At 49.0% G+C, this 122,219-nt stretch overlaps 4 protein-coding genes and 1 long non-coding RNA gene across 9 annotated transcripts; 1 reads left to right on the forward strand and 4 right to left on the reverse strand.

Annotated features, from left to right (window-relative positions):
* Window positions 1-8,168: 8,168 nt before the first annotated feature.
* LOC122372416 lies at window positions 8,169-21,310 on the reverse strand. The gene is made up of 2 exons (XM_043349569.1): window positions 21,176-21,310; window positions 8,169-13,128 (listed from the first exon to the last, which is right to left on the reverse strand). The coding sequence occupies exon 2, from the start codon at window positions 13,118-13,120 to the stop codon at window positions 9,260-9,262; it is 3,861 nt and encodes a 1,286-aa protein (XP_043205504.1). The 5' UTR covers window positions 13,121-13,128; window positions 21,176-21,310; the 3' UTR covers window positions 8,169-9,259.
* Window positions 21,311-24,631: 3,321 nt separating this feature from the next.
* On the reverse strand, window positions 24,632-35,838 carry LOC122372415 (serine/arginine repetitive matrix protein 2-like). 3 transcript variants are annotated; one of them, XM_043349567.1, is made up of 8 exons: window positions 35,761-35,838; window positions 33,624-33,872; window positions 33,339-33,417; window positions 32,251-32,412; window positions 31,742-31,877; window positions 31,081-31,150; window positions 30,840-30,919; window positions 24,632-28,808 (listed from the first exon to the last, which is right to left on the reverse strand). In XM_043349567.1, the coding sequence occupies exons 2-8, from the start codon at window positions 33,857-33,859 to the stop codon at window positions 25,003-25,005; spliced, it is 4,569 nt and encodes a 1,522-aa protein (XP_043205502.1). In that variant the 5' UTR covers window positions 33,860-33,872; window positions 35,761-35,838; the 3' UTR covers window positions 24,632-25,002. The 3 variants fall into 3 exon arrangements, with proteins under 3 accessions (XP_043205502.1, XP_043205501.1, XP_043205503.1); XM_043349566.1 differs by having other exon boundaries at window positions 35,697-35,788; XM_043349568.1 differs by lacking the exon at window positions 35,761-35,838 and adding an exon at window positions 34,860-34,963.
* A 3,315-nt stretch (window positions 35,839-39,153) lies between these two features.
* LOC122372411 (mitochondrial ribonuclease P protein 1 homolog) lies at window positions 39,154-42,833 on the forward strand. 3 transcript variants are annotated; one of them, XM_043349561.1, is made up of 3 exons: window positions 39,154-39,304; window positions 39,969-40,904; window positions 42,226-42,833. In XM_043349561.1, exons 2-3 carry the CDS (start codon window positions 39,985-39,987, stop codon window positions 42,515-42,517), a joined length of 1,212 nt encoding a protein of 403 aa, XP_043205496.1. In that variant the 5' UTR covers window positions 39,154-39,304; window positions 39,969-39,984; the 3' UTR covers window positions 42,518-42,833. The 3 variants fall into 3 exon arrangements, with proteins under 3 accessions (XP_043205496.1, XP_043205495.1, XP_043205497.1); XM_043349560.1 differs by having other exon boundaries at window positions 39,178-39,248; XM_043349562.1 differs by having other exon boundaries at window positions 39,210-39,468.
* A 1,109-nt stretch (window positions 42,834-43,942) lies between these two features.
* Window positions 43,943-115,526, reverse strand: LOC122372412 (calcium/calmodulin-dependent protein kinase type 1-like). The gene is made up of 9 exons (XM_043349564.1): window positions 114,987-115,526; window positions 104,087-104,221; window positions 102,698-102,772; window positions 79,072-79,210; window positions 68,646-68,769; window positions 63,714-63,854; window positions 62,354-62,480; window positions 57,810-57,897; window positions 43,943-46,773 (listed from the first exon to the last, which is right to left on the reverse strand). The coding sequence occupies exons 1-9, from the start codon at window positions 115,133-115,135 to the stop codon at window positions 46,672-46,674; spliced, it is 1,080 nt and encodes a 359-aa protein (XP_043205499.1). The 5' UTR covers window positions 115,136-115,526; the 3' UTR covers window positions 43,943-46,671.
* On the reverse strand, window positions 91,255-94,925 carry LOC122372413. Its single transcript, XR_006254873.1, has 3 exons — window positions 94,882-94,925; window positions 92,732-92,846; window positions 91,255-92,268 (listed from the first exon to the last, which is right to left on the reverse strand). It is a non-coding gene; the product is annotated as an uncharacterized LOC122372413 (long non-coding RNA).
* Window positions 115,527-122,219: the final 6,693 nt, after the last annotated feature.

Below are 122,219 nucleotides of genomic sequence, written 5' to 3' on the forward strand. Positions count from 1 at the left end.
TCTTCTCTCCCTCTGTCTTTCCTGCTTTGTTTTCTCGCCTATTTAGGTAACTTCTTTGTTGTCTCTCCTTCATTTTTCTTCTCTAATTTTCTCATGTCCGTTTATCTTTCTATATCATTTCACATCTGATTCAGTTTTCATTCTCATTTCTCTTCTTTCCTTCCCCGCTTTTTTCATTCGCCTACTCATTCATGTCGCTCCAATCGGCCTTGTTTTTCCTGCGCATATTCGGACCGGCAAGCTGGTATTGATTTATGCCATAGGCGGGATTTACTGTGGTTGGGGCTCCAGGACATATGGACTGTTCGCTAGCCGAACACGCAGTTTGCGCCGAGCCGGCGCCGTAGGTGGTTGAACCCGAGCCGTTGCCATGGTAGCCCGATTAGACGGATAAAAATAATTGCCTGTCCATTACACCCAAAGTGGGCGAAACGATAGCGGAGGGGAGCGTTACGCACAGCGCGCTGGTTGCCCGCTGCCGGTACTGATGTTGAGGCTCGGAAAAATGAAATGTCTTTGTCTGTTGCTTGTCTTGTTATCCATACATAGTCTCTCGCCAGCCGAAATAGAGCGGACAGTACAGGCTCACGGAGATATTTCAAAGTCAGCAGTGCTCTAACAGCTGGCTTGGTCCTCTCTCCCCTCCGACTGGCAGTTTTCTTAAAGAAAGGATCCTTTTTTTTGGCGTGGGTCCTAGGAGTGAGAAAGTGAACGAATTATACATACATACACTGTGGTGAAAACTATTCCTACAAGCTGCGTTTCACCCCAAGCAGCGCTGTCCTTTGTCTGTAATACCGGCGCGGAATCCTGCCCTGGCGTGTTACCGAGCACCGAGCTCGCCATGGATTTATTGATCCGAGCCCACTTTATTTGGCCAGGTCTCAATTTGCCGATTGTGGCGTGTGTACCGCACATTGGACAAGTCAACAGCGCGCACCTGGTACGGTAAATGCGCGGCCAAATCACGTGGCTTTTTGCCCCAGCCACGAGGACAAATCAATGCTGCCATGTCCGACAGGCTTAATTGCACTCCAAATGACAGTGAGGCCATTATTGTTATATTATATAATTGAGATAAAAAGTATTTTATTTTTTGAAAATGATTAGAGGGATAGCTGTATCAAAGCAGCTTTAATTTATATGTGGTTTATTATTGTTATCATCTCCAGCGTACTGCTCACGGATGCATCTTATTCCTATTATTGAAGCTTTTCTAACGATACAAAAAAAAAGAACTGACGAGTCATCCAATTATATAAACTGCGCCATGCCAGTCGCTCCCCATCACCTGGATGTGACTCTGAAAGACATGGCGGCTTGTCAGGCGCCAGGTGCTAACGATCCCACCGGAACCCAGTCCTAGGCAAAAATCCATACCGCGACTAAACTGCGCCCCGAAGTGATCCGGAAGCCCGCTGAAGGGGGAGGGGAGGGGAGGGGTGGCAGCGCCGCCGTCACCCCGCGTGCCGACTGCGTGGCTTCGACAGCGTCGAGTCGTCGTGGCCGTCGTCGCCGTCGCGTGTCCGCGCCGCGGCGCATTGCTAATGCATGTCGCGGCGCCCCTCCGGTCGGGCGGCGACGCCCGACCCGACGCACTATGGTTGGAAACGGCCTCACGGATGGCCGTGGGCAATCTCGGAATATATGTATATTTGGGGTGTCATTCTGTTGGAAATTGATGAAATGTTTTGAATTGGGCAGAAAAAATTATTTAGTTGCGCATTTAGTCTCCATTATTGTACGTGGAATCGGGAGTTTCTGAGAGTGGCTTTTTTGGTGCGCCGTCAAAGGTTTAAACAACCGCGCTGGTGATAGCATGTGGAGTACCTCCATGACGTTGTAAAACTGGATTATTATATATCAAAATAATCCTTGTTATGTTGGCTATCGAGTGGAGTGACTCTTTTTCCCATGCGTGTTCAAAATCAGGAACGGCATTGCATTCTGTTTGCAGTGTCACCACAGCAATATTTGCAAAATTACGTTTATGTTTCATTGGACATACAAAAAGTTCTCCATCGACCTCCATTGAGCTTTTTGGCAGAATAAGTCTCTGTTCAATTCTGCGTAAGGGGAACGTAAAAGCAGACTGCGCACTTGTGCGCAAAATCGTCCGTGAAGCTTCATCTCCCGAGGCGTACCTACCCGTCGCTTCGTTAGCACCAGGTCGGCTCGTCAGTCTTGCAATCGCTTATCCTTATAAATGATGGTAAGAAGCAGGGTTGCGGAGTCGTGGTGGAGCCAAATCCGACTCCGACTACGACTCCGACTCCTGACTCGTTGCCATGACTCCGGCCGACTCTGTCTCCGACTCCGGACCCCTGCCAGTGTTTCGGAGTCGTGATGGAGCTGTTCCGATTCGGACCGACTCCGACTTCCACTGCGGGCTCCTGACCGACCCCGACTCCGACTCCGACTCCTGGCTCGTTGCCACGACTCTGGGCGACTCTGGCTCCGACTCCGACTCTGACTCCGACTCTGACTTCGACTCCGCACCCCTCGTAAGAAGTAACTGCTCGCCGCTGCACCTGGAGTATGGATATCGTGCAAACGTGTATGGATATCCTGGAGTATGGATATGGATATCCACCGACAGAGCAGACATACAGACATGCTGTAAACGCCATTACACTGCCAATACCATGGCAAATCAAATGGCTATCTATGGTTTTTGATCATCGTTCTACATTTCCCAAAATCTTGAACTGAATGTTGGCAATTTCTCGTGACTACTTCACGACCATGATGCATGCATTTCTGAAATTGATCTTTTTTCAACCAGCTACGTACTCGTATGATAAAATGAATGTCACCATCGTGTTCTACGCCCAAAAGTACCCATAAAACATGTGTCATGCATGGGCTGCGAATAGGTACCAGTTTTAATTTTCGGGGTTATGTGCTTACCTGATTGACCTGACTTTGACCCTGGCCAGTGGCCTATGTTTGACTGACCCCTACATTGATCTGACACTCTTTTAGCACTTATATGAAGGGTTGTGACAGTTGTGACAGATTGTTTAGGACCAACTGATGACTGAATTTATTTAGGACCAACTGATGACGATATAATCGAAACGCGAAACGCGAGGCACCGATTGCGAGGTTCTAAAGTCCATGCTACTGAAAACCCGATTTCAAGTGTTTGACCTGACCTTGACCCGACCTGTGACCTCGAAATTCAACTTTAAAGTATTCATGTGAATCGTCTCGTCGCGTTCTTCTTTCGTTTGCCGCGCCTCGTGCGCTTCGCTGCGCCTATTTGTTCGCGAGTTATCGGCTGGGGGCGTTGAACGCCCCCCCCCCCGGGCAAACGGCGGATGGGGAAATACCCCAGCAACTGCCGGGTTAATCTGACGCATGTTTTGTCATTTGATCGTCATTTTATTTCTTACTTTTTTGCCCAATCTAAAAAAATCATAAATACTCTTTCTCCAAATTTTTGACCGTTTATGACCAATAGTAAGACACTGTGCGTCACTACGTTGATATGTCTTGCCCTAAAGCATAACAACAATATCCATTCAGTAATAGCAGTATTCAAAACATGTTCAAAATGCCTCGCGATATCGATAACATAACGAAAGACATAGGCGACTTATAACATACTTGCAATGATGACGTCACACACGCGTGACGTGACGTGACCTCGTCATTTCTGAGTTACTGTATGATGCACGAAAGACACTGGTATACCTATGCAAAGTTTCATCGCAGTCGGTCTACGCATTAACAAGTTATGGGCAAAACATTTTTTCGCGTTGACCCCCGGCCATCCGTGAGGCCGTTTCCAACCATAGTGCGACGGGCCGCGGGGCGGCGGCGGCGGGGGCGGGGGCGGGGGCGGCTCAACTGTCGCCGCGCGCCTCACCCGCCGGCGGCGGTCGATAGGCCCGCCGAGCGGCCGTAAATTTACACGCCGAGCGGCGCGCCCGTCGACTGGGCGGCCCAAGTCGGCGGCGGCGGCGGCTGCGGCGCCTGCTCTCGGCCCGCCGCCCGGACGGCCCGATCAATACGGTGGACAGTGGAGCGGCGCGCTGCTGCCGCCAGCCACCCCTTCCGGCGCCGGCGGCCCCACCCCGCGGCCTCAAACCGGCCACTGCCGCCCCACCCCGCGGGCGGGAGCGGGCGGCCGCGCCGTACAGGAAATCCTGTGCAAGAAGGAGCTGGCTGAACGCGTGGTTTTGTCTGAAAGGCTGCAATTGTTGAACAAAAACTCATTAAACTCGGAAGAAAAAAATGTAACACGTTTTTATCTCAAACGTACACTTTGCAACAAAATGATCGGAGAATTATTGAAGTTATTTGAAATGATAAGCCATCGAAAGATATTCGACTTTAATGTCGTGGCTACTCAAGAATAGTCGTTTTCCTTCTAAGTAAAAGCGCAGATCCAGGAAACATCATGGGAGGCTACAAAGAAATGGGTAGGATTCGCCGTTAGGAAATGTGAGCTCAATGGTGAAAGGAGAGTCGATACACCCATTTCTTGAGAAACTAGTGAAACAGTTCTTGAGAAGAACTGGTGTGGAAGTAATTGCATGTCTGCACGAATATGTGAGCAACAGTGCTGGCTGTGACGTGAGATCCCTCTGCTGGTTCCGGGACAGTTGATCGATCGCGTCGGACATTGTCCCGACCTGTCGTCCCGGAGTCGCTGACTCCGCACTGCGCATCAGCGCATGAGTCAGCTCGCTGCTCAGCAGTCAGCAGCGGCCCAGCTCAATTCTCCGCCAGTTAACCCTATTAGTGGCAGGGGGGGGGGGGTTGTTTTTATCCACCCCTCAGGTTTTTCGGGAATATCTCCGAAACCGCTGAAGCTACGATGCTGAAATTTTCTGACTTTTCCTAAAACTAAATTGGGCACATTGCCTGAAAATTTCAAGTTCATAACTTTACCAGGGGCGGCTCCAGAGCACTGGGAATTGGGGGGTCCTATTCGTGAAGCGAGTCATTTGGGCGAAGATCACGATGCTGCACCAGTTTTACGAACAGTGAATGAAAGGTATCATGTGATAACATATACAAAGTTATTGTGCATCCTCTTTTGACACGTTTTTGTTATAATAGGCGGATCCAGGCGTCCAAAAAGGGGGGTTATTTTTTACCTCCCAACATAGGTGCCCTGACACCGCCTATGCATGACCAATACAATTTTAGTCGTTCTCTCCTAAGAAAATTGTAACATAACAAGACCATTGCCACCCTTTTTAGAAACAGTACCAACAAAAACCTTATTTACTATACTTTTTGTGTACCCCCAATCTCAATGATCTGTATCCGCCTATGATTTTTGAAAATGCATATTTTTAGGATCCATGTGAATTCCTGGTTCATTCTCTATCGATCGGCAAAAGTTGCGTTAAGATTGGTTCAGAAACCTGGCCGTGATAAACAGTCTAAAATGTATCTGCAATTTGCCCGTTTTTACCCCCCTCTACCCCCCTATTGACATTTTTTAATTTTATTTTTTTTTAGAAATGTAGATCTCGTTGAGGGAAATCGAATGCCGTTTGAATTTTGAAAATCGGCCCGTTAGATCTCGAGATATCAAGGGGGGGTCGTAAACAGCCCCCCCTGCCACTAATATGGGGTAGCCAGGAGCCTGCCACTAATAGGGTTAAACGCTCCCCCCCCCCCCCCTGTGTCATCACCCTCGCGGCCCCCGCCCCCGCCTCGCCTCTACCCCTCGGGCCGCAGTTCACCCTCCGCTGCTGAAACGAACAGCCACATTGATCAGAGACGCACAGACAGTTTGTGTGCGTGTGCGTGGCTCGACGCTGTCCAGGGCTGAAATGGGAATCGATACGCCAGGCCAGGCCCGCTGGAGAACAAAGGGTGACAGGCAGTGCCTGCGCGGCGGCCCCACACGAGACCGGTCTCCGTTGGGGATAACGATCGGACCAAGACAGCGTTCTGCGATTTATCTGCATACTGTTGTTCAATAGATAAGACAATATTCATGCCTTAGCAACTCGCCATACTATAGTCAGTCTCGGTAGGTATGTGATAAATAATTAAAACCCTTTGTATGAGTAAAAATATGGAAAGATGCGTAGCTTTGATATTCATTTGACCTCAGCAGGCTGAACATTTGACCCGAGGGCAAATTTGCCGACTTACGTCCGATACGGTTATAAACGCGCCCCAATGAGGCCTGGTATGAGTAAGCAGGGGTTTAACCCTCGCGGGCCCGGGGGGGGGGGCGTTTTTCGCCCCCCCCCTGGCGAATATTTGCGATAGCTCCCGAACGCTTAGGGATAGGAAGGCGAAACTTTCAGTACCTTTTCTCCCGTCAATTTGACATCTTCTGAAGTAAAAAATTTGGACCTAGCCCCCTTGATGACGTCACAAGGTCCATTTTTCTAGACCCCTGCACGGCAAACTTCGGCGTCACAGACGCAAACTTCAAATAGCTGCTAAAAATAGAGTTTTAGAGATAAAGACAAATTACGAGCACGGTTATGTAGCGTTTGACCTAGAGAAAAATAGAAAAATAGTTTTGGTGACCTGAGGTCAGAGGTCAGGTCAACGACCCCGAAATGTGGTTTTAGTTTTTCGCAAATAACTTCGACAAAAATGGTCCTAGAGCTACGGCAGTGGTACCATCGCATTCGCCTTGTCAAGCCGCGTCGAATGATATATATTTTGTTCGGAAAAGGTCAACTTTTATGTTGAACTCATGTGACCTCGAATGACCTCTGGTTGACCTTGACACATGAAAGGTCGTTAATAATGGATTTGTACCCGCTGATCACGAATCTGGCATCTATTTTCCTCTAAGCCTTCATTTAGAGCTTCCGGATTGCAAAATTGTCTTATTTATTATTACTAACTTGAATCAGTGAAATAGACTCTAGCAGGGATACTCTTCTGTGACCTTGACCTTTGAGCAGCCTTGCATCGTAAGATGAACCACAAATAGGGAACTGATAAGCCTCAAAACATTTCAAAACATCTTGGAAGTTAGCACGCAAGATATGCGAAAAAGTGCCAAGTTTGAGGTCAATTTTGAGCGTGACCTTGACCTTGACCTTTCACTTTGAGCACATCTTCAGAATCCTCAGATTCTCTTCTTTCGTTTGACAGCCAATTTTGCCGGTTTGATGCAGCCTGCCGTCCTCTAGAAGGCTTACTTTGAGATCACTACACATGTGGCAGTTTTTGCCTTTGACCTTGACCTCTGACCTTGAAAATTGACCTGAGGTCAAAAATTTTAGGTGCATTAGAATCGTCTCGTAAGGACCTTTCGTTTGGTATCGCTTTTGTTTCCGTAGCTCCCTTATTTACGGAGTTAGACAGGGGGGGCGAAAAACGCCCCCCCCGGGCTGCGGTGGTTGGGATTACCCCCCGGGCCCGGCCGGGTTAAGGTCCTCTGGGGGGGGGGGGGAGGGCCCGTCGTACCTCCGGAATGAATCATGGGATTGGAAAAATTCAAATGGCATTCCAAAGATATTATTGAGATGCACATCATACACTAGGTGTATACGGTCTCGATGACCTCGGTTTTTAACCCGTGGCGTCATATCTCCAAGCAGGGTCAAATCTGTCCCATTTACAATGACGAGCGGTCTGTCATAAAAATCCAGACTGCTTGAATGAGTCTCGATGTGTAAATATTACCTTAAGGTCTGACCTCTGGGTAATCATTTAAATGGATGATGACTTGTGACGCCACGAAAAGGGTCAGCCTTCCTCGACCAATCACAAGACACATGCGTGAATCGCATGGAGCGGCATGCTTTATTTTGAACATTCGAGCAGTTATGAGGTTATCCCAAACATTTGAAGCCACAGCAACATCTTGGGCCGTTTTCTTTGATCTATGTGTTACAGGCAGGAAGATCAAGAAGGTTAGATGGAATTGGTTTTAACGCCAAATTAGATCGATTATTTTTACATGGTAAAAAGGTAGGACTACATTCCGTCAGGGCCTGATTGTATGACAGACTTACCTAAGCAGCCAATATAGGTAAGTCGTATGTCTCGGGAAAACGCCTCCGTTATGCGAAATGGCAAAGCAGTCCGACCCATGGGTTTCTTGTCTTTTACTGCCAGTGAGCGTATGGTATGTCGTTAATCGCATACATATATAGACTACATCTACAATAATAGTTGCGTTTCCATGCACCCTGCGGTCTCAGCTAGAGATATAGAAACAAATGGAAAGGTTGCTATGCTGTATTTATATTCAGGCTGTATTAACACGAACATCCAAATCACGAGCACAGGCATGAGTATCTAACAGAACTCTGCTTGTAACTATGCTGCCAGCATTGCTCCCGGTAAGCTCACTCTCCAAAGTCAGCAGCAAATGAGATAAATTGTGCAGAATAAAGCGTCCGGGCGCAGCGCTCTACAAACAAACGGCACGTAAACCCGTGTTCGGAATGATTCGAACCCGTAACAGTTGCAAGAAGGTTCACGAAGCCACGCCAATACCGGCTCTGACAACATAGAGCCCACGTCAACACAAAGACGTACATGATAGCCTTCGTACCCGCTCGTTCCGATAAGAAATTCGTCCCTAGAGACTCAGCTAAACGTCGAGGGGCGCGGACAGCCAGTCCGACGTCCACCCCCGCCTACCGAGGTAGACCTGTTGTATAGAGCTGACCACAACACGACAAGACGACCTCGTCTGTTCGGTCACCTTATGCTAAACTGCGTGTATGCATGATAGCCTATACGAATATATATTTATACCCTAATGACTAGTCTACGAAAACGGGATGCACTAGCACACCACCCTGAGATGAAGCCTGAGATCGGTCCACACGTCCCTGAATAGATTCGGCGAGAGCTGTTCGCCTTATGGACAGCTTGGTTCGTTGACTGACCGCTGGTGACCTGATGTGACCTCGTTAAACCAGAGGCTCACATTGCTGCTTGTGGCCACCCGGTTGCTTGTCAATGTCTTTATTAGTATTTTACACTCGTCGTAAGATGTTCTACCCAAGAAGCTGGCAGAGCTTCATAAAACATCTCTCTTGCTTTCTTGCTCGATCATTCCTCCGAGGAAGAGCTTGATAGGTTTCAAAACCGCGACGGCCATGTCGTTATCGCATTTCTATTGTCACGGGCCTCTTCCAGTTACCTATAGGGGTGGTCGACTTCTTCGTCAATAACTGATTGCAAGATAATCCCATCCGCTCCATACAGCAATACCTGACTTGAGTCCGTCTACGGAACCAGCGGTCAGCTTAGCCACTCCAGCAGTCCACCCATCCACTTCAACCGCTTTTCCGCGTGCCACTCAGACCGGCATTAGCTGAACGCTGAGCTCGGCAGGAGCGGAGACCGGCCGCACGGTCGGCAGCGAGGCCAGCGCCGGAGCGATCACACCCTCCCCGCGTGGTGATGTGGAGGAGATGACGAACGACTGCATGTGGTAGGGCGTGCTATCAGCAGCCGGCAGTGGCAGGCCGTACAGGCAGCGCGCCGGCGGTACCGCGCGCTGGTGATGACGCCGCTCGTGACGCAGCAGCGTCTCTCGGCCGCGCGCCGTGAAGCCGCACCTGCGGCACCGCTGGCGCCGCTTCAGGTAGCCCTTGACGATGGCGGACGCGACGGAGGACTCGTGTCGGCTGCGGCTGTGCTGCTGCTGCCAGTGCTGCAGGAAGTGCAGTCGCCGCCGGAACCGGATGCCGCAAGGGCCGCAGCGGTGCAGTCGTTGTGAGGCCGCTGCCGCCTGTCGACGCTTGGATAATGTGTGTTCAGGCGTCTGTTCAGGCTTTACCGCGGTGGTTGGGGGTTTGATGTCAGCAGGGCCTGAGCTGGAACTCGGCACCGCCCAGGAAATCGCTGGAGCGGCTTTCTCGGTGGCACCAGCCGAGGAAGACGCAGCAGATGACGACACCGGTGCCGCTGGAGTCTCGCTCTCTTGCTCCGGTGACCGGGCAGCTGCAGCGGCGGCTGCGGCAGCAGCTGCCCGCTGCGCCAGCAGCCCGGGAGGCAGGTCAAACGGCAGCAGCGGGAAGGGCGAGTCAGACGGCGGCGCGGCCAGCTGTGGCAGCAGGCCGGGCAGGAACGGAGGGAAGCCTCCGGGGAACGGTCCGAACGGGTAGCGCAGCAGCTTCTCCCGCATCCAGAGCGAGCTGACCTTGGCGTCTTCAGCTCCGGACTGGGACTGGCCGCCGGTCTCTGACGGAGGCTGCTCGGGCAGCGGGTGTGCCTGCAGCATGTGCAGCCGCAGAGAGAGCAGGTCCGGCAGCGTCTGCGAGCACAGGCTGCAGGTGGGCCCGATGCTCGGCAGCTGGGCGGCCGCGGACGCAGCCGCCGCCGCAGCAGCAGCGGCAGCAGCAGCGGACGATGACGACGAAGAAGATGAAGACTTGGATTTCTTTTCCTTGGGCGCACCGTGCTCGCCAATCATGTGCTGCTCCAGGAGTTTGGGAGTCTTGAACTTGCCAGTGCACACAGTGCAGATCTCTAGGCCCTCTTCGTCCTTGCTGGTCTCCTCCAGGATACGAGGGTCAGGTTCCGAGGCCGTGTCGCGAATGCCGTGACAGTTCTGCTTGTGAACCTGCAAGAAGTAGCGACTGCAGAGCTCCTTATGACAAATGTCACACGTGGCACCGCCGCGGCTTTGGTGTGCCTCCAGATTGATCCCGTGCATCTTGGTCATGTGTGTCTTCATGAAGTACTTGTTGCACAGCTCCTTCTTGCAGATTTCGCAGTAGCTACGGCTTGTGCTAGCTGGCTTTGGGCGTTCTGGCTTCTTCTGATTCTCGACCTCACGTCGAATCCGTGCCAAGAAGGCCGTTTCGCTCAGCGTTGCACCCGCCTGGATCCCATGTGCTGTTTGCATATGTTGCTGAAGGAAGAACTTGGCGTAGAAATCCTTTTTGCAGATCGAGCAGAACGTTTCACCGCTACTGCCATTGCTCCCGGACTTTTCAGAACGCTCCTTACTACTGCCTGAAGGCTTTGAGGGGCCAGGGACTGGTGGCTTTGGAACGACGAGTTCTTCTTGACTCTGGAACATGCCGTGTTCCGTCATCAGATGTGCCTGTAAGACGGTCTTGTTTTCGAGTGTCTTAGCACAGACATGACACGATACTGCGTCGCTCTTTTTGTCATGTAGGCCCTTGATCATGCCTTGTAGCTTCTTCAGATCATCGCCGAAGTTATCCTTCTTCTTGCTCTTGGACTTCTTGGGAGGATGCGGTGGTGGTGGCGGCGGTCTGTCGGCTGGAGGCATAAGCCCGCCGGGGAACTGCTGTCCCAGTCCATGGAAGTAGTATTTGTGCATCTGTAGCAGGTAGCTGCTCTGGAAGGGCCGTCCGCACTGGTCACACTCCTTCGGAAACGAGTCGCGAAGTGGCGCCTCCAGGAGTTTCTCCAGCGGAGGGCAAGACACGGGAGGCGGAGCCCCAGCACTGCCTCCGCTACCCGATCCACCTCCACTGGCGGTGCTGCTCGGCGGTCGCTCCCGTTCCGGTGGCGGAGAACCGATCTGGTGCATCTTGTAGCGGTGCACCTTGAGGAAGTATTTGTTGCAGAACTCTTTGCAGCAGATGTTGCAGAAGGCGTCCGCGTTAGTGACGCCCATGAGACGCAGCTGTTCGCGGCTGAAGCGACGCGGAGTCTCTCCCTCCCGTCCGTTCGCCGCCGGTGCCGGCAGCTCGCTGAGCTGACGGGCGTCGTACGGGTCAGACGGCTCCGTGCGTGTCAGTTCGCCCTGCTCGGACTCCCGCGGAGCGCGATACACTGGAGGTCGCGGCGTCTCCTCCTGAGTCTCAGTCTCACCGTGCACCGTGGCGTGGTGTTGGCGCAGGAAGAATGGGTCGCAGAACTCCTTCTGGCACGGCTGGCAGAAGGTGTCGCTTGCTGGCCTCGCCGTGGCCTCGGCCTCGCTCGAAGGCCGTCCAGAGTCGCGAGACTCGGCGCTGGGGGACAACTGACGCCCAGACGCGGCTAGCTGCTGCGCCAGAAGCGCCGAGCCCACCGGTGGAGAGCGCGGTCCGTCCGCGTACACGCCGTGCTTGTTTGCCTTGTGCGTGCGCAAGAAGTACTTGTTGCAGAACTCTTTGCCGCACAGCTCACAGAACGCCTCCGGGTTGAAGATCTTGCCGTCGGTGGGTGCGGATGGCGGCTGACCCATCTGCTGGGAAAGGAATGGCAGCAAGAGCGGTGGGGGACCATACGGTAGGTAACCGGGAGAGCTGAACTTACGCTGCAGAGAGGAGAGGGTCTGGAGAGCGTCCTGGTTCGGCTGGCGTTCTCGTGAGTCTTCGTGGCCGGGATGACCACTGTCGTGGCGCTGGTCATGGCGGTAGTCACCCTGATGATTTCCATCTCGAGGCTGACTCAGGCGGTAGTCCTCTGCAGCACCTGACTGGCTGTCTCGCCTCTGACTGTTGCGGTAGTCATCAAGCGACTCGCTACCACGTCTCTGATTGCTGTGGTAGTCGTCATGTGAGACGCTTCCTCGTCTTTGATTGGCTCGATAATCTTCATATGACTCGCTCGCTCGTCTCTGATTGGATTGATAATCATTATGCGATTCGTTCATTCTACCGTAGTCTGCGTGAAACTGGTCGTGAGACCCAACAACTCTTCCCTGAGGAGTTTGACATTCGTCGCGCGAATCTGCGTCCCGTGAATACCCGTATTGTTCGTTCGTGTGGCCCGTCGGCGTTTGTCCTCGCAGGTCCGCGCCCTCTCTCTCCCTCCACTGGCTGGACAGATTGAGCGGCAGCTCCGAGCCACTCTCGCCTGTGGAGGCAGCGCGCTCACCATCGCGGACATGCTCCATCTCCAGGTGATGCGCAAGCTCCCCGCGCTGTGCGAAGACGCGCGAGCAGTGCGGGCAGGCGAGGTGCTCGGACTCTGCTCGCGGCGTCAGCGCCAGGGGCACCGGATCACCGCCCGGCTCATCCAGCGCGTGGATCCTCACCGGCTTCGACTGCTTGCGCCTCTTCTTGGCTCCGGCCAACATCAGGCCGGCGGCAAGTCGCTTCTCAGAGGCGTGAGTGTCGTCCGTGGAGCCCTCGGGACTCTCGGGGGCGCGCGGGCTGCTGGCGCCTTCATAGAGATAGCCGGGCTCACCGCACGTGCCGGCCCGCAGCCGCGCCGCCAGCTGTACTGCTGACGTCACAGTGAGTGACGTCATCGCCCCGTCTGTCGACAGAAGAACAGAGACGTCCGATCAGACGACGGCTCAAATCTAAGGATGGGTTTATAGCACGGAGAGAACAGGTAAGTGCTGAGACGGGATGGACTAATTTTGAACTCACCATGTACATGTATGAAGTGGTAAGACGGTGGGTTCGAGGATCGAGACCAAGTGATTGTTGTGTTTATGGCTGCTCGTTTGTCAGAGTAGCGGGACAATCCGGTAAATAAAAAGTAGAAAAAAAGCATTAATGGAGCATCCCCTCTCAGCCTAAGTATCGCATGCGCGGCACTTTCGCTTTTCGTTTTCATGCTGCCATAATCAGACCAATCTATTTATTTAATCTTACTATAATTATTATTTTTGATGACGTAGAACGTTCATTGTCTTCCTCTCTAGCGCGTCTATACGCGCCAATGCATTTTACTTACACGTCAAATATGAACTGCTTCCATCCTATCTCAATCAGACACCAGTATCAGGGAAAGGTAAGTACTTAATCGTACCTTAATAACAATAACTAGCCTAAGTAAGTTTTCTTATATGAAACATGTTAATCTTTGCAATGCGGTTGCCGAACAAACACGTGGGGCCATATTTGACTTAGGTCATTAGTAAAAGGACGGAAAGTCAGGAAGGATGATTGATACACAGGTCATAAGCAGGCTGGTCAAATATTACATTGCGCTAGAAAGACCACACTTTCCAATTCCATGCTCATAACCTTTCTTTGGGCATTCGTAACGCTTATTACATCACAGCTCTGTGGGGTGTGGCATTGGCAGATACCTATCTACGACTGGACATAAAAGGAGAACATTAAAAGCTTGTGACACGGAAAAAGGACACGCCCCTCCGGTCATTTTACTAATGCAGTTCTAGCATCGCCCGCAGTCTATCGCGGTTCTAGTGACTAAGAAACAATGCTCGGGCGCTGCTAAATGAATCACGCATAGGTAACTGGCGACTGTCGACTACTGGAGTTGTTTGTACCCGGACGCCCGCAGGACGCGTCTCATCAGCAGTCCGCGGCGAATCCGACCGTCACCCTCCCCTCCGCCAGCGAGTTAACCCTCGCCCATGTAGGGGGGGGGTTGGTGCAACCCCCCCCTGAGGTTTTTCGGAAATAGTGCAAAAACGGCGGCGCGCAGCGCCGCCAAATTTTGGGTACCTTATGGGGCAAACCTTGCGCATCTTTTGATAAAAAAAAATTGACCGGGTCATGTCAGGTCACGGAGTTATGACGTCACAAAGGGAACAGCCTCCGGCCGGATTTTCGCAAACTGAGTGCCAACGCCCGAGGTTTCCTGCCGGTGGTACGGACATCGGTTGATGGATCGTGATGAAACTTCCCATGCATGTTGGGGCAAGTATTGGCTATCATATGGTATAAGAAACTTGACCGGGTCAGGTCAGGTCACGGAGCTATGACGTCACAAGAGGAACAGCGTCCGGTACTATTTTTGAAAAGCGCCCGAACCACTATTTTGCTAATTCTTGTCACCTCAATGGGAATATGCAGCAATATTAGCTTCTATAGGGAGCAAATGGACCTCCCAAATCCAAAAATACAATCAGATTTCAAAAATTCAAATTTTGATTTTTCGAATTTCTGCCGCCGACTGTGACCTTGCCGACTTCCGGCGCTCCCAACGCGCCATTTTTAGAGCTAGGGAAACGAAATACATACCAAACGATAGAGAATTGATCAAGGAACACGATAGTGAAGGTTTCAAGTCGATATCTCCCACCGTTTTGCCGCAATCGCCGCGGAAAGTTGAAAAAAGTCTATTTTTCCGAAAATTTGACCTTTGACCGGTCAAAAGTAGGTCAAATGTTGACCTAGGACCAAAAAATATACCACCAATCGCGAGATCTCGGCGAGAGCAATCCGTTGGTCTTTTCCGCTAAGCTCTACGACGCTCCGTTTTCAAACGCCAAGGGGGGGGGTCGCACCAACCCCCCCCCCCCCCTGCATGGGCGAAGGTGGCAGATCGCCGTTTACGGGCGAGGGTTAAAAATACAGCTGCCGGTTCAAAGACCCATGAACTCACCCCGCTGCCGCCCGGCCGAGCGCGTGGGACGCTTCAAACGCCAGGAGCGCACGCACATCGCAGCCCCTATCCCCCGCGCCTCCCCCATCCCCAGTGAGTGCGTAAGCGGGCGAGGACGACAAACAACACATGGCGCACTGCCGCCGGCCCAGCTCCCGATAACACATCGTCACCCGAACTCCGCTCCCCTCTAGCTGCATCGTGAAAAAGGCGCGCCGATCGAGCGGGAGGACAGATGGAAGTCCGGGCCCGGTGGGCCTTTTGTGCTGTCGAACGGTGACATATTGGTCATATGATAGGTTATGTTAGAATGTCACTAATTGGGAATTCGGTTGCTCGGGGTTTTACCTACGTTTAGCGGGGCATTGGACATTGGTATAATTAATTTTAGTGGTCACCGACATATTATCCATGCGGTCGATGTAGATAGGCGGTCTACGCAAATTGTGTTCAAGGGGTTTCGGGCGATAACTTAACACTGAATGGATATTATCAATGAAATGTGAAACCAATCGATATAGGAATTCATTAAATGGAGGATATTTCACGAGGCGAATCAAATCAAATAAGCTAATACATTCACATTGAAATTGATAGGTATAATAGTCTGTCACACAGTAGCCATTATCACGAAGGAACAGTGAAGTTTAATTGAAGTTGAAAGCAAAGAAGCATAGCAATCAACGTTTCAGTGGAATTGTGAAAACCCTGTAACTCGTAGTTAACAACTACTAAAATTTCTCAGATATCAAAAGGAATAAACACGAAACGGTTCAAAAGGTACCCTATTGTCCCGTCATGAAAAAAAATTGTATCAACAATTTGCATAGTCGCACCATGTTCGTACCTATATTTACCTTAGATTTCTTTTTAGGGGTGCCGTGGCAACGAAACAAATCTTTCGATTTGCACCGATTTTCCATGTGCAGTGGTCCCATGGGCAAATTGATTTGATCTAGGTCCTATTAGTGACGGAAGCTCGTTATTTATACAATTATAATGTGATGCTTTTTAATGGTCTGTAACCTGACACTCTTCAGCGGATGCCCATTACTGTAAATTGAAAATAATAAGGTGCGATGCTTCTCCATCTCAACCCCACCAGTGGTGATGGGGTCAGGTCACCTTATGTATAGCAGGTCAAACCGATACTGTTACCAATGGAAGCTATTGGCAATGTCGAGCAATGACCTACACTTGGAAAAGCTCAATGAAAAAAAAAAACACTAAAAAAATACCTTATCCATGAAAGAGAGATTGATCCTGAGCTGGACGAGCTCTACCGGCTAATGTGTATTCCAAATACATTACTGAACAGGATTAGACTGCAAGACGATGACCCTGCTTCCATGGGCACTTGCTTTTTTAATTACCAGATTGTTTAATCCATCCACATAGCTGATCAGTGATCACAAGCTCCCACTGATCCTTTTGGTTTTTGTTTACCTGTTTGTTTGCATGATCGACAACGGGATGGACGCCCAATGACACGTGAAGTCGATGCTGCATTCAAGGAGGATGGGTCAAAACTTCCTTGCAAGACAAAACTCTGATCCTGCACAGGTCATCGTCTGTTTCAGCTAATTCACGAACAGTTTGATCTTATCGACAGCAGCGATTGCAAATAATGTTCCGAATCCAGAAACTGCTGTGGTTACCAGGACCGTATCCGTTCTTCCATCGTGAGTCACGCTGATTCAACACTACCGCTGCTGACAATGGATGGCGACGAACGCACGGCTGCCCTGTATTGTCACAATTCTGAACACTATTCCTGCCAAAGTCCTGGATTTATTGAACACGGGGACATGTCAGCAGTAATGCACTCGCGTCACGTTGATGGCGTCGTGAAGCAGTTAATAACGCTACAGCGCAATAAATGTATTGAGACATCACCAGGACATTTGTTAGAAGTCCGTCTGGTTTTATCGCCGGTGTGGAGGTGCAAGACTCAAGAGCGGCATGCAGGGACGGCCAAGGAGTTTCCAGGGGAACAGCCAATAGCTATAGGTGCTCTCAATGAGCATTAGATTCAATGCCATTCCATGGGTAAGTGGGCAAAAGCGCGCTCCGTCTTCGGCTTACAGTCGTTCAGAACCATACAAAGCGTGATCGAGGAGTTTTAGCCACTTGGATCTGGAAGTTTCTGGTTTTCCAAGTTGTCAAGAAGCATAAATGCTTAGTGAGTGGCAATATGACATGCCATTATACTGATCCCGTATGACCATTGAACCGTGGTCAGATTGCTGCTCAGAAAATTGCGTCGTTGACGGTGTCGGTGCCAGATGCAGCGGTCTGACGATCAACGTAGATGCCGTAGCTCCATACCTACTCCACGGCCAATAAAACAGAGAAATGGTAGCTAAGGATCCCGAAGAATATATGCATTGCAAACCTTGAACTTATGTCGGGAGAACAACAAAAATGTGTTATAAAACGGAAAACTTAATGAGAAAACTAGACAATACAAAACATTGTTAAAGGGACCCTTCGGCCTTCCACCTTCAAAAAAGTTAATGAATTTGAATACAAATAATGAATTGGTGTGCAATAGTTCAGCAAGAGCAAAAATGCATTGATACCAAAATTCAGCGAAAATTGTTCACCGGTTTTAATATATTATACTTTTATTTTTGTATATTTTTGGGGGACTTCACTGTTCTTATGACGTCCTTTGGAAGCAATACTTTGCTTTGCTAAGTGTGAAAGATGTTGTGCGCAAGGCAGTATATACTACCACATTCACAATTAATCAAGGTTTAAGCATAAGATTTAACCCGCGCCCAACCATGGGGTATGTGTAAACGCGTAAATGGGGTATGTAAAAACTAGATAGCCCCCCCCCTGCTGGGGGGGTATAGCCTCCCCCGCTTACTCCGAAACTACCAGGCCGATTATCAAAATTTAAACGGCGTCTGATAGCCCTGGGAAAAAAACTTATTTAAAATTAGGAGGAAAACCTAATTTCCTTGACCTTGAGGTCATCGATGACGTCACAGGTCATGTCAAAGTTAGAATTGTCAGCATTTTGGCTTGTTCACCGTTTAGGCTCTGGCCGCCGGCTAACAAGTCCGATCAGGCTCATTTTTTGTTTACGCACTACTTGATAATGCCTTAGATGCCCTGGGGGCTCCGAACTTGTCTTTGAATTTTTCAGGATAAGGCCAGATCATCTTAGGTCACGGAAATTGTATATCATGCATCGGTAGCGTGGCACATGTTTTATGGTCTATTTAAGCCATATATTTCGAAATCAGTGTCGTTTGTGTTATTTGAGGCCATTTTCAGCTGAATATAGCCGATGTCCAGGTCACTTGATCACCGGCCAAAAAAGGTCAAATTTTTAAGTTGAGATTTGTCAACAAAAAAAAAAAAATGTCAATCAGATGTCGTTTGAGCTCAGAAACACGATGGTGCTATTGATGTTGCTGTAGAACGTCAAAAACGTACCGAAAAAAAGATTTTAAAACACTGGTAATGGTGAAATTTTGACTTCAAAGCATATGCCTTAGCTATTTTTGAAGATATCGGCGGGCTAAAATTTTGCAGAGTATAGCTCAATGGTAGGTATGTGTTCGAATGTATTCCCTTTTATTTTTCGAAACAGGAAAAGGTAAGGACAAATTCCAAAATATTATTATTGTGTTTTTATGCTTATAAGTTTTCAAAGGTTTCAAAGTTTTGAAAATCGGAGGCAACAGTTTGATAGCCCTGTGTATTATGAGTCCTCTCATGCAAAGAAGTTGGATCTAGCTTTAAAAATGAGCACTTGAGGGCGATTGTCGTAGTTCAATGCTTAATGCATCAAAATCGGCCGAACATGACGTCATTCTGACGTCATTTCCGGCGGACCTATGGTAGCTACGAAGTTTTTATGCAGACACAAGACGTTAAATTAATGCAGCCGCGGGTACTACAAGTTTCGTGTTGATACGCCCAGCGCCTTAGAAGATATCGCAGAAAAACGAGAGGGGGGGGCTATAAATAGCCCCGCAGTGGAGCGCGGGTTACAAATTGCTAGATTTGCGCTGGCGTCACAAAGTCTAAGGGGGCATTCAAATGCATTAGCCCCTTAGAATCCGAAAACTGCAGCATTTGAAATTAAGTATTCCGAATTAAAGCATTTCTCGATGTTGTGAGTGCCCAAACCGATAATTGCAAGCCAGGGGACCCCAATTAGCCTAGCTCAACTCAACAATAATGTTAAGGTGGGATGGTCACTTAAATGAGCAAAAAAAGTTGTCTTTTGTTTCCAAACGATACCAACCAAGACTTTGGTCCTCGAAAGGGTCACCTTTAGGTGTGAGGCATCACGCGTTTTTGTGTTACTATTTACAAGTGGCCGGCAGCGAAGTCTTTAAGTTGTTATCGTTTTCGTAGAAATAACACCCCACACACAGAAAGGCATGGGGTGAACTTATCGGTTTGACCCACATGTAGGCAAAGGTAACTTAACCGGCTGAACAATGAAACCCTACCTTTACAACAAGCTCACGGAACCCCGGTGGTTTCTCATCGTATAATGTGTTCTGACCGCAGAAAGGAAGCCATACAAAATCGCCACCCAGGAAGAGAAATTCCTTAATAACTACGAGCACATAGAAAAATATATGGGAAATGAAAGAGCTTGGTGTAATGAGTCCAAAAATGGATCAGGATACAGGTCGGTGATGCTTCAATGACAGGAGCGAAGCATGAATAACTAATTTCCTAAATGTCAGTGAAGAAGCTGTTCAAAAATATAGCTGTTAAGGTAAAGGGTAGCGCAAAGTATAAAGTTTCGAAAACATGTTCAAGAAAGATGTGGATACATTTTACAATAAGAAAGACATTTTTATCACTTTTTGGAGCTGTAGGTATCTCGGCGAGATGAGTATTAAAATTTGTTTAATTCAAAAACTGCAAAAATGCGACTTTAGATATTTATACGAGCCTACCGTCTTATCCTTTTATGCATAGATGCAACTCTCAATCTGGCATCTAACTAATCGCCATTTGAATGTTAGAAGTCCTAGTGAATTTCAAGTAACTCATTGTTTGGAGTTAATATTCACCGTCAAGTTTGATTTTCATTTTAAAGTCCGTTTTTCTGACATTCGACCTGGGCCTCGTTTCATAAAGCGAGTCCGTAACTTACGCCGGTTTTTGGGCTTGTATTGCAAGCGCATGTGAAGCGATAAATTTATTTCCTCTTCTCCCTTCTGTTCTTGCTTGCAAGATAAATGAATTCAACGATTCAAACTATCGTCATCGCTGCACATGCACTTGCAATACAAGACCAAAAATCGCCGTAAGTTACGGACTCGCTTAATGAAACGAGGCCCTGATGTCGAATTTGACCATTTTTAAAACCCCACAGCCGATAATCGCCTTGTCAGAAATGACACTGAACTCAACAAATCAGCCGAACGGAGTATAACAATGCAGCACTTCACCTATGCTATTGGTATTTTGGTGAAGAGTTGCGCTCGAATTTGTCAGTGATTTACGTCCATTTTTTTTTAAACTACGAGGATAATGTCATTAAACTAAAATGGCGTAAATGTGATCCCCGCACAAGCACTAAAAGCTTGAGAAATATGAGGAAATACCTAGCTCATCGAAGCAATTAAATGCCCTTTTGTGCGTATTGCGTACAGCTTACTACAAAATGATATCCAATCCCCCCAGCCAATCGGTTGCCTGGAATGGTAGGCTGTTGCACTTTTCACAGTTTGAGTGATACAGCCTATTCTTCTGGCCTTATGCTCACCGACACGCTGATCTTATTCGGTTGTGTGGGACAAGGCTAGTATTCAAGTAAACCTTGTGAGGGATGGAAAATCATTATTCATTCAACTGTACCCATGGCTAGTAAAATATATGTATGGAACACCGGACATAAGACAGAACACCACCATACCTAAATAAAGCAAAGACAGGGAGCGAGCGACGAACTAACTAAATGGCACACGCACACTCTCTCCCCCCTCTACCTTCTACCTCTCCGCCCCCTCACCTTGTCAGTGCGGGCTCCGCGCCTGGCTGGGCCGGTGGCGCCGTGCCGAGCGGCCACCCCTGGCGGCCCGTGCTCGCCGCTCTCCGCCGACTGGCCGGGCGAGCCGTCCCGACCCCACGGGCCGACCGCCCCCACCCCGGCCGCCAAACACGACTATTGATTGGTCCAGCCGCCGACGCTGCAAACACGGATAAAAATTCAATTTCACTGAGCCGGTGCCGGCGCCAGCGCGCATGCGCCGCCGACGCCCCGCCCACAGCCGGAAATGTCGATCGCGACGGAGGACGCCGGCCACTCAAGAGGACGACAACCCTATCGTCGATCTGGGAAGATGGTGAGATGGGCGCGACCGTCGGGCGGCGAGGACAGAGCACGTAGGTCGACGAACGACAATCGCTCTTCCTTTTAGCTAGAAATCAGCAAAAATAGTCGCTAAACTGATTGCTGCTGCGTTGATCGAGTACTCATTCTAGAGACAGAGAGGGAAACGACCTCTGGATGGCGTCTAGCCGCTAACTGTCGCAAAAACTATACTGTGGCTATAGATTACCAGGAAGATAATACGCGCTGTTACAGGAGCTGTGCCAGCGATACAAAGCACCCCGTTTTCTGGAAGATGAGATGAGATGACCTCCGTTCCGTCGGGGAGCGGGGAGTAGGAATGTTGTGCGGAGAGCAATGACTGGGTGTTCGTGGAACCGGTGGTCTGCCGGAGCCGCCGCTCGTGATCGAATTACCAGATCTTAGTATTGCTGTGACGCCAATACAATGCTGATAACTCTCGCGCTCATTCGATTTATTCTTGAATCCACCACTCTCTTCGGTCTCAATAAGTTTGGAGAATTGACGGTGTGTTCTATGTAAATCACAAAAACAAGGTAACTTAACCATATCGTCACTGGTTGCAGTTATATATTTCGTTAGGTGTAACGACACATAAGGGCTCGAATACCTCAACTCGTCGAAGTGACATAAAAAATGACATTTCAAACGTCATTTTAAAATAAAATGACATTGAGATTAAATGAGCTTGAAATGAAATGAAGTAAAATGAAAAGATAAAGTAATAAACAGATGCTACTCATCTCGACATTTTATTGTAACCCCAAACCCTAATACGTGACTTACATATCCTAGCATGCATGTGGTAATTGAGAATGGGGTAACACAGTCAGTTTGAGGCTTTTTATTCTTTTCTCGCCAACCGTCTACGCATAGGTAGCTACGTCGCAATTTAACTCATTCAAACATTGATCTTAATTAACGTTTAGTGAATAAATTCAAGCTTATGATTTAAACGAATCTGTTGAATGCAGTAATTGATGAAAACTTAGGCGACGTCTTTTAAAAAGATGAAGTTTGTGTTCGAACGGCGCTCTGGCTGCATTGGTCATCGGCGTTTATAAAATCATGCAGGAAAGCTAGCAACTGGTCTGTTTGGCGACAAACGCAGGAGCCAAGCGCAATGTGACCCTCACAAGTGCACCATGTAAAGTAAGAACTCTAGTTGGCTTGTATGTACGGCCCATCATGTGATCCAGCTGGCCCCAAAAAGTGTGTATTTAGAGCACAGTTGACTTCTTTCGGGTCTTTGCGCAACTGGTTCAGCCATTTATGACATAATCATATGCTGGAAGGGTCCCTCCATGTGTGCACACTGCACATATGTACGACCAATGTCAAATCTAAGCTATTTTCGGTCTCTAACTCCGTACCAACTTCGAGCGCAATAGACCCAAGCCTGCAACGCATCCGCTATTATTGCCGCTAGATGGCAGTAGTAGTCTGCGCCTGAAGCTATACTGTGCCGCATTGCCCGCTCGTTTTCGGGACAACCGTCCTGTCGTTCGGCTGGGCGGTGGCTGGCGATAGGCTTACTACGAAAAATGGGCCCCATAGACGCGGGAGCCGGGGGGGGGGGGCAGTGGGGGCAGCTTGCCCCCCAAACTCTGGGGCCGTGGGGGCGGTGCCCCCACAGCTTTGAGACGGAATACCACACTTTTTTTTTGCAAATGTTTTCTTTTTTGTTGAAAAAGCCGAGGGGTGAAAAATAAGTGGCCTAAAACCGGTGAGAAAACTAGATTTGGGGGTACCCTAGGTTGATCTCTACTCTATTATGGTGCGCCCCCCCCCCCCCCCCAGTCGGAAAGTAGTTCCCGCGCCCCTGGTTAAAATGCTGAATAACAGAACAAAGCTAGGCAAACTAACTAAGGCATCTAAGCACACCTGTCGGCGTCGAATGATATGCTTATAGTTTGGGTGAGATAAACTTAGAGTGGGTCAGTCATTCAGGCCACCAAGTTGGTCGATGAAAATCATATCGCATACTATTCGATTCGGCTGGTCTCGCAAGTCCACTGGTGGTTCTCTCGACTCGCTAGCTCCATTTGATGGAGTGACGAAAAACTGATGTCCTTAGTGACGTAGTATGTACCTAACATCTCTCGAGCCCTCATTCTTTTGGACTTTTTTCATAGCGGCTGACTAATGGGGAGGAGGAGGGTGGAGGAAGGAGGAGTCGACGAGAGTATCGCAGCCTTCTAAGCCTGCTGCTAGTTCTTTCGTCACCTGCGCCTTCTCTTTTTCCGCCAGCGAGGAAGGTGTTGCGCGAACCGGCGCGTCGCGGTGGTGAGCGTTGACGATTCAATCACCTCGCGGCCGGCGGTACACCCGACCGGTGCCAATGAGTTACGGAACCAGTGAAGTTTTTACTGGTACTGCAACCATGCCATAGATAAGTATGTTCAATAAGCCCTGTGTACATACATACAACAGTCAGTAGCCGGAAGGACGATGTACTTTATCTGCGCAAGTCAATGGAGCAACTGACGGAGCACTTCTATTCGGGTTGTTATTCGTCGTCGTCGTATCTTACTCGCAGTATCCGTCTGTATGTGAATATGTGTGTGTTTGATGTATGCATCCTTTTAGCCGTTCTCCACACAAATGTGTTTGGTACCGATCCTCAGCGAATTGTATGCTTCATAATGGCGTAATACGCATCCAAACCTCGTGTAATGTTCCGATCCTTCACCGCTGAATGTAATATGACCCGGCACCTCATTTGTAACAGAAGTCGCGTGTATTTAATGAATTGGAATGCTACGGGTAGCCGTTGATCGCTTAGATGTAGGTACTCCCCTGCCGTCGATGCTTCCAGGAACAAGGAAGCCACAAAGATCTATCTCTACCTACAACCGTCGACACCGGTGATGCGTTTAACGTAATGGCGAAACAGATTCCATGAACTTAACAATGAGCTTTTGCACGCACTAAACCTACTAACTTGGCTAAAGATTTGCAACACGTTTTAAAGAATAGCTGCATCTCCTCAGTTCGCTGCAAGAAATGACGTTCCTGCCTATGTAGTCAGTGTAAAATCGTGAAAAGGTTGAGCAACCCCAACATGCTAGACATGTTTATCACATTCTCATCTCGTTATATAATAACACACACTTTAAAATTTCGGTGGACGCACTGTATTCGTACAATACATTGAGGAATCGTACACCAGTGACATGAAAAATGAGCATCAAAGACGATGGCCACAGCTTCACCTCTGAGTTTCACGCTACTAGCTGACAAGCATACAAACTCATCGCACCTATCGTACGAAATCGTTCACAGCTTCTTTCCTAACTCCCCGTACAGCTCTCGCCATTCCGGCGATACTGACGTGCCTCTGACACACTTCGAACACCACATTTACGTTCACACATACCTTCAGGAAAACGTCACTACTTTGACGTTCACGCTAACACCACAAGATGGACGTGACGTAGACTCCCTCGCTCGTTAGTCTCTCACTGTCCTTGCTCTCCATCGCCTTAACCATCCCCGCCCATGATATCTCCCCAGAGGGCATCGTCATCGTCATCGTCACTGGGCTCGTTAGCCGGCGGGAGCTTCGACACCTCACCCTGCGGATGTGGCTGAGGTTGTTCCACCGGTAGTGGGACTGCCGCCACAGACTGTTCCGCGGCAGCAGGCGCCGCCGGCTCGCTCGTCACAACCTTCTTGCCGAACAGCCGCTCGTACTCCTCGATGCTACCGATCACCTGCGGGAGCTCCTTGACCTTCGGCTCCGGCGGCGGCAGCGGCGGGTCCACAGAGCGCTTCATCGTCTTCAGCTTCTGCTTGACCCTGCTGTAGACCTTGCTGGTGTTGACCACCTTCTGCACCTTGTCGCTCTGCAGCCAGCGCACGGCCCACGTATGACCGGCCATGCCGCTCTCCTCCGATTGGCCCTCCTCTTCTTCCGCCAGGCGTTGCTCCAGTTCCTGCAGGCGACTCTCTTCTTGGCGCGTCAGCCGCTCCGTCTCCGCCTCTTCGGCGAGGTAGCGGCTCTGGGCCTCGGCCGCCAGCTCTCGCCAGTAGCCCAGTCCCTGCTGCGCCGCCGACGATGATGGTTTGGGAGCGGAAGAGGAAGGAGATGATGATGAGGGAGAAGATGTAGACTCGGTGACCGGTTTATCTTTCTCAGCTGGTGCAGGATCAGCGGGAGCGTCCGTGGCCGGCTCTACAGAAACCGCACCTGCAGGCTGTTCTTCGGTGGATTGAGTGGGAGGCTCATCGCTGCGCTGTGGAGCTTGCTCTTCCTGGGGTTCAACAACTTGTTCTGGTACAGGCTGATTCTCATGCTGATTATCAGCGGCAGCACCGCTCCTATCATGGGCTTCCTCTGACTGCCCGTCATCAGCCTCCTTGGCAGTGTCAGCTTCAGCAGCTATCTGTGTCTGTTTCTTACCTTTTCTTCCTTTTGCTTTGATTCTCTTCCCTCTACCTTGTTCCTCTTTTTCGACGATCTTGGCGTCTTCATCTGGCTTAGCAGAGGTCTCGATTCTTGGCTGAGAATCAGTCTCTGGGTCGGTTGTCTTTTGAACCTGTGGCTCTTCAGCTTCTACGACAGTTGCCCCCTGAGACTTGTCAACAGGTTCTGCTTCAGACTGGTTCGGCGCCGTCGGTTCCTCCTCACTCTTCGTTTCCTTCTGTGATTCTGGTTCGTCAACAGCGACAACCGCTGGTTGAGTATGATCAACAGTTTGAACTTCCGTCTTGGTCTGAGCCTCCGTTTTCCCTTCATCTGTTGTGGCATCTTCGGGTTTTCCCTGAGCTTCCGCTTTCGACTCGCCTTCTACTTCTGAAAGCGATTCCTTCCGTTCCACATCTTCTGTCGCCTCACCAGATTCCTTCTCAGCATCCTCTTCGGCATCACGAGTCTCCGCCTCCACTGCACCCCTCCGTCTACTCCCAGATCGCCGAGTTCGCGGCGGGGCCTTCGTCACCTGCGGCTCCTCGGCTGCGGCGGCTCGGGTTGTCCGCCTGGACCGGGTCGCCGGCGCCTCCACCGCCGCCGGACGGGCCCCGCGCGGACTGGAGCGTGTTGAACGAGTCGTCACGGCGGGAACCTCAGCGGGTTTCTCAGGAGGATCCGGAGTCTGCGCAGCGGCGTCCGCGTCTGGTTTCTCGTCACCTGGTGACGCTTTCTTGCTAGCTTGTGCCGGACTTGCACTCAGGTTTCGGCGTCGACTCGAGGACCTGGCTGGCGTGGATGGTTCACTCTGTTCGCTCGCCTGGCGTCCTCTGAGGCGGCCCGAACGCCGTGATGGGGCGGCTGACTCCGCGGAGTCGCTGCCAGCCACTGATGCTGTTCTGGTTCTTGTCGATCTGGTCGGAGTGGACACCGGGACTTGCTGTGAAGATTCATCAGTTTCTTTGCTCTCGGGCTCAGGTGTCTTTTCCTGTGCCCTTTCAATCTCAGTCGTTTTATCAGCCAGAGGTGCTTCCAGTGTTTCATCTGCTGTCTCTACAGGTACATCATTTCCTACTTTTCGTCGTTTCCAAGATGAGCTATGATCTGAGGTGTTGCTCTCTCGCGGCTGAGGGCTGCTTTCATCCACTTCGTTGCGCTTCTTGCCCCTCTTTTGTTTCTTCTTACCCTTCGCTGACTTTGTGACAGGAGTGACATCAGGGCTAGGCTGTTCACCACTAGTTCCCGGAGCGCGCTCATCTTTCTTCGGATCTTCTGTCGTGGCGCTGGCGTCTTTCTCGTCTTCTTTGGTTCCGCTGGCGTCCTTCGCTTCTTTTCCGATCTCAGGATCCGAAGCTCGGCGTTCCAGCGCTTTGAAGCCTCCCAACTCATCCTGTTGAAAGCCAATGACAGGCATGTCCCCATCCGATGAGACTGGCGTCGTTGGCGGGGATTCCATGTCGATATCTGCAGCTTTTCGCAATCTGCTCAAAGCCGGGGAGACAGGCGTCTTTGATGGACTAGCAGCGGATGTTGACGGAGTTGCTTCATCAACAGAAGATGAAGTTTGGCCAGGATCAGTCGAAGCTAGTGCGGACTCTGCTGGTGTCTTCGATGGCGTGGCATTGCCGTTATCTGCCCCAGCTTTCGCAGCTGCGTCTCTCTCAGCATCAATATCACCAGAAGCGGTCACATCAGTCATTTCGGTGTCTTTCACAGTCTCCGCGTCTGTAGACTTTGTCGACGGAGCCATCTCTGTGTCCTTCTCAGAGTCCTTTCCAGAAGTCACTTCACTAACCTCACTCGTCTTCTCCGCCACGTTGTCTCCTTCGTCCTTCGCCGCGGCATCAGTCCTCTTCTCTTCGTCCTTCTTTTCTCCATCAGCTGCTCCTTTGTCGTCCGCCACGAAATCCAGCTGGACAGCGCCTCCCTCGTACTCCTGCCACCGGCGCTCCTCGGCCTCTCGCTCCGGGTCGCTAGCATCTTCATACTCGCTGCTAACCTCACCCTCCTCCAGCTCCTCTGCCGGTGGACGAGGCTTCTTCTTCTTCTTCTTGGCCTCCGGGGGAATGGCCGGCGGGGCACGACGCTTCCTCCCACGGCTTCGCGAGTGAGACCGAGAATACGACCTGTACCGCGACCGCGAGCGACTGCGAGACGAGAAACTGCTGGAGCTGCTGTGAGAAACGCTTCTGCGGCGGCGGCGGCGGCGGCGACCGGCGCGCGAGCCGGAGAGTGAGCGGCTCGAGATGCTCGACAGTGAGGAGCGACGGCTTCGTCTGCGTCCCCTGCTGCGACTGCGACTCCGACTGACACTTCTGCTGCGACTTCGACTCACACTGCGACTGGCGCGCCGCGAGGAGCGCCGCTTGCTGACAGACCGCGAACGGCTGCGGGAGGAGCCAGAGCGACTTCGGCTCCTCTTCCTGCTACGACTCCGCGACTTCGAGCGCGACTTGGAGCGCGATGCTGACCGCGATGCTGAACGCGACGGGGACCTCTTGCGACTGCGGTACGTGCGAATGATGGGAGGAGGAGGCGGCGGCGGCGGCGGTGGCGCCGGCGACTCTGATTTATCAGCGGCTGTTTGGGCATCGTCCGTCGCCTCCTTCTCTGGCTCATCAACGTCAGCTTTCGTCTGGTCCTCTTTAGAATCAGTAGCCACGCCAGAGATGGGAGCCCACTTCGAGGGCTCAGCTGCCGGCGGTGGCGGGGGCGGTGGGGGAGGTGGCGGCGGCGGAGGCGGCGGCGGCGGGGCGGCCTCGCTCTGTTTGTCGTCTCCTTCCCCAGGCTCGTCATCGCGCTCAAGGAGAGCCTTGATGGCGCGAGCACGCATCTCCAGCTCGAGCAGCTCCATCAGCGTGAGGTCGCTCTCCTCGCCACCTGTTGGACAGACGCGGAAATAGAAGTTCAGAAACCCGCCGATAAACGGAGAATTAGATGGGCCACGTGAGAGAAACGAAGATAACATCGGGTGATCATCATTTCACGAAGTGTTCCCCGCTCGCTGAGGCATATACAGGGTGATCCAAAAAAATTGGAACCCCTAACTTAAAATGTCTGTAAGTCAGAAAATTTTCACTTTATTGACAAATTGCAAACACCATTAAAAAGAGCGTTCAATTCTCTATAAAACCAAGTTGATTGAACATAATTATTACTATAAATATTGCCCTAGACATATGCCTATAAAATTTGTGTCACGAAACTCAGTGAAACGGTTTTGAACATTATGCGCAAATCAGTGATTGACGGTTTGCTGTTCTGACCATGTCGCTTGTTGGAGGTTCATGAATAAAAATAGCTCATTCACGTGCTATTGTAAGGAAATGAAAGGCTCACGGCCTGCTGGGACCAGTTCTCCCAGAGACTGCTGGTCCGCGCTGTCGGAGCTGTCCCGAAGCAACTGCAAGTCTGCGTGACGGCCCACGGAGCTCGCGTTGAGCACATGCTGGTATGAACAGCGGAAGCTAGGACGCGTGTATCTGTTCTACTGTGTGCTTCTGTGTAAACTTTTATGTGATAAAATTGAATTTGGATGTGGTGTTATTCGAAAAAGACAACAGCTAGAGTGCTAACGGATTTCAGCGCATTGTTAACATTTGGTGATTTCGTTTCACTCAGTTTTCTGACGCTCATTCCAAAAGCTAATTGTGTGCCAATGCTTTACAACGTACATGCACCAATTTGACGTGATTTTATAGAAGATTTAATGTTCTTTCTAATGGTGTTCACAATTTGTCAATTAAGTGGATACTCTCGGACTTATAGACATTTTAAGTTAGGGGTTCCAATTTTTTTGGATCACCCTGTACATTGGACTTATGACATTTCAATTTAAATTTCGTTTCACCATGGCAATGGTAGTTACGGAGCGAGCGAAGCGAGCGGAGTCTTACGTAGAATAACGGAAATTTCTGAGTATGAGCGGCCGGCCGGCCGGCCGTGCGGACGCTTTTGCGAGGCTTATATCTCAGCAACCACTTGACCGATTTACACGCGGTAATTTTTGTAGGGTAGCTTCATTCCTTCTACCAAGTATTGGACTATTCCCGATGCATGTGGGTGACCCCTTATGCATGTGCCACGTGCAAAACGAAGAGGTGTCAGTTTTGTAATTGTTGCAATATCTCGGTAACTACTTGGCCGATTGCGCTAAAAGTTGGCATGTAGGTAGGCACCCACTAGGCACTGTATATCCATGTGCCAGAGTTGGGGTGCTGCTGCACGTGCGCACGTGCAGGGGTCGTTTCCAGATCTCGAGAACGGCTGGACCGATGGCGCTCAAATTTGGTACACGGTTAGGGACCAGTTAGTAGGGTGCCGTGCACAAGTCAGTTGGGACCCATTTTGCACGTGCGCACGTGCAGGGTGCCGCTTCCAGATCTCGAGAACGGCTGGGCCGATTGTGCTCAAATTTGGCACATCGCTAGAGACCGGTTAGTAGGGTGCCGTGCACAAGTCAGTTGGAGGTACCCCCTCGAAATTTCGCACGTGCAAGGCTCTCCCTCTCGCTCGCTCCGTTACTCGCCCCAAAAGGCGTTATACTGGTAATTAAGCTATTAGATGATAACTGTTGCAGAAATTCTACAAATAAATTGCTACGCAAAAGGTACAGCCCACCGCTAAAGTAATGTAGGGTTTTACCAATCTCAACGGTTGGTTTTGACTGGCGATTGTTTAATGCGGAGCGATCGAAAAGAAGATGTCAATAGCTAAAGTTGCAGCTGCAAGGGTGACGATACATATAAGCTACATTCAAAGTTTCATTGTAGTCTGGCTAATCGTTCCTAAGCTTCAGAAGCAGAACATACCCATGAATGAAACCACACATTACTTCTGCTGTGGACTGTACCACTCAGTCGGTCCGACTTAGACTGAAGTAGGTCAAATGCAGTGTACGATAAGACTCACCAGCTGCAGCGGGGGCGTTCCCGGCGGGTGCCGCGCCTGCCACCGCGCCCGGCTCCTTCGGCTGGGTGGGCCTCACCTCCCTGAGAAAAGAAAGACAACTGAGCTCAGCCACAGCCCACAGGCACAGCGAGAAGACATTGACAGCAAAAGGAGAGAAGACATTGCTTGGTCCCTCCCCTCCCCTCCATTCTTAGCACCGCCTATTGCTCTGTAGATGTGTATTATCTTGACCAAAACTTACTGTTTCTGGGCCGCAATGCCCGCCGCCGGTTCCACGGAAGTGGAGTCAGGCTGGTTCTTGCCGCTCGTCCCTACAAAAGGCAAAGACCAAGTTAATAAACACAAAACAGTGATATGGAAAGACAAAACAACTGTAGATTACACAACAAAAACGCACAGGATACTATTTACTTGCAATATGGATTCACTACCCTTCATCAAAAAACAAAATGAGATGTGTCGCATAGAATGCGATACGGCGCTGTGAGAAGCTGAACTTACCAAGGTGTTGCTCTAAAAAGGCAGCGTATAGGGAACAAAGAAAGGACATCAGAACTAAAGCGATAATTTTACGATGCATTAACGACCACTGACCTAAGCCCCACTGAGCCCTGGTCCCTCCACCAGCAGCAGCGGCCTGTTATCTCCCGCGCTATATCCTATTTGTCAATGACCTTTCCCGCATATCACATTGTCAACTACATCCCCACGCATTCCTAAAACCACTGACCTCCCATGCCTCACCAGTGCCACTGGCCTCCTCCAAGTACCCTAGCGGCCTCCACCCTCTCCCTATATGCCCCAGTGCCTCCTAACCTCTCCACATTATATCCCAGTGAGCACTCACCTCTCCTATATCCCCCAGTGCCCTCTAACTCCCCACGTATCCATCCGTTACCCACCTCTCTCAGAGTCGTCGCTCTCCGAATCGTCGTCGGGCGGGCACGGCTGGCCGGCCAGCACGGCGCGCACCTGATCGGAGGAGAGCTTCACCAGCTCCACCAGACACAGGCTCTTCAGCTCCGTCAGAGGCAGCTCCTGACGAACGGACACGGCAGTTAGACACGGGTAATAGACTTGGGTCAAGGACGGCTGGATGGATGATGGTACTGTTGGCGAGATTTGGAAGAAGCGGAATTTCGGTGCGCTGAGGAGTAACAGCGTCTGGCGTCATATTCAGCGTCGACGTAAGTGGTGAAAAATTGCCAAATATTCATTGTATGTTTATCACGGTGACGTTTTATCATAGACCATCCGAATGAAGTACGTACCAAAGTAACAACAAAGTATAAATTATCATATAATATCTGCCGCAAAATCAGTTATCTCAACCCTCCAGCGTCAAAAGCACGCCACACCTGGCCTCTGTCCCGTCAGCGACGAGCCAGCCAGCAGCGAGTCTATCCCTCACCTTCAGCACGGGCGGCAGCATGGCCTTGAGCTTCTCGCCGCTGATGATGTGGAACATCTGCTCCAGCATGGCGGCCTTGTCGGAGATGTAGTGGTCCATGGGGTAGACCTTCTTCTCCAGGTCCAGCTCATCATCGCTGTTCAGCAGCTCGGCGGTCTGAGACTGTGGGCATCAGGGGTGCAGGGTGTCAAGGGTGCAGGGTGTCAGGGGTGTCAGGGGGTGCAGGGTGTCATAGCAAATAATGTTCTTTGTGCAGGGTATCAGGGGTGCAGGATGTCAGGGCCCAGGGGTGCAGGATGTCAGGGGTGCAGGATGTCAGGGGTGCAGGGTGGCAGGGTGGCAGGGGTGCAGGGTATCAGGGGTGCATGATGTCAGGGGTGCAGGGTGTCAGGGGTGTAGGGTGTCAGGGGTGCAGAGTGTCAGGGGTGCAGGGTGTCAGGGGTGCAGGGTGTCAGGGGTACAGGGTGTCAGGGGTACAGGGTGTCAGGGGTACAGGGTGTCAGGGGTACAGGTTGTCAGGGGTACAGGGTGTCAGGGGTACAGGGTGTCAGGGGTGCAGGGTGTCAAGGGTGCAGGGTGTCAAGGGTGCAGGGTGTCAAGGGTGCAGGGTGTCAGGGGTGCAGGGTGTCAGGGGTGCAGGGTGTCGGGTGCAGGGTGTCAGGGGTGTCAGGGGTGCAGGGTGTCAGACGAAACTCTCCCGCCATTAGCCGCTGAAATTGTCTCCCTGATGAAAAACAACACAGAACCAGAAGAGTGTGGTTTTATGCTCGTTAGCTCTATGTGTCACCACAGTATATATTCTGGGTGGACCAGGGTTAACGGTGCCGTTGTCAGACTCGCAGGGCTGGCAAAGGGTTCCATGGTTTCCTTTTTCATATTTTTTTTCAGAGTTTTGAATGAACAGACATCCGACGTCCGATGCCAGAACGTATGCCAAACAGGTAGTATATACATTATACAAGTTGCGAAGTATTTTACGGTAATGATCAGTCGGGAAGTGCTAGGCATACATTGGGTTGACTGCGACACCGGTTCGTCAGCCTCATGCGGTCTGTACTATTGCGACGATAGTAATGTTGACAACTTACTTTGCTCTTTTTGGCCCTCTTGTTTCTTTTTTCCTTCTTGTCTTTGCTCTTTTTGCTCTTGGCTGGTGATGACTTCGCCCTAGAAACACAAGAAAAACGGTACCTTATCAAAATACCTTATCAACAAGTGACCAAGACTAGCAAATAACGTTCTTTGTAATATATGTGATGTCTTATTGTTTTTATTCAGACAGCAAGCAGAAATGCAAAAAAAGTGTCATTCTAAATGAACTCGTTAATTTTATATTACAAGTAAGTTTTTGTAAGTCAATAACGTTTGCTTACCAATCGTCGTATGCATTTCGGAGTACCCGCTTTCTATGCATTTTTGCCTTTCTGTATTTGCGTTTCAGGGAACTGGAGCGCTTGTCGCGCCTAAAGGCATGCAGTGCCTTCCGAAGAGCATTGGTAGCATCCTGGCACTCTTCTGTCCACCACTTGTCCTTTTTCTTGAGGTTCTCCTGGTCAGAGGAATCTGATGAGGAACTGGTGATGGTGCTGCTAGAAGAATCACTATCCATTTCTCTTAGCAGTCTGTCAAAAGAAAACCATCCTATGTCAGAGGATGGCCTTGCTCAAAGCATCATTGAACATGTAGATTTCAATGATGCTTTGAATAAACATGTGTCATCATTTGAATAGACAAGGCCATTTGGATTCAGCACTATTAACCATACCTATTACCTATCCACCGGACCAAGTGCTAACTGAAACTCATGCTGCTTCAAGAGGCTAGGAAACAACAATGCCACATATTTTGGATGAGAATTGAATGGCTGAGCCTTGAGGAAAGGAATTTAGCTCTAGATCAGGGCCCAGTTTCATGGCACACTGCTAGCAGCTACAAGCACTACTGCATTATCAGTTGCATGGAAACCCAATTATAAAATTACGAAATTTGTCTGTGGGATACACAGTGTGTGTTCAGATGGGCAGTTTTTCACGTGGAATTTCCACACTGAGAAATTCCTCACAAAAATGGCCATTCGGGAAGCATGAAATGTGAGGAATCGCACCACATCCAACAAAACAGCGAGAGATGCAAAAGCGTCTCACACCCCTTTTTCAAGTCATGCAGTGAGTTTCTGCCTATTGCGGTATCGATGGGAATGAGAGCGAGGACGACCTGGCGACACAAGCGGCTGCCCTGGCCCTGCCCTCCAATGCCTGCTCGCTGACCAAGGCGGTTCATTGTGTGGGCTCGCATCAATGGGGTGACAACTGGTCCGAGTCCAGTCCGAGAATTCAAGCCACTCCTCGTGAGCACGCCGCCGCTCCCTAACCCCGGAGAGGACCGAGAGGACACCGTTTCGGTGCACCAGATGAGGGGCGGGCCACCGGGGCCGCTCGCTCCAGTACGTGCACCGAATCGGCTGTCTCCACTCCGCAACGTGCCAGCAGTGCCCAGACAAGCGGTGCCCCGCGGCGCTCTGCGCCGTGTGCTGAGAAGAGGCTGATGAGCCAGAGCACTTGCTGCTCTGCTGCCCGTTCCTCGCTGGCTCCCGCCAGCTTCAAACATACCGTGACTGCTCCACCGATTTTTGTGGCCCTGAAACTTTCGGCTCCGGCCTTGTTTCACAGCAGGACCCTACAGTGTGCTAAGCGTATCGAGCTATTCGGTTTCCCTGGAATAAAAAACTTATTTGGACTCTCAACCCAAACATGGGACAGCATCCAAGACTCACCTGGTCAGGGCTCAGGACGCTCTCCCATGTTTGAGTGTCCGAAAAGTTTTTTTTTATTTATAACAAGGCCCCGGAACACTGTCTGGTTGATATCGCCTTGATAGGTAGATGTGCACATGTGCTTTATACGTGGCTAAATTTTGACACAAATAGGCACCCAATTTTCGGCATAAATCATGCAAAAAAAATGGTGATCGTTCGGGAGAGGTGGCCGTGGAGCGAATTTCGCAATCACAGCAGTGTGGGTTCCTTATTTAGGTACCTACCATAAAAATTAACAATACATGTTTTAAAAAACTATGGCCTACAGAATCTAATAACTTACAATCTACAAGAAATTAAAATAATCTTATTAAAAGAGCAACAATATCGGTTACGTTCTCAAAATACGTGCCCCCTATTTACCTACCTACCCCGAACCTCCACCAAAAATTTCAGCACAAAATCACGTCAGTGCCAAATTTCGGTGCAAGAAGGTCTCACAGGTGTCCGCCGTCTGGCGTAGTGCATGGGTGTTTTCAGTCTGGCTCCCTCCTCAACCCTCCAAAATTTTGATTTGATTTTGCATGACTCCAAGTCAGTTCCAACTTCCAACAAACAAGCCTAGGTCAATGCCCGACATAACGTGCAATAGCAACAGCAAGCAGCGCTTCAGATTGAGATCATGATTTACCAGGATTCTGTAGCAGAAAACTGAAAAAGTTCTAACAGATTTTAAAACTTTTCACAGTACTCACCAAAATCTAATTGAAAAATTATCCAACTGCACGTCGCTCGCGGCACGCGCAACGCCACTGAACTCTATAATGTGGAATGCGCATCGGCCGCCAGATGGTGTCCAACGGTGCCGCCATGTTGCGCAGACCAGAAAGCGGCCGCCGCCTGTGTTGGGGAATAGGGAATTCGGGACCTCGATTTACGTTTACGGTCGCTGCATCCGTTACGTTCAAGCTATGTGGACACGGAACCCAGCATCTTACGCAGAATTGAATGGAGAACAAGATGAAATCCTTAAAAATCCTCAGATATAAGGAACTAATACGTTAAACCCTTATAAGTCAATGGGGAAATATGAAAATTGCTATTTTGGCGCCGAAAATGATCGGAAACTATCTCAAGCATATAGAATCATGATTTCATGCACTCCTCGCAAGGTTCTATGCTTCATATTTACATTGTTGCTCTTGCGTGACGTCATTTGTGACGTCACAAGGGTCACAATTTTTCTTCAATAACTCCCGATCAAATTGAGCTAGCGAGTCGGGAAAGCCACCAATGGACTCAGGAAGACCTGCCGAATCGAATGATATGCGACATGACCTCTTTCGACCAACTTCGTGACCTGGGGGTGCTGACCTGACCTTGACATGAGGTCAACACCCTAAGTTGACCTGACCCGAACAAAAAGTATATCATTCGATGCGCCTGAGCTAGCTGAACACGATGATGCCAAAATCGCGGCTCTACGGCCATTTTTGGCGAAGTTATTTACAAAAAACCGAACCCTTGCCTTAGATCACTTGACCTGACCTCAGAGGTCACCGGTTGACCTGAGACCTTTACAGTGGGTTCCTACCAGTCACTCTGCATTATACTTTACCGCATACGACCACTTTACCGCTTAATTCTAGTCACTGGCGGTCGCAGCCGCTCGCAAAAGGGGGGGGGGGCCAAAGTCACACTCGCGGGACATAACATTGATCAGTCACCGGGGGGGGGGGGGTGATCGGCTACTTTTTTACGTCCACAAGGCGCCGCGCAGTTGGCATTACTTATGCTTCATCCACCTCATTCTTGCGTGAAATCTTTAAGCTCAATTTAAGGCAAAAGCACCAGTTCCATTTCCCGTCCCACGGTGTTTCCACCGGTCGGGCCACTGCACCATGGCGACGGATCGGTGTAGCATATACTGGAAGGTCGGGCACGCGGATTCATGACCTTACCACAATAAAACAATTCGGAAAAGTACGGATACCTCTTGCTTTGAACAAGCATGTGAAACCCAGAGATCATTTTCAGACTATGACATTTACCCATATAGCTGTTTGGCGGCGGAAGAGAATAGGTACACCGACCTCTGGAGACCCCCGGCCCCACAGGTTCCTACTTCCTGGTTTTCAAAATTGGCATCTGAGGGCCGCGCACGACTCGCGCGGGGCCTCGCAACGGCTCTATTGGGGCTCACTCAACCTGCCTTATAGTCCTACTGCTAAAAAGAATGGCCCTGAGCAGAGCCCTAAGGACTTCATCAGTCTCTGCCAGCCCCAGGACCCACACCGGCTCATGGGGTCCCGACGTCGAAATATGAGGGAATCTGCGTTGGACCATCAGGACGTAAAGTAATCTCGATCAGGACCAACGTACGGCTGTGCAGGAGTCTGCGTGAGCCCTGTGATCTTCAGAAGCCCACCCATGTATGTTTTCACTTAGAGGCCAGTTTAGGGCCCTCGGAGACCAGTACAGGGCCTGCAAACTGCAAAGGCCAGTAGTTTGAGACCATCAGAGACCGAGTTGGGCTCTCGGAGGCTTATGTGGGTCCTACTCATTACAGGCCAACATGGGGCCCTCAGAGGTCAGCGTGGGGCCCTAAAAGACCGGAACGAGCCGTCGTTGGAACCCAGAGGCAGAGGCCAGCAGAGGGCCCTCAAAGGCCAAGATGAGCCCTCCTCAGAGGCCAATGCAGGCCCTTAGAGGCCAGCATCGGGTCTTCAGCAGCCAATGCGGGGCCCTCATTGGCACCTAAATGTTCGTCTTGGGACACCAGAGACAGTAATAAGGCCACTAGAGACCGGTGTGAGACCCTCAGACGCCGGTTGGGGCCCCTGAGGCCGGTAAGGGGTCCTCATAGGTCAGATGTGGGGCCTCAGAGGTCGATGTGGGCTCTTAGCGGTCAACGTGGGCGCTTGACCGGGCACTGAAGTTCCCTCAGAGGTCAGTGTTGGACGCTCAAAGACCGGTGTGGGCGTGTTTTTTTAGCCTCGTGACGATCGAATCAGGGCCAGGGTCCCATACACCTATGGGGGCCCATCGGTTGCTTGAGGGGGGGGGGCAAATGATATGATGGCCCCCTTTATGTGCCTTGGGGGGCATGGCCCTGATGCCCCCCGCGACCGCCACTGTGTACACATTACATACAGGCCTCTGAAATTACATACTAGCTAATGCAAACTCTATGCAGGCCCCGGAGATCCCACACTAATCCTTAAGAAACCAAGCCGGCATACGGCGTCACCACCGGACTTCTGAGGTGCACAGCACCAACCCATGAGGTCTTACTTTAGTTAGTGTCTTAGAGTCACGCTCCTTTGGCAGGGCCACCCGCCACTGCCGAAGAGGTCTCATGCCAGCCATTGCTGGGCCTACGAGAGCCTCAAGTAAACCCACGCTGATATTCCATGTAAGATGCGGCCATACTCGTGAACCGGTGCCAGCGACGCTGACCACCAAATTGACAGAATACGAAACTGAGCCCACTCATGAGTGAAATTTACGTCCTTTGATGGCACAAGAAAGAAAATGAAACATACAAAAAGCTTTTCTAGGACTTGTTTTCGATCTGAAAGGTGGGGCCAAAAGATAGTATGGCCCCACCTTTCAGCACCAAAGGGGGGGCCATGGCCCCCGTGGCCCCCCCCCCTGGGACCGCCAGTGATTCTAGTTAAATTAGCGGCGCATTAGCGAGGTGGGTTCAATCAACCCCCTCGGCCGGGGCAAATGTAGGTCCGGCGAGTGAATTTGAGGAATTCTGAAGATACGATCGTGTTCCCCACTCAATTCTGCGTAAGATGCCGGGTTCCGTATCTACGTAACTTGAACGTAACGGATGCGGCGGCCGCAAACGTAACTCGAGGTCCCGAATTCCCTATTCCTCAACACAGGCGGCGGCCGGTTCTTGGTCTGCGCAATATGGCCGCCACCGTTAGACACCACGGCCAATAGGATTGAAGCGGCATTGCTCCCCTGTGCGCAACGCGCAACTTTTGCGCCATAAAATGTATTATACGCGTTAGTTTCGCTGCAACGTATAATATGTTCTAATTGTAAGCGCAGGAGAAATGTCGACATTTGATTCGCTGCCTTCCTTCAGTTCTGCGCTGCCATTGGTCGGTATGCTTGAAGATCGCTATTGATGGAATGTTTGTTCAGCTTGACACGTGCATTGCGAGCAGGGCTGGGCAGTTGATGCCCAGTTGATGCCTGACGACAGTTGACGGCGTAGTTGGCAGTAAGAGGGGTTGTTACTCGAATTATCGGATTTTGTTTGGCCAGGGGCTGTTAAGAGTAAGTGGTATTGACATTAATGGTGGGCAATTTGGTTTGCTTTTGTCGAAATTAAATGAACTCAACTGAACTGAAATCAGAATGGCTTCTTGATTATCTCAATCTGGAATTTTCCCTTCTTTTCAGCTTGTGAATCATAATTGTGCACACTAACTCTAAATTATGTAGGTGGTGTTATGATATCTTTTGCAATGTACAGGGTGTACATTGTAAATATAAGTGTTATTAGGACAATGCACATGGCATAAGCATGAAACAGCATCTGATCACAATTTACGAGTGACCAACCATGCCTCAAATATATCCTTGTTTGGCAGTTTGCAACCATGGCTGGTCAAATAATAGGTAAAAGCCTAGCCTTTACTTCCTAGCCCACATTTATCTATCCTATCTTAATCTAAAGCCAACTAGAGGGTTTTTTAACTTCAAAGTGCAATGTTAGTCTCTGAATAATCCTGCTTTCTCCATTGACAATGGACAAGTCTTTGACAGTTTTAACCAAATACTTGCTTTACCTAATCCTTTTCTCATGTTAGTTTTGCTTGCCATCCTGCTCTGTTACATTAATCAGCATGGGAGCTTTCAGTTGACCATGCTTTACTTGGCATCAGCCATCAATCAGGTTCTGCTGCTTATCTCACCAACACTACCCTCATCTTTTCAGCCAATCTCTGACCGCCATGCTGGGTCGTCTGCTGCTGGCGCGCAGAGGCCGCTCGGGCCTGGTGGCGGCGCTGTGCCCCCGCCGGCCGCTCTGCACGCAGCCGGCCGATCCGGAGCGGGTGTCGGAGGCGCTCGGACTGCCCGAGTCGGACGAACGGCGCCGCCAGCTGCACCTCATCATGCTCGAGTACAGCGAGATGCAGGTGTCCGGCTCGCGCGTGCCCGACTCGATGTCCAACTACGACTGGGGTGAGCTGCTGCGGCTGGGAAGCTACTCGGCGCGACGCAAGTACCTCGGCTACCTGTTCAAACGCGAGAAGAGTCGCGAGGCGGACGCCGAACGGCGGAAGCGGAAGGTTGAAGAGCGCCGTGAGAAGCTAGCACGTGAGCTGGAGTCGCGGCCGAGTCACATCCGGTACGGCCTCGGTCACAACACTATCTTCCACAGGGTGACCGACACCACCATAAAGTCGTGGGAGGAGCAGCGACTGTACACGGCCATGTGCTTCGGCCAGCCGCTCGTCATGGACCTCTCTTTCGAGCCGCACATGACACGGCGCGAGAACAAAAACACCGCGCAGCAGCTGACAATGCTGTTCGCCAACAACCGCAGCGCGCTGGACCCGTTCGACCTCCACCTCTGCAACGTGAATCCGCAGGGTGAGATCATGGAGTTCCTGCGCCGGGTTATACCCAGTGTGGAGGAGCCCGGCTTCCCGCTGCACCTGAACCAGGAGAACTACCTGGACCTGTACCCCAAGGAGCGGCTGGTGTACCTGACGCCCCACTGCCGCAACGAGCTGCGAGAGTTTGACCACGACGCCGTCTACGTGGTCGGCGGCGTGGTGGACCTGGTGAAGGGCAGGCCGCTCTCGCTGGCTAAGGCCAAGAAGGAGGGCATCAAGATGGCCAAGCTGCCGCTGCAGAGGTACCTCAAGTGAGTAACTAGGGCATTTTTGGGTCGATAAATATCTCAGTGAATGTATCATCTGAGGCGTCTTATTTATGCTCTGGACCTAAAGTCATTCCCGCGATTAATTTAACAAAGTATCTGCCATCTGGCGGCTCGGTCCAATATTGTTCCATCTGATTGTAGGTGTGAGGGGGCCTGTGCGACAAGCTTCCCTTAGCATGAAATCCTGCTCTTTCTGTTCGTCCTTCTGAACGTTCGAACTAAATTCGTTAATTTTTAATCGGATATTTGTGTTTAACCATGTCAATCTCCTTAAGATATGAATTGCAGCATATTTTCCACATGTACCCGACCTTTTCATCGGCGATTTCGTAAACGGCTATCTCTGCTCGTTAAATGCCTACTGGTCTTTAATAATCGTAAGGCGCATTTTTGTTTTATCTTTTCCGTGTGACAGCATGGCATGGCATGGCCTGGCAACAGTAACTTGAAAGGAGTCCATTACATAAGTGATTTCCTGGATGACAGCGCAATCCTGGGTCTGGGGAGTAAGTTAATAGTGTCATGAAGTCTTTATTGCAGGATTAGTGGTTCTGATAAGGTCTCCTTATGTCATTACAGCAAGTCAGCCGGACCGGGGCCGTAGTCTGGAATATTTTTCATATTTATTTCGCATTATCCGCCTTGGGATATACATAATCACGACAGGAGCTTTCATGCAATTTCAGTCAAGGCGCCTACTGGCGTCGGATATTCGGATGTTATTTCTTTTGTTGCCGTTGCTTGCTGTAAGTGCTCGAGGCCTGTTTGGGCGTCAATCGGTGTTTCCCAGCCTGCCTTTCCGACGGCGTTCAACTGTCGAAACTCGATCCGGAAAGTTGGCCTGACTTCTCAAGTTTTCTTTGTTGCATCTTTGTGTTGTTTTGATTCGGGAACGCCAGAAATCGCTGTGGGCTGTCTCGCCGGAACCTCAGTGAACTTTAAGATTGTCTGTCGTGCGCAACCGAAATTCGGTGTAATGTGTTTACTACAATTGAAATGACACCGCATCGAATTCAAGACACTGTCGATAATCCATTAATCTCATAAAGTACCCTTTTAGATATTACATGACGTGTTTGAATAAGTGCTGCGTTTCTTTACTAAAAGTGTAAGCTGGTGTGAACCCTGTCATAGTGTCATAAGTCCGTTCCAGGGTGCTGGAAGCGTTTCATGTGTGCGGTTGTGCGTGGTACGATGCATGCATGTCACTGTCATCCTGATTCGTTCTGCGCTCTTCTTTCTCCCTCATTCCCTCTCCCTCCCGCCCTCGCCGCCCCCTCTAACCCCCTCTCTCCTCCGGCAGTGTGGGTCCGTCGTTCAGTACCTCTCTGACGCTGGTGGCCATGGGGCAAATCCTGCTCGACCTGCAGGCGGGCGCCGGCTGGGAGCACGCGCTGCGCCACGTGCCGCGCCGCGGGCTGCTGACGCCCGAACAGCAGCAGGCGCAGGCGGAGCGCCAGCAGAGTCGCCTGCAGAGCTTACAGGAGGCGGCCGAGAGACGCCGGCAGCGCTGGGAACGCGCCGCGCAGCAGACGGCCGGCGAGCGCCGCGCACCGCCTGGCGGAGGAGGCTGGCGGGGCGCCCGTCCCAGGTGATGAGCGGGAGGGGGAGGGGAGGGATGCGCGTCTGAATATGAGTGAGGAGCTGTGTGGTGTGTTTGCCTGTGCGAGCGTGGTTGAATGAGTGTCATTGAAGTCAGGTCTCGATTTGATATTGTTACTTTTTGGACGGATTTTTGAAGATGAAGCTGCTCGTATCTAGTCGAAGTGATGAATGTATGATCGTGATACGGGGCTGGACGAGACTTCTGTAGGGGCTTTCTCCAGCTGATGTTATGTCCTCAGATAGGAGACTACTTTGAGTTATTCCATCTCGGAAGAGTTGAATACAAGTATCTTAATTTCGAAGAAATTATCCGTGTCATCGATATAAGATATTGCGCTCACTTGTGCTTAACTTAGTGCAGTGCGCATTGTATCATACCGGGTGTCCCAAAAGTAAGGTCATCATTTGTTTTGGCCACACTGCCAAAAATACGCGATGGATAGATATAAATAGGACATCATATGAAAGAGCATTTTATAAAATTTTATTCTGACATACATATGAGTCAATACATGGGCTCGTAGCCCCACATTTGCTGCTTTTCTACATGGCTACCATTTCGGGCCGCGTGCATGAATAGACTACGTTTGACTTCCTCCACTATTCTGGAGCGATTCTCTGGTGAGATGCCGCCTATGTTTGCTCGAAGGGATCATCCTTTAGTTCTTCCCGGCTCGTTGGGCTGTCCTAAAAGACAATCTTTCTGTTGTGTATCCAGAGAATAAAAATATGAAGGTGTAACGTCAGGTGACCGCGGAGGCCATTCAATGGCGTTGCCCTGACTGAAAATTACGGGATCTCACATCCACTCTCGGAGACAATGCATGATCTTCAGGACGGTGCAAGCATAGTCTCCATCCTGCTGAAACCACTGCTGGCTGATGGTGTCGGCACAGCTGCGTTGCGACGAGCGGAAGAACCACTGGGAGGACTCTCGGCCACCTCTCTTGATTTATTGTCACCCGATTCCCGCTGTCGTCCTCAGGACCTCGAAGCACAGGTGGCTAAGTATACATGCCCTGTGCGTACATTATACTTTTTTTCCGACGTTTTACTGGTTGAGGCGAAACTATGCATGAGTTCAGAGATAGGGCGAGCTGATAGGGTCTGCTTAGGGCCGAAAACTGGGCGGTATTTACCCTTTGTTTTAATGACGGACCCTCTCTAAGAGTTGAATTTCGACCTTCTCAGTTTTATGCCTACTGCTCGGTGTAGTTATGATCAAAAATGGTTTAAGCATGCAAGAAAATAATTTTATGGATGTACCTTGCACGTGTTAAAATTGGAAGTGATTCGGACTCTTACTTCTCGAGATATTTAAGTTTTAAATCATGACCTTACTTTTGGGACACCCGGTATCTCTAGTTTTGCCTGTCCCGTCAATCTAAGCCACACCAGCAGTCAACAGAGCGCCGTAAAAGGAAGTTTGGTTTATTCACATCGAGGCCGCGTGTCCAGAGTATGTATTTACACGTTCGCGTGATCCGAGCCGGTCTCGGCTCGCTCTCTATAGATACACAGTCGATGCATAGCACCGATGGGGCAGAGCAGAAGCGAAATCGCACAGACGAGGCGAACTCACGGAAAATCGGCGTTAAACCGTCACAGCTTCGGCCAAAAGTGAACGGAAACTGATAGAAAGTGCGTGGAAAACGTTGGTGATTGCATTATCAAATAAATAGGTGCACAAATTATAAAAGTAATTCGACGTGAATTGACTTCTGCTTTTAGCAGAGCTGTGATATCAGATAATAAATAAGACAGACAGGTTCATCGCGAGAAATATCAGTTTCCGTGATCACTGGCGGCCTCTCCGCGACTCTGCCCCGTGCCGGCGGACCGGCGGGCGGCCGTACTCTAGTCAGAGCAGCGCGGAATGTTAGAACAACGAGTGGACATTCGACCTGGAGTATAGTAAAATATCGACACACTCGCACGCACCACGTACACCGAGCGACCGCGCGAGCCAGCTGCATCTGTCAAAGCCTGAACGAGCGACCCCCTCCGCACGGACCCGCGGCAAAACACATCACGAGTCGCGCTGCAGGCTCGTGCCTCTGAAGGGTCTCTGCCCTGTGAACTCGGGTTGTCCCCGTTTTGTCCATCGCTGAAGTTTTAGAATAGGTGGTCAACCAGCGCCCTGTGCGCTGGCCCGATTGTCACAGTGGCTGAGGACTGGCAGCTCACGTTGGATAGGCGCACAGAATGGAAACGGAGGCAAGTCTGATGGTAGAGAGTTCGAGCTGAATTCACCACGTCGTTAGGCCGGGTAGGCAGACATTTTGTGGTGAACAGAACGAGGATTATCTCGAAATGAACAGAACAAGATGTGTTCTTTCACCGTGCATCAGCATAGATAATTGAACACAGACGCCCTGAACACGATAGGCGTGCAGGCCCGACAATTCACATTGCCTCCGCGCGAATAGAATCTCTGGGATTATCTACAGCCGCCACCCAGGCTGCGAATCGGCGGCACGGCAGCAGTCGCTCAGGGAAAAAAGGAGCGATCGTGCTGCCATCTACCAGCGCCAACAACAAATTGCGCTTCCAGGCGCCGCAACAGACAGCGCTGCTATCGTTCTGCCATAACTGCGCCGCAAACTTTCTCGCGAACTGCGCGCACGAGGCGAAACTGGAATAAGAATCACAGGACGACAGCGATGCGACATCACAAGTGGTCACAGGACCGCGCCGGGCGGTACCTCAGGGCGGAGGAGGTCAGGGTCGGTTAGCCACGCGGCGACGCCTTCACAGAGGGAGGGACTTGAATATCCGACGGCTCCTCTGCGTTCACACGCCGACGAAGGCCGTTTAGGACTCGCGGCTACCGTGTCTCGGGGTTGGGAGGATTTCGGTGACCCAGACGTAGGGACTGGGTAGAGGGACGTGCACCCATCCTGATTACTCTCTATCGGGATCAACAACTTCAAACATGTCTAGCATTTAACCTGCTTTGAATAGTAAGCAAAAAGCGATCGTCGATCAAGAGAAAACAAAAGCATGATGCGAAAGGGAGCCAATTGATCGCCAGACATTTAGAGATTGCGAATGCTCTAATGAAACCGTTAACTGCGGGCGCTGTTCAGTTCGACAACTTAACAGCAAAGTCGTTCTTCGCAAATCAAGTTTATACCGATGCATCGACTGTGGCGTGCATCGTCAATTTAAATGAGCGTTTCCAGAAGTTGTCTAGGGTCACAGTAGGGGCCACGAACACTTAACTATAGGGTCATTTTGATGAAAGCACGTCACTAATACATACGTCAGCCGACTGAAAATACTACGACATTTCCATGATCACCAGAACTACGACAGTCTTCGAGAAAAGACTGGCACAGCTTCCCTCCAATATCGATCTCATTAAAATATATAGCAAAAATAGAATTGGTCGCCGGAAAGAGTCGCATGAACCGGGCAATATTACAGCGGAAGGGTGGCTAAAGTCAGGTCAGACTGAGCGTTAAATCCCACCGACTGTCCAAGTGCCACTACACTGCCCAAAGACAGGGTCTGTGACGACGCATATCGGACATTGGAACGGGCTACCACAGCTAACATCAATGCTGTAAGATGTCAAATTCTGAAAAGGGGCGCACTCTTACGGATCGATTGAGGATGTATGAATCAATAAATAAGTTAGCAATGTGTGAGCATTGCACACGCAACGGAGACGTTTTTCAAGGTGGAAACAAACATGTGCTTATGTCCTTAAATAAATTCAAAACTATTTTCCATAAACGCCTGTTTCACTCGGGATTTTTTCAAAAAGGGTCCGTCAAGACATGCCTCACCACCTCAGGTCGGGATCGGGCAGTGGGTCAGGACACCATGATTTAGCCGGGGACGGAGCACAGGCCGACCCGCAGCCGCGGCCCGCGCGGAGCAGAGGAGCCCCCCAGAATGCATAACCAGTGTCGCCGACACGTGTCTCTGCCGTGCACTTTGTACATCGGTCGGGGCCGGCGGCGCCCCGCCGATCGGTCCGTCTATCCGTGTCACTCCCGACGCGCCTCGCCCGGTGTCTCCGACCGTCGGCGCCGCCCGCTCGGAGCTGCCCGGTCGCCCGGCGTCGGTCGGGCCGCGCTCCGTCGCCGTCGACGCTCGATCGATGGGCGGCGACCGGCGCGCGCCTCGGCCGCCATCACTGGTCACTGGCCGCCTTACGCTCACGCGACGGCGAGCGACTACTGTTGAGAGCCAGCAGACGCATCTGACGGATGACCGCCGTCGCGTGGTACGCTTGCTGTGGACACAGACACACGGCGTTAGGGACAGTCTATGAGGGTTGGAAACGAGCACACGTCGTCGATGGCGGTCTATGATTGCCTCGTGACATTCTATAAGGGTCGAAAACGACCAAAAGGCGTCAGAAGCGGACGGAGTCCCAGTTCCCAAGGGACTTGTGGCGGCGGGAACTGATAAAGACGAGTCTTTGGCGGCCCACATGGGTGCCCATTCCAATACCCATGCCACTGAGGATAGGTACATGTGTTCAAATAGGAGTACACAGGAAAATGCATAACTAGATACCTATGTACACGCCAAAAAGGAAAGGCAAACACCGTGATATCAGATATAGGTACACAAAAGTACATCACAAACCAAAGGGGCAGTGAGTATTGGATAGAAAGGCGCTATTAGAATGACAGTGAGATGTAAGAATAGAAGTTATGCAACAGCTAACGTCAAAGAGGACAATTTCGCATCAAATGACGACCAAATATCGTCACGGCAAGACCATTTCATCAGAGGAAGGAAGCTGTGGGCATACGCCGAGGGGCTGGGAAGGGACCCACACAGAACAGCGATAAATGGGAACACGGGCATGGGAAGTCACAGCCAGAGCGCAATCAACGACCAAAGGTCACTCAAAGGTCAGCGGATCTAACGTCGTTTGACAGTGCCCGTGAAACTGGAAAATGACCGTTAATAGTCCAGAGGGGAACATCACGACAAAACGAACAGTTGAACGGACACAATTATGAATTCTGCGGAACGGCTTATTCTGTTAACTGCATTCTATGACTTTACAGAAGTTCTGATTTCTAGAAGCACATATAACAATCATTCCTTCTCGAGCATTCAACTACGCTTATTATATCCGTGACCGAAGCGTCTACATGAGCTGCTCTTGGCATTCCCATCATCGTTCCTACATAAGCAAGATGTGCACTGTATAGTGTACACGCTGCCCTGAGTGCAGCTCAGCAAGAACACCGCAGCAGTGAGCTCAGCCAGGGCACGCATTTTTTACAGCGTGTGCTAAACCGTCGCGTCATCATCGTCAAATGGCCGTATCATCATCCCCAGCGGGACGGACATGCCTTGCTGTGTTCAGTGCGCGTGCGTGCAGCGGGAGCTGAAACGCTGCGTGGCGCAATTAATCGATCTTACTATGGAGGTCACAGGACACTAGCCTGAGAGCAAAGGTCAATGCTGATATTTTTGGGGACTGATTAGGAAGCAGGTGAGATGAATTAAAACCGCGGAGCCGTCGGCTCATTGGAGCACTATGCCATGTATGTCGGTCTAAAAGAGCCGAGTCTCCTGATCAGCGGCGTGAGAATATTTGAAATAATCCTGGATAGCTGATAAGATGTACTAGGGAGAATAAATATCGACAACAATCACTGATCAGCCATCAGGGGAGGAAATGAATAACTATTTGGAAGGTAAATCGAGCATAAGGGGTATGGGACGTTGAGGCGGCACCAATGTATCTACATTTTTAGAACATATATAGTAATCATGTAAGACCGATAAGGCATTGTATGATAAGAGAGTTTAAGGTTTGGAACGTCTAAATGTGTAGCCGATACTTTTATCATAAAGCACATAACAGCATATGTTCCAGCGGCGGTGTCAGTTTCGTCTTGAGCACACTTCCGTGGAGTTTCCAAAGCGATGTAAATCTGTGGTTTTTATTTTTACGCGCCAATAGGTAAGCACCTGTGCTGCAAGGATACGGAATTATGGATGCATAATTGCATACCCAAATCAATACAGCCACGGTAGAAACGGAAAATTATCCCTGTAACGACACAAATCTCGCCCGCTTTTTGCGTCCCGCGTGCCACATCGACCGTCGCTGGCGCCGGCCGCCGGGTATCATTTGCCGCACGCATATCGCCAGCGGCACTGTCTGTCTGGGTCAGTAACCGGCCGAGAGCGCTCAGCGCCGGCCGAGAGCGGCAGTCAATGTCGCTCAATCTGCGAATATCTGCGCCGCCGGCTGCGACGGCAGCGGCTGCGACCGATCGAGCCCAGAGCTCCGGGTGGGGACCCGGCCGACCCGGGATCTCATAGCCCGAGGGCAGACGGGGAACAGCTGTAGTCATATATAGGACAGGCGGAGGAGCCTGCTGGGTAACCCCCGGGACAGGACAGACGCCCGTGTCACGAGACAACTGAGTAAGGCTGACGAATGTGTCGTAAATATTGTGATCGATGGTCATGGCTCAGCTCTTGGAAGACCGTCTGGCTCAGGGAGACGCACGGCACCGGTCGGGCGGCTGTGGGTATTGAGCTGCCGCCGACTGCGGCCGACGCACTATGGTTGGAAACGGCCTCACGGATGGCCGGGGGTCAACGCGAAAAAATGTTTTGCCCATAACTTGTTAATGCGTAGACCGACTGCGATGAAACTTTGCATAGGTATACCAGTGTCTTTCGTGCATCATACAGTAGCTCAGAAATGACGAGGTCACGTCACGTCACGCGTGTGTGACGTCATCATTGCAAGTATGTCATAAGTCGCCTATGTCTTTCGTTATGTTATCGATATCGTGAGGCATTTTGAACATGTTTTGAATACTGCTATTACTGAATGGATATTGTTGTTATGCTTTAGGGCGAGAAATATCAACGTAGTGACGCACAGTGTCTTACTATTGGTCATAAAGGGTCACAAATTTGGAGAAAGAGTATTTATGATTTTTTTTTTTTAGATTAGGCAAAAAAGTAAGAAATAAAATGACGATCAAATGACAAAACATGCGTCAGATTAACCCGGCAGTTGCTGGGGTATTTCCCCATCCGCCGTTTGCCGGGGGGGGGGCGTTCAACGCCCCCAGCCGATAACTCGCGAACAAATAGGCGCAGCGAAACGCACGAGGCGCGGCAAACGAAAGAAGAACGCGACGAGACGATTCACATGAATACTTTAAAGCTGAATTTCGAGGTCACAGGTCGGGTCAAGGTCAGGTCAAACACTTGAAATCGGGCTTTCAGTAGCATGGACTTTAGAACCTCGCAATCGGTGCCTCGCGTTTCGCGTTTCGATTATATCGTCATCAGTTGGTCCTAAATAAATTCAGTCATCAGTTGGTCCTAAACAATCTGTCACAACTGTCACAACTGTCACAACCCTTCATATAAGTGCTAAAAGAGTGTCAGATCAATGTAGGGGTCAGTCAAGCATAGGCCACTGGCCAGGGTCAAAGTCAGGTCAATCAGGTAAGCACATAACCCCGAAAATTAAAACTGGTACCTATCCGCAGCCCATGCATGACACATGTTTTATGGGTACTTTTGGGCGTAGAACACGATGGTGACATTCATTTTATCATACGAGTACGTGGCTGGTTGAAAAAAGATCAATTTCAGAAATGCATGCGTCATGGTCGTGAAGTAGTCACGAGAAATTGCCAACATTCAGTTCAAGATTTTGGAAACTGTAGAACGATGATCAAAAACCATAGATAGCCATTTGATTTGCCATGGTATTGGCAGTGTAATGGAGTTTACAGCATGTCTGTATGTCTGTTCTGTCAGTGGATATCCATATCCATACTCCAGGATATCCATACACGTTTGCACGATATTCATACTCCAGGTGCAGGGGCGAGCAGTTACTTCTTACGAGGGGTGCGGAGTCGAAGTCAGAGTCGGAGTCGGAGTCGGAGTCGGAGTCAGAGTCGCCCAGAGTCGTGGCAACGAGCCAGGAGTCGGAGTCGGAGTCGGGGTCGGTCAGGAGCCCGCAGTGGAAGTCGGAGTCGGTCCGAATCGGAACAGCTCCATCGCGACTCCGAAACACTGGCAGGGGTCCGGAGTCGGAGACAGAGTCGGCCGGAGTCATGGCAACGAGTCAGGAGTCGGAGTCGTAGTCGGAGTCGGATTTGGCGCCACCACGACTCCGCAACCCTGCTTCTTACCATCATTTATAAGGATAAGCGATTGCAAGACTGACGAGCCGACCTGGTGCTAACGAAGCGACGGGTAGGTACGCCTCGGGAGATGACGCTTCACGGACGATTTTGCGCACAAGTGCGCAGTCTGCTTTTACGTTCCCCTTACGCAGAATTGAACAGCGATTTATTCTGCCAAAAAGCTCAATGGAGGTCGATGGAGAACTTTTTGTATGTCCAATGAAACATAAACGCAATTTTGCAAATATTGCTGTGGTGACACTGCAAACAGAATGCAATGCCGTTCCTGATTTTGAACACGCATGGGAAAAAGAGTCACTCCACTCGATAGCCAACATAACAAGGATTATTTTGATATATAATAATCCAGTTTTACAACGTCATGGAGGTACTCCACATGCTATCACCAGCGCGGTTGTTTAAACCTTTGACGGCGCACCAAAAAAGTCACTGTCAGAAACTCCCGATTCCACGTACAATAATGGAGACTAAATGCGCAACTAAATAATTTTTTCTGCCCAATTCAAAACATTTCATCAATTTCCAACAGAATGACACCCCAAATATACATATATTCCGAAATTGCCCACGGCCATCCGTGAGGCCGTTTCCAACCATAGTGCGACGTGCCGACTGAAGCCTGGCGCCGGTCCGGCGCGTCCCCGTCCCCCTCCCATGCTGACCCCCACGGCTCTGCGAGCTGATACGCCGCGCTGGTCATCGGTCAACTGACCTTCACGGGAAGCTTTTTATAGCTTTCCGGTTCAAGATAGGAAATGTGGTGGAAAAGATAAATTACGTAATTGAAAGCAAGGCGAACAATTGAAACGGAAGCTTTGAGAGTCGTTGCTAGGGCTTAGGAAAAGAAAAGTTGATAATAATTTGCAATGATTCCACTTCAGCTGCTTATCAGATATCTATTCTTCATATAACACATGGCTAAGGTGCATTCACGATAATCCATCCCGCGCGGCGCCGATACAGCGCCCCAGGCCGGCCCGTGTGTACTGCGGTACAGTATAGGTTCAGGCGTTTGTCGCTAGCGCCATCTACTATACTATTTGTTGAATGAAACTCTGTATGTACTATGTAGGTATGTGTTTCTGTGTGTTTGCACCGTGCAGAGGGGTGCTTTGACGTCGTGCCCAGGTCAAACGGTGCGGTCGATTGGGCTGAAATTTTCGCAGCGTGTTGATGACGTCACGGGCACGTGCAGTGGCGTGTTTCGGGTCTCGGGGGGGGGGGGGGGGGTGGATGGTTCGCACGTGACACGCGCTGGAAAAAGGCGCTTTTTCTCCAAATTTTCCTCGGCTCTCAAGCTTGCTTCAAGGCATCGGCAGCCGGGTACCAATCGCCTTTGACAATAAAATGCATGACGATCGGCAGCGGGTGCCTCTCATTTGCAGATTGGCAGCTTATTTATTTTGCTATACAGAGGCGAATAAAGGTGTTGATTTTCGGTAAATAAAGACAGTTTTCAAGGCGCTTACACAAATGCACCGCGTTTGCCGCAGTGCGCCATATTTGTCAAAAGACGTCATTTTTGCCGCAAATCGCACAACTTTGTCAAATATGGTCCGATAAAGGTGCAATTCGGTGGAGGCAAAACGACAGGAATAAATGCACCACTTTTGTCGCAATGCGCCACATTCGTCACAAGGCGCTATTTCCATCAAATACGATTAGGAATAATGGAATTACACGAATAGGAGCAGGGTTAGGAACTCTTTTTAACTTAATCAGTTAATCTGATAGTCTGTGACCTCACATGACCCAGTGGTAGTGGTAGGTGTAGGTGTAGGTGTAGGTGTAGTGGTAGTGGTAGTAGTATTGGTAGGGGTAGGGGTAGGGGTAGGGGTAGGGGTAGGAGTAGTGGTAGGGGTAGTGGTAGGGGTAGTGGTAGGGGTATTAGTAGTGGTAGGGGTAGTAGTAGGGGTAGTAGTAGTAGTAGGGGTAGTAATAGGGGTAGTGGTAGGGGTAGGGGTAGGGGTAGTGGTAGGAGTAGTGGTAGGGGTAGTGGTAGGGGTAGTGGTAGGGGTATTAGTAGTGGTAGGGGTAGTAGTAGGGGTAGTAGTAGTGGTAGGGGTAGTAGTAGGGGTAGTGGTAGTAGTAGGGGTAGTGGTAGTGGTAGTGGTAGGGGTAGGGGTAGGGGTTGTGGTAGGTGTAGTGTTAGGAGTAGTGGTAGGGGAAGTGGTAGGAGTAGTGGTATGGGTAGAAGTAGTAGAAGTATGGCCCAGGCCGATCCAATGTGACGTGGTAACCTATACGGCCTGGCCTGACCGAAGGTGACCTGGCCTGACCCAGTGTGACCAGGGATGACCATCTTGACCTGACTTGACCCCGCATGACCCAAATTTCATCCAACTAATCCCTGAGAACAGATATTATGTTTAAAATTTTCCTCTGCACGTTTCCGTCCATATATCTGCTTCCAGACGACAGACCGATTTAAATCAAATACCATTCGAAAGCAAATTGGCTGCTGCCGCATTTTCTGGCTACGCCGCAAAGCAAGTGGCGCAGCCGCTTGTCTAATATCTATGAACGGGTTTTTGCATATGCCATGCGGTGCAGTATACCCTCCCGCCGATCGAACAAAGTGCGGCACGGCGAAATGACTCCTCTTACGCAGATGGTTACGAGAACTGAGAAGTACTGTTCATCGAAATCAGGGCATACAGCAGCGCAGGCCATGCAAATAAGGTAGCCTACGTGCCATACGCAAAGAGTAAAAACCATAGCATCGAACTATCTCAGCTGTTCGTGATGACAAGATTCTCTCCGTGACTATAGGATTCAGCCTAGCTTGCTGGTCGGTCTAATTTAATTCAAATATTTCTGACCTCCGTCAAACAATGAAGCCTGAGCTACAGAAAGCATAATCAATCCTTTTCATTTGGCCAGCAGCGAGACCAAAGACGTCGTTTGTATGCGGCTTCACAAATCAGCGACGGTGAAACAATCAGGACCTTCTCATTAAGCGTCAGCGAATGGGTCTCATTTACCAAACGTCCCATTCGGTCCCCGAGCAGTGATTAATTGATGTGGGGTATGCGGAAGTGGATCGCTAGACTTTAAAAAGCTTTGGCACACTGAACTGATTAAATGACTCTGGCTTCCACAAAAATCCTAAGAGACCTTGACTCATCTAAACCTGACAGAATTAGGGTCATGGGCTGACCTTATATAGAGTTTTAGAAATTGGAGCAACTAACGATTACCCCATCCTCAAATGCCTCTCTTATCTTGGGCTAATAAAATGAATAGCATTGACTTACTCTTTGAAGTAAAAGTCAGTGATGGGTTACCTGTAATTTCTTAGGTTTTTTTCAAGTTCACCCTTTCCAACTTAAAAACATTGTAAGTGATTTCTGGTAAGATGCGATTTTCTGAGCGGGCCACATCCGTCGTCTTTGACTCCAACCAAAATAGAATGCATGGAAGCACAGCGTCGGTGGTCACGTAGAAAATTATATGGTCTTCATAGCTCAGTCAACTGGATAACGATCCTTCATTCGGTGTACCAAAACCAGAACTCATTCCAACAGTCTAATCAAATCAAATCTCTACGAGCCTGCAGCAGACAAACCGCTCACCCTGCAGACTGCTTGTTCTTTCCATGACCCAGACCAAATCCTGTCAACCCCCAGTGCGGCGTTTTCAGCCGCCTGAACGAATTGTGCAGCGTCCTGGAGTCCAAAACGAGCCCCGCGCACTCCCAGAGCAATCACGCTCAGCACAATCAGCGAGAGAGCAATGCCGTCACGATGAGCCAGTTCAGACGAGGCCGAGTGGGCGCAAACGGCGGCGACCCGGCCACCGACTGCGACTCGCAGACGTGCTATTGTTAGGCGCAGTTCAGACCGGCACTTAGGTGCATCTCCGGAGACCTTGGCCGTCGTCTGCGGCCAGGGGATGTTCGCGGTCAGGGTATTCACGAAAGACGAGCCTGCAACAGGCATCCGCCGAGTGTCGTTAGAGCTGTGGTCGCTAGCAGGACATAGAAAAGACAGAGGATGGGAGGAGCCTGTGAGGTAAGGGGAGGCATCAATAATGATATAAGACGTGTGGGGAGGAGTCTGAGGTGTGGTGAAGACGACCTACGATGTGGAAGGAGAGGCCTGGGAGGCGAGCGGGGGGAGTGGTCTATAACGCGCGGGGAGGGGTCTGGGAGAAGCAGTGGGCGGTCTGTTGTGTGGTAAACACCTCTGATATTGAGCGCACTCCGCCGCTGGTGCCACCAAATGGACATCGCACGCGTGCCGCCGACACCGCTCGGCACTTAGCTGGGGCCAGAGCGCTGTGCCGGGGCTGTGCCAGGCCTGACGCCCGACCACACTACAAAGAGAGGGGAAGAATACAACTAGCGGACGTGGAACCTCAGAAGCGCCGTGGGACAGGAAGAACTTGGAGAGCTGGGAAAAGTGCTCCCTGGATAGTGTTGAGAGGACTAAATAGGTTATAGGACTCGAGCATGACTAGAACAGGACAGACGAGGACTGCAGAATTGGGAGGACTTAAGGTGAAATGTCGAGGCGGGGCGTCGCAGATGACTGGCGAGTGACGAGAAGGGTCAGGGAAGACGACAGGGAGACCTGAGAAGCGCAAGTGAGCTTTGAGGGGGACTGAAAAGTGGTAAGTGCAAGAGAGAGCTAATAAGGGCTGGGAAGGTGACAGTAAGGGTTAGTCAGCTCAAGGTAGTGCTGAGGCGGCATCCCAGAGGGACTGGCCAGCGCGATGTAGTGCCGTGGGGATCGCCAAAGAGGGGGGGGGGAGCAAGTGAGGAACAGGGGGAGGACGGACAGGGCGGGCGCACCAATTACTGTGAGTGTCACAGCCGGCGGCGGCCACAGGAACGTGACCTCACCACCCGTCGCCGCCACTGTGTTTAATGTCGTTTCCATGGAATTGCCTGTCTCTACCAGTGACAGGCCTGTCTGTGCTGTGGATAAGTCAGCAGCCGACGACCGCAGGCGGATCCACCCATAATTAATTAAACAAAGACAGTACTTGCATCTGCTTGTCATTGATCTATGTGTCTGTGCGCTTTTATGTTTTTATGCGCGTAGCTTATCGCATTTTTCTTTGATGAGATCTTTGGTAGTAGGTACGGCTCAGACATTAACATGTAGTCAGGATCATGCCGAACGCATTACTATTTTTTGGTACTTGATAGCACCGAATGTGCTTCAATGCACCTTTGTATGTTTTCAGCTGAAAATAATGCGCTTTTAGTTAAGCTGATTACACTTGATTTACGCGAGACAGTCACACCGATTGCAGCCAACACCAACACATATAGATACTACCCATTCAGCTACTAGGCCACCCCCTGCCAGTGATCACACTACTGTCACTATGCTAGACAAAAATGGCGCTCTAGAACAAACGGTTCACGGTTGGCGGGCAGACACAGATATTGGCGAGCACTTCTGTTTGCCAGAGCAGCTAAACACAGGCAGTGACAGATTGCTAGTCACACAAAGGTCCCAGGGCGATAAACATAAAGGAGTTTACGACACATACATACACACATGGATACACAATGGGCAGAGAATGGGACATGACAATTTACGGATTCACATGGTGTTGATGGTCACTCACTCGAGCTCTCACATTCTCACTCTCTCACTCCCACACACTCTAGATAGACAGACGAGTTCCCAGCTCCCTCTCAGGCAGGCTAGACTGACACTCAAGACCGTGTCTCTAACAATGAACGGTGCGGGGAGGAGCATCCAAGCGTCTAAACTACACATATATCTCATCCCAGGCGGTGGATCTAGACACCAAACTATATGCGACGACCAGCGAGAGAGGGCACATCTGGCTCCGCCAATTGTCAGCGCTGCACGCAATGCATCCTCATCGGCAGCTCTTTAGTGCAACATCTGCACTGCCGTGCGGCCCGGTCGTGCAGTCGGGGACGAGTCCTCCAGCCGACCTGCGGTGGGCCCGGCGGCGTCGGCGGCCGGCTGGTGCTCCTGGAGGGGTGCCGGCACCCGCGGGCCCCCGGTGCCACTCCGGGCAGACTCCACGTCCATACTGCTGCTGCTCAGACGCATCCGCTGCATCTTGTGTACCATCACTATGGCGTGCATCAGTTGCTGCGCAGGACCAGCCCGCGGAGAGGTCATGGTCCGCAGGGACGGGAGGCATACGAGGGACGGAGATTGTGGTTATAGTTCGTGTCCGGTTAGCGATAGTAAGTTAGATAGTAAGTGTGGTGAGCTGGGATGGTGGTGGGGTTTAGTTTTACCCAACTGCAGTCACACCACACCTATTTACACTCTGAGAGTGATTGAAACCACACCCTGTGAGAGAGTATGGCAGAACACTTTAAACACCACTCAAGGTACCATTGGGTGTCGCAGTATGTGCTGAGAGCCTCGATCACGTTCGATTCTCACACGAACTGAATGTGAGGTAACGACTGGTGATGGCCCACAGGCCTGTGCGTACAGGCGTGCTGTCACGCTATAGGATAGTTAGCGATCCGGTCCCGGGTAAGAGTGTTTTTCCATACAGAGTGACACACACATGGGCACGCCACCACCAATCACACATTCGTGGGCGTCACACGCAATGCCCACAAACACACTGATCATTGGCACACACGAACGGTGGTCGAAGTGTTGAAACGTATGGAGAAAGGCATTGAGATTGAGAATGCATCAGTGAAGTTTCGGTATGATAGAAATAGATAATAGAAAAAGCCTGAATTCGAGCAGAATGGTGCAGATCGTTACAGCATGAAGGGAGCGGAAGGAAGTTAAATGAAATGTCGCAAATAAATCTCTTAACAGTAGATCGGCATAGTAGACGAGAAGAGAGTAGCAAAGTATGTATACATACACAAAGCTTGAAACCGGATTGGAATGAAAATATTTACAAGCGAACTGTCATTCACACTGACAACACCTCACGATAATTTCTCGGAAGCTGCATTCTGCATCCATAGAAAAGCTAACTCCTATTCATGGGCAAGGTTTAACATGAAGAAAAAGTCCCCAAAGTGCAACCAGCTTGCAGCTGCCGATTCAAACAACTGCATAAACCGATCAAAAGAGAAGTTCGTGAAAAACGTGCGAATTGCACATTTTTTCCGACAAAGAGGAGGCATCTGACTTACCCGCCACCGCGACTTGGCAAAGTTCTTTTTGAGCTGCTCCGACACGGAGCTGTGGATGTCCTTGTCACGCGCTGTGTTGCCGCTGATCCTGAGGGAAAAAGAGAAGCCGGTTAATAAGACGGGTTGAGCACCGTCCAAGTGCGCACGACCCAGTGCTTCTTCAGATAGGGGAGAGTGGGGCAAAGCGGCCACCCTAACGCTTCTCACGATGTCAACGCTTGATTTTTAAACTTGGAAAGATTCTTTCTATACCAATGTGATCCCTATTAAGTTGCCTTTTATTTCAACTGCGTTTTATTTCCAAAGGCGTTCACATATAAAAGATATTGACAAAACTTTAAACCTATGCATATTGGCCACTTTGCCCCATACCCTGGGGCAAAGCGGCCACCGGCGTCTTCTCAAGTCCCGATAAAAGAAACAAAATAGTTGCCTCGTGTACGACTAGGGTATTTGATGGTAACAAGGTTAAGCGAGGATGGATTTTTACTTTATCATCTTCCACCTGTAGGTAAACAAAGAAAGGATTTTCATGAAAATAAACATTTAATTGCGTTATTTGGTTACTCATGCAACTGAAAAGTGGCCAAGATGAATGAATGACGACACATTTGAATATAAATAATGTTTTTTATCCAGATGGAAGCAACTCATGGCCAATTGAGGGGTGGCCACTTTGCCCTGGCCACTTTGCCCCGCGCATACCGTCCGAGACAAAAATATTCCAGCTTAGCTATTAGTGGGGTAAAAAACATTAAAATTGGTAGAATACATGTACGATAACCATGCAATGCATGGACAAGAACGCTTATAAAAGTTCCAAACGGTTATGAAATAACATAACATTTAAAAATTGTAAACATAGTTGGTAACCTGGCAAGAAATGTTTTTCAGTGTTTCTTAGAACAATGGTGATGGGCCTGAAACCCCGGTCTGGCTCATTCGAACGACCGTGAAGAGAAGTATAATTGGAAACCATAAATTGGAACTGACGCCAGCTATGAAGGGCTAAAACGATGGGTGGCCGCTTTGCCCCGGGTGGCCGCTTTGCCCCACTCTCCCCTACATTATATACAATATGCTTCGGATCATGTGACCATTCATTTTTCTCTGACATGATCAATGACAAAAAACCTTGATGAAGGGTTTTCCCCAATAGGAGAAAAACATATTTTATTCTATAGCGAGAGCCATATTTGCCGCTTTCTAAATCTCATTGCACGTTTAGTTTACGTTTCCTCCCATAACGTAAATCGATGACCATCGAAGCGGGCAGGAAAATCCAACGCTTTTTACACAAGACACGAAGCGCTGCCGATCAGTTGCAGAATTCGTTCCAAATTTGTATCAATTGGCATGCAGCCGCCATCAACATTGATCACCGTTCCGACTGACAGACGAGGGCAGCCTCATTACAAAGTCCAGCGGCCTGCGCGCATTGACATTCATGGTATGTAAACTGCTCCAGTATTTGTATTGATGGCTTCCGAGGAGCATGGTTCCGAGGGCCTTCAGCTCATTTCACAGAGGGTTTTCGTTTTACATAGCATGAATGTCAATGTCGGACGCATCGGACGCGCCTGGATGGCGCCGGCCGACGACCGCGATGCGGCAAACGAGAGGGCTGCCGTCGCAGGTAACGAGGTGTCTTGCCGAGAACTACTCCCATCACGGTGGTAATGACCGCGACAGCGCCACCCGGAGCTCGTCGCCAGGAGAGGAGCGGCAGTATGACGTCCCGGCAAGTCTCAGAATTTCGGCAGATTATGCCAGCGGCGGTAGCCGAGCAAATGAGACTCAGAGTGGCGGTGCAGTGATGATGAAAATCATAAGTCCGTCAGCTGGAAGCGCAGAAAGGTTCACCAGTATGAACGATCCTTTTTCATTAGAAAGACACCGGTGTTCATATTTTGAATATAAAACCACTGAATCATACATCAAAGCATCCTACAAATGGCGCGCGTCACCGTCATTTATACATTGCCCTGGTAAATGCGCACGAACAACAAGCACAAACTAAAGTTACAAAGGGAAGTCACTGGAAGAACTTATCAAAATTAATCTAATTAAACTCTGCACTACCTGCTTACGTCCCACACGACGCCAACCTTTCCCTGCCCAAACACCCTTTTCATGGTACCTCGCCCAGTGCTGCAGCCACATGACCTAAACAAATCAGAGGTAAACACCGCCCCCAGTACCGGCCGGCGAGGACAGACACACAGACAAACACCGGGTCAACACGGCCCACACACGGCCGTGCGTCACTAACGGGGCCATACCCGCCGCCTGCCAGCCGCCATGCATGAATAAGGAGCTACGCAGTCGACGCTCTCCCTCCCTCCCTCCCCCGGACCAGACAGCCGGGCTTCTGGTATCGATACGGCCAGCTTTCGACACACTGATCACTACTGGACAGCGGCCGCAGCATACGTGATGTGTATCGAACGCTGCATTGGTCTGACGGAATACGAACGGCGGACGGCGCGGTGACGAGTCGCCGACGCTCAGCGCTCTCGGTCGATATGGGGAGACATCCGTGAGCGACAGCGTGGCCATATTCCACCGGCAAGCAGCTCTCGAGGTGTAAGCACGGCTCAGAGCCAGGAGCTGACTTCCGTTCGTAGAACCGTGACTGGATGTGGTATTGATTGCCAGCCAGCAGACTGAGCGCAGATGGCTGATATTAAAGATACTGAAGCTTAGCTAGTGCAACGACACGCAATAATCACATCAAGACAATCATATCTAAGAAGAATACGGCCTAAGAAATTAAGTTAATTAACATTTCAGAAACGTCCGAATGATATCACTAAACCCGTTTCAGGCCCTCGATTTAATGATGTTGCTTTTTGTTTTCATGCGTATCGTATTCGTACCAAAAAGAACGAACATGCCAATGAGATCACACACAGTAAGTCAACTTTTAGGGTGCAGGTTCACCGTTCAAATTCATAAAAAAAAACTTTACCATCACTTGTCCGCCGTTCTAAATTATCTCCTATAATCACCAAAGACAACATAAAAATACAAGCTCCTCCAAGCACCGCGCATGATCATCCGACACACAACCATGAGCAGCGAGCGTGTCTACATTACCCCGACACTCCGTTGCTCTGAATGTCGCTGAACTGGGCCATGCACGTCATTGTCCATCATTACTAGTCATTGTCTGCGGTAGTCAGACACTGTGGACCATTGTGTCGGCCCGACAGGGGCGCGACTACCGATCCATCATGGTCGCTCCCACTCAGCACCGCACACGCACACAGCAGAACACGGGCGAGCCGCCGCCCCCTGCGCCGCCGCCTACTCTGTGCCGGAGCCCATGGCTAATGAACCCCAGAGCTGCCACATCAGCGGCTCTGGCGCCTTCCGGCCCGACGAGGCAGAGGGTAGTGGGTCCGGAGAAAAGGGAACGAGGGTGTTGGACAGTGGTGGAGATTGGGAGAAGTATAGAGAAATGGGTAAAGTGAAGTGAGAAAAGGATACACTGTGGGTGTATTTATTGGTAAAGTAATCTTGGGTGAACTGCGTGAAGTTGATAAACAATCGGGTACCACGGGGAAAAACAAAGACAAGACGGAGAAAACCACACGGCAAGCAAATATTTCTAAACAGTTCAGGGGAAGAGACATTTTGTAAACGTATCTCGGGCAAAGCAGCATCAATTTTAAAGGGGCGTAAAAAGGACGGGATACAATTGGGAAAACTGCGGTACAGTGACCGAAAATATGAGAACGGGACATGGGCAACGGGACCACACATGGGATGTGAACGCGAAGGAAAACAGATGCCACGAATCGCCATGACAAGGCACGACACGGTGAGAGCGCCCATGTCCTGATCACAGGCCGTATTTCATATTTAAATGCGCCGCCTCCTCCAAACAACAAACGAACCATCACAACTCAGCAAATAACGACAACAAGGGGCATCATAAAAACCCCCTCCGGCACTTCTCCTTCTTCATTCATGACTCAACATAAACTTTTAATTCCCACACCGACTTCCACAGTCACACCATTCCCACTCGCTTCCTTTTGCAATCTCTCGAGGAAATAAAAGGCGAACGTGCACCGGGCACCATTCTGGCGCAGCGCCGGCGTTTGTGGCGCTCCATCGACCCGATCCCCAGCCCAATGTCATTACCAATGGCATCACTGACCTTTGCACTACAGCGCTGGCACAGATTGGTGCTTTCTAGCCTATAGTACCGGCCGACGACATTGTCTGAATGTCCCCTGGCTCAGCGGCAGACACTGACGTCATAGGCGATAACCGAATAGTTGAACGGATGGTCCCAGGCCTGAGGCCATCATGGTCATAATTCGTGAATATGGGTTACGATTTTGATTTGTTCTTAGATACTCGGAAGACCTTTGGGGTGAAATGTGATTGTATGGTTGTCTATGCGAGGCTAAAATAACCAATGTGTAACGAAAACATCACAGGATTTGTGCAGACATTCACTAAAAATATGGGTTCCCATTGGGTCAGCCGACATGATAACGTCACCACATAATGACGTCATCAGAACGTACCAGGGGTGCTGCAGCGCCTCCTTGCAGGTGTACCGCTTCTCGGCATCCACACACATCAGCTGCCGGATAAAGTCCTTGGCCGAGTCGCTGATGTCGTCCCAGTAGGGCGAATCAAACTCAAACTCGCCTGGGGAGAGTGTCAAGTGTCAGTCAAAATAAACAAACGATGGAGTCCGACTTCAGAGGAGTGGTTAAACATTGGGGTCAAGTTCGGTGCTGGTGTCGACAGAACAATTTAAATTGTAGATGACGTATGAAGCGAAAGGCAGTTTCTGACACATCCAACGCCAAACACATTTCAGTCGACAAATACAGCATATCTCAAACTTGAAACAGAAGGGCAAAAATGAATACTGCATAAAACACTTTGAGAACATACTGCTTAAGAGAGTAAAAAACGACATAATGAACTTGCGGGTCGGTAAAAAAGACAGGGCGAGCCACCTTCCCATGCGTGAAAAAAAAAAACAGGGAGTCCGTCTTTCAACAATATTTTTAACAATGCTTTGTGGCTTCCTTTACTATCGACAAAGTAAAAATAAGGCCCTGGGAAATCATTTCCCTTTTACTTTGAGTCCCCGCGGGATGGCTCTCTCGGCCGTGCGCACAATGTTTACAGCAGTGGTCGCGCAGCGCTCACCGCCCCCCGCTACCGCCGTGGGCCGGCCGAGCCGAGGAGCGGCCGATCGACCTTCCCCGGCTCCCCGTCCCACACAGACATCGATACACCGCACCGGTGGCCTAAGTGAATTGGGAGCGCTTATTTATGCGCTGGCCGGTGCCGGAACAAGGATTTATTAGCGGCATATTAGACGTAAATTTCGAATGAAACATTGCAGCGGCGAGCAACAGTTAGTTGATCGTGTGCAACATGGCCACCAGAGCGTGATAATTGCACCTGGCGTTCCGGCGTTCAGGTAGGTTTTTCGGTTACGTTAATTATTAATTAGGCCAGCCTGGCCGTTGCAGAAAAAGTAACAGGATCTAGTTGATAAATGACTAGAAAGTATATGAAATATATCCAGGGCAGCATCCAAGTATTCTCGGAATCGAGTAGCACATCAATAGCTCTGGTAACGATTTTTGGGTAAAACAGTATGCCGGCTGACATTCGGTGGATTCCTGCTAGAAATTGAAGGACTTTTCATTAACCTACCACCTCAAAATACATGATGTCATATTCCGCCACATGAGTTATTATTAACCCATCAACTGAAGGAGGAGGAGGGGTTGTGACGAAAACGTGGCTGGCAGTCAATGGCGCTCGGTTAATGAGGCCCAGTCCACCGTGAGTCCAGCATACCACTGCAGTGTGTAACCCACCCGTTTGGAGACCGGGTCCAGCGCGTCGGCCGCTCACCTTTCAGGATCTGAGCGAACAGATTCGCGTCGTTCTCGTCGTAGAAGGGCGGGTAGCCGCACAGCAGGATGTAGGCGATGACGCCTATGCTCCACACGTCCACCGCCTTGCCGTACGGCTTCTGGGCCAGCACCTCGGGCGCTGCAAAGTCAATGGCGACAGATTAATGACGGTATCAACATCAATTTCTCCTGTATTTATCCAGTTTATCCTGCATTCAATGCACCAATATTTATCCCTTGCATAATAAACTCACCGCCCACAATAAAAAATGTTGGATGAAGTAAAAACAGTGGAAAAATTGTCATCAATATACATAGCCCTGAAGTGCAGCATCAAGAGTTGAGATCGTAATCAACATAAGCAAAACCGTGCAGCAAATTAAAGCCACTTGTATCGGGGGCATTTATATATGTAGGCGACGGTAGTAATCTGCAAGTCACAATCGGACAAATGGGCATTGTGCACACAAAGGAAGGTTAATAATGTTGCGTCATGTATAATGGTGATGAACACACTGATAAAATGATGGCAGACAGCAAACATCACTGAAAGACATGTTTATCGCTGATCAAAACCGTGTTTAGTTGGCCGTGGTTGCCACAAGTCAACTAACTCTAACTAGCCACCTGGGCAAAAGTTACCAAATCGAATTGCTAATACGACCAGCAGCCACCAATGTCAACATGAAAGTCCCTACCCATCCCACATTTCAACTGTCAGAAGAAAAACCCATTCACAAGGGATTTTTATCTGACAGTTCCATTCAGTTCCGCAATCCGCACCGTCTCTTTCTTTGCATTTTTCGCCCGGTATAACTCCAGCCGTGGCTCTATCAGCTGAAGATTCACCACTGCCTTAGCACGCGGCCTTATTGAGATCCTTTGAGTAAACATGGGTGTCTTCCGAACCCCTCTGGCCGTTTTACACCAGCCTGTAGGGACGGCCGGCGGAGCGCGGCAATTAAATGACCGACGACAGCGCCCCGAAACGAGCGCACTGCATAAACACGGGCACAGCCGTGACGGTGACGCATGCCGAGAGACAGAACAGAGCAGACGATCTGGGTCAAACGGACTGAGAAAGTGTCGACCAGGAGACACCCGACTAACGACAAGGCGCCACGACGCACGACGCAACTACGCGACAAGAATGCTAGCAGAAAGAACAAAGGGGCCTTCGCCACAGGAGCGTCCACTGGCGAAGCACCTCGAGGATATCTCGAGGAGCGTCCCCCGGACCGGTGCAGAGACGAGGGACCGGCCGCGTCGCGCCGCCGATCCAAATTTAGACAAAGCGTCCTAGCGAGAGGAGAGGCGCCTGGATCGATCGGCCGCCGTCGGCTCACCTGCACAGAGGGACGACCGCCGTCGGCTCACCTGCACAGAGGGACGACCGATGCGGCACGCCGCCCGCCGGGCCCGACGAGCGCCGACGGCGGCCGGCAGCGGCGAGGGAATGCATGGACGGGACCCAGGGGGCGGCATCACTGGGTCCATGTCAGCAGCGAGGGAACGCATGGACGGGACCCAGATGGTGGCCATCGCCGGGTCCGTGTCAGCGGAGGACGCTGGGGATATGGAGAGAGGGAGAGAGAGAGAGAGAGAGAGAGGGAGAGAGAGAAGGAAAGAGAGAAAGAAAGAGAGAGGGAAAGGGAAGGAGAGAGGATAGACGAGAAAGAAGAGAGAGAGAGAGAGAGAGAGAGAGAGAGAGAGAGAGAGAGAGAGAGAGAGAGAGAGAGAGGGAGGAAGGGAGAAGAGGCGAGAGGGAAGAGGGAGGAGAGAGTGACACAGAGACAGAGAGTAGAGTTTGTCGAGGATCGAGCCGCTTGTGTTCGCTCTTTGTTTGATCTCGACTTGACCTTGTTTGTCTTGGACCGCTCAGAGGTGAAATGCCAATGATGAGAGCTAACTCAAGTGATAGTATTGGGTTGGATTCACACGTAAAACTTAGAACATGATGATTGCGTGAGAGTCTGTATAACGTACACTACCAAATATAACGTTAAATGAAATACCACAACCTTATCAAAATGAAGAAAGTAACAAAACTATTGCCCAAAAATATGGCTTTGAAACACCACCAATACCACATACGGACGTCGGAATAGGTAGAAATAGTCCGACAATAACACCGGCACGCCATTTCATAATGTGATGTCTTCATCGAGCGCGACGCAGCGGTCCAATTTCGAGCAGGTATGGGTCACCACGGGTCATCAGGGGTCATCACGGGTCATCACCGGGTCATTATCGGTCACCATCGGCGCTCGGGAGCCGCCCTCGGCTGTCTCTGGGTCATCACTGAATGTCACGGGTCATCGGCGCTGAGCTCAGACGTCCCAAAGGCAGTGTGACGGCCACTTTGTTCCTTCCATCGCCGCTGTGGAGCTGTGCTGTTGGCTGTTGGCTGCTGGTGCTGGTGCTGGAGCTGGTGCTGGTGCTGGTGCTGGTGCTGATGCTGGAGCTAGAGCTAGAGCTGGAGCTAGTGGACTCTGGCTTATTGATCACTATTGGTAATGTTTGAACGACGGTACGTGAGGAAATGCCGATACCAGCACCGGACCGAAGCTAGGTGTGGCTGACGATACACTCAGATTTCGCAGCAATGGCAATACGCTCGAGTTTCGTTGCAGGTGCAGTGCTATTGATTTTGATACCCTTCCAAGCTCCTTTTGAAAGTAGTTTGGACGTTATGGCATTGGTTTCTATAGCAAGTTTGAATACGATATTATGATTCAGTGCCACGGCTGACCAATAAAATGACACAAAACACGATGGCTTTTGACGGGTCTATCAGACGTCCCCTTCGGAAGTTTGTTTCCATATCGCCGCATGCTGCACAGAGTATGACGTCATTCTGTTTTCACCTGGGCCATACTCCTGTCAAAGGTCATGCCACTTGACCCCCGAATACGAGAATGGAGCTCGACTCCCAACACACCACCTGTTATGAATCACAAGTCACAACCTCCGCCCCACAGCTGGAACGGCACACGGCGCAAGACAAAGGCGGCGCAATCTACGAGCAACAACACCACACAACTCGGCATCATGTTACAGATAGTACGCTCCGGTAAAAGTACTCTTCTCCGGGTAGTGAGAAGCGATGATAATGACCTTCATTGGTGGCGACGCAAAAACAAAGAATCACAGTAAAAGTGATGAGGATTGAGGGCCGCGACGCGAGCGTTGTGATTACCGTGCACCACACGAGTTGCCAATGCGTCGCGATGGATAAGTCGTGTAGAATGGCGAGTGGTGGATGGCCGAACGTCGTTTTCCATGTAACGAGAGTCAGTGTCTGACAGGACGAGACGGATCGAGCTCGCGGCGATTGGATGCGCCTAGAAGATTGCGAAACCTGATACCGAAAAAGCCTGGTGATAGATACTGATATGGGATAGTGATAGAAAAGGTGGAGATAAAAGATTCCTTATTCCAATCCCTTCTCCGGCCTCTCTGGCAGAGACCTATCTTATACTATACTTCATTATGTCCGCCCTGGTAGTTGAGCCATTCCAGATAACTCCACACTCCACAGGTAAGCAGTTAGAAGTGAGTAATAAGTAGCCATTTCACACTTCTGAAGGATCACTTGATCTGTAAGAATATCTTGTGAATGCTTGCCAAGTTCCGACCCATCGCGTAGTCCCAAATCGATCCATCTCTTTCATACCGCACTGTGGGTCACGTGACCGTTCGCGGTGGCATTGAGGTCAGGTCGGGGGTCACTGGGTGACTTTAACAGGCTGCGCACGCCCGCCGAGCCGGCACGGTTGTCCTGTGCGGTGATCAATCACATCACGGCTCTCAGGAGGGGCGGCGAGCCAAACAGACCGAGCTGGGAAGCGCACACCTGCAGGCTCTGGGGATGGTTGGTGGACGGTCCGGTGAGCGAGCCCTGTGCCGACGGAGCAGACAAATGACGAGCCGGCAGGCCGGCACAAGTGGCTCGATAAAGAAGTCAAACATGCAATGTCTTGCGTCTTACTGTGACATTGTTGCACTGCCTTTATGTATTTCCTGTTCTGTGACAACCCACTCCGTTCTGTCAGACCTAGAAGTAACGAGTTAATTGAAATCCATTGAAGATGCCATGAATAATAAATATTGCAACCGCAACATGCAATGTCATGCATGAACTACCACTGAAGGAGCGAAACTGTGTTCAGAATATGCCGAGTCTAAATCGGATTTACACTGATCCTGCATCGACAATGCATAATCGACCGGCCCGATCGATGTTCAATTACTTTTGCACAGATCCTGCAGCATGGAAATATCACTCACTCTGGCTGCCCGGCATGAAGTCTAGAAGCCTCCCGATCACTAAAACGTTCTCCGAACCAGCAGTAGGGCGGGGTTCGAGCTCAACAGGTCAGACTCGACATAGGTGCACTGTCTCTGTGTCGCCACAATGGCCTCCGGGCGTCATGTGCCGGCTGAACGACCTACCTCGGCTCATGAACAGTTTGGGGTCGAAAGGTCACCCGTGCCGGTGTCGCGCTCCCAATGGATTCCTCGGAGTGCAAAGGCCATGCGGTCCACGAATTGGCACAAGGAACGCCTTCAAGTCAAGCGGAGATAGCGTTGTGCTAAGGTCAAATGGCTCCATGTCTCCAGTGTCTCCAGGCGATTATCTATGAATTCTACGCGGACATGCCGATACTGTCTCGTTGTTGTTGTTGTTATGGGTTAGGGCGGATACTGTCTCCGATATTGTGACCACTTCGTATACAGTTGATGCATAGGTATAAAACTTGCAGAAGTAGTTGCATGGATCTACTTGCATATGAATAACTTAGTTGACTAAAATTCAGCACACAAACTCTCAGCATTGCCCAATATCTTAATCAAATAGTAAAAGCTGTCAGTTCTTGACAGCCAGTTTCAATTTGTTCTGCAAGTTCACGCAGCTCGCGTCACTCACCTACGTATCCGGGCGTGCCACAGGCGGTGGCCATGATGCCAGAGTCCTCCATCTTGCTCAGACCAAAGTCGCTGATCATGATCTTGCTGTCCTCGTCCGGGCTGAAGTACAACAGGTTCTCCGGCTGAGGAAGGAAGAAAAACACATTCAAACAGAGAACAGCCACGAGCTTTTCTTTTGGCTTCTGAAAAACCTGATAAGACACAACTAGGTGATGAAGAAAAGCGAAAAGCACGGAATGACTAGAAGTCGAAGGAATGACTTCAAATACCTCTGACAGGAGATAGCGACCATGACTGGGACTGAAAGATGACTGGGTCTTATGACCTCATATCTTGATGACATTATTTGTTGACAGCGCAGACACTAACGACATAAAATCGACCAGGTGGCGTGACACAATACGACACTGTTGACACACCGTTCCTTTCGCTAACGGTACTGGAGGCGCCGACCAGTGCCGCATTGGCAATGAAAGATGACGACGCCAAAAATGGCGCCAGTCTGGAACTGGAAACTGGCACGGAGTTCAGGCTCAAAGAGTCCGACTCAGGGTTAAGCTTCATGTTTGATAACGTTGACAGGACACGTGTGAAGTCAGTCGGCTCAGCCAGGCTCAGCGAAATGTGACTTTTTGTTGTTGGGATAGCTTGCTAGGCTTCATGTGAGATTCGACAGACATATAAGGTATATGTCGGCCAGACCTTCAAAAGTTTGTGGCAATGGCTGGCTGAAGCTATATTTTTACTTGTGAAGTACTCAGATGGTAGCTGTTACTCGGTACCGACCAATACCGACTGGACCTCTGATAGTCATTGTATTGTATTGTATTGTATTGTATTTACGATCATGGGCGATCCACACATGGCGTGGCGATTACTGCCCAGTCATGTACCCATCTCTGCCCTCGATTCAACCCAACGATTCAATCTTGTGGCTTTCTAGCGTGAGAACGCTTCAAACGACGCCATACCATATACATATATCTAAAAACGCTCATAGTTAGCGCATAGTAAATAACAAGGATTTGGTATAAAATTAATCCCAACAAAAACAAAAGAATATTGCAGGTTAGGGCAACAGAGAATAGGAATACCAGTCATTTCCATCCGATGATTCACATTCGCAGGCATTACTTATCCCTCCAGAGGCGTTTATCCATCCCAAGGTCGTAGGACAGCATCAAATTCGAGACGAAGCCCAGCCAACCGTGAAAATACCGCAGAGAGCGCTCGAGAAACTGTTTCCAAATGTGACCACGACGTCAGCAGCACGCGTCAGCTCACTGTCAGCAATATGTCAGCAGAATGCCAACAGAGCGTCTAGAAAGGCGAGGAAAAATTCCGCCTCTCGCTCCTCATTGATATTGCGAATGTAACGCCCAAAGTGAATATGAGATTTATCGAAGACAGTCGCGCGTGCGGCAAAATAATAAAACGGAATGAAAAACGAACTAAATCAAGTGAGACGTGTAAAAAGTCCTGATTCAAAATTAAATCAATGTAAATATGCGATATGATTCAACTAGCGATAATAAATAAGAAAGGTTGCTAGCTCAAACAAAAGAGGTTAGAAAAAGCTGCATGCTACATCGGGAAGCATCGCCGAGCAAAAATGTATAATTATTTAACATCCTCCAACATCGCTTCCAGTTGAGGACAATAGCAGAGAAGCTTTTAGGACCCAAAACATCGGATGGAATCCGGTTTCACCAGTCTGCCTGCTCCACTCGACACAAAGGGCCGAGGAATTACGAACGACAAGCTACGGGTGTCAAAGTTATGAGCCGGAAACCACGAACGGCCACGAGTTGACTTCTGGCGTGACCAAACCAGTCCAAAAATCGGCACTCTAGACAGAAGATCGTTGCTAGAAGCGTCTATAGCAAACAAGTGGTTACAACGAGTTGGAAAGTAACGTCACCTTACGCTAAGAAGAAAAAAAACAAGAAAGCAAGGGACAACACAACCAAAATTCACAATAGACTCTTCGACAACTGAAAATTTGGGCTTATCAAGCATTTGTCAGGTGGGAGACTGGTAAGGGACAGGCCAATTGGCGCTGAACTGAACACTTCAACATGATCATAAACGTGTCGAGGGCCTCTGAGAGGCATCGTATCAACTGTTGTAGCAAATTCAATAGCACGGTTTATGGGGGCGATAGTGGGGACAAAGATAGGTAAAGATAGCTTTGCCGTAATAAGATCAAATATCCACTTTAAAGGTATGTTCGTAAGCTGCAAAACAGACTGTTAAAGCCACCCACATCCACCTCACACACCCACACTGGAGTACCGGCTTCTTTCCTGTTGATCTGCCCGAGCTCTTCACGATCTCGATTAGCGCAAGCCGTGCTCGTTTCCAGACGCCCACGAGCGCCACCACAAATCCCAAAGGCAGACAGGTTCTCAGAAGCTCCTCTGTCGGCAATAGCTCAGCTGGGCTCAACGTGCTCCCGGCTGGCCTAGGCGGCAGGCAGATCACGGCTGCTGCGATAGCGGCCTCCCAAGCAGCACTATCATTTACCGCACCTCGTCAGAAGACTGCAGCAAATCCCACCGACGTGCCAGCGTTTGATAAATGATCGTGCTTGAGCTGCATTATTACTCTTCAGAGTTTATGCTTCGATAACATGCATATTGCACAATTGTACCAACATGTATGCAAATGCAAGCACCTATATGGAAGCGGTTCTCACTTTCAAATAGCTCAAGGAGAAATAAGACAAAACATATAATCAGGCGTCCGCGCAACTGTTATTCGGGGATTTAAGGTGATTAATAAAAGAAAGTTATTGCCTTGCTTACTGTATGTAGATGTAATTGGAAAATGTGTATTTTCCGAAACATTTGTAAGACCGTGACATCTGTGAGCGCCATAAACTTTCCATCCGTGACAGCACTGGAGGCGGTTAACGCCTCGGGCTGGCAGTGACTCGCCGTCACGGTACTCCGTCACGGCCTCCCGCCGCGCGTCACGGACTGTCACATAATGTCACGGCCGTCACGGAACGGTCACACGTTCCGTGACGGCCACGACACAATGGCTGTGGGCCCTGCCTGATGGTGTTTTGTGTGGAAAACAACTGCACACGACTGTACCACATTGTCAGTATCTCCGTAAAAGGCCGGCAATGTTCGAAGCAACACAAGATGGCAAACGATATAAGTTTTCTGAAAACATTAACCACTCTTATTCCAGGGATAGGTATAAATAGAGGTGCTGATTCTCATAATACTTAGGTACTTTCCCCTTTTAGATTGGTCTCATTGTTAGTTGTTGCTTACTTTTTGTGCTATTCATTGGGAAACATTAAACGTTCAATTATTGACGTGCTTTTTTCTAGTGAATAGCTTTCTGGATGTTGTGGTAAATAATTGCACCGGTCAAAGGCTCTGTAAAAAAAAAAACTACCGTCTTCCTTGCCATAATGTGGCATCATCAAAGCCGAACAGCTTTTCAACTCGCTAACCCAGAATGCCTCCAACAGTCTTAAGAGTTGATAATTTTACCAGTCATCAAATTCAATCATCCCACAAGCAATCATCAATGGAGTCCGCGGATCCCTTACTTATAACACTCCAGTAACAGGAATTATCTCCATTTTCAAACAAGACATCCAGTCGTTCCCACCCCTAAATTCAACTCATTCCCGCTCCTGCCACAGTAAATGTCAAACCGATCCCATGTCACCCATAGCAGCCGCATGCAGCCGTCCCCAAAGCTCCCACTGAGCGGACCCAATCGTTCCCTGGCCGCCATGTCACATTTCTGATGATTCCCGAACGGCACCGGCCGCACTCGTCGTTCAAACTCGATGACGGGCCATAATTCAGGCACGGGTGATAGCCGATGCAAATTTGCTCGTATTCAGGAGAGCGAGGGCGACGAGTGGCTATGGCGGACGACAATGTGGCGCCACCGACCGGGCCAGACACGCCCCGTCTCCTCCCGTGACCTCGTGACCTTCACGACCCGGCCTGACCCCGCCCCTCCCCGACAATGACAGATGAGGACGAACAACCGTTCCGCCAATCAAAAAGAAAACGGAAACGTTAAGATGATGAGATGATTGACAATTCAAAATTTTAATAACTTGTGAGAAAAAAAATGACAATCGACGCAATACCAATGAAATCGCAATTGACGAGTAGCATGAGTTCTTGGGATTTATGCAATACAAATGTTTCGTATGTCTGTTTCGACTACTAAAACAACTACAAACACGAATCATGCAAAGACTCGTGAGCAACGACAAATCGTATCGTGTCTGAGCTCCAAAAAAAAAACTTTCTTTTTTATTAATTCGCTTTCTAGACACATGGCCACTTGCACACTTAAACTGGACTGTATGAAGCCAGCATACAGCCTGGAAATGAAGGCACCTGGTTACACAGTGCGGCCTGAATTCACCACAGTCTAGACAGAAAGCCACCTGTTCGCTCCAAACAAGCCCACCCACCAGTCATTCTCTCCACTTTCACGGGCCGAACCGCACGTTCCTACCAGTAATCTCCCACCGAGCCATTACCCACGGACCTTCCAAGGGCCAACGGATCCCCGTCGCAGCCCCAAATTACCTCACTGGCCCGGGGCGAGCGACAACTCAGTGACGCAATTCGTCAGACATGTGACGGTGGCGGCGCTTTCGCCACGCTCCGAAGAGCGGCGAACCTAGCGCAGTGCGCTGTGACTGTCACCAGTTCGAAATATATTAGAAACTGATCTGTTGAGTCAAATTTAGCTTGACAATCCAGCATAAGAAGCTCGTAAAAAACGTCGTCCTAGTTAATCACGAAGCTCCTATCGTTCATCGATTTCAATAAAAACAAATTTCCAGAGAAAACAACTTTACAATCGCTCGTGATCAAAGTCAGGTCAGAACGAGAGTGATCGGTACAAGCTCCTTAAAGCCGATACAATAGCTTCAAAAATACGCCTAAAGTGATTGTGAACCAATAGCCGGATAACAAAAAGTTACACTCTGTTAAGTTGTGGATCGATCAATTTAGAAAATTGCGAGAGAGATCATAAACTTTCGCAATGGTTTATTGAAGCAGCTTCCAAGTTGCAGCTCTTGCTATGCCTTTAATTTACCTTTCATATTTCTCCCCAGCTCAGCAAACTCAGCATTTCGTAGAAGCTTGCAATCACATCCGCAGCAAGCACAAGACTCAAAAGGATCGAACTTGTAATAAAACTGAAATGACACAGCGCACCTCGCCATCTTCATTACTCATTAGTCGCTCCACCATCTTGATTAGACGCTCTCCCGTCTTCTGACTTGCTCCAGTGCACCTCCCTGCTTCATCGAGCGTCACTGGGTCACCTCGGCAGTCCAAAGGTCGCCCTGGCACGCTTCGGTCGGCTCGAGCGCAGCCAAATGATACCGGTATCCGGCCGAGACCCGCGCTGCCTTCTGATGGCCAACAACTTCCGTCTCAGGGCAGCCAGCGCTGACGAAGCCCTGACGAGGCGGCTGCGAGGCTCCAGCGCGACGCAGCGACGATGGAAGAGCCGTCTTCTCCGGATCAACGCTGGCGACGGAGCCAGGCGGCCGATGGACGGATTTTTAACAGTATACCTCATCACAAACAGCCCAGACTGGGATGTGGTGTTAGCTGGGGTGCCAAGCGTCCTATCAGACCAGAATGGCTTCTATCGGGAAGATTTCCGAGTCGGCGCGGGGCGACGAGTCACTTCCGTTTCCTGCTGATCTTAACGGTCATTGTGTAGTTGGTCGTGTATCAATTCATAACGGATGGCCCGTGACCGGTGAATTCAACGATTACTTCTATGGGGGCAGAAATATGAAATAATGAAACCAATGCATCACAGCTAAAGGAGCATGGAAATAGACCAGACAAGGTACGCTGGCATGCCAATGAAAGATCTCATTTGGAGTACATTTCACTGCAGAAATAGCACAGACAAATTGATCCAAACTGACCTACCAGCGACTCGTACTCAAGAATAGCTCAACAGTCGGATTAACAGCTTTTTCCACGTACAGATATCGACTCGAACCTTGGAATAATCCATAAGCGCGCCAGTGAAAGCGTAAAGACCCACTGCTACGCTAAAGCAGAATGAGCGACATGCTACTCAATCTATTTCTGACAACGGTCCGGCCCTGCCCTGAAACATCATCTCGGGATTCCAGAGACCACCACACGCAATGCTGTGGACGAGGACGGATGGACGATCTGCGACCGAAGGTTCCAGAGAACGGCCGAGCTGGACAGGGGCGCATCCAGCCAATGATGATATGGTAGCTATTATTTGATATAATAACGTTATTCTGCTAACAAAAATGTTGGTGCCCTAAAAAAAGACTTGGGGATTAAAACAAAATGGGGCTGATATAAGCCAGCTGGGATATCGCGAGACGGTTCAATTGTATTTTCACCAATATATGTGTCTTCTAAAGGCACATTTTGGAGGAAAATGGTGACTAAATGTTAGTTGATGAATTATAAGCTATTGCTTTCTCTAGCCCCGCCCCTGGCGCCTCCCAAAATAGCGCAGTGTCCAGCCTGCGGTGCGTCACCAGCGCCAATGAGGGACGAATCTATATGGATGTCTGGCCGGCGTGGTCTCATCAGGCCCGAGTGCGGGATCCCGATCGACCGGCGTGCTGGTCTTTTTAGTTAGCGCAGCAGGAGGGCAGAAATAACGGCTTTCGGCTGACGACATCTGATCAGCGTCGGCGCTACCCAGAAGTCCAGGGTTGCCGAAATGCGCGCACTTTTCAATGTTCATGTTACAGATAACCGTGTGTTTTATTAAAGCGATCATAAAATGTTGGAGACTTCCATGAAAATAACAGTGCTAGGGTAACTAGGGTGATCAGCACATTAGCTTCACTGAACTGAAATACAATGATTGAGCGCGATGCTTCAGGGAAAAGGCATTCTACACAGACTACAGACCGCATTTTATGCAATCCGTAGTCGATTCAGCCTTCCCTGGAAATGAAATTCCTTCCTAAGCTGTTTCCGGTTACATGGTAAAACAGCGTCATAAGAACACGTGCAGCAAACGATACAAACAAATACAGCTTGCATTTTTGGTCCAATTTTTCCTCCACCCGCGCCCATATTTACCCACTGTGCACTTCACCAACCCAGCATCGCCTGACTGGCGTTTCTGATACCACAGCAAACCATTCACCGGCGTTTCTACCACCGGAACCTCGAAACCCGCTCCTTTCACAGGCTATCTCCCCGTCACGGACAGACGCAGAGCGCTGACCAAAGCCAGGGCGCTGACCGAGCTGACACGGCCCGGCCCGGCCCTCCGTCCGCCCGCGCACAATGCAGAGCCCTGAGGCACCCCGCCACGACAATGACGCGCACAATGGAGCGAGAGACCCGAACGACAGCTATTCTTGGCCGGCATCGCGACGGCCCACCGGGCGCGCCGTACAAATCGATGTCGCGCGCGGCCGCCACCGATCGGGACGAGCCGACATCGCGTCCGGCCGACAAACAAGTCTGGGACAAACAGGTATAGGAGAAACGGGTATAGGAGAAACGGGTATAGGAGAAACAGGTATAGGAGAAACAGGTCAGCGGTCCGGGACAAACAGATCCGGGACAAACAGGTGTAGGAGAAACAGGTCACCGTGTCCGGGACAGACATGTCGTATCGTATCGTATCGTATATTGAGGGCTTGTCCACATGTGGCTATTATGGCCCAGTCATTTTACATGATACAGGTGCGTCGACAAGGAAGCATAACACATCGACATAATAAAAATACAGGGTAAAAAGGTGAGTGAGATGGCTTAAAATACAGTTACGTACACAGTTACGTATGTCAGTGGTTCGGAACAAAACAGGCATGGGACAAACAGGTCTGCGACGAACAGGTCCTGGACAAACAGGTATAGGAGAAACAGGTCAGCGGTCCAACTGACAAACAGGTCCGGGACAAACAGGTCAGTGGTCTGGCGGACAAATAGGTCAGCAGCAAACAGGCGCAAGACAAATATGTATGGGACAAACAGGTCAGGAACAAACGGATCTGGGACAAACAGCTTAGTGGTAAACCAGCGCAGTGGTGGTGCCGGACAATCAAGCCAGTGATCCGGGACCGAGACAAACATACCAATGTGCCAACCTGGGAAAAACAGGGATGATCCTCCACGGGGCATCGAGGTCTGTTGTTCAGCTAAGATAAATACTCCGTAACGGTTCAGCCTGGCTTTGCTCGGCAAACTGGGGTGGCCTAGCCTGGGATTAACCGGCGGAAAACCCAGCCTGAGACGGATGCAAGGCAGCATTTGCATAACGTTTTCAGTTCATCTACAGCTCATCTCAATTTTCAGTTGTATCTGAAACTGCAATGCTACAGATCACATACTAAATGATGGACGAATCAAAAGACACGTACTTCTGAGCAGCAAGAAGTAAATAGAAGAGTGGATACGGATACGGGTTGGGGTTACGATATGCTCGAAACAAACGTGTAGCTCATTACCATAAATAAAACCTCAAACATCAAATCTGATCATGCATAAATTGCATTCATGAAGCCAAGATCGTTTCGGCGTAAGACAAAGCACAGGACAAAGACACATCGACAAATATCGAAACCGATCGAAAAAAAATATTGAGGGAATGTTAAAAAATAAATATCGAAAAAATATTCAGATGTGCGGACCCTGAAGGCTTACATGAGACACATGAAAGTCAAGTCAAGGCTGACTTTGGACAACTCTGTGTGACATATCGCTATCCAGCTTTGTATCAGTAAGGTCTGAAGCTAATTGTTCATTAATGGATACAGCAAATACCAAACCAGCTGGACAACGGTACTCGGCAATTCCAGCGGACTGATGGACGAAGTTTGTACATGAACTCGTTAGTAACTACAACAACATAACAATAACTTCGCGGTAATTGCGGATGTAAGCCGTTTGTCGATGACAAATGTGTCAATGCCAAGACAACAAAGACCTTAAAAAATAATGGTGTTCGCATTCGCTGGTTGATGTTTTTGTTGCAGATTTCTACCGCGTTAGGGAAGACGAAGCCACACAAAGTACCTACTGTTTGCTGGCAAAACAGAAGTAAACACTGGAAAGGAAATTACTACTTTCACGGAAATTTGCGCACAGTTATTTCGTGGGATATTTTGGACATGTGGTACTGGGCACTGGCTCGATTCAATTCATATGAAACATGGTACCGGCTCATCTACAAGACCACATTTGTTCAATCAGTTTATGGTGTTTGGACAGCATGGAACTCATTTGGGATGTTTGCCAGCTTGTGCAGACATTTGATCTCAGATCAAATCAGATCATATTACCTCCAAATAAAAACATTGCATTTTGTGACGAAATTGTATGGAAGCCTTTAACGCAATGTTCGTCTCACAGCCAACAAATCAGTGCTGTTATCTAACACCGATATCGCTCTCAAGAGCCTACACCGACGTGCCCTTTCAGTGCCGTAAAGCCGGGGATAGCCCCGCTCCAGGGAGCATGCGGGCAACTATCAACGGAAACGACCGATGTAGGCCGGAAAACCCGGTGGAGGGCTTCGGTAGCTTGCGGGCGACCATCGGCAAAGTCCCATGTTGGGAGATAGCCAGTTTTCCCTTGAATAGAGACAACGCAGCACTGTGGGTCAGCCCGCACCACAATATCGCAAGTGGAAGCCTGGTATTGACTTCAATTGACTGGCAGTTAACTGGAGAGGACTGACATTGGGATATTTTTGGCAGATGCTGACACATGATGGCGACTATGATACCAACATCGAAAACTTCATTTGCTGGAAATGTTGCACTTCTTTACACGATTTAGCAACTAGAAATTATATATGTGAAAGTAAGCATGAACAAACCACATGCCTTTCCACATTCTTATACAGTAGGGGCCAACATGTAAAACACTTATTTGTACGCTTCCTGTCCATCCAAATCACGGAAAATTATGGGTATTGCTGATTGCTGTTGCACACCACTACAACAGGTCGCTCAAATATATCGTGACAGAAATTCCGAGCAAAACACTCAACACGGATCCTTCCATAGTGAGCGATATGAACATAAATTGGTGACAATGCTGTCATTTACAACTCGTAAATTCAGTGTCAGACCTATCTAAAAAGGAAAATTCAGCACTGTAAGCCTAGCTTCATGCAATTCCACGCTTAGGCATGCCATCAACAATGTCAAACTGCTCCTAATAAAGAATGTTTGATGACTATCCCATATGAATATTCATAAACAAAAAAATAGTTCAGGCCACACCTTGATCCCACGAAACACGCAATAGTTTTGAAACCAATCCTCCATTATTCTAGCGAGGACCAGTATTTGCAAAAGCCTCATTTTATCCACAAACTCTCACAGTGACACCCTCAACTCACGCTGACCCCGCGTGACCCACTGATGACCTTTGACTGACCTTGAGATCACGATGCACGACGCCCTGCTCGTGCATAAAGTCCACGGCGGCCAGCACCTGCCGGATCAGGTTGGAGGCGTCCTTCTCCGTGTAGGAGCCCTTCTCCACGATCCGGTCAAACAGCTCACCGCCGGTCACGCTGTGAAGGTCACAGAGGTCAGGTCAGGCCACGGCGGGTCAGAGGTCAAGTTTAGATCACCGGGAGGGCAATGAGGTGGATATGACGGTAAATGATTGATGCCGAGGTGGAACACGCTTGAAACTGATTGGATTGTATGGGTTCTACGTAAACGTTCGGTCAGGTTTATTGGGGCAATATGCAGCATTAGCATGTCCCCTCACACACCCTTTTTGCCTTCCCCGGGTCAACCATCGGCAGTTTTGTTTGCTGACATCACTAATGAAAGCGGCGGTCACACCGGGCATGTCTGGCAATGTCTGTGGCGATTTATGAGCACTGGCGGCGGCACCAGTGATCGGCTGCGATAGCCGGCCCCTGACAAATGGCTGCCGCGGCCGGGGGGAGGAGCGTTCACTGTCGGCGCCTGGCCGCGTGACCGCCCCTAATGGTCCGTTCAGAGGCACACTAATCGCTCCGTTTTGCATGTTGGTCCCGGCTGTCCGGGCGCGTGTGAATACGCCGTCAGTTCGTCCGGTGAGTGCTTATCATTGACTTGTCGAGGTGACCGGGGCGCAGTTGTGCAAAATAATGCTTGGTGTGGTGTGTTCTTTACAGGTAATATATAATACTGAACGAGGCCGGTGTAAATAAATTTTCAAGACCGAGGTCCTTACTGGATTTTTGAACGAGGCCGAAGGCCGAGTTCAAAAATCAGTAAGGACTGAGGTCTTGAAAATTTATCACCGGCCGAGTTTGGTATGTATTTTACTGTATGCCAACGATAAATTTATTTTCTGGACCGAAGCTCTTAGCCGACTTAGGAACGAGACCATCCCAAAATGTTGGCTTAAGTGCATTCTGGTAATGCATTTTTGACCGTGGTCAATTTGCTTACACCAGTTATTACCACACCCCTCTGGCTAATGTATTTGAATAGGCCAGGCATAGGGGAGAGTGGGGTGGGTTGTATCAGTTTTTACTCCGAGACCCATAACCTCGTAACTATCCGTGATAAACTCATTATTTCCATACTATCCCCTTCCTTGATTCTTCTGCTTTTTTGTGCAAAGTAACTTTTCCGCTACCTCTACCAGTTTTTCTTCTACGGTCTGCCGAATAGAACAATGTTTTTGATACAACTTGCCCCATGGCTTGGGTGAGTTGTATCACATGGTGGGGTAATTTGTATCACTATTTCACGTTTCAGGGAGTGCGCTTGCTACTGGTTTTGAACATAACAGCAACATTAAATGGGGCTAATACAATGTATAGGTATGCTCAAAGGCTTCACTTTATTAGACCAAACTTAGGTCAATGCAATCCGAACGAAACATCAACAGACTAGACGCAAAAGTGGCCCGTTAAGAGCAAAAAAGCCAACACATTGTGCCGAAATGGAACGAGCATTGACTAGCTACCTACAAACGCGAGCCAGGGCTTAGCTTTCGCGATCAAAAGTAACATACCCATTCATAGATACATACATACATGTTACAACATACCCCACTCGTCTCTGATACAACATGTACCTAGCCGCCATCTTGGAAAAACATCCTCGTGCTCAAAAACAGCGGACAGCTGGAGAAATCCGTTTTCACTCACGCAGCCTTAGAACCTACCCTCACCACCGTTACGGAGATCTTTCAAATTCGTGCACATCTAAATGCCCAAAACACACATTTTCTTGCAACTTATTTTTTTTAGAATGACATTAAAAAAACATAAAATCGGCTCTCACCTCGAGACGCGTCCACTCAGCCACAAGACAGAACAGGGAAAGATGGCGCCCGGAAAACCTCGTCGGCTGGTCGTGTCGCGAGCGCCATCCATTGGATAAGTTTGGCACAATTCGCCCTGATACAACTTGGACATGATACAACTCTCCCCGCTCTCCCCTACAGTAACATGCTGACTACAGTGTAATTGAGATTGCGAGGCATCAGTCATTATTTGCATTACGTAAGATAGCATCAGTAAAGGAAACTAGAGCACATAATTCTTCAGCATCGTTATTTATTAGGGCAGTTATAAAACAAGTCTTGAGATCATATTGGGTTATTAGCAGATATGTCATGCTGTATCGTCTGTGAGAGCCCATAATCAAGACATATCCGTGCCAGCAGTCTCCCATTGGCGCCGTTATCGTCTATCTACGTTCAGACATCTGCTCCCTTCAAATCCACGCCAGAGGAAACAGCACAATGCGGGCCCATAAAGTCTGCCTCAGGCCAGGCCTGCAACGACCCGCCCGATGGTCGTCCCATCATTTTTGACATTTCACCTCGGGTCGATCGACGCCAAGTCATGTTCCACATGTCCATCCAGGAGACTCCTTTTGGTCGCTTAGGAAAGAGACGAGCACACATAACTTAGTCGCCGGAGCAAGCTTAATAGTACGGGGTCGCATCGAAGAGCGGCAATCCACCCTCGTCACTCGTCGGGGCACAAGCCCAGAGCAAGACTTACTCAACTCATGGACAAGTTTGAGAAGAAATGCTGACCACACCACCTCACATCTCGACAAATAGAGCAATACCCCGATTCTAGACTTTAAAGTTCAATCTCTATCATTCATTTTGGAGAGAAGTAGCCTCACCATTTCCCCCAGACCCGATCAGCTCGGCTAGTATGACATTTTGCGCCGCGGGGCAGCACACTCAGCGACTCGGGAAGGATGGCCTCAGATACATCATCGTCTGCGACTGAGACGGCTCAGGCCGTCACAGTATACCCAGCTCGTGTGGGAGGAACCTTCGCTCGAAGGACGTCGCAAACGGTGATCGATTCGGAGATGTGCTCCGGGTCAGAGGCGACTGATGAGGTCTGTGACCCGGCTCAAGGTAGAATTTTTAGACAGCAAAGTAATACCGAGTCATTCTGGAGTTAATTCATTTTGCGCGTAGATGGTATTAACAAAATGAATGACTCAAAAGATGTGAAGAGATGTCAGCTTGTCCCCTGAAACTTAACTCGGTCCATTCAATGGCATGTAACCCATTTATAACTACCTACCGGTTTCATGTAATATTGGCTTTGTGATGGAAAGCTTGAGCGAATTTCATAAATAAATAAATAAATAACTTAATTAATTAATGAATAAATAAATAAATAAATAAATAAATAAATAAATAAATAAATAAATAAATAAATAAATAATAAAAATGATAGCGGTTTGCTAACCACTAATACGAACTTCCGTCAGTTTTCCCACGAGTCTTGATAACAACAAAGTGACTTAGCGCACCCAATCTCTCCCAAAATACCTATGCTGGGTATTAAGACCTCCAGCTTAGTCAGGAATCCAGTCTACCGCCAAAAACAGTGATTTCCGGCCAACTCTGCTCTAAAGCATGTGAAATGAACTCATGAAGCCATTAGGTCTTCTGGTGAAGTGTCTCAGCAGCATTAATCATCACATATATTATGTCATGGTGGGGAGGATTTCAGAGCCCCACAAAACCAGACGGAGATGTTGAATTGCTTCAGCGTCACCAAGGGTTCTTGGTTAAATTCAAGGCATAATCCGTACGAGTTAAGTCGCACTGTTGTTTCATAGCAAGATATTTGTTCTTTGTTAGGCGCCAGTGCATTAAATCACTGTTTTGAGAAGGCAGAAAGGTGCAAAGCTTTCAGTGAATCACAAAAACACGACGCAGTACATTTAAGCAAACATCTGAACACCACTTCAGTCGTCATTCGCACCGTGGCTGTAACTACACATACATCCTCCTGCCCGCCTTTGTTTTGCGAAGCTGACCCTTTGTCCCAGCAAGTCACACCATGAATGGCTCCCCTAGAGCACAGTCCACATCAGCGGCTTGCATATGCATGATCGCGCCGGGACAAAAGCCCACGAAGCAGCCATGATTGGCGTCCAACTTCGCTCGGTATCATGACGATGACTAGTACAGGGCTTCTGAGTCGGCAAACGGTGGGCGGTCTGTTTCGGAGCCTCCGGCACATTGGCCGCGCCGGGTATCTTCTCAGCGATCAGGGTGCGAAGAGCGTTCGCTTTGTCAGGCACAGCGGGACAAAGACGAGAGACTGCTGCTGGAGGTAGCGATAGCCTCGTGCGCCGCGAGATAATCAGCGATGGGCTTCATCTGGGATTCAAGATGCAGTAGCAGAACGTGTTACATAAGACCTTACCGAGGAGCAGCATGGCTTCAGGATATCAGAAAACGAGTTACAAACTGATGCACATACATAGAAATGTCGTCAGTGCGTGAGCCATCAAGAATATTGCAGACAATGTGCTGGTGACGGATGTAGAGCTGTGCTCGAATTGACGCTGCTGCTATAGCGTTAGCTCAACATTTCATCAGTCATGACAAGCTCTTTGATGAACGTTCAGCAAACATTCAGTTACCAGTGATGATCGCCGCTGTCTAAAATTCCGCACTTTACGAGCCTCCGGGGCACGCGAGCGACCGCCACCATGTCGCACTGCACCAGCGGTTGCATCACTCAGTATTCAGTGAATTTCTCATCAGCAAACGGGCAGAAAGTCCGTCGCGTCTCAATTCCAGGGATAGCCTCCCTGCCACAACCGGTACAGAAATCGATGTTCTTCCCTACTGACATCAATTGGAAGTTCCAGATGACTTTCCGAGTCTCAGACATCAAAAGGGCCGGGGTGGTGATTTAATTCAGCTGCCAGGGCTGGTCGGTTCGATTGTACAAAGTCGTCAACAGGTGCAGGGTCTCGCACATCCAACGGCGCTGACCTCTCAATGGGTCACGGTCGGAAGCGATTCACGATGGATGGGTCAACGTGGACGGTAGATGGTGGAGGGTGAAAGGTGGTAGGTGGAAGGTGGACAGTGGAAGGTGGACAGTGGACAGTGGACGGTGGACGGTGGATGGTGGACGGAAAGTTAACAACATAGGCGGTGGACGGAGGGCCGTGGATTCGCTATCCTTCTTACCGGATGAGACGGCATAACCCTTCATTTCCGATAACTGAGTGGAGCGTTAAATTCTACTCAATACTTATTGCCATCAGCCGGATGTTCAATGAGAAAGCATTCATCGTTACCATGATCTGTGACCCGAGTCAAACAGACCATCAAAATAGGTCGGGGTCGACCGCGCGGGCTGAATATTCGCTGTGTCATTCGCAGTCATGTTGGGTTTGCCATCAGCTCATGACAGGCAAATGCAATAAATGCAAGAATAGCGTGATTGACGGGGCGTGTGGCACCGTTGTGATAAAACCAACCGCGCTTTGATGGAGCGTGCTCCTGTTGTGCATGCACTCACAAAGGGTCATCGGGTGTACCGTGGAACTGTTCACCGTTCCAATCACAGACCCAATGACCTCGATGGCAACTGAGCCGTGTTTGAGGCCCGCAAGGTCAGTCCGATGTAGCTACACACCACTCGGAGCTATCACTCGTCCAACTCTGGCTGACCCATACAGCACAGACAATCGATGGTCGATGGATACGACCCCATTCCATACCCGCTGACCGGCGGCGGCGGTTGCCGCTACTGTTGTCCGCCTGATTGAAAGGGACGTCCGGGCGGTATTTCGTGGGCGGACTGCCTGCCACCGTTCCGGCGGACGGCTGCATTGCGTCCGAACTGATTGGTCTCTGAGTCGCGCCTGCTGTCTGTGGCACAGCGGACGGTACTGCATTACCAAATGGGTCGGGCGGCGGTATACTGGTATTCTCCTCCCGATTTTTTGCTCCTCTGCTGGGCACACATGCAGGAAAAGACGCTCCATCCGATGAGATGGTCCATGGCGGGAGCGTCCGGAAGAACTAGCTGGTGCCTCTTGACGAAGAAAGGGCACCGCGTCGGTATCAGTCGGTACACAAGCGGCTTGTCAGGGGTGTCCATTAGCCAAGGGCGTGGCGCATCCGGGACGGGCAGAGACCGATCAGCCAGATATATAGAGGAAGCGAATCAGGAGAAGGAACCAAACAAAAAGTTAATATACGTGATGGTGTATAATGGTATATGGAAGGAAAGACAGCAAGAGCAGCAAAAACGCAAGGCGTCTAAAAAAGAGCATTTGTTCAAAGCAACATAGAAACATCTTCGGTGGTTAAAAAGTGGACAAGTGGTGGATAACCTCGTACAGCAGAAGAAAATAGCTATGAACAATAACAATATCAGATTTGGGGATTATAACGCATTGCATATCCGCAAACAAGATATTACCTACGTCATACCTACGTGGCACAATTCATATTTGTTTTATACCGTCAAAGTTAGCCTGATATTGCTATTCATATCTCAGACAATAAATATCAACGACAGTTTATTGCACCATCTTCAAACAGCTACAGCATGGAGACAAGTTATCGGACAGACAACTTCAACCACTTGACTGTACGGTGCTGTGCCGCCACAGGTGTTCTGCAGACGGACCCCGCGGGGACGAGCTGCCGCGATGACTCGTCATGGTAGCAGACTGCGGGGTCTGAGTCGTCGGCACTGACACCGATACCACCACCGCGGGGTGGAGCCGATCTACCACAGACGGATCGACGGCAGCCCATCGAGACCGACAGCCTGATATGCGGCCCACGGGAGTCGATAACGACTGCAGGTAGACACAGATGGCTGCTGTGGAGGGCGGCACCTGACCGAGCGTCTCCGTTCCTTCGGTAACGGGGAAGGCAGCGGCAAAAACGGATACAAAACAGCATCCCCTCTGTGATCTGTCTTCTGTGCGTCAGAGAAAAACGGTCTCTACTCGGACTCGTGTCTCAGGCGACGAGACATCGGTAGTCGTACCCTTACCTAACAACTGCGCAAAACATACAGACGAGTCGCCAGTCGCGCTGTAAGCGCCACAAAAGACGCCGAAAGATGCGACCACCCGTGAACACGTTAAGAGAAGGGACTACTGAAAAATCAGAACACTAATGCCACTGAGAATGCTGCAGCGTGGCAATACTATTTCTTTATTTTGCAAAGAGCAAACATGTCTGCGCGGACAATGACATTATTTTCCTAAGAACACTCTCAGGAGACCGGGCCAACCAACATCCGAAATAATGAACAAAAGTACCTTTTACGCTAACAGGATAGTAAAATAAGTCCATTAGATATCCTATCCATTTTGGATAATCTCACTTCCATTACGACCAAAGACACTCAGATTTCTCCCTGTGGGGGCTGCGTCAAACAAAGTCTTCTCCCCTTTTAACATACGAGCACCTGAATGCATACACGATCACGTACCTACCGCGGCCATGCGTTGTGTCCGCTGTCGTTCAGTGGCCATAAAAACACGCCATCGAGACGCCGCCGTCCGGTACAAGACGGATGACGGCCATCAATAGCTCCGCCGACAGAGAGAGAACACGAGCCCGGGTTCAATCGGACGCGGAGTACGGCAGTGGTCGCCGCCATAGACGAGCAAAAAAGAACGACCGCGTTCCGGTCGCTCCGGAAAAGAGCGAGGACATTCGCCAACAAACTACATTTTCCAGAAGGTCGTATTTCATGGCAAGATATCCATTTATCCTAGCGTTATATCATTTGTTACCGAGAAACGGATGAGCGTTTCGCGTCGAGTGCTTTGCTTCGTGGATGAAATTAAATAGCCCATTTAAGCTGCTAAAATTGCCTTTAAATGACCATCTCCTCTTCTCCAGAGAATCATTATATCAATGTAAAAAATATGACCCAGGCTTAATTTGTAAGAGCATGGTTTAATGCTATCAAACTAAGGAAAAGGGTTAAGCAAAGTGATAAAAAGGGGTCTCTACACGATTTGACACTATCGCGAAAGAGGAAGACTTCAATTCAAAGCCTGTTAGCATCGTAGAGAATGCAAAACATTGGTTCGGGAGTAGCATGCCAGTGTTTGTATAAATTTTCAAAAGCCACTACAAGCCCCAGAGCAAAATCGAGCATCAAACTACACCCAAAATCCTCATCAGTCAGGACGGCAGACATTCGGTTCTTGGACAAGACAAGGTTCACACAATGGAGAACTTGGTTGCACAACTCCTAAGTCGGACAAGCCCTCACAGGATATACAGTTGGCAGCAGCGACTGAACCTAAATCCCTTTCCTCAGAAATAATGCTGGGACGTTTCAGATTAAAGAGCTCAGACGGGCTCCAGCTCTTGATGCTTACGTGGGGCCCAGTGAAGTTGAAATGAAATGAAGTGAAATCAGCACGGTCACATTAAAAGCAAAATGAATTTATGGAAAGCAATATCATATTGACAGCATGTATCAAGCTGACTGCAAAAATGCAGTAGCTGGATCATTTGAGATAAGTATCAGTCACAGACAGCCATGTGATTTTGTCGTCCTCTTTAAATAAATGTTGTTGAATCGGCATTCGTCCATAACAAATGAAACCCCCTTCCAAACCATCTGAACAAATCTGCCCGATTCATCAGTCTCCAGCTACCGTCTCCATAAAACAGCCAGTGCTGAGATCTCCTTCGATCCGTGTATCGGGGACCAGACCAGCAGCCGGCCCGGATCAGACCCCGGATCAGAGAACGACCGGTCACCAATCTTCCCTGATCCCTGTTCGAGACGACGTTACCAATCTACCCGCCTTCGGCAGACGGCGGAGCCGGCTCATCGGGCTCGTGCCACGCCCATCTGTGGCGGTCACGTGACAGACGGTCGATCGTGCCGCATGACCACGTGACGAGTGGCTCAGACTTGGACTGAAGGTTGAGTAGGGTCGCATTGGGTCGAACAGGTCGGATGCCAGTTTAGGCAGCATAAAATCGCCGGTTGCGATCACTTTTAGGTTTGAATTGATGATCACCAACGAGTTTTCCCAATCACTTGAAAAAATAGCAGATGAAGAAGAATATCAGTTAGGCTGTCTGATACTTTGTTTTTTTTTTAACATAAACGTCTTTTCCGCATGGCTGGTGAAACTTGTGGGCGACTTCGAGGCCTAAAAATGATTGCAGTAGGCAATTTTTATGTCGGTCAAGCTAGCGTCAGGTCAAGTAGGTATTTGCGAGTTGGGTCGAATAGGGTCGGATCAGGTCGAGTCAGACCGCGACAACTCAGTTGCATCGGGTCGAATCTGGACATGTTTCAATACCCCTTCCCCCGCTCCTCTCTGCATTAGCAGCGGGGGGAGGAGCAGTGACACCTGTTGGGTCCCAGATGACGTCAGAACGCCCGGTGATGACGTCACCCGGTGTCGCCCGCCCAGAGCACTGTCCCTGCAGAGTGAACCGGACCGACGGGTAGCGCCCCTCCCGTCATGTCACGGCAAATTGAAACGCCCGATTGGCCGATACGTGATTGCAGAACCGGCGTGATATCATCGGGATAGTAGTTCAGAGCGCAACAGAACATGCAAAAACAAGAAATGAATAGTGAGATAAGATTACCTCTGTGGTGTTGATGTTGTGTTTGAAAAAATCACAAAACTGACATAAAATTGAGCAAACATATATCATTGTCGTGCTGTTGCAACAGCCATCTTTTCTCACATCGACGAATCGACATTAAATTCGACGCACTTCTTCCCACTACAACATCATCACCATGTTAGATAAGGTATAACCTAGCAACTTATCGCCCTTCCAGCGTCCACACGACTGATGTTCACCTTCAGAATGAGTTTCACCGTGTAGTTTCCAGAGTCAACAAGTTCACACAGCCGCTGTCTACTCAGTGCGAGTTGCACCTCCACTCGCCCTCCCTTATGCACTGCCCAAGGCCCTAAATACAGCACCGCCAATCTCGGAGAGGGCGCGCCCAACCCATTAGCGCTCACGTCACGACAGACCCGTCCAAAGACTGCGCCCTCACCCGTCCAAAGACTGCGCCCTCACCCGGCCGCCCCGTCACGAAGCCTGCACCCACCGCCACCTGCACTTCAAAGCTTGTGGGATGACGTGGCCAGGTAGATAGAAAGACAGCATTCTCAGCGCTGCCTCAGGCTTTCTGGTGAGCGGGATACAGTAAATATAGGATGTTTAAGATGGATTGAATGAAGCGTTAGAACCGGATATTGGGGACAGTGTCTCACCATCAAAGGTTCTGGTTTAAAAATTAACAGCATAAGGCGGATTTAAGGAAGGGATGGAAGCAAATATACCACAGTGGTTCACGTCTCCTTCAAACTACATTTTTGTCTCGGACTGGAGATTTTTGCTTCCTCTGCGTCACGAGGAACTAATCAATGCTCATCTCTCTTCCTTCATTTACCCTTCGTCCCGTCTGTATATGTCTTCCTTTTTTGTCTCAACCTCGGTTCTCTCCCTGACCCAGTCATCTTTCCGATTTCTGTCATCGTCTCCGTATATATCATCCGGTTCTCTCGTCCCGTCTCCATCTCCGTTCCGTCACCGTCCCCGTCCCCCATCTCTCAACCCGTCTTCACCCTCATTTCCGTCTGCATCTTTGGACATTTTCCGTGCCCATCCCGTCCGCTGTGCGTCGAGCCGTGATATTGCGCCGCTTTTGCCGCGTCCGCGCCAGGCCGCCACTGTTCTGCCGAGTGGAACAGCCTTGAGGAAGGAGCCGAGGCATGACACCACCAGCGAGCCGTGGCCGCGACGGGACGGGCCATCGCCGACAGACAACCGCCGACGCTTATACGACCGAAAAAAGAGCGCCACACTGTCTCTCCATTATCAGATGGCAAGGACAGGGGATAGGGACCGGATCAATTGCCCAATTTTACACAGGACTAGGCCTGGTATGGAGAAATGAAGGTCAAATAGTGGCTGAATGCCTTTAAAAGGTGTTCGTTAGGCGGAAAGAAGTAGGTCGGGGAAGGGGGAACGAGTTGTGTGTTCCCCTGTTTAATGTTCTGGTAAGGTCACAAGCGAGAAGTTTTATGTGGTTTGCAGAATTTAGGTCAGTGGGCACTGGTGACATATTCACTGATTGTTTCATAAATAATTTTAAGATGAATGTTTAAACGGGAGGATTTATGAGGCAGAACCGACTAAATGGGTCACCATGGACCGGGGATGGGTCCCATATATGAATATCATCAGCGGACTCTGGTAAGTCCCAACCAAATAAATGATACTCTTTTGCATCTTCAAACTTAATAGAGCAAACTATAAACCAAATGATTTAAATTGAATGCCTCGGAAACTTCTATCTTCGGAAAGCCACAAACATTGGTGATGGATAGGATGTGATGGATGCCGCAAGCTACTAAAAACAACTATTGCCGGTTCGTACAGAATCGTAATCATAGGGTCAATATCATTCTCGATAGGCCCTCGTCGATGTCACACCACCATCACCCGGTGATGGAGACGGAGCCGCCACCATCAGTGAGGCGGACCGTCACCATCAGTGAGACAGAGCCCATCCATCTACGGCGAACCTCCATCACCAGGTGAAAGTGACGCAATCACGCCGTCACGTCACGGACGTCACGAGCATCACGATACGTCAAACGCTGTGTGACCGCCACCCATTGCCCCCGTGATAGTGATTTTTGTCGTGACGGAATACGCTGCGCTAAAAGGTACCGTAAAACAAAATGGCTCGTATCGTCATTATGTGTGTTCGGAGGAAAACGTCGTACTCAGAACGCAGCAAGAAATGAATGCGTTCACTGAAAACAAATCTACTCTTCTCTCGTGAGTAAACTCACGGAAGAGCGGTTATATGGACACCACCTATTTGACGGCCCCAGCGACCGGTTAATCAACTCACCACTTGCCGGTCAACTTTCCGATGAAACGTGCGTTTACTCATGCATATTTACCCACGCTCGATGAGTTAACTCATTGTGAAAACTTATGTATAGCTGGTTACTCATTTCCGTTACTCTCATTCTGTGAGTTAATTTACTCATGGATGGGCGGTTTTATGGACACCACCTATTTGACTGCGCCAGCGACCGGTCAATCTACTCACCTTACTCATTGTGAAAACTCATGTATCGCTGGTTACTCATTTCCGTTACTTTCATTCTGTGAGTTAATTTACTCATGGATGGGCGGTTTTATGGACACCACCTATTTGACTGCGCCAGCGACCGGTCAATCTACTCACCTCTTACCAGTCAACCTACTCATCAGTCATAGGTAAGGTTGACCGGCAGGAGATGAGTAGATATTCCGCTGTTAATATTACGGATAACGCGACTTATCAGATTTTCATTCCCATCTTGCGTGTTATTTCGTGTGCAAAATAGCATGCAAGACGAGGAAGAACATCCAACAAGACCATAGTTACACTATCCGCAATACTAACACCGAGCGATGACACCGAACACAGAAACGTGGTCGTTTTATAGGAACAATCAACAAGATATCGAATGATTTGTAAAACGACAAGTGCGTGGATACCTATTGTCATGCCATGGGCGACATAAAATTGACAAAATAATAACCCTGCGCTCATTTTGTACTGTTTAGAACGAATGACAAGTCAAGAGAACAGCAAAGTTAAATCTGTATTTCATGCACATACGAACAAGCAAGCTGGACAACCTATTGTGGACGGTAACGCTCAATGATTATAGCTGTTTGCAAGACCAGACCAGCTATAGGAACCCATCATAAGGAGGACACGGACCTATTATACCAAGCAGCTTTCTATTTCACAGTCTTATGTGCGATTATGTTATTTCTTATTCTATAGAAAGGTCGTGCAACCAGCATGTGAAAGACGCAGTTTCAATAGTCATACGCAAACACAGTTTCAATGGTTTGGTTAACTGATACATTTCCGACTCCAAAGCTCTGCCTGTGCTTTACATCAAAGTGCCTTGTATTGTATCTCATTCATTAGCGTCCAACGTTTCACGTCTCTACGGTTAAGACTTAAGGGACACCCTGCAGCAAAATATAAACGAACTGCAACAAGCTAATTCAACTGCAACTAGTTATAATGACAAAAACTTGAGGAACAGAAAACAGAAACAAACAGAGAAAAGTATGAGGCATCAACAGAACTCTGCTGGTCAGTCTCTGTCCCGGCAGCTGGTCACTTAAGTCGACCGCCGAGGTTAGCTCTTTGAACTCGACAACCGTCTCATTCTCCACGTAGAGCATGCCAGCTCGAACTTGCGGCCATGGGTACTGGGGATGGCTGAAACACAGCTCCGTGCTCGCCAGCGCGGTGCAGCAGGTGGTCGACTGCATCGTCTGCAACGAGAACAAATATTTCCGATATTATTAATGGTTATATCCCGAGCAAGTTGCCTCGGGTCGAGTAACGCATATTTTACTCTCGAGTGATGTAACAGTTTTATTCCGAGCCGTCAGGTGAAAAAAAAAACAGGAACTTTGAGAGCAGAAAAGAAAATATACACACCCGGGGCTGGGAACAATTCAATTATGTCACCGAGTTTTTGCCGAAGTTCCGAGGGTCATTAGACCCGAGGTATTTCGATAAAATATGAGGTTATATAATTAAATTTCCAGCCCTAGGGCAAGTTCATTTCCAAACATGCAACGCTCAAAAATGTTCACAAAGTCCATAAATGCTGCTAAATAAATTAGATTTAGCAGAGGGCCGGACAACATCCTTGACGACGGGCAGGGCAACATATTATTCAGCGGAGCGAAGCCGTAGTCATTCAAATGAACATTCACTCTCAATACTCACCGATAACGAGCCAGCTCTCCTCAATGTCCATCGCCGGCGGCCCGCTCGCGCTGGTGCCCTCGTCGGGGTCGGCGGTGGCGGCCGTGACCTCCGCATCGACAGAGGTGCTGGGACTCTGAATAACAAACAAATGGATGTTATTAATGTACGCCACAACAATACACAGTTACGGTCAGCCATTCTATTTTGAACAGAGTTTCCTGAGAGCAAACTAATGCACCGGTGCTGGGAGAAAATGTCATCTGATTTTGCAACTTTTAATGTTTAATTTTGCTGCAATACGTTCTACTGGTTTGTTTAAAAAGCGGGCATTAAAATTTAAAACATGTTTGTCTACGTAACAGGGCATTTTTCATAGCACGGCCTGGCAGGGTGGGGGGTCGATGCGACCCCCCCTCGCGATTGGCTCCTATGGCACCTAGAAACACCAAATTTGGTAGGTAGGTGGGCCCTCTGGATTTCTCGCCCCTGTGTAAATTTGGTTGCTCTAGGTCAATATTTAGGGTTTTGGGGGGTATAAATGCAAAAATTTCGCTGAAAACAGGTCAAAAGTTTTCGCTTATCACTTTTGATCTTATTAAGATAGAGCAAAAATAAAAACACCAGTGAACTCAGCACGTCAAGGGGCGTCGAATGGTATACTTTTTGCTTGCTTAAGTGTACTTAATTTTTTTTCTTAATTATTATGTAAATTTGATTAATTAATTAAGCTCCAGTTAACCAAATTGCATCATATCGCATATAATTCGATTCGGCTGATCACCAGGAACACAATCACACCATTTTTTAAGCTCTAGCGTCATTGTGTGCCAAGTTATTGACAAAAACGTCATTTGACCTCAGTTGACCTCATTTGACCTTACCCATGGATATGTACACCAAACAAAGAAGCTCCAAGTGACTTACTGTTAAGTACTGTGGTTTGAAAGCACAAAAGTGATAGAACGAAGCGGATATCTCCAGTATTTTCCGAATTTAGTATTTTCCCATATGGCTTAACATTACGACGTAATGACTCTAACTGACCTCAGGTCAGTGACATAAAAAACCCGAACAATATGTTATACAACTCGGTGAACTTAGCACATCCTGAAAGTTTGAAGGAAATCAGTCCAAAACTGTGAGTTGGACGGTGCAAAAAGAAAATTGAAATTTGACCATGACCTTGTACCGGTTTTTCTGACCTAGTGACCTAGTGACTGACCTAGTGAGTAGTAAAGTAATCTTGACCTGACCCAAGGTCACCCGGACCTGAAATTTTCAGGTCATATGTAACAAGGCTGTCCCATAGGCTGTGCCGAATTTGGCGGCGCCGCCGTTTTTACGCTATCTTCGAAAAACCTTAGGGGGGTCGCATCGACCCCCCCCCCCCGCCAGGGCGAGGGTTAACGTCCATGGGAAACTGCAATGTGGCATGGACACTTGCCAGCCTGCGAGTCATTTGCACAAGGAATATTTGTGGTGAAATTTCATCTGAGAACAGCTCATAAGCAATTTCAAAATCATTTTTCACCAGACACCAAGCACAGCATTCCAACCTACCCACCTTCGACCTAAATCAATTTTTTTATAATAGCTAGGCACCTGTGAACTTGCATATTTTGCCATTTGTTTGCTATTTACATTTTGGTATTCCTCTGATAGGCATGTCACAGATAGCTTTTGGATGGTATACTGGCTTTTTTTGTCTTTAGCAGTGATAAACCATCAATTTAGGTCAAAATTTTATCTTTTTACCCTGAATTTTAAGGCTCTGAAGTCTGAAAACCTGATGCATTTTCTAATTTAGCGCACATAGATTATAGATGTTACGCTGGACATGCACTGAAGCTTTTGGCATGCAATTTTGCCACTACACGCATGACCCTAGCTATGTGCATATTAATAATGTAAGCTATTCTGCCTGTGACCCTGGATCTGGATGTACAGTGGTCTATAAATTCATTATATGCTGCTTGAAAGGCAGTCTGATACCTAAACTGCAGTATGACGTGGACGTGGGGCCACACATGTGAACTTCCTGGCCCCTTTTCTGTATATTAATGTCCCAGGCCTGCATGTAGGTTAGCAAAGAGAGCTGTCGTTTAATTCTCCGGTATTTTCCACGCACAATACACTTAATAAAGCAAAATATCTGGTATTTTACTCACCTTAACTTGCAGCACGCGACTCCCCCTGCACACACGGATCCGGCCGGAACAAAAATGGCGGCGAGGCGGCCTTTGATCCATCGGTAAAGAAACACGTCAAAAACGAGTTTGCTAACCGGTCGGCTGTGAGTACGCTTTTTACGCACGATTTGTGATTTTATTTACTCATAACTCATTTCCAGAACTCGCTTTCTACAGATTTAGTGAATGCATGATTCGTGAGTACGATAATTACGCGCAATACATGAGTCAAGAAACTCGCATTTCCTGACACACAAGCATTATTTCATGCGTTCGGGGCCGCCTTACTCATGGATGGCAGGTCATTGATTTCTTTGTATGAGTTTTTGTAATGAGTAAACCAGAACTCAGGGCTTGGAATGCTTCATACACGAGTAAACCAGCGGTTGAAACTCATTAGCGGCTGGTAAAATGACCTTTACTCTCCATATACGAGTAGATTTGTTTTCAGTGTTGTAACAAGAAATCGATAATTTTCATAGCATGGTGTTACTCGTAACAACTCTGATAACGTGAGTCAACATTGCACACGGAGTGCGTACTTAACATGAATAAGAGCGAATCTGTGTAGAACTACAGACGTCGTCCTCAAGCCTGCACGCGAACAATGTTGTTAGTTTCAAGAAACGGGCGACTTATATAACGCAGCATTGCTCAGTTTCCAGTAAGTGCGCAAACTCAAATGTCTCTACAATTACATACTTGCCACAGCCTCAGTTCAACATCCACAGCGGCATTCCTGACACCAAAAATGACAGCAAAATACAGAAGCATTGCATTATGTATATGACGTCATTTGACGCGTTGTGACGTAAGCATGAGTATTGAAGCAGCATTTCGGGGCATATTGTGGACCGCTTAACCAAGTTGTCGGCACTGTTAATGGACCATTAACCATGAGCAATGGGCACGCGATCCGACACAGCAACCATTACCGAACGGTTAGTGTAGCGCACGGTATTTGGATGCGGTTCTGAGCCGTGTCATGTGTTCTGCGTGCTTTCGTCAGTGTTTTGGGAACATGTATCAAACGTCAGAAGTGATTTACGATAATGACCTATGTGGCGCACAAGCCAGCTTTGTTTGCATTCAGAAAACTACAGACAGCGAATAAGTATCAAAGGCGGACACATCTTCCCAGGCACAAAGTCCCAGACCATGAATGTGAAATGATACAGCTTTTTGATAAAAAGCAGGTCCCCTTCCCGAGCTGAGAGCACTCACTGGCAAGGTGTATCCCAGATAAAAAAGGTAAAAATCTGACTTCACGATTACGAATATCATGCGAACAGTCTTCTAATATGTTTGAAAGGCCGATTCACTATGACATTATGTCAACAAGCATACCCGTACATACATGCAACATCCATCCCTTGAAGTCGGCCAAGTCACGTTGATCCCGTCCAGAAATCATGCCGCACGGGGCCAAAAAGTTGACACCAGAGCAGCGCCGTAACTCAGGCGTGTCGATAGCTGTCAGATACGCGGCTAGTTACGCCGCCGCGTTATCTCGCGGAGTGTTGCGCGGCGGGTTCTATCTGGGCAGCCGGTGCGAGCCATTACCCGTGCATGGTGAAAACAGCCGGTGTCGCCGGCCCGTGTCATTAGCGTCGGCTCGGATTGTCGGCCACCCAGCGGGGGCTGGTAGCGGCGCCGGTCATTAGTGAGTGCCGGCGCACCGGGGTAGCGGCAGGTACGGTTATCAGGACCAGGTGGAAACATGGCTATCAGGTACAGCAGCAGAGACTGCTATCAGGAACAGCAGGCAGGGCTGGCGGGTACAGGCTGCAGCCGCAGGCGCCGCTATCAGGAACAACAGGCGCCGCTATTGCAGGAACAATAGGCACGGCGCAATCAGGTGCAGGTGGAGACATGGCTATCAGGCACTGACGATATAGGTATAGGTGCTGCACAGGAGACCACGGATACTGGGATAGATGCTGCAGGAATGGCTCTGGTGGAAACACAGGTCTAGCCACAGGCACTGTTCAAACACAGGCCTTGGCATCAAGACAACAAAGATCGACCACACACGCAGGGATGCATGGTCAAGCACAGCTGCAAAGAAGTGCTCAGGACTCCACTGACTAAAAAACCGCTGCAATACCGTCTTAAAACTCAATACATCCCAACTTCTTTTACCTATACTGACGCATTATAGTTTCATTATGTTTGTAACTGTTCACCGGCATCTCTCGCGTGATAGCTTTTCTGGGATCTGATGCGCACTTATCTCATGGTAGATTCTGACAACCGCCCCGGTAAACCTGACAGTTTGACAGCTTATCGGACGGTTCAGTATTGTAACAAGCCCCTAACAGCGAAACAGCGTGTAATAGCCATCCAGAGGTGTCCTTCAGAGAAATATGCTGTCTGAGCAGCATATCTAATAGGTTTACTGCTTTATTGTGCGTCTTAAGGAATCTCTAGCGATTAGAATCGATACCAAAATACTGAAACCAGCTGCAAGCTCAATTGAGACTGATTACCTAATGGTTTGTCGTAAGCTCAATCCATACCATTCGCCTTAAATTCAAACAATTCACCCCGCAGCACGGTGCAGGCTACGCCAACGAGCAGAAAAGCAGATGGACAAACGACTTCGGGTTAACTCTGCTGAGTCCACTTATTAGGAAAGCAGTTTCAAAAGCTACATGAAAGCCGCGGTGGCCTGCAGCGTATGTAATTAGCCTTAATGGCGAGTCTCTTGGAGCTGGCAGCAGCGAAGCGGCAGAGTGCAGTCCATTTGAATTACAGTATTTGACTCCATGGGTTCTACGGAATTCGGAGTCGGGTCGATGCTGACCTGAATTGAATTGCTAATGGAAAAATGCTTGTTGAGTAAATATAAGATGCATGGAAAAGGAATATAACGTATTTGAAAAGGAGATAAATAGAAATGCGACCAATGTGAAAAATTTCAAGAATACTGTGGTTTTCTTATCTAACTATTGTAGCGACTTCTACTTCATCGCGTTCGGATGAAGACCTTTCGGCCTGATGTAAAGCTAACTCCACCCCGATGCGCAACTTTTCAGCCTACTCTGCCCCTTGTCCTTCACCTGTGCCAATCACCGAGCTCCCAGTGAAGGTTGACGTAAGCTCCCTCCATGCGGCGCAGATCATGTTCCAGCGAGCCACGTATTCACCACGCCTCCCCTGAGACCAGTCAGCTGATTCCCCCCCCCCCCCCTCCATCCCCAATCGGCCCACATGTCTGCGTCATTGGAGTCGGGGAGAAAATCACGGGAGAAAGCGGCCAGCGGCCGGCCGCGGCGGTCGGCCGGCGGCGGGACGACCGCTGGAGGTCGATTCACTCTCCATTTCCATAGGCCACAGCTGGGAGGCATGCGCCAGTCTGTTATGAAGCGTGACGCAACGGACTGATGGGAGGTTTGAAGCGCCGCAGACCAGCGGTGACTAATTTCAGGGATTCTCACAAAATGGAGCCGATGGATAAATAGGCCAAGGAAAAGTTCAGTTCGGCCTGGCCAGAGCTAATGTTACAGCTTGACTTATTATTCAAATCGTAATGATTATTAATTGTTATGATGCATCAAGGGATGCTGCATCGAACCGCAACGCAAATATGCATTCCGCAGCTTCGATGCCCAAATCAACAGTACCTATTGGGGCTAAAGATTTCACGGCAATACAGACCACCTAAATCATGTTTTGCATGCAATAAATTTAACTTTGGATGAAATACTACGGCATGTTGACACATTTATGTCTCGGCCCGTTCCAATTTCCTGGCCCGGTCGCTCGCTGTTCGGCTTGGTACCCGATCAGCCGGCCGGGCGGGCGGCCGACGCGGAGACAGGGTCCGCGTGCTCGTTGGCCCTCACCGGTCGGGCATGGCCACGACCTTGGTCCACTTCGGCGGTCCCGGCGCGGCACTGAGACAACAATGGCGCAGGTAAACACCGGCGACCCGGCAACGGCGCGGAAAACGGACCCCATGTGGTGGTCGCCATGGGTGAGGCGTAACGCTTCCCGGGGCCGAGGGGAGGGGGGACGTGCAGGTGGTAATGGACAGAAAATGGCGGCGCGAGTACCAGCAAGGATGTCAGGTGACCGGTGACCCCAAGGTCACGTGACGCCGCGTGATATCCAGATACGGTCAGCCGATGCAGCAGTAGCAACTGACAGAGACCGTAATGAATGGCATCATTAAACGGTGATTATTGTGGTGACGGAGACGGCGGCACCGGCAGTAGCGACACCGGCAGCATGGGATTAATCCGGAACACACGATCAGATCAGCTGTCCGTGCAGAAACATGCCTCCAATCAGCGTAATAACCATCAATACGAGTTGTACGGGCTGCGAGCGGGAACGATACGGGCTGGCCACGATACTAACGACTAGCGTCACCGTTCGTAAGGTGGCTCTTTCACCTTGCTAGCTTGCAGCTAAGCTCTACTAGTACTCCCTCTCCAAGTCTCCGACTGCTTCTATCTCCCCCGGAAGCCCGGATCGTCGCGTCGTTTGGGCCGTGTCGCTGTCGATTGCGACGCTCGATCCGTCGCCCGTTCAACGGCGCGTCGCGGAGCGAAATACCGGCGCGGCACGTGACTAGACGTCACAACGCGACGTCCTCGTCGGCGGCGACGACGCTCCGCCGCCGACTTATGCGGTGCCGCTCCGATATTGAAAACGTGCCGCCGTCGTCGCCGACGGGGTTCGTCGGAGAGACTCGTCGGCGTCAGACGCCGCACAAAAACAACGTCCGCTGATCAGTCGCCTGGCAGGGCGCCGGCCGAAATGAGCCGACGTTCCGCCATATTCTCAATCATTCGGAAGGTGAAAACACCGGCTGCAAGAGCTGATCGTATGCGCTGGGCTACGGCGCCAACCACTCGCAGTACCTATCTGCGAACAGCAAAAACAGCCTACGACCAGCCCACGCAATCGGTGACGTCACCGGTGCTTTGCGTGACGTCATCGGTACTGCGACTCTCCCGCGCGGCATTGACGGGGCTCCAAGGCGACATCGAGAGGGGCAATGGGCGCGGGCCGCGGCTGACTTCATTCAACGATAGTCGTTACGGCAACACTGGTCACTGTGGAGTGCCACGCCACGTGCCAGGAGACCTGGCCCATAGAATCATGGATTTCGACCAGCCAAGCGGGCGAAAGGCGCATTTCGAACGTAGGTGCCCGAAAATATAACAACTTACCGCGCGAAGTGAGGGGAGCTGTGACCATGGCCGGTTTTAAGCGCGCACTGAGGTCCACACTCAGTGACAAATGAACGTGTGATGTGTAACTGCGCATGTGTTTATCTTGTCACTGTATGAATGTTTCTTTTGTCTTTTACTCACCTTTTATCTTTTACCTTTGACGTGACTCATGAAAAGCCTTATATACAATGAGGATGCTGTTGAATACATGATACTGATACTGATACTGACGGCGCTGAGGTTCCGGCTCGTCGCCAGCGGCGATCGGGCCGGCCTCACTTTCACTGGAGGCCGCGGCTGTGTCATAAAACCGACCCGCGGCGTGGAATGTGTGCTTCACCGACACATGAGAACGCTCCCGCACGCCGCAGGTCGGAGCGATAAATACTGCGGATTTCCCTGTTGGAGACACATGGTTTTGTGTATTGCGCATCTATCCAAGTTTTCCTGCCTTTCGTGGTTTTGTTTCTGCGTATCGTCTGAAGGAAGAAGCTGCCCGCCGACCGGATGTGCGAGCAATATAAGTTGCGTGGTAGCCTTAAAAGGCGAAAAATATATATTTTTTCATTGTCAGAATGCGCATTGTGCATCAATGTCTCACAAGTCTGGTGGTTAGCATTGGGTTAGGCCTTTTTTCGTCAGCTAAGTAGCTGGGCTTTTCTTACCACCGCAGACATAATTATAATGTATAATAACGGGTAATGTAATGTATAATAGGTATATAATGAGATTGTTTAATCAATTGTTGTTAGGTTAAAATGTTTCAACCATATCATGGATACCTATACAGGACAAGTGTGTATTATATAAATTAACTTAAGCTTTACCAATTAAATATAAAGCATTGCAGCAACAAAGGCAAACAAGAATGAAGTCTTCACATGTCTGGCACACGTTCAATAGGATTCTAATTTCATTTAATACAGTAATGCAAAATAAATTATTATCAAAGTGACACCTTCACTTCATAACCTACGGGAGTGAGTAACGAGTGGCAAAGCTTGGAAGCCCCATAATCTTACTTAACCCGCGCGGGGCTGGGGGGTAAATTTTATCCCCCTCGCGAATTTTTGCAATATCGCCAAACTTTCAGTACCTTTTCTTTACATCAATTTGACACGTTCCCTGAAAATTTGAGCGAAATCCGTCGGAAAACTTTTGAGAAATTGACGTTTTAGTGACGTCATGTTCGCCATTTTCGCCTCAAAAACGGCAAAAGTTCAAACGCCGCTAACATCTTCATTTTTAAAGGAATCAAGACGTAACAAAAAAAAAGGATATACGTAATTCTACTTTGTCTATCAAATGGTTATCTCGGTTTTTTGAAAATTTTGAATTTTGACCCAATTTTTTTCAAAAAACTGACTTTTTGGAAAATAATTATAAAATCCAAAATTTTGAGTGTATCGAAAAACCGGAATATATGTCAGAGAAGTGGTCTATGTGCACCTACATACCAAGTTTTAGAAGAATCGGTTCAAAAATGTGGGAGTTATTCAAAATTTTATGACGTCACGACACACAAAAATTTTGAAAAATGAACTTTTTGGAAGTTCTAGACCTCGTACGGAAACAAAAATAGCACCATTCGATTTGCCGTGAAAAACTGCATCAGATAGACACCTTTTTAGGCCTTAACAACCAACTTCAAAATTTGACCTCACTTGACCTGACCTTGACCTGACCTCGACCTGAAATTCATCCAGAGGTGGTTCATATCACTTATTGAGTGTGCCCATTGAATTCGATGAGTAAAATGACCCATAAAACATGTGTCACACATGCCCTTTTCTATATTTTGTTTTTGGTGACCTGATCTGACCTGACCTGACCTTGACCTTGACCTCTGAATGATATTGTATGCAACGAATATTGTCTTGGTAGCCTAAGAACACGTTTTGGGCGATCAGTCTCAGTCCATGACTCCATTCTTCGGCAACTACGGAGCAAGGCCGATACTGTAGGAACTTGCAATTTGTACCCTTGACCTGACCTTGACCTTGACCTCAAACTTAAAATTAAGTACATGTTTTTAGTTGTTCGTGATGAGATCTTTCGATTGGCGTTTGAATTTTCCAAATCGGACCATTCGTTCGGGAGATAACAGGGGGGTAAAATTTACCCCCCCCCCCAGCCCCGCGCGTTCGGCTGGAGACCCCAGCCCCGCGCGGGTTAACAAAAACACCACATGGGCGTTTGCAAACTCCCGTAACTCTATACCTTTATCTCACGCTCCCTTGAACTAATAACATATTTCCGTAACATAAGCCAACCCAGTCCGTATACAGGGACACCTATAGGTCGGCTTGTCACTGGCCGTCACCAGATTCATCCAGTCACCGTCCCCCGTGTCACCGAGCCCGGGGGTGCCCAACGTGCGTCATTATTGACGCACACGCGGGCTGATGAAAACACAGGGCATTGACCATCGGCGTCAGTATCGCCCCCTGGACTCGCTGAATCCCCTATGACGACAACGGTGGACCTGAAGGCCGCAGAAGCCAGGAGAATGCGGCATAGTCCTATATTGGGATACTAGGGGAGCGTGCCTCGTGGGCGAAAAGAGAAAAAGTCGTGCGAGAAAAGCGGTGAATATAGTCGGTACTTACATTTCCATGACTAGATACACTTTGTGTTTGTCTTCATATGTCTCTAGTAGGTTGACTATGTTGGGGTGACGAAGCCTGAAAGAAAACAAGAAACATGTTAGATTAGACTACCCATCTTTAGTCAGTGATTCCTTTGAACGACATTTTCATTGCAGACCCAAATGCTGATTGAAAGCAGCTATATGTGAAATGATTGTGTGTGGTTAGGTCGATCTCTGCTAAACTAAGTATCTGCTCCCTAAGAAGCATTGCATGTCTTTGAAGACCAAGGCATTTGTTAATGAAACGGTTTTATCAATTTTCATGGCAAAGTTCCATCACGTAATTAATCCCAGAGCAGAACACATTCATTATGTAGTATCTGTAAGTGTCGATCAATTGCAAAACGCATTTGTTCCAACTATAAAAAGCAATGTTTGGTGTGATGTCAACAATGAATTAAAGATGAGTCGTCCACCAAACATCATAACCTGGCGCTCTTCGTGAATAAATAGCATTGCCAAAATTACATAATGGATTTCAGGCATAAAAATATAGATCCTCAATTTCTTTAGATATCAGATAAATCAATCATCTAGCAATGCAAGTACAGTAGCAAAAAAAAAAGAGAAATGCTCTTGAATATTTACGAACATATCTCAGTGACACAAATTAAAAAGCAATATAAAAGAAATCAAAATATTGACTTGACCAAGCAAATATCAAGGAAAAGAATAACAAAAAAAATATGACATTGCAAGTATAGTGCGTGCAGCACATTATACAAAAAAAAAAAAAAAAACGGTCGCAAGTGATTTGCAGGCGTGGTTATCGAAGGGCACGGGAATTGTTTGGGCGCGATTCGAAAGTTTGTGGGCGAGCGGCAATATAAACAGACCAGCGAAGTGTTCCATATTAATGCGGAGCTGCTCAGCCTCATCTCCATATTAATAGAGTGATGTCATGTCTCCTACAGAAATGGAAAGGTCAGCGCTTTGGGACGGCGCCTATACTTTGTCTGCGTCGAAGATAAAACCGCTCAGCAAATCGCCCGGTCCCCCTAATTTTGCCCGTGCAACAGCTGTGTCAACTGTTGTGATATTTTCTATAAAAAAATGGTCCGAAAGGTTGAATGGGTGCTTAAGGGAACAGTGCACGCACCTATATGAATGGTTACTATATGGCTTAGCTTAGGTACTATATGGCTAACATTTCATGTAGTTACCGGGTATTTACTAGCCTCACCACGCACAATTCCAAAATAATGACAGAGAGAAAGAGATGGCCTTAAAATAGCTTTTACGAACACACATTGAATGTTTAGGATATTGAAAACGATTATAGCTGCAGTGTCTCAACACCGGCCCGACAGTCGAGCATTTAGTAAATCCCAATGCATTCCGCACTCACCTTCGCAATACTTTGACTTCATTATCTAGGGAGTCCTCCTTGCCTTTCAGCGCCTTTTTGTCGATGATTTTGATGGCGAACAGCTTGCCGGGCTCACTCCGCTTCTCAGCGACCTTGACCTGAGAGAAGGCGCCGCTGAAAAGGAGAAGACACCGATTAGTTGTCGTCTCTGCGCGCGAGATTCTCGTGCCACCGTTGGCGCCATTTTTCTGCAGCCGTGGGCACGCGCCGGCGCGCGGTCAGGGCCGGCGGGTCGCCGTGTCCGGTGGCGGACACACCCGCGGGGACAGGTTACTGCTGTCCTGTCCGCGTGGGAGGGGATGGGGACAGTGGCTGGACGATCGGCCCCGGTGAGCGTGTATGGAGGCTCAGGCACGGCAGGGAAGCTGTAGCTCTCCTGAGGATACAACAGGCGAACCGCCCCTGCGTCCTAAATGGACGTGGGTTGGTGCTGAGCCACATATTACACCTATCGCGCTTCGAATCAAATCTGTTGTGTTTTACTTTCAGTAGAAAACAGTAGGATGCCGCGCTAATTCAATTCCTCTCATTTCTTGATTCTAGCAAAAATGTTAGCCTTAACTATCCAATAAAATGTATGAGTGGCAACAGGCAGAAGGTGCACATAGCAAACCACTGGATGAATGGCCTCCATTTATCAGATATAGCTCCAAATTAGAGCGAGATCCCTTCCAGCCCATTAACCCAGGGTTAATTGCATTTATCTGATTACAACAATGTCGGCAGCCTTAATCAGAGAAGTCAACCTCAATTAACCAGTCGGATCCACTTAACTAGATGTCCCATCTTCCCCAGCATTTATCATCAACACGCTAACAGTTCTCCACTTTCTAGAAATGTTCAGCGTTCACTATGTTTCAAAAGTGCAATAAATTAGGAATTAGGGCAAATGTCATTAGAGGTGAATGTCGATGATGTCACAGAAGATAGTCATTGCCAAATTAATTGTATTTAAAGCCAAACTGAGGCTTGTTTAAAAAAAATCAAGTTTTTAGCGTGGTAACAAACCAAAATGCAAGCTTACTTACAACGTGTACAAGAAAACAATACCAACCTCATAAACATTCATCCATCATTGATGACCATAACGCATTGCTTCCTTTGCATTCATAACAAAACTACATATATATTACATGCATTTGAAAATTCGCCCCTGTGGATCCTCATATTCCGACATCAATTCATGAACGAAATATGTCTTCAAACAACTAAAAAAGCAATTTTGATTGGGGTAAATGTTACTCAATAAAACGTATTCCCTTTATGAAAAATTCGTTTGGTGTGGCAAAAAAAACACTAAAAGCAGACAGACAGCATCACAATTATTTTTAACGACACCAAACCTTACGTCACCGCATAATTCATCCCGTTTCAAACATATATTTTTTGGTATCCCACCAAGCCAACATTTTCGAGTTTCGACCCCTTTCTAAATAACCGTTCCTACAGTCAGTTTGACAGCATCTGCAAGGGCGGCGCCACCGTGGGGGCAGTGGGGGCAGACTGCCCCCACTGGCAGGAGGCCGTGGGGGCAAGACTATGTTTTTGCCCCCACAAAATTTGGCTGATGTTGAAAAGGGAACAGAAGAGCAGTGCAACATTCATGATAAGCGGTTATAGTACGCCTGTTTTTGACGGTCCCCGTATCAAGTGCATCAGCAAAACGTTCGTTCTCGGACCGTCTGTCGCATATCTCCTATTCCCACTCATTCTCCTACTCATGTTCATTCACCGTGATTGACTCCCGACAAATCATCGCCGTCACTTGCTGGCTGTGCGTCCAGTTAGCGATGGACATTGGCTACAGACTGGTAGGCCTCAATCACCCTTAATCGTCGAGAATGGTCACGTGCTGACTAAATACTAAGACGTACCCGTATCGGAGACCTCTATGTTGCGCCGTTAGCCGTCTCTGTAGGAAGCGGGCTCTCTAGGAAAAGCTATTTTGTCTACAGAAATTATTTACTGTGGAGCATATTGCTACCAGCCATGGCAACCACGTAAGCTCAGTTACGAACCAATTTCAGCGTGCCTTTAAGCAAGAGAGCCTATCAACGTAAAATTTAGGTGAAAACGAACTTATGGGACACCCTGTAGATATCCACACCAACCTCACGTGCTTTTAAGCATTTTTGGGATGTTTCGGTTGGTTTCAGGTTCAGTCCGAGCTCAGTCTGGGTTTCGGTGGTTTTGCCCGGTGTGTGCCCTCAGTTCCGTTCATCCAATTCTGGCCCAAGGCAACGCAAGAGCGCTGCCGGCATCTAGTAATTAAGAATGTTTTCCCATCCTGAGGCTCTTAAATGAATGCTTCGAGCAAAATGGATGCCAGAATCGTGATCAGCGGCTACGAAATCATCACAAAAGTCTTTTCATGTGTCAAAGTCAACCAAAGGTCATTCGAGGCAGGGGCCCGGGAACGATTTTAAAGTTGGGGGGCGAGCCTACGGTGCGAGCGACTTAAGCGAGTGTCATTTGAGCGAACGTCATTTGAGCGAACCATTTTCAGCGAATGGCAATTCAGCGATTATCAAGTTCATCGATTATCAAACATAGCGATTATCAATTTTAGCGAAAGCTATGTTTCAGCGACATCTATTTCGTCGACTACAATTTGAGCGACTGTCAGTTCAGCGAAACATTTCATCGTCCTGTAACGGTGGATTTTTTTCTTTTGCGAGCGTATCCGTACGAATGTTTCCGGAATTTCTAATGGTTATCCGGAACTGGATGGCGGATGTCGCGCGTTCAAAGGTCAGACATTGAGCTCCAAATTTAATGGAGCTCCAAATTTGTCAAAATTTCCAACGGACCCCCCCCCCCCACCCCACCCTGCTCTTTGTCAATAATGGTGACCAAACATTTGTTCAGAGATCAATATTGCTTTTGCTTTTTTCGCGAAATTGCCCCGCTTGAATTTGGATCAGTTCCCCACGTTGTATAATTTGTTCTTGCCCCAAGCACCGTACGAATGTCCAGATATTTGGGTGAGGTCCCTGAAACATAGACTGGATTCTCCTGTGCCATCTCTCTAAGTTTATTATTGGTCCTTGGCATTCCTTCCGTCGCCCTATCTCTCACGTTCCACATTTTCAATTCAAATTTTCCTCCTTTCCCTCCCATGCACCCCTTGTTGGTCGTCCGATGTACATATGTGTCTTCAAAATTCAAATGATGCGTAAAGAGGTGCAATAATTTCCGAAAAGTAGCAAATGATTGACTTTCGTCGCGTTCGGTCATTCGCTGTAACTGCATCGCTCAATTGGTCTCTCACTGACCACCATATATTCGCTCAATCTGGTTTCGCTGATTCTGGTCCTCGCTTAAGTTGATAATCGCTGTGACTGAATTCGCCGACTTGACAATCGCTGAAAAAGCCAATCGCTTAAATTGATAATCGCTGAAAATGTTTCGCTCAAATGTCGTTCGCTGAAATGACATTCGCTCAGGTGTCGCAGAACCGCGAGCCTAAAATACCTGACATGATGCATATGAAACAGTGGCATAGCTAGGGGTCTAGGGGGACACGTACCCCCCCCCCCCCATCGGGTTCAAAGGGACCCTCGGGTCCGAGGGGCCCTGCGGCGCCATTTGACCGCTGAAGGTTAACGATGGCCATATTACTACTCAGAAGGGCCCATGGAGCTCGTTAGATCGCCTCATGGGCCCTAAATAACCACACTAAGATCTCCATAAGGGTCCCACGCCAGCTTCTGAGGGCCTCCTGCGGCTTTTAAGGGCACCTCGGTGGTCTCCAAAGGCCCGTTACTGGCCTCTGAGAGGTCTTACTGGCTTATGAGAGGCCAGTTCTAGGGGCATTTCCCGCCTGTGATGGTCCCACACTTATTTTTCTGATGCCCCATAACGGCAACTGTGGGGCCCTCGTCGGCGCCTATGAGGGCCCACACCGGTGTCTCTGAGGGTTTCACACCCCCAACTCTGAGTGCCTACATGACCATTGCCTATTAAAGCCCTATATCGGCGGCTCTGAGGACCCAACCAACACCTGCGCATCTAAAGGCCACCCACTGGTGACTTTTGAGGGCCCCACACCGGTGACTCTGAGGGCCCCACCGGCGTCTGACAGTACCATGCTGGTCTCTAAGGACCCCACAGGACTTCTTCTGCCGGCCTAAGGACCCCTTGCTGGTCACTGATACCCCTGCCGGCTTGTAGAGAGTTCGCGTCAGCAGCTCTAAAGGCCCCACACCCGTCTGTAACGGCTCCACACCAGCGTCTATGAGGGCCTACATCAACGCCTGTAAGGACCCTCATCGGCGCCTCTGAGAGAATCTATATACTGCACCTCTGAGCGCCCACACCGGCACCTGCATGACAGCCCCACACCGGTGCCTCTAAAGGCCCCTTACCGGAGGCTCTGAGGGCCCTAGGCCGGTGATTCTGAGGGTGCTACCGAAAACCGAAGGCACCACACAAGCCCTTGGTGTCGCTGAGCTTTAATCCCATACCGGTCCTCCGAGGCCGCCACGTCAGTGCACTCATTGCCCCACGCCCCTCCCTCACACCCGGAACTGGGTTATAACTATAGCAACGATTTTACCACCGTTGTACGTTAGGTATGTATTTAATCTCAAAGTTGACTCAAAATGGTCCAGTATAAAATCTGGCCTGCCAAACTTATGGCCAAGGTCATGCCCAAATCAAAGCGGGATGACAACAGCAAATGTTGTTAAATCGATACTGTATCAGCAGAAACCATTCAGATGGCAAGGAACATGCCGTGTGTTGATGTTAAGATGTATAAAGGAAACGAGAAGGAAAGAAGTCCGGAAAAGGGAGGAAATATCATTTCTCGCTGCCTCAATGTTGAGGGGGCGCCGCCCCCTCGGCTCCCAAGTGGGGGGGGGGCAAGCGCCCCCGCTGCCCCCCCTGTTCCCGGATCTATAAATTTCGAGGTCACATGAGAACCATAATAATTTTGAATGGCAACATCTAGGGGCAAGGTGCTCATGGATTTTGCAGATTGGCGTATCCGACAACAGTCGGGTCACCTCAAGCTTGCCCCCACTGGTAAAAATTCGTGGCGCCGCCACTGAGCATCTGTTTATCTGACGACCCACAGCCGCGCTAATGTTTTGACTCTCCAACTCTTGTGTATGTAAATACACCGTTCGTCACACAAACCACTCAGAAACTGACGTTGTGGGTAAAGTTCTGACGTCACTGCGAACTTTGGGCTGTATGTAGACAGATACCCGTGCGGGCCCCGATGTAGATAGGAGCGCTATCGGGCAGTGATAACCCCCAGGGGAGGGGGGGGGGGTCGGTGTGGCGCGCGATGATAGGGGCGTAGCCGGCGGCCCGGGGCTTCGGCCACAAAATACAACACAAATCGACGGCGCACAATCTAATTAGCCATGAAAGGCCCACTTGTGGCTGCGATAAGGTCATGTGTGAGAATTATGGCCGGTAGTGTAGCCGGCATTCAAAGAAGGCCTTGGCCCAGAACGGGTAATTATCGTTAGTAATTGAAAGGCGGGCACTGTCGCATAACTCAGGACAACAAAAACACGCAACGCGTAAAGGTGATGGCTCCAAGATAATTATAGGCATGGCCCGTTGAAAACTCAATTTTCTGGGTAATCTGAACCGGTCAATGTTCATAGATCAGATATCTCGATATGCGAGCAGCTAAATTTACGAAGGCTATCTGATTGGAAAATGTGGCCCATTATTCACAGCTCTACGATTCAAAATAGAACAAACAGAACCATAAACGTAACATCTGTTATGTTACAGGTATGCAGTGATGTTTTATAACTGCAGAGGTTTCTACAAAAATATATTTCATCAGGCGAAGTGCCAATAAAATACATGCGCATTTTCTCAATGTCGAATCATCCAAGGCCCTAAAACATAGGAGGAATCACCCAAGTGATCCAAATACCACGAAATGAATCTAACTGACTACAGGCTGTAAGCATTTATGTATGCAAGGCGTTATTCTGTCTTTCATATAGGTACTATAATTCCCAAGAGGCCTTATCAGCTAGAAAACCATTAAAAACCTCTGACAATACGACCTGGATGGAAGTAAAGACATTACAAAAAGACAGCAAAATTGTTCCCGAACGACATAACGAACCAAAGCAGACAAATTAAGTCGAAAAAAATAATGGTCAACTCCTCGCACATAGTCACAATACTCTGGTCAGAAACGAGACATGGTAAAAGCTATATACCAATTCGATAAAGAAGAGCATTACAAGATGAAGCCCACCAACGCCAAATCACCCCCTGTCGCGTGACCGGGGCTGTCTCGCACTTCCTCCATGAAGATGCATAACGTGTCACGGATGGGAATGACACAGGACAAAGGAATATGCCGGGGGACAGTGACAGCCACGATAACCTACAAGGTCCGCGCTGTGCCGTACCCGTCAACGAGACGCCCATAAAAGCACCCCATCACCAGACCAGACTTATTTAATCAGACACTTCTAATCAGACCTGAGCTACCTGAGAGCTCGCAATCGGACATCGATTTAACTACAGACAAACTGCTAGTTCTGAAGGTAAAACAATTTCTTTTTCTAGATTTCAATATTTACTGTTTCAGTTTGTATGTTATAATACATTATTATAATGCCTATGTATTTTATGTAACTATAATTATAATAACGAGCACTTCTCAATGCCACGCACGATGACGATGACGTCAAACAGACGCCCTTCAGAAGGTCAAGAGTCACTAACTTACTGCACGCTCAAGTTACTTTGAATTTGTAGTTGTGCTTCTGGACCACAGCAAAGATAAACAGCAACACGATTGGCATGCCGAATGAATTCCATCACACAAACTGGAGCTGGCGTAGCGATAGCGAAATACCATGCGGCCCGGTTCGGTGAGGCCAGTAAACTTGCAAAACTAGTGGCTGTGTGATTAGATAAACAACTCAAGGAATTTGAGCATCATACATCCGAAACGAGGGCAAGGATGTGTTAGATACATGGAGCCAAAATACCGGCATAAATGTGAATACCTACATGATAAACAGGGATTAGATTATCGAGTATATAGACAGAAGAAAAACCAGTCGTTAAAAGAAACTAACATTGGAGAAAGGCGAATTTAGAACCCTGAATGCCCTTCTTCTCTTCTTTCATGCAAGCTTTGTAAGGTACCGAAAAGGTATGCCCAACGTCTGCAATATACATCCAGACAGGGTAATAAGACGTAAAAAAGGCATAGCGTCTGAAAAAGGCCGGCTCACTCAGAGCGTGAGGGAAATCCCAGCTAGCTGTGGGCTTTATGTGTCGGATCATCGGTAAAGTCATGACAGAAGCCCATGTTTGCGGTAGGGGTGTCACATGCTACAAGGATAACAGTTGAAAATTGAAATTACTGAGGATGTCATTTTTATGGAAGCTGCGCAGGCGCACCGACGCCCCAGACAAAGCTAGGCCCAGATTCAGGGCGTGCTAGATCGCCTTAGAACTTGAACGACAGACACATGAGAGTAGAAAATACGTGACCGAAATCACTCGGCACCATAATAATCGCTTACAACATCCTCAGCACCATTCGATGGGAATTGGGAAATTTCCTTAGTGTTGACAGAATGACCCAAAGCACGTGTCTACATTGCCAGGCATTGTCCAGATGACGTATAGGGTCGGACTTGATGACCAATGACCAAGCCCCATGCCCCCCCCCCCCCCCACACACACACAAACACACATGAAAGTCGCTCCAACACCACTGGGAATGACCGTGCAAGTTATTACCGGTGGAGTTTTATGTAGCTGTTTAGGGAAACGGTCAACAAAGCTATTGCTCAACTAAATGAAACCAAAATACGACCAAATGAAGCTCGAAAGTTGACGATCCATCGTCATAACCTACCCAAACGGGCCGCCGCCGATGTAACTACCACATATCGGTACCTACTCTTTTTCCGCAGTTCACTGCCGTCAATCATCGCTACTGGAAATGAGATCCACCCTAGCCGCACATGCTCTCCCACGGGACAGGGCAGTGGTGAATGCAACGCAGCCCATTTCATACTGATACGGGCATACTGAATGAAAAATTGAACATAACGTCACTATAAATTTGGTTACCTTTACTGCCCAGTGCCCAGCGATCTTTACTCGCCGGCGATCTTTGCTCTGCTCGCCGGCGATCTTTGCTCTACGCCGCTGATCTCCACAAGTTACAGCCGACCGAAAACGTGTCAGCGCTGTGTCAGCCCGATGTTCCTGGACCTTTATGTCCAGTGACAGGCCTGAGATGACAGATGAGCCGTCTCCAAACGAGCGACTGCACCAAATATAGATGACAGTTCGGGAGGTGAAATGGTGGCTGAAACAGTACTGAAACCAATGAGACACTGGCAGAATTGTGGACCGGAACAGCGCTGTAACAGCGCAGAAACAAGAACTAAAAAAGCAGTGGAGCAGCGATCCGTGCATCATAACTCAAATAAACTTTGGGGAGAAATTATTGATCTCCCAGGTTATATTCATCTCGACATTAATCAACCAACACATGCCATAAACAACATGTGCGCGTTTCAAGGTCAGAAGTCCAGCGAAAGGATATTCCTACAGTGGAAAGAGCGTGAGGCGATGCACTTCAAATTGCATGCAATGACAGTGGCAAGACGTCTGTTGCAGGCTTACGCGGAACATCGCTCCGATCGTGAACGGCCCGCTCAAGGCGATCGCGTGCACAAATTCAATAACCGAAGCGACGGTGAGTTCGCAAAACAGCGGTCAGCACGTCCAGACGGCCGATGAACTTTGCAACTTGAACAAGAGAAACACATTGTGCCACGTTGAAGGAAATTTGTTACTGCATTAGACACATTGTCGGAAAAAGTGGGTATCAGAAAAGTGAAATGTCATTGTAAACAAAAGCGTCAGCTTTCATAGATTTAACATGCAAGGTCAATGTGACTATAAATTTCTACGGCGCGCTTTCCGCTCCCATCACTTGCGACCCACCCTATTCCACAGGGGTGTCGTTTTCCGAAAATGATTGGTAGTGCCCAAAGGCGGCGGCTGGCCATATATGACGGGGCTTACAAGGTAGGGTACCCCCAAATCTGCCTTTCTCATCGGATTTCGGCCATTTATTTTTCGCCCTGGTCATTGACAAGACTAACCGAAATCTAAAAAAAAAAAACACACAAAAAAAACTTTGGAAATCTGGGTCCACACCGGACGCCATGCACAAAACGTGCAGTTATATAGGCAATAGTGTCGGAGGAATGCACGCCATTCTGAAAGAGGCCCACATCGACTTAAAAGGACGGCTGTGCTGAAAGGGGACAGGAACAGCTTTGAGGGCCCAAGCCGACTAAAAAAGACGGCTGCGGGGCCAGGAACGGTTTTGAACACCCACGCCAATTGAAGGGTTCGACAACTAACGAGGACTGGAAACACAACGATAGTTAGAAAGACCTGCTTGCCAAAATAAAAGGATGACAGTACGAGGGGCGTTCAGAAAGCTACGGGCCCGACCATGAAGGAGCAGAGAGATACAGCATCGACTCATTAGACCAAAAAGTTCATTTATTCAAATAAACACCGTTAAGACAAACACATTTCGCGCAGCGCTTCGCGAGAGCCCTCAAGACCTCCATAACCAAGTGGGTTTTGGACCCATCCTGCACGTCCAAGACGGCTGATTTCGTCTCCCTGCTGTTAGCGAGGTTGCCGCTGCTAATTTTCTTATGTTGGGGAAGAGGTGGCAACCACTAACCAGAGTGTGCAAGGTTCGGAGAGAAAAAAGTGGATGCGACAACAACTCGAAGCTCATCGCTTCACTGTTCGTCATCCCGCCCATGTACGCAGGTGCGTGGTCGCGGATCAGGTGCACACTTTACGTCAGCTTCCCTATAGCCTCTCCTCGATGTTTATCGAATAGACGCACATCATCAATGGTGTGCCCCTGTTTTGGAAAGTTGACGAGCGGAGGGGGGTCGCATCGACTCCTCCCCCTGCCAGGCCGTGTCATGAAAAATGCCCAGGGCGAGGGTTAACGCTTGGTGCCTTTTCTGCACTAACTACTATGACACGAATCACTGCTCTCTTCTGGGCGTCGCCCATCCTATCCGAAACGGCGAACTATGCTACGAATAGAAGCCCGAATCAATCACAGAAGAGACTTAATAAATGGCCACTTACTTAATTTGCGTGAGTGGACATCCCAATAACACATCATTTAACACACCGCCTTGCAGGCCAAAATTCCAACTCCTTCATTGTTCGGCCCGAAACTTTTTGAACGCCCCTCGTAGTTACGAGCTTCAGTTTTCGGGGTCTGATGCGGTAATGACCTGGCGTTGAACCCTGGGGAATCAGGCTGCATCACCCACTCAAATCAATATACCTATGGCCTATTTTGGAGCACCGCGGCACCTTCCGAAGTCGGTGTAGGGCCTCCAGCGGCTGGTGTGGAGACGGATCGGGGTCTATTAGGGGCGGTCGCGTGGTATGCGGGACTCAGAGGCAGTTATGGACCTCTATAACCAATTGCGTTTTCGAGCCTCTTAAAATCCATTAAGGACCGGAGTCCTAGACACGTGAAACCTCATTATCAGCTACATGCACCTACTGTGGCTAGAACCTTATTTATGTACTTGCATATGTGCTTATTTAATATTTGCTTATCTGTTTATTTTGATTTTTTATCAACTGATAAGTGACAAAAGATTGGTAGGGCTCAGCGAACATTGGTAGGGCCCAAATAAACATTGGTAAGGCTCGGGCCCTACCAGGCCTATACAAAACGACGCCCCTGCTATTCCATGGGTCATGCTTCGAGCCGCGCCTGTTTCCTCCCAGCCGGCCGCGGTGGCAGCTTTCTCCTCCCTCCCCCTCCCGGCACCCCTCCCCTCCCGGCGCTACTCACGTGCCCAGCACCTCCTTCATATCATAGATCTCCTCGACATTGGAGGCACTCGACGTCAGCCGTCGGTCCTCTTTGGCCAGCTTCTCGCCGCTCTTGTACGGAATCTTCTTGCCCTCTTGGCGATTCTCCTTCTTGCCGAAGAACGGCATGGCGACGAACCACTACGCCGCGCCGCGCACACTGAACTTTACACACTCACTAGCTCAGAAAATCCGCTACCGACGCACCACTCGCATGTCCGATGAACACACGACTACAGCACCGATCGCTGGTGGGCTACGATGCCCACAATGCACGCACCTTCACCCCTGGCCTCTTTCTTACCAAGGCAGCTCGAGTACCGCCCTCTCCAAGCCAGCTCACTCGGCCTACTGACTGTGCGCCGCTGTGAGCGCTGCGAGCACCAGCGGGCGCTGCCGGCGCGGTCGGTCGCCGCTACCCTGGTCGGTGCAGGAGAGAGCACCGAGCGCAGGAGAGAGCGGCGGAGCGGTCGAGGTCGCCGGTGGGGACTGACTGGCCACTCGGCCGGATGTCTTGTGGGCTGGTCGACCGGACGGGACGGACGGGCTGTCCCCGGGAGCTAGACAGACGTGTTTGGAGATCTGCTGGCTTTACAGTTTTACATGCAGGGAGCTGACGTGGTGCTGCCTGGTGCGTATGCTGCTGATTATCGTTGCTAAGAGGTTTGCGACATTGTTTTGCTCCCACTGGACACTACAGAGAGGTGTTGCGTAACAACTGTTCTGCATCCGGAATCAACGTGACGCAAAGCGGAGAACTGGGTTATTATTTCTGCTGGAAAGTCGGCACTTCCTGTCTGAGTCATTTTCTGAGTCACTTCCTGTCAGAGGCTTTGTGAAGAAGGAATATTTTAAATGGATGAAATGCCTTCATTGCAGAAAAAACTGGTGTGGATGATGTGCTTTTTTTAACGATGGGATTTAAGCTGAGTTAGGTACTCTGGAAAGACCTCAAGCCGCTTGTTCGTATTTAACTTATAAATGTGAATGACCGACACCCGCTTTAGTTTTATAGCTCCCTAATCATAAGCCGTTTGCACCGACGTAAGAGATGAGATTTGAAAAGCCACAGAATATCCGTCCCGTGATGCTGCAATGCTAATACATCACGAGTTGTGAGTCAATTTGTGGGTAAAAATTGACAAGATCGAGAAAATTTGACTTTTAATTACTATTGGTTACCTGAAGTTTGACCCTACCTGACCTGTTTGACCTAGGCCTTCGCCACAGTACTTTCGACATAACTTTCTATATATTTTACGTCCTTTTCAACGTCGGTCGCTGCTTGTCGCTACGTAGCCCAAGAGCCAGTTATAAAGAGGAAGTGTCGAAACGTTCGAAAATATGTAACTCATTTTGCAGGCAGACTTCTCTCGAGCAACCCGTGCGTGACAGTTGGGCGTCAGTGGTCGCTGCGATTTGTGTCACGGTGGAGCCGGCGGCTCACGGCCCTCCAGGCCGCCCTGGACACTCCAAACTCAGCAGATTGTATCTCTGAGGAGGCGTCAATGGGGCCGGCCGACTGCTCGCGCCGCCCGCGGGCTGGGGCGGCCCCGGCCCCTGCCGTCCCACCCCTCGCCAGTGCCTCTCTTCTCCGCCGGGGGCCTCACCAGGGGCGGAATCGAACCCCGTGCTGATCAGTATCTCCGGTCGGTAAATCAGTTCTGGAGAGCGGGATCGGTCCATCAACCAGCGGCGCATCGTCCCGTCTGCAGAGAAGCCCGCCGGTGATCAATGATGAGGGCAGGGTCAGACGGCACGTGCCGCCACTGGGGTCAATTTAGCGGACAGGCCTTTGTCAATACAGCGGACAGACATTCGTCAATTCATCGGACAGGCACTCGTCAATTCAGCGGACAGGCATTCGTCAATACAGCGGACAGGCATTGGTCAATTCATCGGACAGGCATTCGTCAATTCAGCGGACAGCCATTCGTCAATTCAGCGGACAGGCATTCGTGAATGCAGCGGACAGGCATTCGTGAATGCAGCGGACAGGCATTCGTCAATTCAGCGGACAGGCATTCGTCAATTCAGCGGACAGGCGTTCGTCAATTCAGCGGACAAACGACAGCCGGACATGATAAATTTATCCTCCCGGCCGCAGCATTTCAGCATTTCTTCGTTACCTACATTTTAACATGGTTACAAATTACAATACACTATTTCAAATGTTTTGTGAACGTTGAATACTTGGAGATGTTGTGGTTCCTTCGCCTTTAGGCCAGGAAATAAAATTACGAATCGCATAAAGCATTTTTAGAGAAAATTACAATCATCCGTTATATTAAATTGAGTTAATAAATCGCTGGCATTCCAGGCCATTCCGCTCGTCGAATAAAAACTCAGCCCGTACGTCTTTTCATTCAGTTCAGCTGTGCCCAAAGTTCGCTAAATTAGACACACAATGTGGTCCAAATCCTAGCCCGCATCCCAATTCGACTTGCCATCAGACTCGATCCACACATTTGCGGGCCGCTCATTCACTGTCCCGGAAAGTCGCCTATCGCGGCGCGCTCCAATGAAGAACCGGACCCGCCCAGCGACAAGCCAGTTAGCAACACGATAAAAACACAGCCGTGATGGACACAAAACCCGCATCGATGAATGCATCACTGACGACGATTTATGGCTGCAGCGACTGGACCGAATGACCAGCTATGTCAGGGTGATAAAAAGAGATGGAAATGCTATTAATTTCGTGAAAGTATTCACGGAACGTTATGTTCCAACATGCATGACAGGATACGTACACATAGGTACATGGCAGTGTGGATGGTGCAGTGTGTGGGCTGATGGGAGCCATTTTCATGACTTATTTTGTTTATTCCACCCGCTAATGATCAAGTGTGCGACTCAAACTGAAACACTTCTATGAAGCTCTATTACAAATCAACGAGAATGATTCAATGCTATACGCTAACATGAATAGAGATGAAAGAAAAATGAGGAACTTTATAGGCTTAGCAAACGGAATAGCATACACGTTATGAAAAAGTGCCGTTTAAAAGGACAACTGGCTGGTCCTACGAAAATTTACTAGGTACTAAGGTTACCAAATATTTCAGAGTGGTTGCAGTCATTTATGAAAGATAAGTTAATAGATAAACCTATATAGGTAAGTAGGAGGCAAAACAATCAACTGTTTTCGCCTACTATGCATTTCAGACCCCATGAGACCCTGCTTTTCGGCGATAATTTCTTCAATTTTTGTCCAATTAGCTTGAAATTTTGGCAGACGATATTTCAGCTCAAGCGCCAATTTTTGTCAATATGGTCTCTTAACAAAATATCAAAATTTAGAGCACCTGTCGTTGGCTCGTAATGTTAATCAGTTTTTGCACCCGGATAGAGGCTCGCTCGCTACCGCACCGGATTGGATAGGAGCGCTGGCCAATCACGTTGCGCCGGGCCCAACTAAACTCCGCCCACTGGCCGTGACCGCGATGGGTCTATGCCGCTTCAGTCGGTGTCAGTGTTGCAGGCACTTTAGAAAATCAGTCATTTTGTAAAATGCCTAGGCATTTTGCAAAATGCCTGATTTTCCAGGCTTTTTGCAAAAAGCCTAGGCATTTTACAAAATGACTGACTCTCCAGTCATTTTGCAAAATGCCTAGGCATTTTACAAAATACCTAGCCATTTTACAAAATGACTGAGCAGTGTGTTGTAGATACGAGTACCTAATTATATACGTTTTGGTAGCGTGTAGGTGGACCGAGGAGTCCAGCATTATGACCAGAGGAGTCCGGCAGTGGGAAGTCCATACCTTCACTCAATATACCCTGGTCCATACCTTCACTCAATATACCCTGGTCCATACCTACCTCTATTTTGAGAATTGTGCAGGCCAGCGACATTTCAAACCCCGACGTCAGCGACGCTGCTGGATTTAAAAATGATCGATCTGGAGCGTCAACAAACGACTGGCCCTATGCCGGCCTGTATCTGTAAAACTATTAGAGGTCGCGAGGATTCGATCCCACACACTTAGGCGTTAGTGTCTTCTGAAACCAACGCTCTCGTCCTACGCCAAGCGACCTGATGATTCCCCCGATGTGGAGCTTGATATTTTTAACTGGGACCATGCAAGTAGGTACTCAAAGCTGTTGCCAAAGAGCAAAATTAATCGTGTTTTGTTAATTATTGCTTTAATATTCATTGTGATCAGAGAGCTTGTTTATTCCAAAGAAAAGTTAGGAAGAAAACCTAAAGAAAACCTTGCGGCGCGAGTTATTGGCGAAAAACAGGAGGGGTGGGCGGAATCCGCCCCCCCCCTTCCACTGCGCGTGTTAAAATGTGAGGATGAGAGAGAAGGAGTGGGAAATTATAATTAAATTCGAACCTGTTTTTAATGTCCAAATACATAATGAAGTTTTGTCCGTAATGGCACAATCAAACAAAGACTACACTCATTCGTTTACATGTAATTGTACATCAACCGGGCCTGCCTATAGACTAGGGCCGGTCTCCGGCTGGTTTTGTTAGGTCTAGTTTCAGGCAGAACATGAACGGCGTTGATGTACTTGGGAGTTTTTACAGCGTTAACTAAACAATGCTTTATGCTACAGCCGAGTCTGCAACTCAACCTGGTCGTTACTCAGCATTGTCGTTATCACAGAGCTTCAAATCGATCAGCTACAGGCTGAACACGTACCTATAGGGTATAGGAAGACGTCCAAAAACTGTTGGCCATAGTATCTGTAGTGAGATCTACGTTCCATGCTGGTCAGGCATTTTGCAAAATGCCTAGTCATTTTGTAAAATGGCTAGCCATTTTGAAAAAAGCCTGGTTGCGTTCAGTCATTTTTCAAACAGCCGTCTTTTTGTAAAATGCCTAGGCATTTTACAAAATGACTGATTTTCTAAAGTGCCTGCAACATCAGCACCGCGGAGAGGTCGGAGCGGGACCACATACTGGAGACAAGTGAAGCCGGCAAAGTTGTTTCGGGACGAAAGCCAAAAAATTATCCGTTTGAGGGCATTTGGTATCCTCTTCTCCTTATTTTGGTATTTAACCCGGCACCGCCTGGGCTATTTCCGTACCCACGACAGCCTGGGGGGGGGGGGGGGTCGGATCCGACCCCCCCTGTTATCTCGAGAACCAATGGTCGTATCGAGCCCCGCGAGGCGGCGTTCGAAAGGTCTCTACGAGACCTTCCCAAAGCACTCTTAAGATTTTAAGATTGAGGTCAACTTTCGGGTCAAGGTCAGGTCAAAGGTCAAATTCAAGGGTTTTGCATGAATCGGCTTACGGACAGCGGAATCGATAGCTGCTGCTCGAAACTCGCCAAAAATGACCTCAAAGGCCTAGTGAAGATGCCATGTACGTATAGGGGTCATACTAGGTACAGGTCAAGGTCAGGTCAGGTCACGAAAGGTCACGGTTTTCACTTTCTGCTACATGGGCGTGCGACACATGTTTTATGGCTTATTTTTCACGCCGAATCCGATGGTAATGGTTATATGTGACCCCAAGTCACTGTGCTGGTGATAAGTGTGCATTGAAAGCATAAAAAATCGTTTATACTATACATAACTAAACGAGGGCTAAGAAAAAAGGTCAATTTTTCAACTTTTTATTTTTGACATAAAAATGCACTTTTCTAGACGAGCTTTGTCCCAGGAATCTAGTGGTGCCATTTGTTTTCACATGCGATGTTCAGAAGTGCCTCTAATTCACGAAAATGCCTATGACGTCACCATGCCCTATGCATGTTGGAGCTATTTTTTACAATTTGGGGGTCAAAAATCAAGATAGAAAGTTGAAATTTGGGGCATCTAATGTTCTAATAGAGCTCTACAACATATATTCCGTTTTTTTGGAAATTCCCAAAATTTTGGATTTTATTAGCTGTTTTCCAAAAAATACAGTTTTTTTAATTTTTTAGGGGTGAAAAACGCATTTTATGGAAAATCCGAGATAGCCATTTTAAAGAACTCGTTGAGCTGCGTCTTTTGATGTCCTTAATTTGCAAATTGCTTCAAACCCTGATTTTTGGCGACTTTTTAAACATTTACCACTTTTTGACTAAAAACGCCATGTAGTTACGTCACTAAAATCGATATATCTAAAAAAAAAATGGAAATTTTTTCTTAAAAATTGCACAGGAGACGTCAAATTGATGGGGGAGAAGGTATGCCAAGTTTCAAGTAGATAGCGAAAGTGGTTCATGAGTTATTCAAGAAAAACGGAGGGGGGGTCGGATCCGGCCCCCCCCCCCAGGCGGTCGCGGGTTAAACGTCGAACCAGCTTAGAATATTCAGAATGATCAGAATCAAGGTAGGATCTACTGGAACGGAACCGGCCGTAGAAGGAAAGATGGATAGACTCTTGGACTCTGAACATTTATTTAAGCCGGAGTTGCACCTATCTCATCGTCAGGTAGGGTCAGGTCACTACCCGATTACCTATAAGATCATGTGTAAGCCTCTGCTTGACCCAAAAATATTGATATATTTGGCAGCGTCAATAAATGTTTCTGAGGAAGGCGCAGAAAGCAACAAAGTAGGATGAAGAGTCTCGGGCACGGTCGATTGCCTGAGGCATCGCTCCAGCGAAACGATCGTATTCGTGATTCGTGAAGCGGTGCGGGGCGCCGGGTGGGGCAGAAGCGTAATATGTCCTATGGTAGAAATGGCCTTTATCGCGGTGTCATGTGTGTGTTATATTGTTAAGACGTGCACAAAAAGAAATAGCAATGTGGCAGGCGGACGTTGGGCACTACACGAAAACGATCATCAATAAACACGTATCTTTTTTTGTAAAACTTAAGTAACAGTAGGTATGTCCTCAATGGTGAGGTAACTATCTCTAGGCTTTAACTTTTCATGTTTGCATTTCAACACACAAGCTCTGGGGGTAAAGTTAGTCTGGCGACCTCCTCAACCTAAGTCGATGATCAAATGGATTAGTCCTGAACAGGCGCGGATACAAGGGGGGGGGGGCCATGGGGGCCATGGCCCCCCCCCCCTTGGCCGATTTTTTTTTTCAAAAATAAAATAAAAAGTTAAAAAGTTAAAAAGCTGAAAAGGGGGCCTCCTGAAAATAAAGTGGCCGAAATCCGATGAGTTTTTTTTTTTAACCTACCCACTTAGTTATTTCTTAGAAGACTAGCTGAGAAGACTTCTTTGTTAGAAGATTGGTAAAGCTTTTCATAACTTGGAGGTCTCTTATACTCACAGAGATGACCACTTTTACAGGGCCTCCTAACC

The sequence above is a fragment of the Amphibalanus amphitrite genome, unplaced genomic scaffold (assembly GCF_019059575.1).
Source record: "Amphibalanus amphitrite isolate SeventyFive unplaced genomic scaffold, NRLGWU_Aamphi_draft 001358F_arrow, whole genome shotgun sequence".
NCBI classification, from domain to species: Eukaryota; Metazoa; Arthropoda; class Thecostraca; order Balanomorpha; family Balanidae; genus Amphibalanus; species Amphibalanus amphitrite.

What these genes read in the sequence shown, in the direction of transcription:
- LOC122372416 (XM_043349569.1), bottom strand. Translation starts at nt 13,120, where the DNA reads ATGACGTCACTCACTGTGACGTCAGCAGTACAGCTGGCGGCGCGGCTG.
- LOC122372415 (XM_043349567.1), bottom strand. Translation starts at nt 33,859, where the DNA reads ATGGATAGTGATTCTTCTAGCAGCACCATCACCAGTTCCTCATCAGAT. An exon ending in CGAAATGCATACGACGATTG is followed by an intron (nt 33,418 to 33,623) that starts GTAAGCAAACGT and finishes TTGTGTTTCTAG; the next exon opens with GGCGAAGTCATCACCAGCCA. An exon ending in AGAGGGCCAAAAAGAGCAAA is followed by an intron (nt 32,413 to 33,338) that starts GTAAGTTGTCAA and finishes TGATGCCCACAG; the next exon opens with TCTCAGACCGCCGAGCTGCT.
- LOC122372411 (XM_043349561.1), top strand. Translation starts at nt 39,985, where the DNA reads ATGCTGGGTCGTCTGCTGCTGGCGCGCAGAGGCCGCTCGGGCCTGGTG. An exon ending in CCGCTGCAGAGGTACCTCAA is followed by an intron (nt 40,905 to 42,225) that starts GTGAGTAACTAG and finishes CTCCTCCGGCAG; the next exon opens with TGTGGGTCCGTCGTTCAGTA.
- LOC122372412 (XM_043349564.1), bottom strand. Translation starts at nt 115,135, where the DNA reads ATGCCGTTCTTCGGCAAGAAGGAGAATCGCCAAGAGGGCAAGAAGATT. An exon ending in GAGGCGCTGCAGCACCCCTG is followed by an intron (nt 57,898 to 62,353) that starts GTACGTTCTGAT and finishes TTTTTCCCTCAG; the next exon opens with GATCAGCGGCAACACAGCGC. An exon ending in TTGCCAAGTCGCGGTGGCGG is followed by an intron (nt 46,774 to 57,809) that starts GTAAGTCAGATG and finishes CTGTGTCCACAG; the next exon opens with CAAGCGTACCACGCGACGGC.